This window comes from Mytilus galloprovincialis, chromosome 1, assembly GCF_965363235.1.
Source record: "Mytilus galloprovincialis chromosome 1, xbMytGall1.hap1.1, whole genome shotgun sequence".
Taxonomy (NCBI): Eukaryota; Metazoa; Mollusca; class Bivalvia; order Mytilida; family Mytilidae; genus Mytilus; species Mytilus galloprovincialis.
This window is the reverse complement of record NC_134838.1, coordinates 15608244-15752422: the sequence shown is the minus strand read 5'-3', so window position 1 is coordinate 15752422 and position 144179 is coordinate 15608244. Positions and strand designations below refer to the sequence as shown.

General features: G+C 31.3%; 6 protein-coding genes across 20 annotated transcripts in view; 4 read left to right on the top strand and 2 right to left on the bottom strand.

The window, feature by feature from the left end:
* The window catches only part of LOC143067058 (prickle planar cell polarity protein 3-A-like), a 55529-nt gene extending 10294 nt beyond the window's left edge, over positions 1 to 45235 (top strand). For 2 of the 3 annotated variants that reach the window (XM_076240064.1, XM_076240082.1), the window contains 4 exons: positions 19145 to 19328; positions 37934 to 38185; positions 39027 to 39230; positions 40631 to 45235. In XM_076240064.1, coding sequence (XP_076096179.1) covers positions 19145 to 19328; positions 37934 to 38185; positions 39027 to 39230; positions 40631 to 42007 — 2017 coding nt within the window. In that variant the 3' untranslated portion in view covers positions 42008 to 45235. Of the gene's footprint in view, positions 1 to 12385; positions 12546 to 19144; positions 19329 to 37933; positions 38186 to 39026; positions 39231 to 40630 lie in introns of those variants that run through there. The other variant, XM_076240072.1, reaches the window with a different exon arrangement.
* A 3232-nt stretch (positions 45236 to 48467) lies between these two features.
* Positions 48468 to 58371, bottom strand: LOC143067049 (uncharacterized). 2 transcript variants are annotated; one of them, XM_076240043.1, is made up of 8 exons: positions 58255 to 58370; positions 55889 to 56012; positions 54222 to 54295; positions 53396 to 53482; positions 52473 to 52541; positions 51274 to 51403; positions 49662 to 49812; positions 48468 to 49154 (listed from the first exon to the last, which is right to left on the bottom strand). In XM_076240043.1, the coding sequence occupies exons 1-8, from the start codon at positions 58283 to 58285 to the stop codon at positions 48759 to 48761; spliced, it is 1062 nt and encodes a 353-aa protein (XP_076096158.1). In that variant the 5' UTR covers positions 58286 to 58370; the 3' UTR covers positions 48468 to 48758. The 2 variants fall into 2 exon arrangements, with proteins under 2 accessions (XP_076096158.1, XP_076096167.1); XM_076240052.1 differs by lacking the exon at positions 52473 to 52541 and having other exon boundaries at positions 58255 to 58371.
* Positions 58372 to 67072: 8701 nt separating this feature from the next.
* On the bottom strand, positions 67073 to 83082 carry LOC143067033 (transmembrane protein 209-like). Of its 4 annotated transcripts, none has more exons than XM_076239984.1 (16): positions 82929 to 83082; positions 79420 to 79564; positions 78917 to 78975; positions 77596 to 77727; positions 74917 to 75125; positions 74508 to 74703; positions 74007 to 74096; positions 73461 to 73633; positions 72713 to 72775; positions 72233 to 72329; positions 71412 to 71537; positions 70621 to 70715; positions 68965 to 69079; positions 68263 to 68360; positions 67856 to 67929; positions 67073 to 67335 (listed from the first exon to the last, which is right to left on the bottom strand). In XM_076239984.1, the coding sequence occupies exons 2-16, from the start codon at positions 79554 to 79556 to the stop codon at positions 67281 to 67283; spliced, it is 1719 nt and encodes a 572-aa protein (XP_076096099.1). In that variant the 5' UTR covers positions 79557 to 79564; positions 82929 to 83082; the 3' UTR covers positions 67073 to 67280. The 4 variants fall into 4 exon arrangements, with proteins under 4 accessions (XP_076096099.1, XP_076096121.1, XP_076096110.1 ...); XM_076240006.1 differs by lacking the exon at positions 82929 to 83082 and adding an exon at positions 82796 to 82813; XM_076239995.1 differs by lacking the exon at positions 82929 to 83082 and adding an exon at positions 82268 to 82392.
* An 82-nt stretch (positions 83083 to 83164) lies between these two features.
* On the top strand, positions 83165 to 89536 carry LOC143067042 (U6 snRNA-associated Sm-like protein LSm3). Of its 2 annotated transcripts, none has more exons than XM_076240021.1 (4): positions 83165 to 83236; positions 87806 to 87916; positions 88646 to 88741; positions 89241 to 89536. In XM_076240021.1, exons 1-4 carry the CDS (start codon positions 83180 to 83182, stop codon positions 89322 to 89324), a joined length of 348 nt encoding a protein of 115 aa, XP_076096136.1. In that variant the 5' UTR covers positions 83165 to 83179; the 3' UTR covers positions 89325 to 89536. The 2 variants fall into 2 exon arrangements, with proteins under 2 accessions (XP_076096136.1, XP_076096146.1); XM_076240031.1 differs by lacking the exon at positions 83165 to 83236 and adding an exon at positions 83356 to 83440.
* An 8427-nt stretch (positions 89537 to 97963) lies between these two features.
* Positions 97964 to 133845, top strand: LOC143066990 (uncharacterized). Of its 8 annotated transcripts, none has more exons than XM_076239929.1 (3): positions 97964 to 98019; positions 129555 to 129803; positions 131172 to 133845. In XM_076239929.1, exons 1-3 carry the CDS (start codon positions 97979 to 97981, stop codon positions 132898 to 132900), a joined length of 2019 nt encoding a protein of 672 aa, XP_076096044.1. In that variant the 5' UTR covers positions 97964 to 97978; the 3' UTR covers positions 132901 to 133845. The 8 variants fall into 8 exon arrangements, with proteins under 8 accessions (XP_076096044.1, XP_076096076.1, XP_076096022.1 ...); XM_076239961.1 differs by lacking the exon at positions 97964 to 98019 and adding an exon at positions 105422 to 105444; XM_076239907.1 differs by lacking the exon at positions 97964 to 98019 and adding an exon at positions 111064 to 111307.
* An 8736-nt stretch (positions 133846 to 142581) lies between these two features.
* Positions 142582 to 144179, top strand: part of LOC143066968 (uncharacterized) — a 19020-nt gene continuing 17422 nt past the window's right edge. The window contains exon 1 of the mRNA XM_076239860.1: positions 142582 to 142900. Coding sequence (XP_076095975.1) covers positions 142605 to 142900 — 296 coding nt within the window. The 5' untranslated portion in view covers positions 142582 to 142604. The remainder of the gene's footprint in view (positions 142901 to 144179) is intronic.

Here is a 144179-nt window from a genome sequence, read left to right as displayed (position 1 = left end):
GATAAACATTGTTAGGGTAATTGTTTCTGTGTCTAGGTGCAAATTACATACATATCATAGATTACATATTTTGTTCAAGCTGTGGGACCTACAGTATACAAATTTAACCTTTCTTTAAGGTTACACATGTACATTCCAGGGATGTGCCAAGTTCAGACTGTTTTGTCTGGTTACTGTTTCATTTGTTGTGAAAAATATAAGGCCTCAGTTTTGACCAATTGTTAAGTTTTGTGTCTCCTTAAAACAGCAAAGGTTGGAAAACTGTTTAACAGATCTTCTACTGCTTTTGTATCTGGCTAATTTCTGCCAGTTAAGACACACCTCCACAAGTTTGGAATATTGAAATTGTGGAAATATATCATTGGAAAAACATTGCAATCCAATAACCCCAAAAATCTTTGTTACATATTGTATTGTTTGGTTGAATCCGCTCATTGACATTTACCACTTACAATGTAATGTGGTGGATTCCATCTCATTTATTTTCGTCGGTATCCATTTTCGTTGATTGTGGAAAACTTGGGTTTTCGTGGATACAATGTATAAGATTTTCTTGGTTTAGCAATATATCTGTATACAAGATAAAATTTGTAATTCAATAAACATTGAAATCATGGTTCACCTGCGCCCACAAAACCCTGGAAAATTTGTATCCTACGAATAATATAGAATCCACAGTGTTCCTGCTGGAAATACAACACTTGTCAAAGTAGCATGTATGGTTGTGAAAACGTGAGCAAATACCAATATGACAGCAGCCCTTCAATACCAATTCACAACAGATTCATATTTAATTTATCAGGTAACACAAGCTGAATTAGAGTTGTAAACAGTGATACATACATTGTACATACATGTACTTTTATGTCCATAAAAAAAACTTAATACAAAAAACTTAAAATTAACAATTGGATCAAAAGAAAATACCATAGTTATTTATTTATAACAGCCTATAGGTTTTTCGTTAATTCTGAATATATATATAAGGAGAAATATACAATTTTTTTACCTGAAGAAAGGTTAGACAAGGTCGTATATCAAAGAATAAACAAATCAGACTAATGCCCTTCAGTTTACATACACTAGAAAGGATTTAGTTTGATCTTTTTAAGTCTGGGGGTTGTTTTTTCAAGTAAGTTAAACATTTTTGTTGAGAAACATTTCCTCAGATATTATTAATGCATATATATATATATTTGTTGTAATATATTGGGATATTAGCCCTTCAAATCAAGTCCGTTATCTCAACCGTACTGTGTTAATGTCCTAAGAAATTCTTATGAATGAATATTTTATGATTCGGATAAACAGCTTCAATTGTTAATAAAAGCCATTAATAAATTCCATTTGAAATAGTTGTTACAAATTTTTTAAGCAATTATTGGAAAAGATTTAGCCATCTTCTATTAAAGAACATTAAGATTACTTAGAGCTTAGTGTCCTGCTGTGAATTAAGACTTTTCCCTTTGCAATGTGGTAATAATCATTCTATTGGACACTGGATTTGTGAAATTGACAATTTTGTAAAGATTAAAGGTTATGAAGAATCACATAACTGTATTCAACCCGCATACCACACACATTAAATATAACTGGCCTTTTCTCTTGTTTGAATTGTTTTACATTGTCATTCAGGGTCTTTTAGCTGACTATGCAGTATGGCAAGTCAGGAGCCTGTAATTAAGAAGTTGTTGTTTGTTGATGTGTTGCATCTTTTTTATGCCTACGATAGTAGGGGGGCATTATGTTTTCTGGTTTGTGTGTCTGTTCGTTGTCTGTGCGTCCGTTCGTCCTGTTTCATTTTTAAGTTTTTGGTCAAGGTAGTTTTTGATGTAGTTGAAGTTCAATCATCTTCAAACTTAGTACACATGTTCCCTATGATATGATCTTTCTACTTTTAATGCCAATTTAGATTTTGACCCCAATTTCACAGTCCACTGAACATAAAAAATGATAGTGCGAGTGGGGCATCAGTGTACTGTGGACACATTCTTGTTTGTACATAAATTAGGCCGTTAGTTGTCTCGTTTGAATAGTTTCACAATTGTCATTTTGTGGCCTTCTATACATGTAGCTTACTATGCGATATGGGTTTTGCTCATTGTTGAAGACCGTGGAGTGATCTATAGTTGATAATTTCTGTGTCATTTGGTCTCTCAGCCTGTGAAGTTTTCTTATTGGCAATGATGCCACATGTTCTTTTTTTTATATTTGCTCATTGTTGAAGGCTGTAATATGCATTATCACTGGAAGTTCAACACCAATCAATCAATCAATCCATCCATCAAACAATGACAATATCACCATCTTTGACAATTGTCTGACACATATATATCAAAAACAGGCACTTGTCTGGAAAAAAATTACCTATATAACTTAAGATATTTAAAAGGTATAGTATAGGTGGGTTTTTTTCAGAGACAAGTGCCTGTGGTAGAATATATGTATTTGATCTAAATGACTAAAATATTTGATGTCAACTTAGATTATATAATACATATCAACCTTATTGTACTACTCTTTTTCATTAGGTCTTTCAACCTTTGCACTTCTGAATGGAGTTCTAATATTATTGATATGTTTCAAATCTGGTGTAATCTGTTTTTAGAATCTGTTTCTTTTATCGTACTATCTAAATAATGTGTGAAACTCAACATTGAATGTATAGTCATTACTGTTATGATACTAATTTTACAGATTGTTCTAAGCTCTCGGTCTTTATTAAATATCAGAGTATCCAGGAAACGCCATTACTGATGTTTTCCTTTAGTATTACTTGGTATTTGACTTTCATTATTACTTTCCTGTATAGAAGGTTTATTATCAGCTTAGAGTCAGTAATAAAAGATTCAATGAAACCTAAATATGTTCAAGCTCATCAAACAGTTATTGTAATTTAAAGATATTTCATAATGTATCAGTAAAACTACATCACCACCCAAGTCTGTTAAAGGTAGAATTACATTGACTCTTTCCAGTAAATATGTTGCATTCAGAGGTAGTGGATTAAATGATTTAACTGTTCATATTCAAAGGATATTGTCTTTTCACAATACCAACTCGACATGCTCAAAAGTTTCACACAATTGCAGTCTGCACCATATGCAACTGCATCTTTATATGTCCCAGACTAGTAAAATACTATTTGGACTTAAAAGTTAAAGTAAGTCTTTCCAAAACTTTATTTAGCCACTTAAGAAAATTTTGGTGCACCCTGCAGAATTGCAGTTTCATTTCAAACTAATCAACTGATAAATAAAGGTAAATAAAAATTCAAATTTAGTGAAATATTTTATCCTTTGGTGTAGTAAAAGGACAAAACATTTTGTATGATTCACAGGGACTAAAAATTCCATTAATTTTTATGTCTAAATTATTGATTCATAGACAGATAAGAAAAATAAAAATATTGTGACAACTTTGTTTTGAAGTTTCTGGTAGCAGTTGAAGTGCTGACCTTTTTTTGTTTGAATAAAAGTTTTATCTACCTACAATGATTATGTCATTAAAGGTGATAATCCATGTTATAAGGTAAATCTAACCAGAGTAAATACATTTTATCTGTTTGTAAATAGTGTGATGAATTTAACCAAACTTTCCCATTCTATAGTAAAGTTAGTGATTCAGTCGCCCCCATCAATGTTTGAAGTGGTTTGGAATTCGATGAGAAATTCCCATTCCCTATTGTGCACATTAGACCAATCTTAATTGTAATGTTCAGAAAAAAAGTGAAAAAAAGAAAATAAAAAACTACTAGTGGTACACATGTATATTTCATCATTTTTTTGGTCCATGAATTCAGTCATGCTTATATTTTTTTGGTCCAAACTTTGAGTTTGTACATGTATATGTGTATGGTGTAAGAAAATATCAGTGGCAGATCCAGAAATTTTCATAAGTGGGGCCCACTGATTGACCTAAGAGGGGGCCTGATCCAGTCACGCTTCAGTGATTCCCTTTATAAGCAACCCAATTTTTTCCCAAAAAGGGGGATCCCGGGCCCCCTGCCCCCCCCCCCCCCTAAATTTGCCTCTGAGCATTAGACAACAAATCATAATGTGTCAAACAGTTCATTTCAAAAATTTTATGATAAAAAAAAACTTTAAAAGAAAAATAATGGGAAAGTTTTTTTTGGCTATTTGATATCAAGAGGCATTATATTATTAATAAAATAAAATTTTGGCATTGATAAGATTTTAACATAATACAAATTAGTACAAGATATTCAATATAAAATACATGTCATTTTAATGTCTCTATTATCATTAATTATTATCTAATTATTACTAAAATAAAGTTTAATTGTTATCCATCATGACATGCCAAGTTTGTTCCCAATCTTATCAGATTACAAAATCACCAAATTTTAAGATTACCTTTAGTATCCTGGACTTATTTGTTGAAATTACCTTTCAGGCAATTAAAGATACAATCATGTCAGATCTAAATGTTCCCCATTACACTCAGAACCTGTTTTTGTGGACTATTTTGACAATTTGTTTCTAATTAATTCTTTGATATTATCAAAACGTTTATATTGAATGGTCATTTTTTCCCTTATAAGAAAAATCTGATTTGGCAGAAAATTGGAATTTTAATAGGTCAGGCAAATAGGCGAGGAATTAAATTAACATTGACTTAAATCAAGGTAAAGTACTCAATGAATGATTTATAAACATAAGGAGGATAAAGGAACTCGGGTTTTAAGGTGTGATCGATTGGTGATGTTATTTGACATAAGTCGTGATTATTATTTTTTATTAACACATAGCTTTTAATGGCATCCAACTTGTTTTTAGAACAATGGACCACTTCTCTTTTAGCTAATTCTGGTCACATCCAGAAATTTGGTAACCCCTCTATTCTGAATGCATTTTATGAGAACCATTTGCTGTCATTGAGTTATCTTCCTTAAGTAACATTTAAGTACTGGTAATTTTGTTATGTACAATCCTTACAAAGCATAATGAGAAGTTCAAAAAGAAGCATGAAAAAAAACCCTCCAATAACTTCATTTCGATTTGTCAAGTATTGAAAAATTGTACAATGTATTGTTTACATTACAATATAACCAGTCGCAGACAGTTCTGAAGATTAGCACTTTACTTGTAAGGTGTAATTATATCCAAGTGATATTCCCTCTTCTCAAGAAGATCCATTCATGTAACTCTGATTTGTTCAGATTCAGTACAGATAAGATTTAATAAGTTTATATACAAAGTTAAAGCTTGATTTCATTATATTTAATTAGACCAACAGCCATAATCCTTAGTGTTTCATGGAAAACACATGGATACAAGATGCTAATCTTTGAGTCTTATCTTCAGCTACTGTTTAGAAGTACATAGCCTCAGGATGGAATTTCATTGCTTCACTTCCTTTGATCAAAAATCAATCAACCTTATACAGGGCTATAACCAGTGCATAAGAATCCCCTTGTCTCTCAGGTCTGCGGTTTTATGACCAGCATTAAATTTCATGTTGAATACAGGGGAGGTAATATTATGACTGGGTTTTGGTAATTTGAGGGTGTTGGGTTTCATACTAACCAAATGATTCTAGACAGTAAGGTGGTCCGTTTTATGACCCTAAATAACAGGTTACAGTGTAGATTAAGGTTACATATGATCTTTATATTAATTTGAAAACAGTAGGGTTTTTGCTCATGTGAAATTTAACAAGAGTTTAAAGTAATAAATTGAAGAGGCCTTGTGTACTTTTTTGTTAAGTATAAGTTCATGGGACCTTAAATATAGTTTTATATACAGGTTTTATGATTATACGATTCAGGTACATAAACATAAGTAAAATCTTAAACTTTCAACTAATAAATTCTAGATTGTATGATTACAGAATCAATCATAAAAAAGCAAACATTTGTTATAAAAAAATGCTGACTAAAGTACAATTTAATAAGGTAATCAATATTTAGATTTATTTACAGACGTTTTAAGACTTGAGAACATTAAAACAAAATAGATCATTTGATTTTAAAACGAGATTGACAGAGTTTTTTTCCGTGCTGTTTAGATATGAAATTTACAGGTGTTAGAGTATTTTGAGATTTTCTTGCCAAAGAACTGATTATAGGAAGCATATACAACTATCTGTTTATAATCCTTCCTTTCTCCTGCAAATAATCCTCTCTTATCCTATCTGACACTTTAATGACAACTTGATTAGTAAAAGTCCCAAAATAAATAAATTAAGTTATTTGGGAAGTTCATGCACCTATAAGTGAAAATATTCCTAAATTATTTTTGAAAGCATTGCAAAAAAGTAAATTATGAAGGATTTGACTATATGTTATGTTATTTTGTTTGTAAATCTCATTCATGTTTAATTCCAGTTGCTACTCTTCCACTTTCTTCTGTTTTTTGGTCCATGGGTAGATCTCCTCCTTATTTAGGAGGAGATATAAAAGTAAGAGGGTAACACCTGTTGTTAGTAGCATTTGTAGTATTATTTATACTTTAAGTGGTAATGTACTGATAATATAATATTGTCATACACTGGATATTTCATTTCAAGTGACCTTTAAAGGAACACTTTAACCGGGTCAATTGGGGGGATAAAGTTTTATTAAATACAAAAAAGTGACGAATAAGATCACAAAACAAATACTGTAGTCCTTTTGTGATAACGTTTGATAAAACTGGTTTTTCAAATAATTTGGCAATTTTACAATAACTATCTTAACATGTCAATATAAATATTGTCAAAGGTTTATTAGGCTAGGTCGGCTTTTCTTATTTTTTTTTAATTTTTATTTCTTTGTTGACTTTTTTTAATGAAATTTTTAATATAATTATATTCTGACATATTTTTTTTTTTATTGAGCCTTCAAAATTTAAAACTGAAGCTAGGTTAATGTAAATTTAATTATAACCAGAGACATATAGTACATATTATATGTCTCTGACATAACAAACAAAGCTTTTTCAGTTCACAATTGTTTTGAATCAACCATGACCTTTGTATTAAAACTTCTACTACATTATTGCATTATAGCATATTTTTTACCCTTTTTAAAGGTGTTTATGGTGTTTGATTATCATCATTATACCACCATGAAACAACATGATGGCCAAAATACTAAAGGACCATATACACAACATTTGAATGAACAATATCTCTAGATGTCTGTAAAGCAAAAAAAAATATCTATGAGTGTCCATTGTTCTCATTAAAGCTTTATAATTATTTTAAAACTTCACTTTATAAAAAGTCCACCTGATAAAATAAACTGGTTTCGAGTTAATATTTACTTTTTAGATACTGGTTTGTTCATTCTAAAGTGGTTTAATAACATTATCCTTTGTAATTCAAGTGTCTTGGTTCAAAAAGATTGACCTTTTATTAAAATATTCAAAAGATGGCACTATTTCAATATTTTGAGAATGTAAATCTTATACAAAAATGAAGTTAATGTTCATGATTTAATAGCTCAAAACTGGTTGATATTATCATTGCATTAAAATATGTTTACATGAGAAAATAGTCAAATGGTAAGGGAAGGATCATGGCCATGGTGTAATGTTAAAATATGAATTAAGGCTTTAACAAATGATTGGTAATACTTTTGGATGTGTTACTTGAAAGACAATCGTCTATTTGTAATGACTAAAGTCTTCAATATACTTGGGGAAAATTTTGATAAAAGTTACATGAGGCTCTCAGGGTAGCTTTCATCTAGATTTTGATTTGATTTTTGGTGTTTTAACACCACTTTTAAGCACTTCATTTAGGCTATTTCGAGGCAGCCAGATTTTCTTGGTGGAGGAAACCAGAGTACCTGGAGAAAACCATGACCTTCGATAGGAAAACTGACAAACCTAAGTCAACTAAGATTTGAGTTGAGTGCATCTGCACGAGCCTTACATCTAGAAAATAAATGTCTGTGTGGAAAATTGTAGGATAGTTGAAAATATTTTAAATATGCATTAATGTGAATGATGCTAAAATTCAAGACATAAAAAATAACACAAATTATGTATAGTTTTCATGTTTAATTAGTTCACTGTTGCTGTTTACTCAAAATGGCCACCTTACATTGAAAATATTGCTGAAACAACCGTCAGGAAATCTGCCACAGAAAAATCAAATGTGAACCATTCTTGTCGACTGTATACTTAATGATTAACTCAACTCAAAGGAATATTTTCTTTTCATGTATCTGAATCATTAAAATAAACCCCTCTTTGAAAAATCCCCACTTTGCCTTAATACATCCAAAAAGGAAGTAGTCCAATTGACTTAACATGTGTAAAGGGAAAACTAATATGAAACCTATACTATCATTTAGGGGGAATGTTCTCAATTGCCTTTAATATTGAATTTTCTTGCTAAGTGTAAATTTGATTGACATCTTAACAATCCTTATCCAGGATAATCCTAACATGAAGCTACAAGTTTACTCTACAAATGCTCTAGAAAATACTGAACTCATTTGCAGCATCTATATTATCTGATTATATCGGACCATATATTTTTTTAAATGACTACCCAGATAAATGCTACTGTACTGTTTTCATCAACAAAAGACATTCCTATATAACTTGTATAAATAAACTGTCTTATAATAAGAAATTATTAACGCTCCAGACAGACAACTTTTTTAATGGACAATTTGTCAAAGTCACATGCTAGTTTGATGTTATAATCAACCAGAAAATTGTAGTTGCAAGGCACAATTCTCTGGCAAATTTTCACCCAATTCATTTCTATCAACAGATGTTTTGTTACCAGACTCTGGTGAATATACAATGGAAATTTTATGACAATGTTTTCAGGCTTTAAGCCAAGATTTGTAGGATGTAGGATCTATGGAAGACTTGGAACTGTATAGTACTACCCAGTAGCAGATGTTTCCTGTTTTAGCAAATCTCTTGATGATTTAATGTGCTGAAAAGCAACCCATAGTTTTTAGTTTGAAGGTGATAAAAATGTGAGGTATTTCTGATTATCTTCATTTTTTATTTGACATTTATCTTAAAAAGTTACAGAATTAAGCTACCTGTTTAAAAAAAATAACATTTTTGGCTATTAATCATTATTCAAAGTTTTATGTAATGTTATAAATAATTCAATATTCGGAGTTAAAAAAAATCACAGTTTATAGGAGTAAATTCACACTTCCATCATACTTTATTGCTTGTGTACTATTTGGCATATCTTATAATTTCAAATTAATCCCCCCCCCCCCCCCCCCCCATGCTGTTGTGTAGATATTGTAAATAAATTGAAATTAATTTTTCTAATCAGTACTTAAAAAATAAAGGTCAATTTTAAAGTGGATATAGAAATCAATAGTTTTCATTTTTGGTTTGTGTTGTTTCATTTTGGTTTTGCTGGCTAAAATTAGTTTTTTGAAAATCTACCTGTACCAATTTCTAATTACGTCTTTGAAAACACATCAGTTTTTGTCAGACTTTCTGTACAAGCCTAAATGTCTAAGTTCTTAGGTTCAATAAAAACAATTACCCATCAGCTCATTTGGTGATTCAGCATTGGAAAGATACATACTATTTTCACTTGAAAGAATAAACTCTGAAAAACAACAGAACAGCTGCAGTAATTTTTTATTAAGAGAATATATGTAATTTGAAGTGTGCAGCAACATTTATCTTAAGCATTTTGTTGGTACTTCTAAAGCAGTTAGTTTTAGGTAACTGCTAAAACATAAACTGACAGTGCCATTTGTCGGGTTTATACAGATGCAGGCAGTTTTATAACTTATCTATTTCTGCTCATCAATTTGTATTTTAGCAGAACAGACAAAATCTGCAAAAATCATTTAAATTACTATCACTTTCTCATTTCTATGGAAACAGATTGGGAAATCTTCTACTTTCAAAACTTGTTTGAATAAACCAAAGGGGATCGACAGACACACATTGACTAATTCTTGCACAATTACATATCTAATTCTGGCATAGAAATCTGATTGTTTCAGAAGAGATGTTTGTTTGGCAGCAGGACAAAGACCTGTCATCCATGTCTGTGCTTATACAATTAGGAATTGCTCAGATTTGCCTTATGTCTGTCAGTCATCTACAACTGGAGATAAATACATGTCATTTCCTGTCTTTCATGTTGTGATTTACTTATTCACAATTTTCAAGTTCTTTTCTATTTGTCCTTCTCATCAACTTTTTTCCAAAACTGTTCATTTCTTTTAGAAAAGATGGCTGTCCATTTAAGATTGAACAGGGCGAATGATGAAAGTTACAACTTTTTAGATAAAGGGCTTTTCGTCTAAATGATAACAAGTTACATGTATAATGGAATTTCATGAATGCATATAAAGTTTGATACTTAAAGTACAAGGAACATAGTGCATAAAAGATATGACTTAACTTTGAAAACGAATTGAAAAAATTGTATTTGGAATCTTGAATGCATTTTATATATATATATTTATATATTATCCATTCAAAAATCAGACGACTTATTTTCTTTGCCAATACATTAACCTTGCCTGTTTACTTTGAACTATTTATCAGAAATATTAGATTATTATCGATTACAATCTTTCTTTCAAAGATTTCAAGGATATTTTTTAGATTAAATTTAAACTTTTTTATATTGACTATTTATAAAAATGTAAAATCTTGAATTTCCTCCGTGTTACTTTGTTGGATATGATGAAAAGATAGATCTTATTTTGATACATCTTCCCTTATCAAATAAAAACAACTCAATTTGTATTCGAAAAAGATTGTTGATAAGATTTTGTCAGCAGATACATGCTGTTGTGTATTACCCATTTATTATGGCAAACCCTCGAAAACATTCTTAATTACAAAACAGACCCTGAGTCTGAAGGTTTTGGTGCAGTGCTTTTGTTTTTCCTCAGTTGTTGGACAAACAGTTTAATGTCTAGATTCTATAAAATATATATTTACCTAGAGGCAGCATCTGTCTAACGAAAATAAACTATGATACTATTTCTTTGTGTCTTTCTACTTTGTAACATGGGTGTTTTGGCCCATATTCACATATAAAAGTACATTGATTGTATGCCATTCAATTTCACTGTTCTGAGAAAATTTGTTTCAAGCAGCTTAATAATAATTGCATTACATGAACACGTCTTTTGAATTTGAATCAAGTTACATATGAGTGACTCTCACTAACCTTTACATATAAGCTATCAAACAAAATTTAGATAGGACCCTTTGGATGTTTTGTCTTACTTCAACGGAGTTAATGGTCTTATCCCTTCAGTCCTGGCATATTGACTTTTAAACTTTTTAAGTTTAATTATTTTGAAATCAACCAAAATTGGTAATTCATATATTTTTCTGAATATATTTTGTAAGATATAGAAATTTTTTAAGGTCTGTCCTTTACACCTGTCTTTTACTAAGTGCCAGTATTGTACAGCTGTATAGATATATATATATATATAGATAATTTCATTGGTTACACAATTGACTGTAATTTATTATGATTAAACAAATCATTGCCATTAAATTACTATAATTTTAGAAAATTAGTAACATGTCTGATTGATAGACAATCATTTATCAAATTGTTATAATGTTTCATTCATCCTGGTGGTGTAAATGTAACACCTAGTAAACTCACACCTTTGAAAGGTGAAGAGCTGGAAAAAGAGACTATTATGTGAAGGTATGTCCCGCACCTAATTATATTCCATACTTGTAAATGATGATATCAATATATCACCTCACCCATTGAAAGTTTGGATTGCTTTAAAGCATTGTGTCCAGGTCATTTGCAACTTGTTGTTTCTGAATTTCTGAAGATGGACATGTGGTATTGAATACTTGCATACATGTATATGTATTATAAAAGAAAAATCTGAAAAATCGGTCATTCAAATCTTGATGTTAGGTAAGTTCCGGATTCAAAGTATAAGATACTGTTTCATTGAGAATTTGAACATTGACATTCTGTATTTATTCAGGATTTTTTCTTCACTTAAATCAAGAATTATTTTTTAAATAAATAGCAGTACACATTTTTTCTTAAAAGTTCAAGTCTCAAGTGGTTTTTTTTTCCGGAGCTACTTCTTATATGTTGGAGACTTAAAGCATCCTATTTGTACTTTTGTTGTTGTAGTTACTGGATCCTATTTGTAATTTTTATGTTAAATAAACACCACTTTTTGATTTTGACTAATGTAGGAAATAGAGAATTAACAGTAGCAGGAAATGGCTACTTCTATATACCTTTATTTCACCTGACTATACAGGTGTAATCTCTGGTGATTTAGATAATCCAGGTACAATTGTTGCATTTTATAAGAAAAGGAAGCTGATATGAGATAAAATGTTTTTATTGTTATTGTGGAGAGGTGATGGTATGCATCTTAAAGTACAAGAGGTGGAAAAGTGATAGTATCTGGCTATTTGTGAAATCAGCTTTCCATTAAGTGCAACAAACAACGAATCAGTCATGGTTATGGCTATTGGAACAACAATTTTGGATAATATGGCTTTCAAAAAATACAAAAGAGTTGGATCAGCCTTGACACAGACTTCTGATTCAGAATATTTAGCATCAGTAGCATTAAGGTGGGTTTTCAGAAAAAGTAGTTCATATTAGCCACTGTTTTGCCATTATGTCATTAGTTATCAAATTCAATCAATATTCTCCTCAGCATTAGGTTACCTTAAAAAGTTTGACCAATCGGTCCTTTATTTGTACTTAAGTTCTGAAAAGTACTAGAAACTTAAATTAAACGAATGCAATTTTATTAAAAAGTGTCCATTAAAGAAGAAGAGCAATGGAATTCTTTTTCATTGTACATGTTTGAATTTATGACCCTTTTTAGAGGTATGCATCTGACAGAACCTACGTATTATTTAAGATATAGCAAGAATTAAAAAGAAAATCGTGACTTCTGCCATAGAAAATATATATCTATTGCTGTATGGATCTGCTTATTATAAACTGAACTACGCAAATTCTAAAACCAACATAGTATTTTACACAAATAAACCAATTAATGCACGTCTGGTTTCTGCAAAATATCATTGGTACGATAGACACATTTGTTTATTAAATGCCAGCATTTCCTGTTGAATGCAATGGAAAAGAACTTTGCAGAATGATAAAAATGCATGTTTGATTGAAATATATAAATATTGCATCTTACAAAAATAAATATTTTGATATTTTTTATGGACTTCGTTCACCAGTGACAGATTCTTGTAATAACAGATGTTCTACAAGCTTTATTGGTCCTGTTTTATATAGTTTTGTAATGCTATTAAGTTATTATGAAATATAAACATAAAAATAAAAAAGACAAGAGACAGACGTAGAATTTTAACTAACTGTTAAAACATATTGCTTTCTTAAAGTGAGAGTTTTTTTTGTGTCTCAGAACCAAAAATGTGTTTGATCTCCTTTGGAACAAAACTTTGAAAATTAATATGAAATATTTGTATAACAAAATCATCAAGAATTTGACAAATTAGATGGTACCTGCATAAAAAGAACCTATACCGACATATACCTGGCAACATCTTTAGAAAACTAATTTAGAATAAGAAATTTACCAGGTCTATCCCTTTTAGTCATAATTTGAACACTCTAATAGGTTTGGTTAAGCGAGAGACATCTTTGTATATTTTGTATTTTGATTGCTGTACAGCTGTGTGCCAGAGAGACTAGATTAATAAAGGACATAGTCCAACATACCCAATCTTTCTTCAATTTTGTTTGTGGGGTAGATCTACTCATTTCCTTGAAATAATGTTTAGTTAATAATAATTAGGACTCATATATGCAACTTTGTCTGCTCACTATGTTATTTTAACAAATTGGAAACTTTTTTGGAGGTTAGATGCACTTCAAGTCCATATTATTTACTTCCAGAGAACTTTTAAAAAAAAAGGATGAAAATGGGTTCAAACAGATATTTTAGAAATCATCGAAAGCAATGATCTGATCAAAGCAGTAAACTTAAACTTTTCTTAATTACTACTTTAAGAACTAAAACTTCATTCAGATGCAGTGTGCATATAATGTGAGGTTAATAAACGATAAATTTTTGATAGAACAAGATAGCTTTGTGTTCAGGAATTAGTTTCATTAAGCCGTTTGATTGAGGAACACCCTAGTAGATTTAAAGATACTGAGTTTAGATAAAGAGAATAGTGTCAAACTTGTTTTTGTAATTTTAGTCCATTTTGTAATATTTAGACAACAAAGGTCACCAATCTGGGGACAAATCTTAAATGGTGACAAATAGATAAAACGGAAGTGACAATGATGCTTACTGAGATAATAGTGAAAAGAACCTTGATGACTTCTAATTCAGGGGAAAGAAATGAGGAATTTGATCTCATTTGTGCCCTTTTATCCTCTGGCTGATAGGTAGAAAACAAAAAGTACATTTATTAAGAACACCTGAGTGCCACTTTTCACCTGGTAATGAGCAGATAATTACATCAACACCTTTATGAGTTATTAGATTGTACTTTGTCTTCATTTGTCTCTTATTAGGTAACCACTGAGTCTACCAGGGTACTGTTAAATTACAAACTTATAAACCATACTGTTGTTGTATTTCTAAGTTTCTTAGTGTAGTATTGATGATCTACAGACTAATATAAATATGCCTATCATTATTCATACATGAACATTAACCTTTAATTTATAAAAGCTCTTTTAATCAAATGTGCAAAATAGCAAAAAATATGTTAAGGGAAATTAAAAAAACATAAATGTATGTACATGTATCAAACTAATAAAATTAATTGATGTGAATGTGCAGTTGTAATATAGTTGACATTTTAAAATAACAGAACTCTTTCATAACATTTTTACCCATTACATAAATTGATGTCATCATTTTATTTGGCAGCAGTTGGTTTTGTGTTTTGTAAACCAATATATGCTTTTAGTGGAAAGTTTTATCAGGAAATATTCTAGAAACCAATATCTGCAAGTTTCCATGCATGTTTGATAGCTTATTGAAAATTCTTTCTTGTGTAAATGGAAAGACAGAAATTGTTTTCAGCATTGTTCGTAGATCAAATCTGTGTTTAGATCGGACAGAGAACAAACTCTTTACATCACATAGTGTTTGTTTTACCATTAATTTCCCTGATAAGCCTATTTGTCATGGAAAATTGACGAATTTCCATTTATTTATGGAATTTGTAATTCCAATTTTCTTCACTGTTTTGATCTATATAGAAAATTAGACGAGAATGTATGAATCATACAGAGTTTATGATATTATAGGAAGTTCCGACAAATTAGCTTCCTAATCTTTATTTTTACATAATTCTTTTACAGACAAAACTTCATTTTGACCCCTTCATGTATGTTGATGTTTGTTACTGACTATCAGCAGAGTGGTTTTGATTTTTTTTTAAACCTGGTAGCTTTATTTAATTTGATTGATTTATGAAACTTTAAATAAAAAAAATTTACTAAATGCCTATGCCTACAGAAACAAATGATTTATTTATTCTACAATTACCATTGACAATGAATTTCAAAACTAATTTGACTAAAGAATGATTAGAACTCAAAAGATCAGAAAATAAATTCTTCATACAAAATTTATCTGTGAAATTTTCGGAAGCAGAAATTTAATTATGAAAAATTTGTCAAGCAAAAGTTATGAAGCACTTTAATCAATGTTTTATTTGCATATTCTATCTAGAATTTAGGTTTATTTCCCTGATTATAGATTCCAATCTTCTTAATGACAGAAATGACACCTCAATCTTCTGTGAATATTAGCCTTAAATCTTTGTTCCATTAACTCTCATTCAAAACAATGGTTATATGGTACAACTGAATTAAGTGGCTTGATTGATGAATTTCATTGAAATCAAATATATAGTAGAAGGCTGAGACTTAAGTCTGCTCTTGAAACTGTATGAGAATCAACAGTTGTTTTTCTATTTGCCAATCCATATTATCAACTAACCAAAGACTGAGATATGTTTTATGCCCACTGCTATGATGGACTGTTAACCTGAAAATGTCCTTATGTATGTACATCCAAAAATTTATAGTTTCCGTTAGATAATACTTCAAAATTCACTGATTATAGAATGAAGAAGTTTGTTTGATAATTTTTCTGGAAAGCATCTTTATTATGTTTGAAGTACATTTGAAGGCAAAAACTGTGTACATGGGTGTATTCGAATAAGTAGTGATTTTACAATATAAATGATGATTGCAAAAAGTAAAAAAATCTGTCTGAATGCAATGAAATCTGTACCACACCGAGATTGGAATAATAGAAAAGATAAACAGTAGTTTGAGTACATCATATTTTCATTTATTTATGACAGGTGGCGTTTTGTTTGGCGTAAAAGTAGACTTAAATCATTTATTCAATACTTGTTCAATTGAAAAGGATGGCAATGTTTAAAGAGCTCTTTGGAGATTGAATTCTATCATGAGAAACTTCAGTGTGGCATATTCTTATTTCTATTTGCCTGTAGCTTTTCATAAAACATTTCGAGAGTAATACATCAAAATACATCAGACTTAATTAAATACAATGACTGCAGTATTTCATAATCTGTGTTTGTTTGAGGTGTAAATCTGATGTGACTTTGAATTATTGCTAGAATAAAATTCCATTTTCAAGATGTTAAACATTGATTCGTTGTGACTTGTAGCTAGTTAAGTTTTTTGTTTGGCGATTCAAAATCTTCAATTTCTAGTATTTATTGCATTTTTCTTGATAGACAAAAGCTTACAATTTCACATAATTGCATAGATCACGAATTTAATGGAAAGCAGGCAAACATTTTTTTGGTTCGATGAGTTTTCTGTCTCCTGAGACTTGGTAAATACTAATTCTATACTTACGTTATATTTTCTATGCATTATTCATTGCTCTGACATTACTAGTGGAAGATCTAACTATCCAGATCATTAGCCAACAGTTATTAAATTAAAACATAGAAACAAAGGGATGAGGGAGTTATTGGTTTATTGCTTCAGAGCTTAGCAAAGGTCAGTCTCAGTTTGAGATCTTCAATCCAATGAGCAGTTTGAAGTCTGAATTTGAATAGTACTTTCATCAGTTTAATAACCCAAGTACTGGTTCATGATTTTAGCAGACTTCTGCTTTTATTCACACTCCATTTATAACATGCTATAAACACAGCAACCACTGGCTTATTTTAACTCTTTGTTTGTTTCACAGTACACAGGGTTAAATTCAAATAGTGGTCAAATCATACTGGAATTGGAATGATGGAGGTTTTATGATAAACAGTATAAACTGGATAAGTTGGAGCCTATAGGAGGAACCTGACATAACTATATTTACTGTCTGAGGTTTGAGTCATCCAAGAGATCACCATGTTGTGAACCATTCAGTTTGTACTAAAATGCAATGTCAGTTGTCAGCCTGCTATGTTATGGAAGAAATTGTTTTTTGGTATCCAAATCCATCAAGCATCGATAGAATTCATCTGCTCTTTAGTCAGGTTGTTGTCTCTTTGACATATTCCCGATTTCTGTTCTCAATTTTGTGCCAAATTGAAAAATAATTGATTTCATAAAAAACAAGACAGAATAGATTTCAGTTTTTGTCCTCATTATATCATGCAGTTGAAGGTTGCATTTTTACTGGAATTAAATTATCAGTTTCTGAAGAAAATTTGTGGAGCTGACCAATTCCTTAAAGCTCTTAATTATTATTTCTATGCTACTGTCATCCATGGAAAAAAATGTTTTCTGTCAAGGCCAGTCATGTTTTGCATGAATGAAATTTGCTGTTTTCAGTATTTTTGGAATTCTATCTTAAGTGAAGTGATTGTGTTCAATTAGTCCTGTAGACACTTGGCCTTCATCACTACTCATCAGAATCTGAATTAACACTGAAGTAGTAGATCATCAGTGTTGTCAGACAGACAGCTATTAAGATTGAAGTGGCCAACTGTGTTGGTCAGTATTACATCCAATGGGGGTCAGAATCTCTGATGAAGGAGAAGTGTCAAATAGATATTGATGACATAGAACCATATTTCATTCTTGAAAATGTTGGAATTTGTTTACTGTGAATTCATGTAAAAATTCCATGGGTACCAATTTTGGTGAATTTCTTCACCAAAGAAAATGTACATACTGTAACCACAAAAATCTCAAAAATCTTGGGGCCGAGACAAAAATAAATGAATCCACCATTATAACATGAAAAAGAGATCACATGTTTCCACTTCATTTTCCACTGAATAATGGCTTATGATTTATGAAAGATTTATCATTTTATGAGAATGTCCAAGAATAAATGCACTAAAGACACATGGAAATAATGGTAGATGTCAATTTTTTTTTAGATCTAATATAAATTGTAACTCTTTCTTGGCCAATGTATATCCCTGATTTGTTCAGTTCATAAACAAGGGTATCTTTTTGCTTGTTTGCATGCATACACGATTAAAGCAGAATGCTATCATTTCTTTTAACGATGTCTTTTCTCAGTACTTTAAAGCTTTTAGTATCTATCAGATTAGACATATAAGTAAACACACTGGAGACTGAGAGACATGGAACCTCATCTATCTCTTTCCAAACCATTTTCTGCTGATGTTGCATTATTGATTATGGATATTTCAGTATATGAGATTAGATGAGGTTCATTTGCATTTTAAAAGTCTTTCCTTTCAGATAAAATGATTGTGTCTCTTGGTAAGGTAAAGGATCTTCTGTTTCCGCCTTTCATTTAAGGGGGAAATCTCCAAGGAGTTATAGACTTACAGAAATTCTTATCTTTTGTTGGATAAAAGAAATTATATGGATATGATGCCTTTTCATGTTTCATAGGAACCTTTCCTGAAAAATATGAAATTACGTAATACAATATTGTTAGGATGGTAAAACAAATTATTATGTATTGATTGTTTCTGAAGAGTAACAAAAACTGTCATATATACTACTATTATAATTAAGAAAAATTAAATGTTGGAAGAACGTTAGCATGTGATGCGAACTTTAACATGTGTAAATTATTCTGATTCGTAAAAGCATTCACACGTTAAAGAGCTGAAAATGCTGTAACTTGCATCAGAAAACCATTTAGGTATGATTTATTCATGTTTATTACGAAAACTCTTTTTCCGATGAATTTCAAATAGTAGCATTCTTTTCCTGATTACAAATATTTGTCCTCTTATTATTGTAGAAAGATCTGTAAGCACTGCAAATGTCCACCAGAAACCCACGATATGACGACAGGATGTGAACCAGATCAAACATTGAATCGGTTGATCCACCATGATGCCAAACGTAATTCTACCTCCGATGATGATAGTGGATGTCCTCTTGAGGAATACACATGGGTACCACCAGGACTCAAGCCAGAACAGGTAATGTCTATATAAAACTCCTTCATTAGCTTTCTTAATTTTGAGGTTTCAAAAATAATAATTCTTGTATAATCCTAGCTTTGACTAGTCTAGCTGCGGAACCGTAACTCTTATGGTCCTTTTTTATTTTTTTTTTGATTTTGCAGACCATTCTATGGGTCTGCAAATAGTCAAAAAATAACATAAGGACCTAAGAGCTACGGTTCCACAGCTATGACTAGTCAATTTGTGTCTACAATGTAAGAAATCTGAACTAGAGAGGAGAAAGATACAATATGGATATTCATACTCATTTATCAAATACCAACTGACAAACAACAGTATGTAAAACACAACATAGAAAACTAAAGAATGAGTGAGCAACATGAACCCCACCAAAAATACAATCTCAGGTGCTTTGGAAGGGTAAGCAGATCCTGCTCAACATGTGACACCTGTAAGTTCAAACCCTGTGATAAGTCTAAATTCCGTATGTGACATTCAAGGAAAATAGGACAGAATGGTACCACAATTAGAACAACTCCTTCATCATTTGTGAAAATATTCCACAGTGGCCATCAGCAAAAACTCATGATGGTGTCTGATCATGACCGTGATCATCACGAATTGTAAGAAATACTGAGATTCACCGGAATTGTAGAATATTTCACATCTATTAGTTAACAGGAAATACGATATCATTATGTGTTATTTTTTTTTACCAATACAAACATGGTGCTTCTTGGCATATAAAAATACTTGTTTGATCTGTTAAAAATACTACAGTTACATGCTGAAAACATTAATAGTATTGAAAACCTTTTGCAAACTGGCCAATACATTGATGTCTGTATTTGTTGTCTTTTTTATGCTGTAAGGTTGCTGCAAATTTATGTATTGTGACGTCACCGCATTTCCTTTCAATCACATGAATGCCATTATGTGTATGAATAATAATGATAGGTTTAGAAACTATGAATATGAATAAAGACTAAAATTTCTCATAAGTTTCCATTGTTTTGACATTTATGATTGTTATAATGTTTCTCTTTTTGGATAATTTACATATGATATGAGTTATAATGTTTCCCTTTTTGGAAAATTTACATATATGATATGACTGGGATAGTTATTTTCAGTTTTCTCCACAGAATATTAATCTTGTATGCACATATATAGTTATATCAGTAGAATAATAAACTAAAACAGAACATAATTCCGATAATAGACTTTTAACTAAGTGCTTTTAGAAATTCCAATAATAGACTGAACTGACAGAGAGCTTTAAGTATAGTTCCATTAAACTTTAAGGGAACTGTTTTAGTGGTATTGTGGCAGTGCATGTGCTCTCCAGAAGTAAGGAGATTTTTGGTGTGATATCATACCAGTCTGTCAAAACCAAAGACGTCCTTACATGTTAATTTTTCAGATCACCATATTAATTCAGTTTATTCTGTTCTTCATCTTTCTGTCTATGATTTGGTCATTATATACATTTTTATTCCAGTCATGAAATTATACAGAACTTTTTATTGCTCAATTTTCCGACAGCAAAACATCTGTTTTGGGACCTATAAACAGAAGTAATAACCAAAAATACAATCAGAGTTCTTGTTTTTTTCCGAGGTTCATTTGATGCAAAATTAAATTTTATGTATAAATCTATAATAGAATAGCCTCTTATATAGAGTCTATCTTCAAGAATCTAATTAATGGTTAAAATAAAAATACAATCAAGATTTGAAATTTGTTGAAGTGTGAAACAAGTTAATTCTTTAAAGTTATTTATCATGCAATGTTTTTATTATTTCAAAGAGTTATGTCCCCTGATGGTGATTTTGCAGATATTTTGATGAATATGACTTGACAGATATTATGGCCAATAAATTTTTCAATTAACTTTTAATACACAAGATAGGTATTACAATTTGGCAGTAACATTATAAAGTATTGTAAAATCATATGTATAATTATGGTGCAAAGCTATTAAAGATGTATTTAGGAGTTTTGGGACAGATTTGGAAAATTATCTGCTGGAAGGGGAATCATGAATATGTCTCTACTAACAGTGTCCTTATGTTGGCTAGAGGAAAGCCCGAATTAGATGTTTGTCTGTAAATCATAAACAATATCTCAACTCTATCCCTCTCCCAACCACATGCATACTCTTCACTGCCCAACCACTAGCATACACACCCTCATCTCTCCCAACCACATGCATATACTTACCCTCTATTCCCAACCACATGCATACACATTCCCTCTTCTCCCAGCCACATGCATACACATACCCTCTTCACCCAACCACATGCATACACATACCTTCTTCTCCCAACCACATACATACACATATCCTCTTCTCCCAACCACATGCATACCCCCCCCCCCCCCCTCCTTTCTCACAAACACATGCACACACACCCTCCTTTCTCACAACCACATGCATAAAACCCTCCTCCCTCCCAACAACATGCATACATATAAGAATTTAGTACCTTAGGACTTGCTGAGCGTGGCAGTTTGTAACTATATATTGAAAAGATAATTACTTGGCAGAAAATCATCCTGGAGTCTGATATAATATTTATTGTCTGTAAAGATATAATATAAGATAGGACCCTTTGAGTGTTATCAAGTAATTTTGCTTTTTGTCCCGCTTCAACGAAATTGAAAAAAGTGAGAACCACTCATAATAATTTAGTCAATGTTATTTGCCATAATTTGGTATGCAATTGTATTCACTATTGGCCTTGGCTTTTCTCATTTCCTTAGAGTTTTTTTTTTGGTCCTACACCTTCAGTCACTGTTCATTGACTTTCAGTGTTAAGCATCTAGTTTGCATTCAAATTCCATGAACCATTTTCAAGTATTATCACTTTAATTTCAACACTGCATTATCAAAATTACATAAAGGCGAAACATATCTCTGTGTCAATTTTTAGTTCGTTTGTGGTTTTGTTGGTACTTTGGTATTCAACTTTATTTATTTTGCCTTTTTTTATATAAACTTCACTGATTAGTCTTTTGTAGATGACATGCATATCTGGATTATCTATGATGAGCTTATTTGCATAGATGGAGATCATTTATTTAGATTAAAGCTTTCAGTAGTTGTTTTCCTTTTTTGAATATAAATGCATGATTCTTGAATAATCAGGATATTGAACACAAGATTCTCTTCCTCTTTCATGTAAGCCATTATTATCCCCATTATATGCTTTGTGGGCAAAGAGAATAATGTTAAAAAACCTTTGAGAACTTATTGTATCTTTGATGCCTTGCGATCATAAACAAGTAAACTCTCAAAGCCGTTAAAGTTGCTAATTCATTGCATTGTAAACAGCACAGACAAAACATAATTTTACTTTTATTCTAAGCATCCATGTGTTGTGATGATAATGAATACCAGATTCTCTCATCTTCAGTTTTGTGTATTGCAAAAAATTAACTAACTCAGCATGATTGTAATTAGAGGTGTGTTCGTTTAATCACATGTTGTAATTCCCAATGTATTCTTCTTATTATCTCCGTTTGTAAAGTAAGCAGATTTTACGAGTCTATAATTGAGGAATGAAGTTAGGGATTTTTTAGGTGTTAAATGGAATTTTCTTAGCTCAATATTTCATGATAAATCAAGCAGCTTGTCACTCAATTAGGAAATCAGTTGGATTTTTTCATAGTTTATTTGTTGTATTTATTTATTTATGGCTGATAATATGAAATTTATTATAATTTCTTATTTAAATTTTATTTGCACCAAAGGGTCTATAAAAGTAATTTGTATGCCATTTATAATGATAATGATTATTTATGATAAGGGGTTTTATGTTTAAATTAAAAATAGAGAGTAGTTTTTGTAAATATTAAATTTACAACTGAATAAAGAAGTTGAGAATAGAAATTCCTGGTTTTCTGGCAGCATTGATTTCGTTAAGCTAGTCTCATTGAAAGGGGGTGGACTTGATTGAAAAAGAGATCACAAGTTTTGCAAAATTAAACATATTTTGATGGGTTATAAATATTTGGTCAGGTTTTTGGGTACATTTTAAATCATTGGTCAAAGTTAACCCTGTTTCAGTTGTTGTGTCCTTTTCAATTAGGCTCTGTTACTACTGTCAGCAATTTTAAAAGCAAGTTTTAGCTCTGACTGTATATTGACCAATGCATATACAGGAGATACAGTAATGTAAGATCATGTGCTCAGGATGTTATGATCAAGCATCTACTGTAAGTTTGATGTTTTCTCTGTCCTTGAACTTCCAATGTAAGTCCTTAACCATCTGTTCTGACAGTATATCATCCCATCTGATGTTGATGGTGTTAAAGAGGTTCTGATGCCTTATAATGATTACAGATGGTGATCTATTTTTAAGTTCCTTAGGAAGATGCAGCATTTAAAAATGGACGATTTTATTACAGATAAATTTGAATTAGCTCAAAATTTAACTGGCTTTAATATTACTTTTTCGTATAATGGAATAAAGTATCAGGAATGTTTTATAGAACAAATACATTATAACATGATATGTATTTAACAAACATGTTGTTTCTTTTGGTTGCTTCTAATGTTGTAGGAAGTAAGGCAAATTTTGTTTCATTTCATTCATAGCACAGAAATAAGAAAGTGAAATAACAAAATGGACATTATGATAAAATGTTCAATGTACATGAAAATTTCTCGAATTTGGTAAACTTTTCGGTGTAGGACGATGAACTGCAATTATCATATTTTCATCTTAAGAGCAGAATGATGAATATACATCTGTGCACATATTGCATGTTTAACATTGTACATGTATCGTAAATGAGTAAATTGTCATGTATGATGATGCTCTTATTAAAGCATTCACAAAATAACATTGACTTGTCTGCACACCTGGTTTCTAATTGAAGATTGTTAGGATGCTGCTAGCTTAGAACGCTTTTGCTAAAGATGTAAGTGTGGTATGCCCTGCCTGTGTAAGTCAATCACAATGTCAGAAATGTACTCAACAGTTGTACAGATATCACATGGCTTTGATCCTCCTAAATAACATGATCAGATTGATTAGAATCGGGACAAACACAAGGTCAATGATGGGTGATACTGGGATATGGATTTATAACATTGGTACTTGGGAATCAGACAAAAGCATGCATTCCCTCATGGATTTATAGCATTGCTACTTGGGAATCAGACAAAAGCATGTCCTTCATGGGTTTTAAATAGTTGTATTTTGAGGAAGCAACTCAGCTGGTTTTTTTTTATTAAGAACCAAAAGATATTTTTAAAGACTTTTTAGGCTATAAATATTGTGTTCACTTTTCTGAGTTATAAATTTGGTTTAAAATTAAGTGAACATGGGCAGATCCAGCAATTTTTAAAAGGGGGTTTCCCAATCCAAGATAAAGGGGGGTTCCAACTCTTTGTCCCCATTTAAATGCATTGATTGTCCAAAAAAGAAGGTAGTTTCCTTTTACAGGAGCACCATGGGTAATGGTGTAAAGGAGTTTTTCTTTTCGCCTTTTAAAATTCTTTTGATATCTTTATCAACACATTTCTGATTTACTTTTGCACTCTTTGATAACCCTAACCCTGCCCCACCCGATATACAGATGTTTATACATTAAAAAAAGAGTTACATTTTATTTTATTTGTTCAGATTATTACATACATGTCAAATTTGTCAGTTTGGAAAATTTCAAAATGAAAGTTGAAAAAAAAAAAGTAATGATTAAAATGATAGATTTTGACATATATATTGATGAATTAAATTCAAGGTGTTTCAGGTGTTACCTTATTAATAATGAATGTATTTTAATTGATTTATCAGTCTATTTTTGCTAACCACATTTATTTGTTACGTCAACAGATCATTTAACTTTTTTATCTGGAAAATCATTGAAAAACAGCTGTAAATGACAATAAATCTGTATTTTTTATTTTTATTTAAAGAATACTTTATTTAATGTGCATTGCAGCATGAATGTGAATTTTGGTTTTTCACAACTGCCATTAGGTGTAGATCATTAGTTTGATCCTTGACACTGGGGTGAAGTAAAAAAAAGTCTTTGTGGAGAGTTGTCTCATTGGCAATCCGCATGTTCTTTTTATATTGACTAAATACTAGATATAAGAAGATGAGGAGACATTACTCTCCATCCAAGTAATAATTAGAGTAAACCATTATAGGTCAAAGGTCAGTCTTCAACATGGAGCTTTGGCTTTAAAGTCTGCTTAAAGTATCACCCAACAGCGGGCATTTAGGAATAAGAGAAAAGACTGTGCCTAGATAGGGATGGAAAACTCTTTTTAAGGACTAGCAGATGGGCAGTGGGTCTGACCTTGTTAGCAAGCACTTTAAATGTCCTTCTAGTTCAAAGTAGCATGCATGTGATAATATTGAACAGTTATTGCATGTTGCTTTTTGCTGCTGGAAATAAAACCAGCATGAACCAATCAGTCTATAAAATATGTCATAAATTACACCTAAAATGCTAAAAACATGTCAACTTTATTTTGAATAGTTTTAAAGAATTCCTTAACATTTCAAGTAATTAAAATTAAAATGAATAGTAAATTCTATAGAATAATAATGTCTGAAAAGAAAGGTAATACCACAATAAAAACAATATGATTTAATTAAGATTCCTTATACAGATCATGTTTTGAAGAAATCCCTGGTGTAATTTTTGCTTATTAAAATTTGATGCTATTCACTGCTTTTGTATGATAATTACTGTGTATAAGTATACAATATGTTTTGAAAGTTATTAATGACTACTTAGGGAGCTCTTATCTCTAGGAAATAGGTTTCTGCAGCAACAGTTTATTAAAATGGATAAAAGATTGATTTAACTAATTAGATGATTGTCTGTCCCTGTGGATACAGGAAAGATTTTATTAATTTGATAGAGAACTTCTAAAAGATTTATAAAAATATTACGGATTCTATCAGTTTTGTCAGGGAGACAGGAAGTTGCACCTTCGTACATTTCTGGGTTTTCTAAATGTTTATTTGATTGCATTGGAATAGTTGGCAGAAGAATAATAAGTTTTGACATGCAGTGAGGGAAACAATGTGTTTTATCTCTGTTTTCACAGCTCCTAAGGGTATTCATAAACTATCATACATAAACAGATGATAGCCAAGAAATTGGCTTAAGTTTATTAATATAAATATTGTACAGGGATATACTTGTCTGTATGCTGCCAAAATATGTCTAATAGTTTGTATAAGAAGCATGGGTGTTATTAACATAAGGTACAGTTCGTTTAGTGGGTCTCTTTCCAGCTTATTTCATGTAGTCGCTTTAAGTGCGAACATCAACTAGATGATTCTGCCTTCATGTCTTCAAAAAGAAAAATCTTGTTCAATTACTTATTACCCAAATTCAGTCCTCAGTATGACTACTTTACAGGAGGGAATGCATGCAGTACCAAGAAAGAAACTGCTTGCACATTACATATATTCTTCATGGTATTGTTGATTTTGCTTCCTTTCAATTTTTTAACTGTCACTGTGAAGTTGATATTGCTGAAGCATTCCCTCAGCTTATTGACATAAATTGATTCAATTTTATAAATTAATCTTAGATTTAGCCTTCATTCTTATCATAATCAGACAAACATAGGAACTGTAATAAACTATAAGGCATGTCCCTGAAAACAAATTTCTAAATGAACATTTTATGGACTATGCATATAATTGTGAATAACGTTACCTTGATTATTTGACTTTTAACTTTTAGTATCTTTGTTTAAGATAATAATCAGCGAAAAGCTTGATTTATTCCATAATTTATAGAATTGTTTTATTTTTTTTAATTTAAGTTCAAATTGTTGCTTTCAGTGTTGTTTTAATTACCAAATGTAATTATATTAAGTTTTCAATTGATCATTTGCAAGAGAAAAGGTGCTAGGTTTATCAATTTTGCACAATTTATTTCTGCTATATAATGCATTTTATGAACTTTTCTCTCATAAATATCTTATTAGTTGTGTTGGTGCTAATGGAAAATTCACATTTTCTTGCTGTATTGAAAATATAATAAAAAAATACAATTAAAGTAATTATATATAAGGTGACAGTACACTTAAAGATGCATTGAGTTTGTTGATTTTAGGAGTTGGATTTCCACATTGTGACCTCGATTCTGATTGGACAATATTCTAAATCTTATGGCATCAATTACGTGATATCATGTTGTTGGTCTGTTCTACAATACTTGAGTATCAGGTATCACTTCCAGATATAAAATCAAAGTTTTATTTATTATTTTCAGCATTTCTTTACAATTTACATGCAGACAACAATATTATGTTCAAACAGAATCTAGAATTTGATGTTGAAAAGTAACATTTTTGGGGGAATTGCTGAGGTTTCAACAGAAAATTTTGTTTGAAACTATCAAATTTTTGACTGATGTTGATAAATGTAAAAAGAATGATTAATTTACGTTATATTTTGGGAAATTGAAAATCACAAGGAATCATTTATAATTATGAATCCACATCATAGTAGATGTGCAAACCATCACAACTTGAGAGGTGGATAAAAAAGTTTATAAATTCCAGTTTATCATTCTATAGAGAAATATATTAAGACAGGATAAATTTTGTCTGTTATTATTATCATCAAACTTTGATTGAAATGTGAAAACTTTATTGCAAACTTCAACAAAAATTTGAAGCAATCTTATCCAATGAAAAATGTTCTCCAGAATGAATAGTTATTTCTCTCTTTAATTTTGAAGGTGATGGAATTTGCATGTTTTTTTTTCAACACAGTAGGTCTATTAAAGATTTGACAGAAAGCACATTTGTGACTACTTTTAAGTGCATTACTGAGTCTATCAATAAGTATGTTTTATGGTTTTACACTAGTAATTTTTGAGGCCCTTTATTATAGCTTGCTGTTCAGTGTGAGCCTAGACTCTGTGTTGGAAGATTGTACCTTGGCCTATAACGGTTTACTTTTATAAATTGTGACTTGGATGGAGAGTTGTCTCATTGACACTCATACCACATCTTCCTATATCTATTTAAAATGTACTGAATATAATTTTCAGGAATCATACTCATGTTGGCATTCCAAATACAGGTACATGTATTACTTTTTACCAGACAAAACAATTTTTATATACCCCTTTACATTTGTCAATGGGTACTGATGTAAACTTCATCCTTATATTTTCTGGATAATTGAACTTTTTTTTGTTTTCACTGAGTTACAATTCAAGGTTCAGGATATGTGTTGGAGATTTTGGTCTAAATTGTGTCCCTTTCTTAGGCTAAACACAGAGAAATATTGAAATGATTGTTTAGTATACATTAGTTGTGAGTTTGAACTTGGTTCATAGTAGGTGTGTTTGACTTCTATCTTCATTGACTCAAGATTATGCTAGTTTTCTTAGTAAAGGTCGATGGTTCTCTTCCACCAATAAAACTGGCCACCACAATAAAAGCCATGAGTGGTGAAAGTGGCATTAAACATGTCAAGCATGATTTAAAGTTGATATACATGTAATTAGAAGTGCTATTAGTTTACAGTTATTTTTTTATCCAATTACATCTGAATATTCAGTGAGAAAATTAATTTGATGTTCATTGCATCTATGCTATGATGGTGTTGCCAACTTTCTAATGCTTTCTAAAATGATAATCACAATTCAAGATGCATCAAGCCATAAGACAATATCTTGTCAAAGATTTACTCACCTAATTTATTGTTAGGCAGCCAAAAAATTCTTCACTTGTGTGAGGATGACTATCAAAATAAACAAGACAAGAAAATTGCCTCTTGAACGATACAGTTTTGGCATACTCTAATGCATGGTCTGAACTTTAGAAATGGAGCTGTAGGTAATTGTTTTTTTCAAAGATAACGACATACTATGAAATATGGTCTGATATTAATAATGACACCAAAAAAAATGTAGCCATGTACACTTTGGTCCGCAAGGGGAGTCGTATGATTGAAAAATTTGTTTGAAAATATGCCATTAATAATTTTGAAGATGACAGAAGAATTAATTTATCATTGTGAAAAGTATGCTAAAATCTGTCTGCTTTTCTGAAATGAATAAATGTCTGATGATCTCATAGTGAAAATATCAAAAAATATATCGAAATTTCATCGATCTAAGACTCTGATGTGTAGACTGTACAAGTATCTGCAGTTGAATCTTTTTAAAATGATATAAGCATTCAATCATGTTTGTGCATTACATAATAGAGATCACATATTTCTTCAGATTTTATACCCAATAACCATGATTAAAGTTTCCATGGAAAACTTTTGTGATATTTCTAATTACTATTTCTGAATTCTGTCATTTTCATTTTAATTCATCAGAAATTTTGTGCATTTTTTTTATTTTTTAAAACTTTAAATTGATCACTTTTGCTGACTAGTCTTTATTATTTCTTTTTAGAACAAAATTTGTTTTGTCATTTCCAGTATTCCTAATCAATATTTTGGCTTAAAATTGTAGGTAACATGCTTTTATTTGTAAAAAAAATAGTAATTGGTTTAACAAAGTGATGTTTTAATTGCAGTTTTTTTCTTGTATTTATAACCTCTTAAAGCTTTAAATTCTTAGAAATTGTTTATGATTTAATAAGTCATAAACAAAAATGGAAATCCCAGTATTGATTCTTTGGCACTTATTGGACAAATACTGTAACAAAACGATAATATGGGTTAATTTATTTAAGCAATTAACCATACCATATTTCCTTAGAATTGTTATTGGATTAATACTTGGATGGATATTTTTTTTTCTTCAAAAGATGGGTAGTGGAAAGGGTGTTTACTTTGGGAAGAGGACTTAACTTAACTGATAATTTACATGATTTTAATTGCAATATTTTTGCAACACATGTTAACTTAACGTATCTTGATTAAATTGTTCCCGTTTTCATGAAGTAGGAAATTTGCCCTGCAATAAGTCAAGGAACTTGAACAAGAATTAATTTACAAGTGTCATGCATTGGGTTGTTAGAAACTTGTTGGTAGATTCATTCAAACCATCGTAATTGAATCAATTTATCCCATTGTGGCGATAAAAGAAATTCGTCATGTGACTCTAATGAAAGAAGTCACTTCTGGTAGAGGTTTTGATTAATCGTAACTTGATTTTTATCCAACAAATTTGATATTTTTGTATTGCTCACAATGGCCCCAAATGACTTCAGTTGCTAGTCTTTTAAAATCATTGAATTACATTTCCTTATCCTTGTTAGTGATGGATAGGTGAATATTCTACGTTCTAAAAGATTCATAGGAAATCAATTTTCACAAATGTTCTTTTTTGTCAAATCTTTTAACTATTATTATTGACTATTGATGAAAATCCTGCGGAGATGTTACAACAAATATTGGAATCGTGTGAGAAAACAAACAAAATATTTGATTCATCGGATAAAAACAAATGACCAACCACCTGACACAGCTCTTATCGGCAAATTTATAAATTGATCATATTATTTGATATCATTTTAATTTTTCTGCATTATCAGTTTTATAAAGAATCTGTCAGCCCCGTTTAAGTTATCTGTTTTCAACAGCCTTGTAATAAAAATCTATTTTGTCACAATAATAGCAGTTTGATTGTGCATTAATAAAACACAAATCCTGACACATTTAATTATTTCAATAAATATGAATTGATAATCTTGTTTCGTAATAGAGAAAAAGTTGGGTTTGTTCAATAAATTCAGCTATGTAATTTAATTCTTCAATAAATTCTTTAATTGTTCTTTTAAAAAATCAATTCTACATTTAAAAAAATGGAATATTACACTTTTACAAATACCGGTAAACTATATCTCAAAGCCAACTTATGTAGCGTCTTTCTTTAAATGGATTTATTTTGAAACGAAAAAGTTCTACTTTAACTTTCGGTACATTTTCATTTATAATGAAATTGGTAGCTACTGTAACTATAAAAAATTTCTATGGAATAACACCAAATTAAGCTTTCTCAGTGTCATGTTACACATAAAACAGGAGATTTATTTGTATTCAATATTGATACAGTATAATGTTCAGAAACTATTGTTATTGATAGAAGGATAGACTGACAGTTAACTTGTTGTATGCCATCATGATTCCTATTTACCAACAAGTGGCAAGACAATTTTCTGTCTTCCAATGAAATACAGTTTTATTGTGAACTGTCAGATGCCATGATTAAATCTATCTCATTTGAATGTTTTAATGCTAGATACAAGATAATTGTCTGATCAAGAATATTCAGAATTATGATTTATTGCAATATTTGAAGTAAAAGAGTGGCAATTTTTGATAAAAAGGAGTTCCTGAAGTTATGTTCATCATTTTAGTTTTAGCACATTGTATGTACTTTGATTGAAATTATAGATAACCAGCGGGGAATATTTATGATATTCCAATTTTTAAATGATCTAACTCTGGAAAATTGAGTAATTAATTTTTTGTTGGTTATGAATTACAAAAAATATTGGTGCATTATGATAAATTATATCTGATGGTGAGAAAATTTTAAGAAATTAACTGTGATTGTTAGGAATAACAGGAAGGTATTCAATTATGCTGCAAATTTTATGTAAAGGTAAAACAATGCCTTCCTTCCCCACTTGATACAAAGCTATAGATACTCAACAATAGATGTTCATTTTTCAATCAGACAGCTAAACAGTCATCTGCAGAAACTTTTCGTAGAAATGGACAACTATTAAAGGTCATCAATTTAAGTTGAAACTGCTGACTTTGAAAATTTTGATTGATTGAACCAATCAAATTTGATTAATACAGTCCTGTCATTTGCTTTGATATAAATACGCAGATATGAAACTTTCCTCTCTTTTTTCTCAGCAACTACAAATCAAAAGTGTCTTGATATTCAGGTATCAAACCTTCTTATAAGCTGTATATGCAAAGCATTTTCAGATTCTCAATGTCCTTTACCTAATGTGAATGAATAAAAGAAGCTTTGGGGTAAAAACCAATAAGACAGCAATCCTTCAACACATAAAAACACAATAAATATGAGTGTCGATACAATATATGTTGTGCTCTGAATTATTCTTAGGCTTGAAAAGTCATACATATGACACGGTTACTAAGGGCCTTCAACAAGATTTATCAAGCGGTATTTCAAAGTTCTGAAATCTCTTGTTAACAAAAGACATTAAATGTTTAGCTGTTTAAATTTTGTTATTTTTGTCACTTATTGTAGAAAAAACATAACATAAAGATAAAAATTGTTTAAATTCGCACTATTCACATTTTTTGGTGAAATTAAAAGCCATTATGCTGAAAACTTGTGGCATATTAAGAGATAAAAAATGTGTTAATGCATTTTATGCACTCTGGGCTCTCACCAGGTGCAATTATAGACAGGAACTTAGATTGGATACATAGTTTATGGGTTTAGCAGAATCCATAGGAAGTTGTTATAACTTTTATTACCATATAATATCACCACAGATAATCCATCATATCAGATATTAACAGGGTTTTTTTGAAGATGTTGAGTGTTGATTTTAGAGAAATCTATAGCGAATCTTAATGTGATGATTTTATATGAAATTAGGTAAAACTAATATATAGATATGAGTTACAGGGAGTGCAGCCAGGATTAGATTAAACTTTGTGATAAAAAAAAAAAAAGTGTTCCTATATTTGCAACAACAAAAAAATGTGCAGCATCACAGCTAAAAATGACATTCTTGGTAATCCTGTGCCATTGGATTGCCGTCTCATTGTAAACACCACATCTTCTGTCATTCTTTTAAAATATTTTGAAGGCTGTTTCATTAAAGACCAGGAAAAGCTAATACAAAAGATAACTAAAATTAATCTGAAAATTAGATAGTCCTTGACTTTTATCTTGTACTCCGAACTGACTATCATTACTTGTAGAAAAAAATCATAGTATGTTCTTTTTAAAATTTACGGAAACATGGTTTTCTACCGATAATGAAGCTAAATGTCGTGATTTTTAAACACAACATGAGGCATCCTTCCCTTCAAAGAAGTCAAAAGAAGTCTTGTCCTCAATTATCATCTTCTAGATATCAAATCTGGCAGCTGCTAAAAATTGAATCAATGGGGGCATTTATATATCTCGTACAGAAATTATACAGATTTCTAAATTCAAAATAAAACTGCTATTTTTAATAAATGATTCAAAAATTTATGAATTGCAAACAGAGAGTAATTAAAATGATGAAGTTATTTCTTAATTGCTGATAATTTATAATATTAAAGAAGAATGAAATTGTTGGCATTGCAGCCAGATGTAAAGTTTATACTACACAGAAATACTATTACATCTTTGTAATTTATGGCACAGATGAGGGAACAGATTAAATGTTCATCATCTTTACTACAAAAAGATAGCTTGCTGTTCAGACTGCAGACATTCTGCAATTACATATATATTATAAACTATCATAGTCACACTGGGGGCCAAGATAGGAACGCATAGTGTTAGAATCGTTGTGTTGTTGGTCTGTGTTGTATAGGTTACAGTGTCGGGATATGTATGATAAAAGTGGTTTAAAAAATGCCCAGATGATGTGCCCACAGTGGTATCACATAGTTTGTAAGATGTGCATAAGCTTCAATGTGGGGATTGGTATGACAGTGTGCAGTGTTAGGATGGTTGTGGTATTGGTCTGCGTTATAAAGGGTACAGTGTTAAGATAGGTAGAATATATGCATAGGTTGATCCGGCATCACATTATCAAGATAGTTCAGTTAAATGTGCTTGAAGTAGCTTAAACCAAACTGCACAAGTTAGCCATGCTATTTTATATAGATTATAAATTACAACATCCTTGTTCTGATAGCATTTATAAAGTTTGTCAAAATGTCAACATCAGAATCTCTAATAATGGTTATGGCTTCAGTGTCTCTGGGGCCCATGAGGAAAAGTATCCCATACTTGAAATACTTAGTATATATCATTGGATAGCTGTGATGATAGGAATCATATATTTAGTTCATACTTTCAGTGCTGGGTTGTTATGAGGATAGAAATCCCATATTTAGTGCATACTTTCAGTGCTGGGTTGTTATGAGGATAGAAATCCCATATTTAGTGCATACTTTCAGTGCTGGGTTGTTATGAGGATAGAAATCCCATATTTAGTTCATACTTTCAGTGCTGGGTTGTTATGAGGATAGAAATCCCATATTTAGTGCATACTTTCAGTGCTGGGTTGTTATGAGGATAGAAATCCCATATTTAGTTCATACTTTCAGTGCTGGGTTGTTTTGAGGACAGAAATCCCAAATTTAGTTCATACTTTCAGTGCTGGGTTATTATAAGAACAGAAGTCCCATATTTAGTTCATACTTTCAGTGCTGGGTTGTTATAAGAACAGAAATCCCATATTTAGTCATACTTTCAGTGCTGGGTTGTTATGAGTATAGAAATCCCATATTTAGTTCATACTTTCAGTGCTGGGTTGTTATGAGTATAGAAATCCCAAATTTAGTTCATACTTTCAGTGCTGGGTTGTTATAAGAACAGAAATCCCATATTTAGTCATACTTTCAGTGCTGGGTTGTTATGAGTATAGAAATCCCATATTTAGTTCATACTTTCAGTGCTGGGTTGTTATGAGTATAGAAATCCCAAATTTAGTTCATACTTTCAGTGCTGGGTTGTTATAAGAACAGAAATCCCATATTTAGATTATACAACTTCAGTGTTGGATGACTTACCTGGTAAATGATGTGAATGCCATGCATACTTGAGTTTTAAGTTCAGTTGTGAATTTTAAGCTATGCTGATAGAATCTCATACTTTTAGGTTGTAGCTCAATAGTTCTAGTATGACAATGATACATTTTGGTCTGTAATAGTCCTTTATGTAGGGTGTATAAAAAAGAAGATGTGGTATGATTGCCAATGAGACAACTCGCCAGAAAAGACCATTGAAATGACACAGAAATTAACAAAGTTCTATAGGTGCCTAGTTTGTCTGAGAATTATACTGTCCATTATGAGATGAGATTAAAATATTTCATGTAGCAGTAGTGATAGGATAGTTGGTGGTATTGAAAAGATTGTAGCAAAAAAAAAAAACAGCCTGTGAAAACCCTAAGCTACACCTCTAAATTGTAACAGTTAACCTATTTCTTAATTCCCTATGGTTAACTGCTGGTATCATCCTTAGTATAAATATTCCAGTGATCAAAGCTAATCATTGGCACTGCCAATCAACAATTAGTAATTTATTTTTGTTTTTATTGTGGGGTATGTAACATATCAGTATTATATAATTAACTTTTACATCAAGTGCTTCCAATATAATTTTCTCAATTAATTTAAATTGTGATTAATTTTGTAACTTTGCCCAGATTTAGCGTCTTTGAGATGATTGAATGAATTGATGATATACTGTAACACTAGTCATCTTAGACTTGGTTAATCATAGGAAACACAAGATCTCTTGCATCAAATAGACTTTCATTAATTGTCTATCCAGTGGATGGAGGTAGCATTCAAAGCATATCGGTGATAGATTAAGCCATAACTTGAATAATTCCTATTCCGTCTACGTTCAGTTGTTAAGTTGATTAAGTCTATAGGAAGACAAAATGACCAGTTGTAGACCATTCACTTTCTGTATTGAATATTGGGGGATGATTAACTAATACAGACGTCCTACAACCTTATTTATAATGTCCTCCTCACTATTGACAAGGGAGGTTGGCTCTAGGCTGAGAGTAAGATGGTTATATACCACTTGACCATTGAATTTAAGAAAAAGACGAAGCAAACCCAGAATTATTTTGACCCAAGATCTTGAGTTTTTTTTTTTAAGAATTGCAATTTAACTAATATGTGTCCAACCCATATAAATACACAGGATTTTTGTTTTAACAAAGATAACAAAAGGATCAATCATTCAAATAGCGGAGATATGGGAGTAATTGTCACTAAAATAGTGACCCAACAATACAAAAAAACAATGTTTAGGTGAACATATAGTTTTCACGATTGACAGGTGTCTTGTCTACATATAATGTATGTTGAGTTCTGAAAGACCCCGAGTCAAAATAGTTTGGAATAATTTGAAAAGACTATCAAAGATCTGCCATGTGTATTCATATTAAGTTCCCTTGTAAGTTCAGAGTTAGTCGAGGGTACTTAAATGATGAAAAATAGAAAAATAGATTAAAACATCTGAAATTACTATGAATGGGGTGTAGATTTCTTGAGATTGATTTTAATGTAAATTTTACATGCAATAGATGTCTAGATTAAGTACCAGATTATAGAAAGATTGTGAAAATAAAAAAATGTGAAATATTGATGATTTGTATTCTATTGGATAAAGGAAGGATTATTTTTGTAGCCAGAATAGATAACATGACAGGATTTCACATCAGAGTGTTAATTCATTCACTTTACAAGCATATTAGATGACAAAATTGTCCAAATTATCTGTAAGCTGTTAGCTTTAATATGTTTTATGTCAAATAATATAACATTTTGAATTTGGTACTGAATTTATATCTCAGATCTTATTAACTCTTACAATAGCATACTGATACAGATAGTATTTTTAGGTTTTTTAAGTGGGAAAGTGTCATTTCCAAGGAAGAAATTCCAATGTTTGAGTCTGTCTGCAAAGTGTCAATTTTTGAAAGAAAAAAAAATTAAATTCAGGAGTCTGTCTGCCGTCAGACAAGATAATATAATGCCAAGAATAAAACAAGGTAACATCAATCTAAATATTTTCTTTGGACTTTCAATTTTTTTTATCTTCCCTCAATAGTGAATATTTTTGTGAATTAACATGTAACCTATATTTATTTGTCCTATATACTGGATTTAGTTTGGCCTCTTACAGAATATTTTTCTTCATATAACATTACTTGGCCTTTGTTAAATTTCCATTCATTCATAAAGAAGTATAAATACAGCCTAGTGGAAAATACAGAAAACAGTTAGCCTTCAATATTACGCGACAGCAGAATAATGATAATATTTAAGTAGACGTTTAAATTAATACCTACGGTATACAATTACGGCATATTTTACTATGCTATTAGATCAAATTATTTAAATAATAAAGAATAGACGCTATTAAGGTATATTATTAACCCTGGTGGAATTAATTGTAACGGGATGTGGACCGTTGAGCTATATAAGTAGGTTATATGGATGTAGATGATTATTAAAGGTTAGATGTTTTAAATAGTGGATATTTTGAAAGGTAGATTTTTCATTGATCTTTATTATGGGGTGATAATATGTTAAAAATTAGTCTGTCATGTATTTTCAATGTGTTCATGGAATGTGCACATGCTGGCTTTGTTTGAAGTAGAAAGTTGCAAATTCTAGTAATTAAAAAACAAATTTAATTTTTGTATCAATTTACCTTACCAATCCCCTTCCCAATATAAAAAAAAAGCATGTATAAAATAACCTTCATATAGACCTACCAAATATATATATAAAAAATCTCAACAAATCTGTTGAAGATGAAAAATCCATTTGTCTATTATATCTCCTGCTAAGACTTAGATGCCCTGTTTCCATCTCACCAACAATAGTTTTAACAATTGCTTGATAAGATAACAAGGTAACACAGGTTAAGCTTTCTCTATTTTAACAATGACATTTTCCTTTTTATAGGTTCACCAGTATTTCAGTGGATTACCAGAAGATAAAGTACCATATCTAAACAGTCTTGGTGAAAAGTACCGTGTACGACAGTTACTACAGCAGTTACCTCCCCATGACAATGAAGTGCGATACTGTAATGTTCTCAGTGAGGAGGAAAAGAGGGAACTACGGATGTTTAGTTCCCAAAGAAAGAGGGAAGCCCTGGGGAGGGGAAGTGTACGACCATTACCACTCACCATGCAGGGCAGTATATGTGCAAAGGTAAAACTCCTAGAAATGTCTTATTAGAAGGGTTATCGGTGAATCTGTATTGATTGTTAACTTTAAGACATCAGTCATATCACAAATGTTTATAGCCTTCATTAAAGAATAAATAGGTAACAGTTTTCCTACAATAGTGTGATCATTTATCTTTAATGTCAGGGTTTAACATAATGATAACCTAACGCTTTAGGTCTGGGATGGTTTAATAATATAACAATATGATAATTCAGTCATGGTGTTTAGTAAATTACACTCAATCAGGAAAAATGTACTGATTTAAAATAGGATGACTTTTACTAAATGTGCTTTTCAGATTTATGGCCCTTATAATATACAAAGTTGCATATCATAAATGCATATTACCATTAAGTGCACTAGAAAATTGCTCCACAATAACTGGTTTTATAACTAAAGTAAATTACAGTCAAATGATAAATCTCTCTCACAAAGGCTGAGGGTCATAGCTCAAAATAATGAGCTGCACAATTTTCAGATCACTATCTTTAAGTGCATTGGGCTTGCAATTCAAAGAGAGATAACTCTAAATTTTACTTGATTGTATGAAGGCATAGTTTTACCACGCTTTGGCTCATTATAAGAATTACTTGTTTTTTATCTTCGCAGATGTATAAAAAAGATTTTAATTTACAAGAATTAAAAAGAGTTCAAAGTTAGCCATTTTTACTGTTATAATTTTTATTGGTTTTTTTTACATTATGGTCACCAATCTTGTATAGAAAGTATTATATTGAACAAATTCTACTGTCAGTGTTCAGAATAACAAAAACTGTTTGTATGTTGTATGAAATATTCCAATTAATTTTACGTGTTTTTTCAGTGCCAAGAAATGATCCCAGGAGGTTGTATGGCCGTGTTTGCATCTCGTGCAGGACACGAGAAATGTTGGCATCCTAAATGTTTTACTTGTCTGAGTTGTGATGAATTATTAGTAGATTTAATCTATTTCTATAAAGATGGATTCCTGTATTGTGGCAGACATCACTCAGAACTGATCAAACCACGATGTGCAGCCTGTGATGAGGTAATTAGTTAAGAGTTGTGCCCCCTTTTTATATAGTCGCTGTTACAATATAAAAAGTAACATCAAATTAGCAACAGTATATTTCAATAATATTGCTTCTCAATAGAGTTGACAAATTTTATAAAAAAAATGCATGCAAATTGACTTATTCATACTTGTTTATACAATAACCAATGTATCAGGAATGTAGACCTCCGAATGTAGTTAGTTTATGTTTTGTCGTAGGGTTGTTGTTCCATGTTTATCCCGCATATCCTTTTGTTTCTAACAATATACAGAAAGCAAAACATACAAAATTTCATGTTAGGTTCAGCAGGTACAAACAAATGTGTAGACAACTATTATATTTTGTATCAGCAAATGGTTGAAAGCTTTGGAAATTATAAAAAAAACACATTCCCAGGCCACTGAAAGACAATATATATAAAGGACAATGTATGCATGATTGATAAAGGTACATACTATTTTATCCAATTTACTGTAAAAGCCATTATCTAGACTACAAAAAACATTTGCACATGTAAAATGCATAGAAATTATTCTAATTTCAGATGAAGTAAATAATAAATTTTAGTAGGTGTCAAATATTCCCCAATAAGATCCAATACCACAAAAGAATAACCATATCCCATTTCATAACCAGTACAAAGAATCAATTTGATGGAGACATTTAATAATATATTCCCTAAGTGACTATAGCCGATAATGAATTTAATCAGTCTATACACCACTATATTAGCCGATTGTTAATCAATAGCAGACCCATTATTATACATCAGATACTGATGATGGAAAGTCCAAAGTTCTCTAGACAAAAGTTCCATGAAGAAAATATCAAACGCCTTTCCTTGTGTGATCTGTCTGGCTTTTGGTTTTATTATTCAGAAATCAAATGTTTTTTCCTTGCAGAAATTGACTTTTGGTAATATCTTGTTTTGTGAGTGGTATAATATGAATAAAAGCAAGACAGAAGACACATAAACACTCTAAAATACATTCTAAGTTGGTTCAATTTCCCTTATACATTATTATTTACAGAGGGTAATTTTTATCATTAAAAATACTGGAAACTTTTATTTATCTGGATGTGATTTTGTAATTTAACGTTAACATAAAATAAGGAGATGTGGTATAATTTCCAATGAAACAACTAGGAACATAAGCTTTTCTTATTATTGCATGTAAAGGCATGACAGACTTCATTTAGCTAAATTTCTCGTTCTAAGCAAAAGTATGCTGAACTTAAGAGGGTTATATATGCATATTGTGTTATTTTGTCTCAATAGAGATGTATGATTTTCACTTATTAGTTTTTTTACAAATTTTATCAATAATAAAAGATATTTTTTGGTTTATTTCTTTCATGTGGTACTTGGCTATATAGTCATTTTCTTTTTCAGATTATTTTTGCTGATGAATGTACCGAAGCCGAGGGAAGGAGTTGGCATATGAAACATTTCTGTTGTTTTGAATGTGATAAACAGTTAGGGGGACAGAGATATATTATGAAAAATGGACGACCATACTGCTGTGTATGTTTTGAACGAATGTTTGCTGAATATTGTGACACATGTGGTGATAATATAGGGGTTGATCATGGACAAATGACCCATGAAGGTCAACACTGGCATGCGACAGAACATTGCTTTAAATGTCATACATGTCAGAAGTCATTGCTTGGACAACCATTTTTACCAAAACATGGTGTTATATATTGTTCTGCATCTTGCAGTAGAGCAGGTTCTATGCAGACCCAAACACCACGACGAGCCGAAGATTATTTATTACAAGATCAAAGTGATATAAGACTTGGTTCCCCTATAAGTCACGCTTTACAAGATAACAGTGTGGCAAGTATACAGGAAGTTTTGCGACAACAATATTCGTTGACGGACAGTCTCCCTTCATCAGACCGTGACCAGGGCTATGCTACAAGTAGTAATAGTGAAGTATATGCCCCAGGAATATATGAACCAATATCTACGCAGATATCAATGATTAAAGATATGCATGATGATAGTTATAATTTCGAAGGATTTAAAGAATCTTTACCAATACAGGAATCCAAAATTACAAATCGTCTTTCACAATTTTCTATGCCTGACTTGACAGTAGATCCCCCTATTATTCCCGCTATTGAAAGAAGACCTGCTTTTGATCCTAGAAATAGAAGTAGATCAGGCTCAGAAAAGAATTTGTCTGTGCATTTTCAAAATTACGAGGAATTAGGTGCTACCTATTATGATGTTCCTTATGTACATAACAATAATAACCACCATGAATGCCATAGAAAAATTCATAAAAGTGGGTCAAATAGTAATCAAGGTTCATTCAGGTCACATCCGGAATTGAGAGAAAATTTTTCACCACAGACTGCTGATCATAATACTACACCAGTGAATGAAGAACAAAAAATGAACCCCATAACACGTCCAAAAAATGTGCAGTTTGAGCCCAATCCTCAAGTATCAAGATATCCAAGAAGTCGAAGTTTTGAAGGAAAACCTCGTGGACATTATTATGATAGAAGTTTTCAACATGAAATGCCTCAAGGTTATGCTGAAGGTTATGATGATGACAGATGTAGCACATGTTCTAGTTCTAGTGACTCTGATGATTATCCTTATTACTACGAACCTCCTCGCCGTAGTGCTGGCCCAAGAATTACTTATGTTGATGATATGGGTGTTGGACTCGGAGGTAACAATACCTACCAAACATTACCTCTAGGTAGAGGAAGACATAAAAATAAAAATAAACAATGTGTGATATCTTAGATACTTAAATATACATGTATAGTCTATAATTATGACGTAATATAAACTTCATGTGCTTTGTTGTAAATATAAAAATATTTAGATTGTCAATAGGTGTACAATATATGAGAAGTTTTATGTACAACTTTAACTTAAACCACCAATAAAGAAACAGAAGTCCATTGATGTTCCAATTTTGAAGCAAAAAAAAACTTTATTTTAATCAATTACAATTGAATTCACAATCAAAATTTAAGTTGGACTGCAACATTGTACATACAGCATGTTTTGTGTTAATTCACAAAAAAGACGAAAGACAACATATAGTAGAATAAATCACCTGAATATTTATACAGTAAACATAAAAATTTAGAAACAATTTCCCGATATTGATATTATATTTATTGGTCAAAAATATTGTTTTTTAAAAGATATTTCATGTCCAGATTTGTGCCAAACTATTTTATATCTTAATTTAGTCATTATAGTATTGAAGATGATGAATTTTCAGCACTTCCTCATTATATTAAACAATAATTACACATTTACATTTACCTATGTATACACTGTATATACATTGAAATAATGTCCTATATATAAATCATTTTAATATATACTGGTATTAATACAGGGTAGATTGAATTAATTAAAATCTAGTCATTTATTAACTAAGATACTCTATATTTATAGCAAATGCTGGACTTCATTCCTTTCATATCAAATGCCACACACTCCAGAATATCATATGTTAATAATGCACATTGCTTTCATGATTTAAATTTCGAGATTGGTAGTGTCAGTTTTTTTAGAGAGGGCATATGTCAGTACCTTGAGCTGGTAAAAATGTTTGAAATTTTTCGACAAAGATAAAGTTGCTGTTCATTTTTTTCATGGATTTAAAGTGTCTTGTACTTTCTTACTCTGGATTCCAAACTATTCATCTTTTAAAACACTACAGTATTTATTGTTTTATTGTAATCTTCAAGATGCCTCTGTTATTAAACAAAAGTTCGGGTTATGTAAGAAGATAAGTAGATACATGTATTGACTTTTTGATCTTCAAAACAATATTGAAATTTACAATTGAGTTTTCAAAATTTCAAAATGAGATAGTACTCAACTGATATTGCTAATTAGTAACTTATAGTTTTTGTTAACACATTGCTCTTCTTGCAGTAAGCAGACTGTAAAATTCTGGTTGTCTCCCTTTGTACAAACTGTTGTATTATCCCATAAATGAAATACTGACATATTTCATAAAAAAAGTTGTGTCTCATAGTTCTTATTATTGCTGTTAACAAAAACATTTTGATGTCACCTGTTGAGAGTACATACATGTTGATGTCACATGGGTAGAACACAAACTTTTTGATGTCACCTGTTGAGAGTACATACATGTTGATGTCACATGTGTAGAACACAAACTTTTTGATGTCACCTGTTGAGAGTACATACATGATGATATCACATGTGTAGAACACAAACTTTTTGATGACACCTGTTTAGAACAAACACTTTTAATGTCACCTTTTTATTGCTGTTAATACAGTGACGATTGTTGTGAATTATTTGTATATAGTTTAAACCTGTATATAATGTTTTATGTACATTTTTGTTACTATAAGTATAGTGCTGACAATATATTGAAACTTTTACTTACCTGTGATTATATAAAATAATGTAATGTTGTATAACGGAAAGGTTTAGAAAGCTGATAAATGTATTATTAAACCTTTAATTTATGTATTTGTGTGATAGTTTACAAAAACGTATACATTCTAGGCCAGTAAGTATTTATAAACACGTACCCTGAACAACAGAAATAACTGTAAGTAAAAATATTGTTGCCTAATTGTCTTTTTTTTCAAAACCACTTATAAATATGTGCAAATATCATGAATAGCAAGTAAATATGTGTGAAGGTCATCTTTTTAATCATGTATCAAAATTTATTTTATGAAAAAATGATGAATTTTAGTTTCTTGTAGTAAAAGATGTTTTCGAGACAATTACTTTAGAAATAGTTTTTTTTTTCAGTTTTGATATTAATTTCAAGGTATGGAATGTTTTATTCATAAGAATCTAATGATTTTGTTCTTTGAAGAAACTGTAATTTTATCCTTGTGTAATATCTTAGTCATGTTAGTGTTGGCTCTTATTATTTACACTATTTACAACTACCCAAAATGCAATGAAAAACAAACTTTTCTTATGGAAAATCTTTAGAATGCCGATCTAGTATTACAAATAACTGAGAGTTCAATACATGAGTTTTTGCACTATAATTCACAATCATTTATATATCAGCATACGTGTATTAAAATAATCTTCAGGTTACCTTTCCTTGATGCAAAAAATGGCTTTTGTCATAAGTTGAAAACAGATCACAAAAATTAGCTTACAAATTTTGGTTATGGTATAAAGATGGATATTGATAATCAGTAGTGTATAACAATAATTATTAAACAAGGAACAGAAAAACAAATTCTGGAACATTTCTGTATGTCTTATTAAAAAGAAGGATGAGAATAAGGATGATAGTCAAGATATAAATTATTTATAACCTCAATGTCACAAGTGAAATATGATCTCTTACAAAACAAACATGACTTTTTTGGTGAATGTTTAGTCAATTAGAAGAATGAATTAGATATTTCCCTGATAAAAACATTAGCAACAGTTACACTGTTTTGAATTATTTTAAAATATTTTTCCTGTTTATTTTGTTCTTTGCTTATGGAAAATCCTTTTTTGGAAAGTTTTTTTTCATAAAATAATGTTGGTTCAATTTTTATTAACCTTAATATTTTTTAACAGTGATGTTCTCTTCTTTTTTTTTTAAGTCATGTTTTATCATAGTTAATTTAAGATAGTTGTTTACAAGGTTTTAATAAATTCTTTGCAAATTTTGTTCCCATTAACATCTAAAATATAATTTTGATATCAAATCACATTTGCCAAAAATATGGTTATGAATAGTTTTTATGATGTTGTTATAGTTCATTGTCAGTAGAAGAAATATTCAGTGGAAAAGTCCACAAATGTACTTTCGAACAATCAAAACATTTTTTTACACAAAAGAAATTTTGTTTTTGAAGTGAATATTTGTTATAAAGTCACCTGTATTGTGTTCAATCTCTTATTGCTGCTTTTGTGCCTTTGTAAAACAGTTATGCAACATTTGTTTTGAGTAGGCATATGTAAATAAATATATCTTGATACATGAACATTAAAAATATCAACTGTTAATATTGTTTATAGTTTATCTATGGCCTTTTAAGGTTCACATTGCTCTCTATCCGTTATTAAAAAACACATTTTAAAATTCCTGATACTACACTGGTAAAGAAAATGACCATGCAAAACTATATGCAGTTAGGGACTATATACAGAAAGACTATATGAAGCAAGATTGTAATATGTACTATACTAGCAAGGCTAATTTATGACTTTATTCGCTTGCATAAAACCATGAACAGAACAAAATATAAAAAGAGAGGACACTAGTTTTAGTAAGTTACATGTTCCTATCATATCAGGAAGCTCGACGATTGTCCAAATAGTATTGTCTTTTTTGAAAGGAGTAGGTCCGATAAGGGACGATTTTGGCCTCCCAATTTCAGGTTCATGTGACGAAAGATTTTGGACACTTTTTAAACACTTTAAGTGTCTATTTCAGTTGATTCAATTAATTTATGTGAAAGATTTTAACTGATTTAGTCATCAAAAACGCTCCTATTCAAGAGTAAATATGAAAAATCTATCAAATATGCCAAAAAATGTCACTTTTCAGATCCATGTTCATCCTCAACCTTTATATATGTTATGTATTATCATCAAATACAACTTACATTTCAATATTAATAATAAACACAAATGGGGCCACTTCAGATTTCAGTAATTTAGTATGACTTAATGATGCTAGTTCCCGATATATGTGCATTGTATTGTCAAAAAACAGCCCATATTTATGTAACTTTCCAATAAATAACTTTAAAGTTTACATTTTAACAATTTTGTAAAACTGTTTTTATATTTTGGGCCAAAAAGGGGTCTTACTGGACCTTCTCCTTTAGTGTTTAAGGCAGTTTATAGAATACTGATGTACATCGTCCCTACGCCCGGCTTGGTCATGTTATAACTGTAGACCCTTGCATCGTAATCAGTAAGAACAATACATAGCTGCGTATTAAGAAGTTTTATTTAACATGTTTGTGAAGTTCCTACCACCATTATTTCTAAAGTAAAAGTTGGCCTTCAAAAATATTGTGATGAGGTATGGTGGTGTCAATAAGACGTAAAATAAAAAAAAATGAAAGATCTATCCAAAATCTTCAATCACAATCATAACAAAACCAGATTGTTCTACTAATATTTCCCATGCTCAATTGAAAGATCGATTTCATTGTCTTATTAAACAGAATTTTCTACAAAATTACAAACTCGCTGATATGTATAATTCAGTAGAGCAGGACGGGATTGTAGTTGAGACAATTGGTACATATGTGAAACAGATATTCAACAACTATCAATCAGCTGGTGATGGCGTCGGTAAAATTTACGAAGAGATAATTTCAAATTCATCCCTTAATCGGAACTCTGGGTTCAATAGCTCTCCTGTGAGCAGCAACCCTCTACCAAGGAAATCATGATCGTATCAACTGGGAGATATGTATACTCCATATGAAGGCGATGCTGGAAAGTTGATACATAGAAATGGAAATTTCATAATTAGAAAGCGGAAACCATCCCTTTTGTCGTAAAGTTTTGTTTTCATCCGACCATTATTTCATCTTTAGATGTAAGTCAAGATCAGGCAGACCTTTCGGTATCTGTTGTATCCTTTATCTCTTTTTCGATGGGAAAGATGCTTTCAAAAGTAAAATCACTAAAATACTAAACTCTGAGGAAAATTCAAAACGGAAAGTTCCTAATCAAATGGCAAAATCAAAAGCTCAAACATATCAAACGAATGAATAACAACTGTCATATTCTTGACTTGGTACAGTCATTTTCTTATGTAGAAAATGGTAAATTAACCCAGTTTTTATATCTAGCTAAACCTCTAACTTGTATGACAGTCGTATCAAACAAACATAGTGATCAACATAGTCACAATACTTAATTATTTAGTGGGAGTACATCATCTATATGGAGGAAAGTGAAGTTGACGGATAATTCTAACTCTCTTTTCATTTTCATAAGAAGGTCCTGTATAAAATTACAGTTAATCATACCAAAATTTGTGTGTCAGTCTGATTCCTTTTAGTTTCTCACTTGATTATTAATTACCTCAAGCAAAGTTGACCTTTTAAAGTTTCTTTTTGTTTATATAGCCCTGCAACTGTTTCGGTACTTATACATCCTTGGTCTTCAAATATTCGGTTGTGGACATTACTGTTGTCAAAGGTAAACAATAAAAGACCTTTGGACACATGACATTTCTAACGTGTTGCGTGTAGTTTTAAAAGTTTCTGAAAAATTTGATGTCCATTGCACTGAAATAGTTTTCGCACATTTGTTTTCGTAGATCTCTTTTTGTTGTTTTCAATCATCTTATTTTTTGGTATCACTGACTACCGTACGAGATGAGTTGGGTTAATTTTGTAACAATTTTCATCTGGTAATAGACAGTATATCTGGCATAACGAGATGAATCTTACTGTCGTATTCCAAGAAGCTATGATTTGTATTTATTGGAAAGGGGACAGAAATGAATGTGTTACGGACTGGAAGACAGAGACAAACCGGAATATTAACCATTTTACAACTGGGGTGTAACAATGCTTTGGCTGTAATGTTTAAAACTTAAATTTTGTGTTTTGTCAGATTCGTTAATATATAAGAATTATAACTTAATAATTGTTCATTTAGATATGGTTATACGACTACATCAACTTACAAAAAATACACATTTAAACATATATTAAGGAAGTTAGCATACAGATAATTCGCGGTTGTGACCCTATTTATTTCTAAAACAGCCTTGAATGTTTGTTGAGGAAACATTTCACGAACCAGGTTAATGCAAATGAAAATTGACCTTTGACTATTATATTGCTTCGAATTACTCTCATAGTTTGTTTTTTTTTTTTAATAAGGAAGGAATTAAAATAGAGATATTTGTTTGTCTTTGTAAATTGGCCATACATGTATCAATTTTTTATATATCTCTTTTAACCTTGGTTTTCCGTATACACAGTCACTGTTACTAATAATGATAAAATCGGTATTTAAATATTTTTTTTAGATGCTTATCTTGTCTATAATTAGTTATCAAAGGTACCAGGATTATAATTTAGTACGCCAGACGCGCGTTTCGTCTACATAAGACTCATCAGTGACGCTCATATCTTTGTATTTGTTTTATATTGAACTCCTCTGATAAATTATGTAAACGAAACAAGCATCTGTCATACTAGCTTATAAGTCTGGTATCTTTGGTGTGGGTTTTGTCAGATGGCAAAATAAAACAATGCCATTTCTTTCCTTGGCTTTTTATTTTTAAGTCTAGATCTTAAGGACGGATATAGGCAAATACTTGTAGACATAAATAAAGGCAACAGTACAATACCACTGTTCGAAAGTCATAAATAGATTGAGAGAAAATATATGATTATATAATTTCATATTTTGTATTGACTAAAGATTTTCAGACTTTTTTCCTAACTGATATCAAAAATAAAATCAGAAAGTTCTGAAATTTCATTTAAACTGGCTTTGAAAAACTGTCTGTAACTTAAAATCATCGTTAAATTTGGTCGTTCATTCTCTATTTCATTTCACTGTAATGATTTTCAGATTTGATATCCAATTCGTCTGTTGTTGCATAGTTGTAAACAGCTTTTTCAGTCTGATTGTCTAGCACATTCAATGGGGTTTTTGTTTGATCCTCATCTGCATCAATGAATGTAATTGGATTACTTTTGTTTTCTGTCTTCTCGTTTTCATAATCAAACTTTTGCGTTGGTGTAGTTGGAGAATCTAGGTCCACATAATCGTTGCCTTCTTCGGGAACTGGTTGTTCATAGGCGAACATTTGTTTTGCTGCTGATTTACTGTTATGTGGTACTTTATTCAGACTTGATTTTCTGTCTGTAAAAGATTTTCTCGATTTTGATGAGGACCATGAAAATATTCGACTTCTTACCGACGCCGAAGAACGCTCCTGTAAATAAATACATTTTTGTTTAGCAGTGAGAAGTATTATAAATCAGGAAAAACTCTAATTAATAAGAAAAGTTTTCCTCCATACGGAAAACTTCTAATAAAATTGTTTTAAGTTCAATATAAAATTCAGGAAAAAAGTCTTAAAAAATTCAAATAAACTACTAATAGATATTTTATCAATTCACAAACCCTTTACAGATTTGTTTTAAAGCTCGTTTGGTTATTCTTGGTTACATTTGCTTCCGATAAAAATGTACGAATATATATTTAAAAATTATTTCTTAAAAACCATTTCTAAAAACAAAGTTTAAAAGATGAAATATTCAAAAAAACATTTTCAATCATTATTGTGTATTACGACATATTTGTTTGGGAGAAACACATTCTGAAGACAAAACATCATCATTTCCCCTCTATTCGACGTTCAATGTCTCTACTTTCACCTTTGAATGGTTTTCTAATCATTTCGACCTTTTTGTTCCATATTCATTAGCTACACACTTACTTTTGGTGATTCTTCTCCAACGTTTACTGGTTGACTATAGTAAACAGACGCTATCTCTCTAACAAAAGCTACAGATCCTCTTTGCGTACGCTCTGGCTGTTTCTCTTCATTGTCAACGCTCAGGTCTAAATCTAAGTACGTATTTTCCTGTCTGTATAAAACATCAAATAAAATTAAAATAGTTACACATAATATTTGAATAGTTTAACTACAGTAAATAAAACAAAAACAATCTAGACTCTAATAGATAAACTGAAATTTTACAGAACATCAAAACTTTCTTGCTTTTAATACCAAGACACACGACTCTTTCGTCTACCTGATTGTGAAAGGAGTTGTGTTGGATTGCCAATGAGACAACAATTCATCAAAGACAAACAAACAAGGATGTGAAAAACTAAAGGAACCTTTGCTAAACAAATACATATTCAGGACGAAACATATTGATAGGTTATAAATAACGCCGAGTCTGATTTTTAATGCACGGAAAAAAATGTACCCCTTCCGTTTTTTACTCATTCTTCAATATCTTCAATAGCGTGTACTTAGCTGAAGAGCAGCAAATAAAGATTTTGAAATCTTTGGTTTCACTAGGCGGAAATTCGATTCCACGACCTCAAACACTCGAAACGAGAACGCTTCAACTAGACCAAGGAGGCAGGCGAAAATGAAAGACGTATCAAACTATTACATTAAATTTGAATCATGACAAACATAGACTGAATGGAGATATTAACTTCCTTTATTGTTGACTTCCAGGAAATCAGCTAAATATATATTGCGAGTCCTGAATATCAAACACAGGAAACCGTTTTTTAATACGATGCAAGTCATAGTAATTTGACATGATTATTTATTATACTTTGGTTGTTGTTTGTTTCAATTCTAGTTCCTCCATTAAAAGGGGAAGATCGAAACACGTTCTAATAGTTAGTCATTAAAACGATGGCAAATTTTGATTATATAAAATATTATGCATATTTCCGTGTCACAAAAAACTTTTGATTTTTTTAACACAAATTATCAACCATTTGTCATCAAATAATGCAAACAGCAAAGGCCTTTCCAATGTGAAATGTTTGTTTGCTGCTCTTAACTTTAAATTCCGATTAAAATTAATGTCACAATTGTACAATGAATTAACTATCCATACTAGTGAAGGGATTTGTTTTAGTACTGTTAGAAAGCTGTTACGTTTAGTTTTTCCATGTTGTGTTTTGTGTACTGTTGTTGGTCTTTTCGCATTTTTTTTTGTTTTTTTACCATGCATGCTATGTCCTTTTTTTGGCTTATTATGTGCTTAAAAATCTCTTTGGTATATCTTTCGCCTCTCTCTAGCCTGTGTCAGTGACCATTGACAAGAACCACCAGAACTTCAATTAAACAATAAATCTAAAACACTGAAAATTCTTTCAATGACAAAATGGTAGGCTAATTTTATAACACTGTCACAGCCCTTACTTGAAAACAAATCATAGACAGTAATGTTTCAACAATATTTTTCGTAAAAACCCGATTTGTGCTAGCACAATTTTAAAAATGAATGCAGCAACGCATGCTGAGTATATTAAAGGCTTACTGAAGAGTATTACGAGGTTACGAATAAACTCACTTTGAAGTCTGGTCTTTCATCCATCTGATATAAACAATAAAGATTATGGATGTAACAATAACTCCTGTTAAAATTCCCCCAATGAACATAACTGCGAGGCCAACTGGTGTCATAGGAAAAGTCTCGTCATCTACCAATTAAAACTAAGTGCTAAAGTGCTATATAGTGTTAATGTTTTATGTACAAAAATAAGTTTAACTGCTTGTTATTTTATATTTGATTTTGGATTTAACAAAAATAAAATAGAATTGCGAACATAAGGTCACTTTAGAAAAGTTATGCCAATCGGAAATTATTCCTCAATATATTAACAGACATGAAAGCACATAAGTGTGCAGTTTTAATTCATTAACCCCTAAAAATTACAATAGTCGTTAATCTAGTTATCATTTTATCACAATACAATATATATTTTCTAGTTTGCTATTTAATGTTTCTTTATACAGCTTAAACCTGTTTTGTGAATATAAGTTCAGAGAATAGAAAGGTGTGTATACATATACAGAAGTAAGTGAAAGGAAGATCATAACAACATGCGTTTTAGTTTTTCTGATTGTAAGTTTATTTGTAGATATGTGTAATAATATATCTGAATCATTAAAACGTATACACAGGTGTATTCAAGTAACACATTGTAGTACAAAAAAGTGCAAAATTCGTGTTATCACAAAAAAATATCCGTTATAAGTTACACATGCATATATATTATTAATGTTTCTGTAAGTGTCATCATTTTAAAGATAAAACAATACTTTGGTATCATACAAATAAGAATACGCATTTATTTAGAATTGAGATAATAACAATGTTCAGTCAAATATCTGAGGGTATTGCTTAAGCTCAACAAATACGAATCTTAGAGTCCATACAAAACTAATGTTGGTCGTTTAGGCTCATTTCAATGTGTTCACGTTAATTCAAAGTTACAAATTATATGGTACAGTTTTATCATATTATACGGGGAAATTCTGAAAAGACAGTCATTACAATGCTTTGACATTTATTTTCCTATTTCATTAGTTTCTTTATAAAGTGTAATTAACATTTCTTATGGTAACAACATTTCTAAAAACAGTATTTTATTGTATAAAAGTATAATCAACATATTCGTGATTAAGGCGAACTAAAAATATTCAAAGAGAATCAAAGGCTTCTCATTTGGTAACCGTTGCTGTATTCAAGGTAACAAAGACTTTTACCTGTCAAGGGTATGGTTGATGTTAACTTATTAGAGTTGTTTCCATATTCTGATTCATTAACACCACAGCCTACTCAAAAGGTAAGAACACATATAAATATTGAAAAAAAATAATAGGTCAACACTTCGGAATTCATCCCGCATTTTATGAACATTTACCCACAAAAATAAATACCAGACATACAATAGCATTTATAGAAGACACATGTTATCACATGTATTACTCAACTTTTGCCAGTAGACGGATATCTTGTTTTTAAAAAATAAAACCAACAAAAAACGGTTGATGGAGCAGCAGTTAGATAGGCTATACCGTTGGCCCACCAGATGGCGGTCCTTTTCGCATTTTATCTGACATTTCAACTGACAACTCCTTACACATTTGATACTGACAGATCACTATGCGTAAACTGACCTCTACGTATTAATTTTGGATGCACGTGACTAGTAAGGTTATCAATATAACTTTGATCAATATATCAATGTTGTGTCATGTGTACTATTATTTGTCTGTTTCCCTTTTAATTTTTTAGTAATGGGGTTTTCAGTTTATTTTCGATTTATGAGTTTGACTGTCGCCCCTCTTTCTGTATTAGCCAAAAGATATGAACGGTAAACGTAGTTGAGGAAAAAATAACAAAACAAAAATTTTTTATATAAAAACATATATAATATGAGAATAGTGTATTCGAAAAGTTGCGGTCATCAATTGCTAAATTGATGGTCGAAAATTTAGTTATTGGCCATGCAGTAGCAAACATTCATTCCCACAAATCAAATATATTTGATAACGTGCACAATTGTAAACCCATAAAACATAGAATGTTTGCCTTGAAATATTTAAAGTTATTGAAATTAAACGTTACAAATAGTTTTGCTTACAATTGAACATAGACATGCAAGAAAAAAACCCCTACACTTTACCTTTTGACATGCATGAGTTGTCTGGAAAGTAGTCCCCAGAGATGCCAATATACTTAGATACTGCACTTAGTTCTTTTAGGTAGGTTACTAAAACGAAATTGAACATTTAAGAATAACACAAAAATATGATTGACACTTACCATTTTCTCTTAACTGTAGTGTTTATTCCTATTCATGTGCTTTTTGTGTGCTTAATTTGCTTTCGCTTTTTTGTCCTTATTTTCTTTCTTTTCAACTTTAATGTGTTATATAACTTTGATTCTTAACTGATCAAACGTTGTACTATGTCTTTCTTGTAAACTAAAATCCAGTTAATCAGTAGACACTCAGAAAAGATTAGTCTATAACAGATTTAGCGTGGACCTCGAATCATAGCAGTTGGAGAGCCAAATTATTTACGAAATTGTAGGGCATTGATTAAAACAGAATTACGAAAAGTTGTGCCGAATGCGACTGCGGTTATACTATCTATTCTTGTGGGTAAACTATTCATGGTGTTTCAAATAATTCAACTAATTGAACATTGTATACACAGTAAACTTACAGACAATGGACAAATTAAAGATATGTCATGTCAATGCAGAAGTGCTGACTACTGGGCAGTTGATACGAAACGCCCAACAGCAGTAGTATAGACCCAGTTTTTTTTTAAACTAAAAAAAAAATAGCAAAGCTTATAATTTGGTACACAAGACATTCGTTTCTGTATCGTCTACATTACACTCATCAGTAGCGCTAGAACTTAGACAGTTGGAATGTGAACAATATTGAAAATCAAACAATCAACACTTTCTCTTCCACTTTTTTCTTGTGCTTACAAACTTACGATTAGGAATGAGGTCAAGTCTACAATCACTCTTGGAACCATACAGAGCCATTGTAACGACAAAATCATCTATCCTGATAAAAATAAATTTCATACATCATTTCATAAACAAAAATTCATCAAAACATGGTAAAACATCAGGGCTGCAAGATTTGAATATTTAAAACCAAGTATAGATGAAAAAGACAAATATGTAAGGTATTTGAATGATACTATAATATGCAAAATTTACCACAAGGGTGAACAATATTGTTCTCAGCTAGTGTTGGAAGCAGCATAACATTCATATAAGAACAGTGGTTGGTTATTTTATTGCTTCCTTACACCCAAATAGAAAAATACGGATAAAGTGTTTCATAACCATGGAGGCAACTATATACACAAAAGAAGAAAATTAAATAGTTTACATCTACTAGTTTACACAAAATGTTTGGATATGCTTTCCGCCGGCAGTCCAAATTTGAATCTCTTTGGATAAAATATCTACCTGTGTGGCGTTTACACCCTGGCGTCAAACATGCGATTCTACGTCAGAGTCAATGTTAATCTAACCCTTTAGTCCCAGTTCTTAAAATCTCTCAATAGTTTATGGGTTGATTTAACATACATAAATAAAATCCCCCCCCCCCCCAAAAAAAAAAGAAAGCAATAAATGAGGTTGTTAAATTTGATATATGCCTTTTTGTGATTCTTTGTTTAATATTTGTTTGTTGTTATTGTGATTAAGATACTTGTTGTACTTGTACATCTATCCTGTCGTATTCTTTTCTTTCATTTTTGCTAATGTGCTTTGTCTATATGATTTTTAGTGTTACTTCGATACATATAGCGTGGCTCTGTACTTAAACATCCCGCTATTGTGCTATTGTCAAACCTGTTTGTAGGCTTGTCGTTCATTTTGCTATGTGCTTTGTCTATATGCATTTTTATGTTTCTATGATACATATATGACGAGACCCTGTGCTACAACATCCCGTCATTGTGTAATTGTACTATAGTAAATTTGTGTATTGGTCTTAACTTTTTGCCAACATGATTGGTCTATATCCCATTATGTGTTTCTTTGTTACTAATATTCTTGTTTCTTTTTGTGATTATGATTATAACAAGATGTTGACTGCTGTGCCCCTATTTTTGACATGTTTGTGTCTGTTTGTTTTGTTCACGCATCTTTGTCAATATAATGAAATTTGATGCGACTATCATACAAGTGAGAGGTTTGGCTAGCTATAAAACCAGGTTCAATCCACAATTTTTATACATAAGAAAATGCATGTATCAAGTCAGCAATATGACAGTTGTTATTTATTCGTTTGATGTGTTTTATCTTTTAATTTTGTCATTTGATTAGGGACTTTCCGTTTTGAATTTTCTTCGGAGTTCAGTATTTTTGTGATTTTATGATTTTACTTTTTGTTTCATCTTGAACTAACTTTAAGTAGATTTTTTCAAAATATATTTTTATGTTGATATCTTGCAAGAGAAATTGGCGTTTATTGAAACTTTCAGTTACTATTATATATACATGTAGTTCATTTGACTTGAAATTCAGGTTAACAATTTTATGTGTATACTAGTAATTCTAATTCTTTCGTTGAAATTAAAAGAGCGAAAATTTCACGAATCTGGTACTGTCATATAATGTTTTCTAGTAAAAAATAATATACCTGAATACACAGCTATCATTAGGAATCGTTAAACCACACGTGGCTCTTTGCATTAACAAACATGCAGGCGTCGAAACAACTGATGCAGACCCTTCAGAATGAGTTGCCATCACAGCAAACAGATCTGTTATAATATGAGAACTTATATAAAAACTTTATATGGAAGAAGAAACTGACATTAAGTGAGTGTTTGTCAAGTTGGACAAGCTGCTCCCAAAAAAGAGAAAAATATACTTTAAATAAACTAGTTTCTTTCAATGAAACGACTGTAAAGACGAAACTCTGAAGATAATGCGGGAAATATGTGGAGCGGCTGTTGAAATCTTAAACACACTCGCTTACTATGACCGTATCAGTAACATGAAAGTTATCTCTTGAAAATCATTGATATAAAAGACCTTTATAGTTTGTTTATTGTTTTGTGAATAAAAAAAGGCGAGTAGTTTTCTCATTTGAATAGTTGCAAGTTTGTCATTTCAGGGGCCTTTTAAACCTTGATATGTGGTATGGGTTTGGCTATTGTTAAAGACCACATGGTAACAAATATAGATGCTTTAACAACTGCGTCATTTGTTCTATGGAGAATAACTGTCTCCGTTGGTGTGTTTCTCTCGGTTTTGGTTTGTAGCCCAGATTTGTTTATTTTCAATCGATTTATGAATTTTGATTACTGATATACATACTACTGTTGACATTATTCATACATCTTCATTTCTTCATATAGTGATTGACACTAAAGAAGTAAAAATCAACTTAACATAAGCATGATAACATTATACTTTATTATAGTAATTTATCTTAATTGAAGTAACTCGACACGGAATAAGACAAAATTGGTGATATGGCGAATTTCGGCAGATGATATAATGAATCTTATATAATACTTACACGTTAATAACCAAATTAATAGTTATTAATCTCTATTTATAACTGTTATGAAATTACAAGCAGTTTGTATCGACAAATGATAAATTCCATAGGCAATAAGATAATTCATATGTAAACAAAATATTGCCATATCCACCACTAAAACCACCAGAAAATCACTAAATGTTTTGTGGGGTTTGGAAGACCCGTAAGGGTTAAGTTCCTGATCCATCATACAGTGGCCTCCGTTCTTTTGCATGACCTGCAAAGTCCTGTTATGAATCGTATTCGGTTGTATGTTATAACGGGATTGCAACACCGACAAATGGAACATGGCAATGTGTGATGCATATATATCCGTAAAGGTTTAAAATAGCACTACCTTATAAAAGGTTCGAAGAAATTAATCTTTTGTGAATGATTTACAATTCTATTTTTGTTTAAGTAGAATTGTAAATCATTAATGTTTATCGATATTTAAATTTCGCATAAAGGCCTAAATTTATGAGTATTCCGTGTTTGCATGTGGTCACATATATATTTTTTTTTAACTTGAAAATCATCCGAGACCTTCAAACCGACTCCAATCCAATCCTTGAATGGATATTATTCTAGCAAAAGAGATTGGTTATAGGAAAATAGTTATAGTGAAATAAAAAAATACCGAACTCTGAGGAAAATCTAATGGCAAAATCAAAAGCTCAAATACATCAAACGAATGTATATCAACTGTCCTATCCCTGACTTGGTACAGATTGAAAGAATTTAGCAATCGATTTTTTTCAAAGGGCTAACGTGGAATGGAACTATAGTTTTACAGTAGCAAAATTCTGAACAGCTTAATTTCAAGTCATCAAAACGGATTTGAAACCATTAAAATGACATAAGTTTGTAAAGGCCGATAGCGTGCATCTCCATCTAATTTTAGTTTGGGAGAAGATTTATTTTACACATAACATAATTTTACAATTAAACAATGTATAGTATGTATAAAATATGAAGGACATTCCTATGTGAATTTCTACACTACATAGGTCAAAACAGCTAGGTAAAAATTTGTTTAGTTTGTTAAGCTAAGAAATCTTCATTGTTCAATGTTAAATCAAGTTTAGATTGAATATGTTAAAAGCTTGTGAATGGCATATGATTTCCCTATTTTGGTTGTGTTCTGTCGTTCGCAATAGGCATAGTTCTATAGAGATAAATATTAAATATGTACGTTTCCGTTAACTCTTTAAAATAATATCTACTCTCAATTTGGTATTGCTTATAATTTCGGACATTTATTAGTATTAGTTTCTGGTTTCATCCTTGCTAAATTTAACGAACTACGGCCTTGATATATATCAAAAGCTAGTGTGACAAACAAACAAAAGAAAGGCTTAATTAGAATTGATAAATTGTTTTGATTCCCCAAAAGTGCCTAATGTCAACAAAATCTATGTAGCCAGATGTACACACCAAATACAGAGTTTAAAATAGCAGACCATCATACTTACAAAAATAAATCCAACTTTCAATTAACTCCATTTTGTCCAAAATATGAAAGCGGAAGAGACACTTTCGTAACGAGACTGTAACAAAGTGTCAAGTTCGATGGGTTTCAAATATTATAATTTTTCCGTTTTGATTCTATTGATCATAATAGGGAAGTTGATCAAAGTTTAACGACATTTTACGCACAGTGATATACTGTGAAAAAAATGTAATGGAAAACACCTGATTTAATCTTTAATCAAGAGTATATTTCTCACCTCATTACACAAAAGGATGCTTATATAACATTGTCGTTTATCAAGGACATCTTTATACATTTTTAGCCGAACACCCAAATATGTAGCAATAAAACTTACGATATAATTAAAATGTGATGACAAAAACAAGAGTTGATACATAAAGATGTAACGCCTGTTACAATGTTTGAATAATTTTAAAATATCATTATCTCAATAAAGGAGATCAAAGCCAAATAAAACACGTCTAAAGCACATGTTAATGTAATGAAGTCACATACTAAGTAATTTCAATTTTTCGTGTGTAATTTTAAGAAACAGGTTCAAACACTTACACCTGATCGTTGTAATTATAATGGAATTTGATGAGACTGTCATACAAGTGAGAGGTTTAACGCTATAAAACCAGATTAAATCCACCATTTTCTACATTTGAAAATGTCTGTACAAAGTCAGGAATAAACAGTTGCTGTCCATTCGTTTGGTGTGCTTTATCAGTTGATTTTGCCATATGATTAGGGACATTCCGTTCTGTATTTTTCTGTAAAGATTTATATTTTCGTATGTTTATTTGAACTGGGATGTTTTATATATTTCGAAAATTACGAACCAAATCTGAATTTGGACCTGTAATTATCTGGAAAATGTTTGCATTAGAAAGTCTTTTACGATAAGGTTCTTGTAGTTCCAAAATGCCAACCATGTGTTTTAATTTTGAAAAGTGTATCGTTTGCCAGAGAAGAAGTACTGAATCGGTCACTTCCTTTACTGTTAAGAGTAAACGTTGCTTCTTTGGTTCAGTTGAAAGACGTAATGATGGAATCTGCCAGCAATTTGTTGAAGAGTATGGGTCGTTTGTTGAAATTCCTGATTTGGTGAAGCAATTCGAAGTGAAGTATCTTATGCACTTTCCCTACCTTCCTTTGGCCAATCACTCACAACGTACATCAGTTTGAGAGAAGGTACGGCATTGGTTCAAATGTATTGATGATAAGAAAAGTAAAACATTCGGTGACCTCGCAGCTGAATTTTATAAAAATATGACCAAATGCTTTTCACTATCGCACACAGAAGCAGACGTTTTTGACCGCTACGGCATGAAAAAAGGTCGTCTGCTGAAAAGAAAACGCAACACAAAGACTACAGCTTCCTCCAAAGTATATCAGATTATTGAAGTGAGAAGGATTCCTGACTGGATGAAGTTTTTTTCTGTTAACAGCAGGCTCTCCCTAATTTCTTTAGTAGTTGTTTTCTTCAAAACTATGACAAATCACCTATAATTCCACCTTATAGTGAGCTTTACTTAGCCGGAACGTTTGTAAATTCAGAAATTGACAAAGTTATTTCACACAATAATGTTAATGATTGTCGTAACTTGTTTAGCACTCAACAAGGACCAATACTCGTATTATAATTAATGCCTTATACTTTGACATGAAGTTTAGAGAAATGGTAAAGAGCAGCAGAACAATCATACGGACCTCTGATACGGGTGTGATTATTCTATGTTCACTACTACAAACAGATGACACATACAAGCGAGTTGTGGGTGCAGATGGGAAACATTAGCAGTGTAAATAATGGGCAAATATTTTTACCCATTCACCAACTATGTGCTTGCTCTTCTCGAATAATTTGTTAACTTCTGTCAGTTGTACATACTCCTACCGGATGCGACACAACTTCGTCTCTGTTTGGAGTAGGAAAGAAAATAGTCTACAAGACTTTGATTGACACGCACGATTATGTTAGGTGCAGAGCTTCTGGAGTACTGACAAAGATAAAGCCTGAAAGAAAGTTAGTTTCATAGATGTTTGATCTGAAGAATGTCTTTAAATAATTCCATCATGATATAAATAAAATGCGCGTCAAGCTTGGCACCAGTAAAGATGTAGGTTTAGTCAGATTACCTCTCTGTGAAGCGGTAATTTGGACCGCATGACACATTGCTAAACCTAGGGGGTACCTTTAGAATACGGTGGTGAAAATTAAAACAATCATTACACCACGTGTATTTTGAAGGGCATATGTCAGCAGAATTCTTGCAGGATCTTTTGTGATCATGTAAGAAAAAAATCTACATGTAAAAAGTCATGTGTTTGTTCAAAACAAAACCTTACATGTACGGAGCTTTGCTACTGTCAAGGATCAGAATTATGTCAAAATTCCTTGACAGATGAACCAGAAATAAAGGCAACAGTAGTATACCACTGTTCGAAATTCATAAAATCGATAGAGAAAAACCAAATCCGGGTTACAAACTTAAACTGAGAGAAACGTATCAAATATAAGAGAACTACGACACAACAGAAACACAACATTAAAATGTAACACATACAGAAACGAACTATAATATAACAATGGCCATTTTTCCGACTTAGTACAGGGCATTTTAAGAAAAAAAAATGGTGGGTTGAACCTGGTTTTGTGGCATACCAAACCTCCCGCTTTAAATGGTAATGTTAATTATAAAAATGACAACATTACATGACAGGACTACAATACAATTAAACAAATAAATAAATTTAGAAGATACTCCTAGATGAAATCTGTTTTGTTGATCATTTTGATTGGATTTTTGAATTGTAACTGTTTCCGAGGTAATAAGTGGTTTTTGATTGTAATGAATTACATGCATGAGCCTTTGCAAAATAAACGTTCGGGATAGCAGGCTTCAATTGAAAACAATATTTATCATTTATTGCTGAAGTTGAATGTCACCCGGCAAAGTTACCACTATAACTTTAACGGAATTTGTATTGATCTTGTATAGTTAATAGTTAATAGTTTATTTCAAACCAATATGATAGAACAAGTGTTTGAAAAACGCCAAATTTCAGAATTAATCGATTACTAATTAATAAGTTCCTTTTTTCCACATTTTCGAGATAATTCATTGTTAATTGATTTGACAAAAAATGTCTATATCTGAAATTTAACACAAAATGCTGCTTATAAACTTCAGTTTTAAAATATAGAAGGAAAAAAAACAACATAATGTTAATCTTTGACCTTAATTTATTCAAACCTTTTCTTTTTGACGACATCGATATTTCAAAAGTACTCATTTTGCCGGTTCCAATGATATATAATATAGCCATATAGAATGTTTGACGATTAAATTTTTAAAAAATTGGGTCTGGTCACCGTACTATATTTCATCAACATATTTGACGGAATTGAAATAAACCATGCATACAAAAATACACATACTAGTACCAAAATTACCAAATAACGCTGATTGGAGCACTGGAACGTGAAAATGATGTCAACACAAAGTAAAAAAATGTGGTTTTATTGCCAATGAGCCAATTCCTCAAAACAGACCAAATAATGTAAAAGTTGTATGTAACTACAGCCTATAACAATGAAAAAACTTACACAGTATAGAAAGTTAGATAAAAGCCGGGTGTTAAACAATTTAAACTATTGATTGAAATAAAAAAACAATTAACTTTTAACAATTATCAAACATGATATACATTGCTTTTATATACTGTTAAAAACGGCAACCACTGAATTACAGGCTCATGGCGTGTGACAGCCACATATATGTGGCGGGGTATATATGTTTGTTGACCCCAAACTCTCCCCGTGGTGTAGCAGTACAGCAGGGTTTAACTCATCAGATTGATACAAATCACAAAAAAAAACCCACAAAAAACAAACAAAGTGCAGACCTGAAAGCTAGTACGTAGTAATTCAAACAAAAAATTATCTGAAACTGACATTATCAAGATGCTTGATTTCTAGATTGACAACATATTTGTTACGTTCGGAGGACGTGTTTTTCAACAGACTATCGGCATTCCAATGGGAACAAATTGTGCCCCTCTTCTTGTCGACTTGTTCCTTTATTATTATGAGGCTGACTTCATACAGGAACTTCTTAGGAAGAAAGAAAAGAAGTTAGCAATATCCATTAACTCAATTTTCCGATAATGTTCTTTCCCTAAATAATTCAAAATTTGGTGACTATGTCGAGACGCGTCTATCCCTTTGAACTAGAGATAAAGGATACAACAGATACAATTCATAAAATTGAGAATTGAAATGGGGAATGTGTCAAAGAGACAACAACCCGACCATGGAAAAGACAACAACAGAAGGTCCCCAACAGGTCTTCAATGTAGCGAGAAATTTCTGCACCCGGAGGCGTCCTTCAGCTGGCCCCTAAACAAATATATACTAGTTCAGTGATAATGAACGCCATACTAAACTCCAAATTGTATACAAGAAACTAAAATTAAAAATAAGGCCAGAGGCTCCTGATTTGGGACAGGCGCAAAAATGCGGCGGGGTTTAACATGTTCATGAGATCCCAACCCTCCCCCTATACATCTATCCAATGTAGAAAAGTAAACGCATAACAATACGCACATTAAAATTCAGTTCAAGAGAAGTCCGAGTCTGATGTCAGAAGATGTAACCAAAGAAAATAAACAAAATGACAATAATACATAAATAACAACAGACTACTAGCAGTTAACTGACATGCCTCCAGACTTCAATTAAACTGATTGAAAGATTATGATTGTGACATATGAATATCAGGCACTATCCTTCCCGTTAGGGGTTTTGTATCATACCATCATAACATATATGAGAAGAACATAACCCGTGTCATGCCAACAACTGGTTTTTGAGTAAATGTATTTAGTTCCGATGCAAAGACCCTATAAGTGAATCAATATTAACGCCAAAATGTGCAATCTTTAATGACCTGACAACAGTATCGTAACTATATCCCTTCTTAATTAGTCTATTTAAAGGTTTTGTTAGTTTCTGAGGTGAATACTGACATTTTTGTGCTTTATAAAGAATATTTCCATAAAAAATTGGATGTGAAATATCTGAACGTATAAACGTCTGCATGTTGAGCTATATTTACGAATGATGTCCTTATACCGATGATAAAATTTAGTAAATGTTTTGACTAGTTTGTGATATCGAAAACCCAGGTGTAATAATTTTTCAGTAATACATAAATTTCTCTCGTTAAAATCTAAAACATTGTTACATACACGAGCGAATCGTACAAGCTGAGATATATAAACACCGTAAGATGGTGACAAGGGAACGTCACCATCTAAAAATGGATAATTAACGATAGGAAATGAAAAATCATCTCTTTTATCATAAATTTTAGTATTAAGCTTTCCATTAGTGATATAGATATCAAGTTAAGTCGGCCTCATATCTTGACTTACATTTAGAAATTGACAATGAGGGTCGATTGAAAACAAAACTTTACGTCAATAGAGATGAATTCAGCTTTCCAATTGTGAACTTTCCATTTCTAAGTAGCAACATTCCAGCAGCATCTGCATACGGTGTATATATCTCCCAATTGATGCGATATTCCCGTGCTTGCATTTCCTATCATGATTTTCTTGATAGAGGGTTGTTGCTCACAAGGAAGCTAATAAATCAAGAGTTCCTAATGGTGAAGTTGAAATCATCTCTTCGTATATTTTACGGACGCAATCACAGAACAGGATCTGCTTACCCTTCCGGAGCACATGAGATCCCCCCAATAGATAGATTGAGACACAACATAGAAAACTAAAGACTAAGCAACACGAACCCCACCAAAAACTTGGGGTGATCTCAGGTGCTCCGGCACATGTGGCACCCGTCGTGTTGCTTATGTTATTACAAATCCGGTAAATAGCCTAATTCGGTAGGTCACATTCGTGAAAAGGGAAGGGTATTGTAGTTACGACATAAGGAACATATCCGAAATCATCTGCATGAAAAACGGTTAATCCATAACGGTCAACCAACTCGTGGTGGCGTCGTAAAATTTACAAAGGAATAATTTCAACTTCACCATGTGGAACTCTTAGTTTATTCGTTTCCAAGGACTTGTGAAAAGCAATCCTCTATCAAGGAAATCATGATAGGAAATACAAGTCCGAAAATATCGTATCAATTGGAAGATAGATACTCCGTATGCAGGCGCTGCTGGAATGTTGCTACATAGAAATGAAAAGTTCACAATTGGGAAGCTGAAATCCTTATTTTACTTACATTCAATAACAACACACTGCATATTTCTAACAAAACAGTTTCGGCCATGTTCACTGAACATTTTTGCTAATTTAACAATTTCTCGCTATCTCGACATTTTCTACAAATACAAAGAAGGTTCAACATTTTAATTCAATGGCAATCCTATAAAAGCCAATTGACTAAATTGGGCATGTTTTCTTATTTATAGATCTGTTGATATAAAAACTGGCTGCTCTACACCAAAACATCAGGTTGCACTTCAGAGTATGTTCTAAAAACAATTTAATAAAAAAAAAAATCGAGAACAAATACTCCATTTAATGAATCAATTGACAAACTTCGTTCTTACTCTAATTGGTAGGACTTGTTTAGCTGAACATGTTTGCTGTTTAAAATTTATCTTATCTATAATAGTTTTCAAAATAACAACCAAAACTGAAAAATTTAATAAAAAAAAATATTTCAATAGCAATTACTTTAAGTTGTAGTGTCTGATTCGTCTGAAAATTCTTCAGTTATAATTCTTGACCTGCTGATCATTTTGGTGGTTTTAATATTTTATGTTAATAAATGCATCTAATAATTTCTAAATTTAGTTTTCAATGTAGAACCGAGTTACCAAGTTAAACCAGTCAATTGTTGAAATACTCTCAGGTACACATTTTGTCTCTTATATCTTTCTTTTTAACAAAATTTTGGTCACAAATTAAATTATTTAGGAAAAATTAAGTTAAATGATTGCTCCCTTATGGACGTGCATACCATGCACACACTGTGATAATAAAGTGGTGGTTTTGTATACATTCTCAGTCAGAGCTTGGAAATAAATTTGTTAATTGAGCAAATTCATGTCTCCTTTTCTTTATACTTTGTTCTCTGCATGCTTTTTTGTAAAATTATTTGAGCACAATTAATCAATATAATACTGTCTCTAATGTTGTTATAACTCGTGTCCAATCCCTTTTGCTACTTTTGCAAATAAAATATGTTTAAACTAATACTTTAGTGATATGAGTAAGTCCAATTAATGCTAATCATGCAACTACATTTCAGATCATAACAAATAGCATTGTGTGCTTCATTCTAGTACTATCTTTTTAAAGGAATTAAAATATTTAATTGTACAAGAGGAACCCCCCAGCCCTAAAAAAAACCAAACAAAGATCAAACAAAAAATTATCATATGCATCCATTACAAAAGTGGAAATGCCATGCCATGCCATGTCATTGAGATTGATAAGATATACACTACGACTAAATTTTCCAATTACCCATGGCAATCCAGCTTTTCTTGTACCTCAAACCTAAAATCATTACAATTTGGTAATATTTTTTTTATACATTATACACCATATTCGTTGGTCGTTATTCCAGTGGAGTAGGTAATAATTTTGATACAAAGCTCCTGATAATAGATTCATAAAACCACTATACTTCAGTTGCATTTGAATCTGTGAAAATGCATCGAGAAAGCTAACCTTTTATACTTCCTCGTATTGTTTGATTATTGAGTGGTTGTATACTTCTATTCTTTGTATTCTGACAGTTGAGTTATTTTGCTTTTTTATCTGTATCCAAACAAGGGAAAATCCGACTATATTTCTGTCCAAATGAGGAGCATGAACCTGAGGTGAATTCTGGTGTTTTGTTTCTGTTAGTAGTATTCAAAATAATTGGAATTGTGATCATTCATTGACAATAGCAAAGACCAGGGTATTTTTTTTATTTGAGGTTCTCTGTTAAATATACTTTAAAATCAGGCCAAGGTAAAAGTGACATACGAGAACATACCCTTGCTATAACGTAAGCCATAGAGGCTTCTGAATTTGGTTGGATGACAATGTTCAAGTAAAAGTGATATTGGGTAAAACTGGAAGTAGCTCTTTTGTGTTAAAGTATACCTAGGAACAAATATTTTAAATATGTGTGATGTAATTTATTTTAAACTGAAAGTGACATTTTGAAAACCAGTAGTAGCGAATTACGGCTTTAATTGAAAGTAAAATACCAGAAACATATATAGATCTAGTTTATTTGTCTCTGAAAATACATAGAAACCATGTTTTTTGATGAGTGTAACGTCAGCCATTGAGTTTCCCTTAATTCATTGAAAATGTACTACAACTTAAGTATTTTTGAAATCAGTATTAGAGCAGATGTCTTCTAACTTTGAAAGTGATTTTAAGACACACTTATAACTATTTACCAACCACATTTACTCATCAAAAGATCTTAATTTGAGGTGGAAAGACCTTAAATTGGTTTTTATTTGTTTTTCCTCACTAGGAAAAAAGACACAGGGCAACAAATAAGAAGGGCATGTGATGTACCCATTGATAATTGTCTGGAGAACATATATCCAAATTTGGTTGAACCTGCCAGGATGGAGTTTATTAAATTTTTTAAAATATACAACCCATGCCATTAAATTTTTTTTACATTATTTGGTCTCTGATGGAGACCTGTCTCATTGACAATTGTACCACATCTTCTTAATTTTTTTTATAAACCTAAATGTTTGTGGCCACTATGAATAATATAATACTCCATGGGTGAGGAAAAGTCGAGATAAAAAAAGGCAGATTTTATTTGACTTATCATTCTAAAAATAGTAAAAACTGTTTCAACGTCAATCAATCTCTTTCACAACTCTTTTCTGTCATCATGCAACATTCTTGGAACTGTTACTAACAGAGTTCTTCTTCCTTTATTTGGAAATTCCATCACATCTCTGTGTTTATGTCAATTTATTCTTACATTTGTCATACAAAACACTGTCATGACTCAAAAATCCATAAAACATTTACACCTGACATTCCAAGGTTAACTCTCCTGTAAGTAAAAATAAGAAATAAATAAAACACATTATTTTGCATACCTATGAATAACTAGATCATGTTTTTTTTTGACTGAATGAAGTCTGTACACTAAATCAATTTGATGTTGGGTGTGTTCTGATTAAGAAGTAATTCATGCAAGCCATAGATTTGTTGGAAGTTTTCACATGGCCTGTGCTGTCATAATCAAATTCAATCCCATGCTTTTGGCGTATATCAGGGCATTTGTTTTCTCATTTGAATTGTTATACATTTGTCATTTTGGGGCCTTTTATAGCTTGCTATTCACTGTGAGTATTACTCAGTGTTGAAAGCCATACTGTGACCTATAGTTGCTAACTTCTTTGTCATTTGGTTTCTGGTGGAAAGTTGTATCATTTGCAAATCATGTGACATCTTCTTTTCTTCTTATTTGAATGTCATTAAATGATAGTGATATCAATAACTTTTTACTGGACCTGAATAAATATTGCTTGTTTACTTCTGTTTCATGTTACAGATTTATAAATATTTACCCTAACATTCCATGTTCCTTTGTCTTTATGTGATGTAAAAATAACAATACTGCCTGGAACATGTTATTTCTTCCCTGAAATAAAATGATATTGTTAAGCAAAGTATTTAAACCAATACAGATGGCTATAAATAATTAACATACTGTATAATTCTCATCCGGAATATTTGATAAGTCGGTTAAAATTTTATCATTCAAGAATTTTGTTTTACTGAAAATACTGACACCATGGATCAAGAATATAGGACCCTGCAAAGACTAATAAGACCATGCTTCAAGTTATAGGACAGCACATCCATGGTGCTTTAATGGCATTGGAAGAACACTGGGTATGCTGTGTCAAGACTTGTCTACCATCACTTGAAGAAATCTAGTAGACTTATTCATTGTGGAATGACATATACTTACTTTAGGTAAATTGTGCATTGTTTTTCCTATAACCACTTGGAAATGTGGTGGATTTATAGCTGACTGATATATACATAATGTGTCTTCTTTATCTAAATCTGAAAGATATAAAATACATATAAATAAACTGTTTTTTCAGTTCTATTATTTTTCAAGTAAAGGATCTTTTCTGAATTTACAAGATCCATATCTTGTATTTAAATTGGTATGATATAGTCTTACAATCTTTATTTATTCAATGCTTTGGTGTAACTAATAACATCTATTTAAGTATGGTGCAGCCAAACAAATATTATTCTGAAATAATACTATCAGGAAATTTAAATAGTATGATTATAAACATATCAGACTTATTTATTTGAAATTTATTCATGTAAGAGTTCACAACATATTGTAACATGAAGTTGTACAATTTGTCATACCCCAACTCATAGATTAAAGTATATGAAAGCAGGAAGTATGCAATGGACAGACCAGAAAACAGGAAAAGTTATCACAATTAAGCTGCAGACCAAATATGGAGATTTTTTGTTCAGAAAATTAAAATTCACTTAGTGATTATACCAAAATTTGTTGATGCAAAAATGAGATAAATTATAAATGTTTTCAGTTTTCAAACCATATTTTAAGACATTGCCTACTTAAAGACCTCTTATGTTAGTATACCATTACTCTTTTCTCATTGGATCATTGCCTTCTTACTTGGTTTATCTGGAGTTTTAATGAAATACTGTGAGGTAAATGTCTTTCCATCAGGATATTTTGGCTGAGCTGGTAATCTTGTATCAAAATAGGTACACAACATATGCATTATAAGCTAAAAAAATAAGAAAGAAAATCATTAACAATATTTGCACTATTACTACAAATAAAAATCAGAATATCCAAATATATACTTTTAAAAAGAGAAACAAAAACTCTAGTTTAAACAAGTAACTAAATATTCAAAAATAAAAATAGCTGTTTGAAAAAAATCTCTTATAAACTATTCCATGAATTTTCAGCTTACAATTTTTAATATACTTTTAAATGTTTATTCATTTACTCTTTAACATCAATCCAATAAAATTATTTGTCTTTGAAAAGCAATAATGACATAATTTTTCTTCCAAAAATAACTTCAGAGAAAATGTAAAGTTGGATTAGAGAATTTTTCTTCTTACAATAGTAGTTACATTTTGTTTACTTTGACTTTAAATAACATGAAGGAAACTATCAGTGAGTATATCTTATTACATACAATTTTGTTTTGCATATGATTCCTTAACCCTTTACTCCATGGATATTTTTTTTTAAATACTTGATTTGCATAAGATTTTTTACAGTAAAAAAAATAATCAGGTTTAAAGTGTTAATGCATTGTGAAAACTAATATTTCATCAATGAAATTCAAGTCAGATAATCTCATGAATCTCCTTTTCATATTGGATACAATTTTTTTCAAGTCTGATGCAGACATTTTGGAGACAGTGTTTTAACAGAGGTACTACACAGGCGTCAAAAGGCGTCATTATGGAGTAAAGGGGGTGGCGTCAAAAGGTGTCATTATGGAGCAAAGAGTTAACTAGAGGCTCTCAAGAGCCTGTGTCGCTCACCTTGGTCTATGTGCATATTAAACAATGGACACAGATAAATTCATGACATAATTGTGTTTTGGTGATGGTGATGTGTTTGTAGATCCTACTTTACTGAACATTCTTGTTGCTACAATTATCTCTATCTATAATGAACTTGGCCCAGTGGGAAATATTTTCTAAAAATTTACAAAAATTTATGAAAAATGCTAAAAATTAACTATAAAGGGCAATAACTCCTTAAGGGGTCAATTGACTATTTTGGTCATGAAAATTTATTTGTAGATCTTGTTTTGCTGAACATTATTGCTGTTTACAGGTTATCTCTATCTATAATAATATTCAAGATAACAAAAAACGGCAAAATTTCCTTAAAATTACCAATTTAGGGCAGTAACCTAACAACGGGTTGTCCGATCCATGTGAAAATATCAGGGCAGATAGATCTTGACCTGATAGACAATTTAACCCTGTCAGATTTTCTCTAAATGCTTCGGTTTTTGAGTTATAAGCCAAAAACTGCATTTTACCCCTATGTTCTATTTTTACCCATGGTGGCCATCTTGGTTGAATGGCCGGGTCACGCCACACATTTTTTAAATAGATACCCCAATGATGATTGTGGCCAAGTTTGGTTTAATTTGGCCCAGTAGTTTCAGAGAAGATTTTTGTAAACGTTAACGACGACGGACGACGGACGCCAAGTGATGGGAAAAGCTGGGCCAGGTGAGCTAAAAAATAGTACTTCAAAAGAAACCAATAGATATAGTTTCCAATGACTTACACTAGCATCATTTGGCAGATGTTCTCCCCAAGTTTTTCCATAATTTCCTCCATTATTCCACACAAAGTCACTCATACAACCATCTCTCCCTAGATCTGTAAAATATAAAATATTAAATCAGCCATTGTAACTGATTGCCTCTGTCTTTTTCTTTTTTAAAGCAGGAAGTACCTATTAAGACTGAGGTATAGAATGTAGTAGGACTAGACTTCAGATTCCTAATTTTTCATTTCATTCTCTTAGTACAATAATTTCTTTGACTAATGGCTTTTGATTGTCACCTTGGTATTGTCTCTCTTTCTTATAGTACAATATTTTTTTTGACTTATGTTTTTTTTTAATGTCTCCCTTTTTCATAATACATTAAAACTATTTTTAACACAGAACATTTGATCATCATATGTTTCATTATTTATCATTAATTCAATTAAACTGTTTTTGTTATAAAGCTATGCTAATAAAAAAAAAAGTTTTAGGGCAATTTTTTTTATTAATTTTGAACAATGAACAATAGCGTAGATGGTTTTAAATTAACAATCCAATACACCTAGATCACATGGAATTTTTGTTATCAAGGCAGTATTTCCCTTCCTTCTCCTAGGATATGCCCAAAGCAAGCATTTTTTTCTCAGTGTTGAAGGCCTCATTGTGACTTTAAGATGAAGAACAGCCATAAAAGAACTGTTCCTTTGCTTGTTTGGTGTGTATTTTTTTGGCGGCATTAACTGATTTTGTGTCATGTATGGATACCCCATATCCTTTGTTTTTCTATTTCTAAATATAAAGCTTACCTTTTATTCTTTTAACCAGGTATTCTTGATTAGAAGAGAAATCTAGGTATGTCACCACAGTATTCAGTGATGGAACCAGTGCTCCTTTGGTGAAGGCTAAATGTTTTAGTGTTGACACACTCACCTCTGAAAACAGCAATTTTCAATGTTATGAGACAAAACATCATTTTCAATTTAAAGTCATGAAATTTCTATCAGCTAAAAATATTTAAAATGTTAATGTTTAAATAATTAAAGAAGCATAAAACAAATTTATAGAAAATAGTTGATTTTAACAGACCTAAGAAACTGAAAATTTAAGATGATAAAAAGACAAGTTATTCATAAGAACATCAATACTGTACATAAACTTATTTTTGCAGGTGCTCTTGTTTCATGATTGGTCCTTTCTAGCCCAATACGTTGTGATTAAATTCCTCTATTTTCAAATTTGCTTGATGCACTTAAATATTAAGGAAAGATCATAGTTTTACATATTCATGACAATATAAATTCGCTTATTATTCTACTCACGAAAATTTTCACTCATGAAAACAAGTTGGTTTACAGTTTATGGTATAAAATTTTGTAGCTTGAAAAAATATCTGGACAGAGCTATATTCTAACTTATACTCTTTTAATATTATTATATACATTTATCATAGTAATTTAACTGAAATAAAATATCTCTAGCTTCCATTATCACAAAAACATGTATAACAAATTAAAAAATAACTCTTATAAAAATAGTGTAAACATAAAAAAATGTCAATTATCAATAACAGAGTTATCTCCCATGTTAAGTCCTTGAAATGTCACATGCAAGTATGTGTATTGTTTACCTCCTATTTCAGTTTCTTCTGACCCTATTCTTCTTAAAGTGGAATTAATTTGTTCTATTTCTTTTGCAACTCTTGATACAACTGACAAACATATCCACTGTACAAATACAAATAAGATTTTTATTGCATTATTTCTTGATCTTATTTCAAGGAAAATAAAATATTTTCCACAAATACATAGAAAAAAGGTATTTATTATTTAGTAGTTTTATATATATAAAAAAAGTAATCAAATGAATCCTCTGAACTGAGTACAACCTTAGTTTATGGACAGAAATGCAATTTCTCAAGAAAACTTGCAAACAACACTTGAAAACATTAAGTGCAGCTATTACCAGTATTTTCCAGACTTACCGGGACATTAAGTTGTAAAACTTTTACGTCATTCCGTCTTTGGTGGAGATTTGTCTTGTTGGCAATCATACCACATCTTTTTTTTTAATATTATTATCTGTTTATGGGCCAGAACAGTCTACTCACCTTTCTTACTCTCTCTGTCCATAAATATAATTCATCTTCTGATACACGCCTCTTACCCCATATCTAAATAAAGAAGATAAATATGGCTGCTATATATCATTCATGATTTTGTATATTTTTTGGTAAATAAATCAGGCTGTTATTTTTCTCATTAGAATTGTTTTACATTTGTCATTTCAGTGCCTTTTTTTAACTTGCAATGTCGTATTGGTTTAGATCTTTGTTTGAAGGCTGTGCAGTGACCTATAGTTGTAAAATTCTACATCTTTTGGTCTCTGGGAAAGAGTTTTCTTATTGGCAAGCAAATCACATTTACTTATTTTTGTATTACATATTCAAATAAAAAGATCAAAGTTCAATATGTCATGGTTTGATGTTTTGAAATGCAGCATTTGTTTGAATTAATAGTCATGTATCTAGTGGATTTCTTAAATAATACATGAAGCAAGATATTTTATCTCAATTTTCTTACTAGGTCAAAATGAAACATACTTTTCTATTATGAAACAAATTAGAAATATATATCAAATGAGGGTCTGGAAGTGTTCCTTCATTTCTTTTAAGAAATCTATTCTTCATTTATCTTGATCTTATTCTCTATTCTTAATATTGCAAAACCCCATTATTCTCTATTTTTTGGCATATTTTTCTACATTCTTTATATTTTTTGCCCTTAATTCTGCACTTTCTGACCATTATCTCTTATTCTTTACACCCCATCCAGACCCTCTTAAATAGCATTGCTTACATCTTCCCCATTGTACAATGATGATTGGTCACTATCATAATGTCTAGACATGGGTGATTGTGGTGACCTGCTAGCCAGCTGGTACATATACTTCTTTAATAGGTGTGTACAATCCATTGCTGATCTTCCATAACTCCAGAATGAGGCTCCAGCTGAGGTATTGTCAGGTGAACCTTCAATGTTTTGAAATAGTAAATCTGTAGTTTATTTATCATTATATAAAAATTTCACTAGTCTATTCATTTTTTCTAGTAAAGTTATAATTACTCAACAGTTCTTTGAATATAACATAAATTGTCTAATTAAATTTCTCTACCCACTTATTCATGTACAGATGCAGTAGTCTTCCATTGCATGATTGCAATACAATTAAACTTGAATTTACCATAAATTCTTATCTGTGATCTGACAATTTATTCATTAGTTATGAGTTAACTGGCATTTGAATATACTATTGTTTTATTGGCAACAAAAGAAGAACCAGCTATCAAGTTATGGCAGAAATCAGAAAACTACTACTGATAAAGTCAACAAAAACTCTCTTACTCAAAGCTGATTTATATTCTCTTTCATCTTGTTCTTTCAGGTACTGGCTTAGAGAATGCAGGTCTGTGATCCTATCAAAGGATGTTGATGCTTAAAGTAGAACAGTAAATAGTTATTGAAATAGTGTTGTTTTAAAAAAAAATACTTACTGGCATTTGTGATTTCAATGTCAGTATCATATCCACCCGACTACATAGGTAATTTTTTTTGTACATAACAAAACAAAAGTAATTTTCAACAATGGCGAATGCTTTTAAAAAACTACTTCTAAAAATATCTTTCTTTTGTATTTTAGGTAATATCATCTCATGTATCCCCTTTTCTTCCTTTAGACATTCTATTTTTTGTCTTTCTTCCTTTCTTTCGTCCTTTAGCCATTATATTTTTGTCTTTCTATTAAAATTAACTTTATAAAAACCAAGTGTTTAGTATATTGACTATAAACCTCTTTGGTGATATCAATATAAAGTACTGAGAGTTATATATACATCTTCATTTTACCTGGAGAAGCCTTGAATGAATTAGACATGGACATCCTTCCTCTCAGTCCACTGGAATCAAAACTATTCTGCATTCCAGGTGAGAAGGAACTTCCTGGTGAGAATGAGGGGTGATGGGTAAATCCTGATACATTAGGAGACATGGAAGAATTGTGAGCAAATGATGTACCAGGACTAATACTGCTGAGATTCTGAACCTGAAATGAAAAGATTTGGAGAAGCGTTAGCCCATTATATATATTAAGAACAACTTAATAATTAAATGTAAGAGCTTTTCAGTATTAAAATAACATAGTAGCTTCGTTTAAAATCTTAATATTTTCAGCTTTTATCTTTCATGTTTATATTGAAACTATATGTTTGTAATTACAACAAGAAAATATTTCCTCTCCCCAAACAGGTTAACATACCCCACTAATATTTGCTGCTGGTGAACTGTAAGTTGAATATACAATGGAGTGGTTACTGAAGCTAATGGGCCCAGACATATTTGTAGGTGTCGTCTGTCGCTGACTTGCTGTACTAGAGAAACTAGAATGAGCTGAAGGTGTACTAGACAGCATTAAACTTTCTTCTGATGATAAATTCAATTTCCTTGGTGAAACGCTGAATCCAGCATCTGAAAAATAGAATTCAAGTGGTAATTTAGTGTTAATCTTGTAATATATCAAGCATAGTGTAAGTCCACTGTAAATATACAGAGCAGAGTTCTAAGTTACACATCTAGATGTATTGCTGACACACAATTTTGAACAAAACAATTTTTTTCTAGTTTTTTTATGTTTAGTTTAAACATATTTTATTTACTCAAAGTAAAATGGATTGGACACAAGTAAGCCATACTTATGAAGTCCGCTCCGAATGACAATAATTTACAATACAATATTAATATGAGCATGCAATATCAAAATAAACAATATTTTACGAGTCTATCAATTGAGAAAAAAAAAATGAAACAGAAATAGATGTAAACATTGAAAACGTTGATGATGATGATGATGATGATGACGTGGATGTACCGTAAATACATTTTCTACATAACAAGAAATCTCTCAGACCTTTTGATAAATTCGAATACGTGTTTGAATATATTCACATTTTGTTCATACGAGAGATTCGGATTACCAGATGTAAGTAACTTAACATTTAATATAAGGTCACCAGGAAGCCATCTTAGATTATTCATCAGAATTTCTCTCTGGTGTATATATAAAGAGCAGTCGAAAAGGAAATGGTGTACAGTCTCAATGTTACATCCACAAAAGCAAGATGGATCATCAATTATATTGACTCTAAACAGGTCATAGTTGAAGAAAGATGAGTAGCATCTGAATTGTGTTAAAATCATATTTAGTTTCCTCGGTCCATATAGAAAGTGCTTTGGTACATCTTTAATTGTGGTATTTAACCTTTTTAAATGGATTTTAAACTTTGCTATAGAGTCTGATTTTCGAAGGGACAAATCGGTATGATTCCATAGGTTAATAGTTGATGTAATAAAAGATTCTTTAGTAAGAGATAATCTACAAAAAGGAACAATGATGTCATTGCCATTTCTCAAGGGATATGTAGTTGTGCTCTGTACACTAGGTGGAACAAGTTTGCATAGATAATCCTGAGCTTGGTTATGTTGAATGTTATAAAACATTTGTAATTTTCGTCTTTTCCTCCTGTCAGCTAAAGTTTCCCACCCAATTTCCTCATACAGAATTTCAGATTTTGTAAATATAGGCAAACCAGTAACTATTCTAGCAGCTTCTAGCTGCAAACTTTCAAGTTTATTAACATATCCTATCCCGCAATTATCCCAAACTTCAGTTGCATATTCAAAGATTGGTCTTATAAATACTAAATAGAGTTTTTCTAAGTTTTTCCTACAAAGCTGATACTTGAGTTTTCTCAGGATATTTAAATGTTTCGTAACACTGATAATCAGATTGTCTATATGTCTGTTCCACCGAGCATCAGAGCAAAACGTTACCCCAAGGTTTTTTTTATGTATCCCTGGATGCTTAAATTTTTCTCATAAAAGTTCAGTTGAAACAGTTTATTGATTGATGTTAAATTGGTCATGGTTTGTTGACTTTAATATATATGTCAGATAAGTGGTAATTATCAATAAAGTAGTCTGACACTTGCACACACTGATAGCAGTCAAGCAGGAAAGTTTTGTGAAACTGACATAAAAATTAAATTTATATATATATATATATAGTCGTAGCATGTGGCCAAAATTACCTTCATCATGGTATCAATCATGTGTCAAAGCAATGTAGCAAGAACAGACATGTAGACAATGGCAACTCACAGTCTCACAACCAAGTATTATATATTTTATATATAAAATGTTCTCATTTATGTATTTTTCAAATCTCATTTTGGTTCACCGTTGGTTAACAATATTGTTTGTGACATACATGTAGTCATGATAGTCATCTCCAAAGTTCAACTTTCAGTAATGCAGGACTTTTTAAATTTTTTAGGGACTCACAGTTTACAGTATAACTGAAGGTTGAACTGTAAAAATATGGAAGACAAGGGACAACCATTTTAAATATATACCAAGAACTCTGCAGAGATAATGACAGATTTGTCATTCTCAAATTCATTAATGTTCCATACAGATTCAAGGTCTGTTTAATTCTTTAGCAATAATTTATAATTTTTAAAAGCCCATTTCACCTGCTACTTCACATTAATATAAACAAGCATTCTGGGAGTATTGCATGGCCGTATATAGTCCCATGCAGGTTAAAAATTCATTATACTGGAACAAAAGGCTAACCTGATCTATATATCTTGTCATGGTGTAAACTTTTTAACAAATATCAAGTCAATATCTTCACGAAAAAAAGGTGCGGAAAATTATTATTTGTGCGACAAGGTCCAAGGACATTAACTCTGAACAAAATCATCAGACCAGAACAAAATTTGGTCTTGATCTGTAACTTGTAATGATAAAACAATACAGCAAATATCAAATCAACATCTTTAAGCACGAAGAAATTAATATGTGTGGAAATTTAACTTGCTGAAAGACAGACAGACTTTTTTGGTAAGAACTAATTATAACTTCATTGTTTATTTACCTATGTCTCTGACAGCTAGGAGTTTTTTCTGCCCTGGAGTCATCATTACTGACTTGGTAGATACGTATGGTTTAAGGTAAACAAAGAAGTTCGTCACACTGTTTAATAAAAATATCACAGCAAGAGTACATTCTGAAAAAAAGAACAATACAACATAAAGTAGGGTTTTATTCATACTCCACTGATAAAGTTCGAAAGTGCTGGGAAAACTATTCTAACCCTGCAAAATGTTCAGTTTTTTGTCAATTTCTGTTTATTTATATTTCTTTCATTTTTTGGTCTATTTTTATCAATTAGGGATATGGTATTGAAACTTTTATTCACTACTGAACAAGATTAATAAAAGGTTTTCCTGTTTCAAATATTCTGCTTGTACATACACAGACCATCATTAAATGTTGAAGGGAGAAACAGTTGCACAGCTTGACATCTAAATGACCCATACTATTTTTACTGAGAGCTCTAAAGCATTTATAATATCTTTAGTGCTTACCACTATTTTTTTTAAGAAGGATTGTTTGCCCATAAAAGCTTCATGGATTATGATTTTGGTTGATAGTCAAAATAGTTAGTATATTTCATGTAATTTTTTAAAAAGATAAATATTGTACATATTTTATCATCACAGGGGTACATGAATAAGGGTACACCTTTTATAACCCTCTCTGTGGTGAAAAATAGGAAAGAAAAAAGTACCTGCTTTTACAACCTTTCACAGAGATATTTGATAATTTTACTCTTTAACAAATGTGGTTGATTTTGCTTACACATTAAAGGATGTTAAAGCAAATGATACCCACATTATACAGGCAAGGTATTTTATAAAAAAAAAATATAATGACAGAAAGCATAATAACCTAGGCCACAAGACAAGAAAAAGAAAAATTTCGTCTGAAGAATCGTATTATTTACCAATATTTGTTAAATATATATTTGTTCATTGATTTATAAACAAGTCTAAATTGAAAAACAACGTTTAAACCTATGTTTGCGTTGGATAAACACTGCAATTTCTAAACATGTGCATGCAAAACAAATGTCTTGGTCCATGTTGGTAAAGGGTATTAAATACAGTACAAACAACATTTTCTAAAAGACCAAAAAAGTGAAAAAGTATATATTTTAACAAAACTCATTGACCAGCAGGTGGAACAAGAGATAGGATTAAGAACATATGTTGGTCGACCTGCTAGTCAAAAGAGTTTTGTTAAAATATACTTTTTTTCACATTTTTGGTCTTTTGGAAAATGTTGTTTGTGCTGTTATTGTTCATTTGTATACATGAGAGAGTGTCTGTTTATTTTTCCTTAATGTAACTTACCAATGTACCATAGTACAGGATGTGTGATGTTTAAACTAGATCCTATACTGTTCAGCTGCCTGTAAAAAAAATAGTTTGGAAAATTAATAAACAAATCATAAAGGCCTTCAAATAAGTGTTCATTGTAAATTTAAATTATTTATTTACATTCTCCCTTATATAATGCAAACTATTTTATATTTTAACATAAAGTTCTGACCTACAAATTTTTTGACTTACAATGGTTTACTTTTACAAATTGTGACTTGGATGGAGAGTTGTCTCATTGGCACTCACACCACATCTTCTTATATCTTTATTTCATTGTCATTTCCAGTTGCTATCACAAAGCTAACATTATTGGTTCATGACCTTTCTCATATTACATGTTAATTTCTCTATAATGCTGCAAACTAAGACACTGTCATTGACTGGACATTAAATACTTCACCACATTTAATCTAATACTGATATCATAAAGTCTTATTAGAGAATAAAATATTTAATTTAAAATTGGTTCTTACATTTCCATGTACATCACTATAGCCAAGATGATATTTACACAGCACCAGAAGGAACTCTTTCTTGCCTGTTTCCATGACTGCCTTTTATTCCAAGTCTCATTGACAACTGGATCTGTAACTGTACCAATCTTTGTCATCCTGCTACCTACAATTAACATTATATAAATTTAGTTTGCTCTATTGATCTTTATGTCATCACTAACAAGATATTAAAATTTGAACCATATTAGTTTAACCATGGAAGTATTATATTGACAGGAACTACAACGATTTATTAGCACTTATTTATAACCCGGGGAGCTCTGTAGAAAAGATATGGAAACTGACTAATTAGTATGTTATCGTTAATAGCCCTTTGTGACCATGTGCGATGCCGCCGTCCTAAACTGACCAGACATACTTCTTATCATCACGTGGTTTTTATTGCGAAAGGTTATCTCTAATACCTGTCGGAAAACCCCTTTGTTTATTTCAATCTCGTCTGTGGTCTTTCAGAATTATTCAATTTTTCAAAACAAATCGACTGATGTACAAAACAAGAAAATCGGACGAGAACTTTGAATACTACAACGTTTTGAAATGGTGAGTGACAATATTTCATTAGTTTGTGGGTTAAGTTTAAATCGTAATTAAGGTGTGTTCCGGTTACCGCCGGTTAAAAATAAATATATTTGATAAAAATAAATACTGTGAAGTTTCGAGTAATCTATATAGTTAAGGTACTGGATAATCCTGGAAAGTAGAAATTTCCAGTTTAAAATACGAAAATTAATCGAACAAGTACCAACATCAACAAAATACAGCAGAAGAAAACAGAGATCTCACTTCGTTGTGTAGCTATTTATATAATGTCGGTTAATATCTTTTTAATTGTGAATATAAAAACTTCATGTCTACCCGCAATTGAAAGACCTTTCCGATCATATAAAGCCATGGTCAGTATTTTATCATTTGAACATGTATGACTATGCCAATATATATACTAGCCAAGATTTAAAAAAAGTCTTATGACCCGAGTATTGTTTTCTCACAAGGACAAATCTTAAAGTTATCAACTTCTACTGTAAATCTAATACTTTATATATGCACTTAAAAAACAAGGTTTAATGTCTATATCAAAAACGTAAACTGAAACTGTTTTACAGTGCACTTAACATATACATGTCCATGAAATCAGAATTCAGTGATGTATATTTGGCAGTCAGGATATTTCATATATAATTATATACGTAAAGCCTTATTTAACATGGTGTTATACCAACCCTGGATTTGGAGTAAAGCTTATAATTGCTCTATAATCAAATTGTCTTTTTTTAAATCTTGATTAAATCGGCTCAATTTTCAATATGTACAGTCCCGAATATGAATGAAATACATGCCACTGGACGTAAGACAAACAACTTTCAATCACAACTTATGATGTGCTTTTTCTACCCTTCAACCCTTTAAAACAAATCCAATATAGTCTTTTTTTGTCAACAGATATGGTAAATAATGGACCCAGACTATAACTGTCGTTTATGTGGAACTACAGAAAAGAGAACTGCTCACCACCTACCATACGAAAAATCAAAATATGCTAGAAACATAAAACTCTCACTAAACATTGATATTCAAAATGATCCAAGTGATTTTCCAAAATTTATTTGTATTAGTTGTCAATCTAAGCTGTATTTATGGAGAAAAAAAATCAACAAAAGCAAGAAAGCTAACATAAATATACAGCTAGCAGACTTCAGCCATTTGTGTCATCAAATCAGAACATGGGAAGATACTGAAAAGGTAGCTAGTACCTTAGGCTGGATATCTTCCAATGGAATTGAAAACAGAATATTTATGAAAATTCAGGACGATTATTCACACATTTCTATAAGTTTTTCAGAAAATAAGATTATTTTAAAGGTTTCAGGAAGGGTTGTGCGGAATGATATCTTTCAGGAGTACACCAACAAGTATGACCCATTGTATGTGATAAAATTTTATTTTGCACTCTTTGCTTTTACATTCGATAAGATGTGACGAATCATCCGATTTACACGAACAATATATCTCACTTTCAAAATGTGAGGAAAAAAAATCATCGGGTATATCATCTGTCTCAAATTCATCCATTGTCAAAGTGTTTGTTTGGAATTAATGATTGTATGTCTCCTTCACATTCATCTATACACGTGTGTATAAACTGTTTCCTTAGGATTTATGACAACATCCGCTTTCTTCGTGTATTTCCGTACCCCAGAAACAACCGACACATGACTTCATCGCAATGTGCCACACGCTGGTGTATTAATATAGTGCCATGTTTCAAGTTAATTAACATGTCATTAAATGGTACGCGGCATCGCAGATGAACCGTTTGAAGTCGGGTCGTAGTAGTTCCTGTCAATATAATACTTCCATGGTTTAACAGTTAAATGTAAATGGTAATTATGACACAATAAAATTGAGAATGGAAATGGGGAATGTGTCAAAGAGACAACAACCCGACCAAATAAAAAACAACAGCAAAGGGTCACCAACAGGTCCTCAATGTAGCGAGAAATTCCCGCACCCGGAGGCGTCCCTCAGCTGGCCCCCAAACAAATATATACTAGTCCAGTGATAATGAACGCCATACTAATTTCCAAATTGTACACAAGAAACTAAAATTAAAATAATACAAGACTAACAAAGGCCAGAGGCTCCTGACTTGGACAACAAATTAAAGTCAACAATGCATTCTTTAAATAGAACAAAAACCTGTGAGACAAGGATAAGTAAACTTCATGAAAGTCTGTCGGTCTATCTACATCTATCTAAACTATATAGGGGGTCTCATTGGGGGGTTCCGATCCTGGATCCCGCTTACTGTTTTGTCAGATTCCTGTATCCCGCTTACACTATGTACTTAAGCAATTCTCATTTTTTTCTCATTTCCCGGGTCCCGCTAGACCTCATTTTCCGTTTTCACGACACAATTATTTGACCGTCACATGTCACGCTTACAAAAAAATCGGAAATCCCACGTCACGCTTAGACCCCAATGAGACCCACTGTATACACAGTAACCTTATCGCTATTTGGAAATCGGTCCCCCTTGACCTGAGAATCTGTTCTGCTTGAACTTTTGACGTCATACAACAATCACTTAACCATAGTAGCGGCAGATTTTTACAAGAATTTTGTGATGTTCAGTAATGTCAGACAAATATAAAGCAATAGCAGATAAGGTGTATTGATCTGACTGTCAGACATGACTAGTATGTCAAATTGATCTTAATTTGTCAGACCAGGAACATATCAATAGATTACTGTTCCCAGGTCAGACCTTAACCTCCTTATCAGGCTTTATATGTTTATATGACAGAATAAGATGCTTTTTCACACAAATTTATACCTGGTCACAGTGTTCGACTGTTGGTCGCTGTCAAAAGTGTCATTTAATTACAGAATAAAAACTATAAAAATAAAAAGGGCGTATTTGTTTTCAATAGGTTTTATGAAGGACGTATTCTAACAACAATCAATACCAGAAGATTTATGTCAATCGTTGTTATTGTTAATCAAAACATGCCGCCTCGGCTTCTTCAAAGTAAACTTCCGGTATAAATCAAGTCGTATAAATCAGGGCCAACTCGTCCCTACAGATTTAGCTTGATAACTATTTTATATACAGTCAATGTATTTTGATGACACCAATGGGAATAATGCAAATTAAAAACAAAAACACTGTTTTTAAAGGGATCAAGCTATTAAAATAGTTTAATATGCAAAGGCGAAAATGGAAAGTCCCGTACAGAACAATGCTGTGGTACGATTAAGTACCGAAAACTCAACTGTATGTTAAATTTCGAAAGATTTTGATGCAATAAGTTATATAAGCATAATAAATTTATGATTTCATTATTAAGTGGTTTTATTCTAGCACAACATACACCCTTTATACGCAATTAAATTATTAATGAATGAACACAAAATGAACTTAGATTTTGGGTTATAAGATCAGACCAATAACTCGAAGATGGCTGATGAACAAGAACAGGTGCGTTTGGACGACCAGAAAATTTGTGAATTATGTGTTTTCGAAATTTTACTAATGCTGTTACACATAAAAATGTTCAAATTAACCAATCAATTATTTCGAATTTCATTTAATTCTCAGTATTCCTTTATTCTAAATGTCTTTTCATAAGAGTTTAGATTGTTGACTACTGAAATTGATAGAATTTGTGACAACTCGCCCCATATATAACATGTCTAATCGGCCCAACAAATACCTGCTAACTCACCAACTAGTATTCACAAAACATCTGTCAGATGGTGTTGTAATTTCTGCTTCTTGGTACAAAAAATGTATGTTTTTGTATAGTTTTAAAGCCAGCAAATACGAATTAACTCATAAAACTTGTACCTCAATCCTCAATCTTATGGCCTTATGGCACAACTCTTCTCATTGGTGCATATTACGCACTATGTGTATCTTCCTCCATGTATTTTCCTCAATGTACTTTAATTTTGTTTTTGCTGTTACGATTGAGGTTGCGGATGTTCGGGTAAGTCGAAACGTCCTGTTTTTGAAATAAAGGCCGAAATGATTTCTAACTTCCGTTTATATTCTTCTGTGTTTTCGTGATCTAGTCTTCCTAGCAGTGTGCATGTGTTGATTTTGCATATTCCAATTTCGTTTGTAATTTGGTGGTACATTTGATAAGAAATAAATAGGGCTAACTCTGTTGTCTGCTCTCTCTCTTTCTCTCTCTCTCAGCATTGGTAGCGTGAATAAATAATAAATAGTAAAAATGATACCTGTATTAAACTTCTAGTACAGCAGATATATTTCCATACATCCATTCGAAAAACAATATATAATTAACATATAGGGTGGAGGTACTAAAATAACATTCTTTCTCTTGTATTTTTGTACGGACCAAATGGGATTATCTTAAATTCTACACTGACAATGTAAATAATACAAGGCATACAGCTATCTGCGCTGCTTCTTACCTCTAAACTACGACCCATATTCATAAGATAAACGGCAAACATACACCTACATGTAAATACGCTGCTTCTTACCTCTAGGAACCCCCGGGAGCCTTGCTGTAAGTCAAATGAAAATACATCAAGGAATGACGAACGTGACATTACACTGTTACTTATTTGAAATAACCGGAAGTAAATATTCTAAGCAGGAAGAAAAACATAACGTCCAACATTGACCTAAAATATAGGAGTCTTCGACTCAAAATTCTTGTAATAATTAACTCTTATGAATAAACAAATCTAGACATATTTATTCTTCCAGTTAAAGTCATATGAAACCTCAAATTAAAAAAAAAGTATGCATATGTTTTTTAAAACTAAATGGATAGTTTTCATTATACAACTTATGTACATATATTTTTTTCTGAGGAAAATTCTTAAATTTGTCCACATTTAGAAGAAGTTTACTTATTTTTAATTGCTTGCTGCCAGGAAGCAATTCGCTGACATATTTTCCGAATGCATAGTGACCTAAGCATGACCCTCCTCGTAAAAATCCGGTGATAGCAACACGCATGAATCTGTCATTAAAATAAACAATTAACTGATTGTATATGTTAAACACGTGCTAAATGCCCATGCTTTTTGTTGATTATTTACTATAAGGTGACAATCGGTAAACTTCGGCTTCAAAACACGGCATTTAATGAGTAGCCATATTTGTTAAATCATAACAGACAGATAGAAAAAAAATTGACGATAATACGATGTATTTGCGTATAAAATGATAAAATCGTGCACAGAGGACTAAGTTTATGATATATACATGCATTGGTTCAAGAATTGGATGAACATTATTTTTCACCAGTCACTCGTTTCTTATGACTTTAAGAACTCATACAATGTAAATGTACCCTTTCTGGTTCATGCTTTAATGATATGGACCCAACCGTAAGGTTCTGAACAATACATGACAAAGTTGCGCCATACATGTATATGACGTTATCGATACAGCTAATAACAAAGTAAAAATGTACATTATTTACTCCTTCAATATATACTAAACACTAGAAATAACTTATGATAACTTATATTTACTCTCTTAATACAATAGTCACAACATTCCTTTACTTGGGAATACCCAGTGCACACATTTACAACAGATGAAAAACACAGGTTTTGTTTGCTGCAAGCACACATACTTCTCATAGACAGTAGTCCAAATAATTGTGGAGTACCACTTATATAAGTGATTTCATTATTACCTATTTCAGTGGTTTGATAATATCTGTTATCATCTGTTGGTGTTTCCTTTAATCTTGAATGTATATACGTAACTTTCATTAATTTTCTATATTTTGACAAATTTTTCTTCAATTTCTCTACATACATCAATTATCCCTTTCTCTTGTACCGGTATATATAATTTCAGTTGTGCACTTGGGCAGTAATTAAGTGCTCTAAAGCTTTTAAAATTACCCTTTGGAATTTGTCTGTACGGGTAATCAATTATTCATTACTACTCTTACAATCAGACAAAGGTAAACATTTTAAGTAACCTGATTGGTCTTTTTTCAAGTTGGGCAGCAACCATTTACATGTACCTTCAATAAGAAGGGGGATATACAGTTTGTTGTTTGAGTCAGAAAATTTCAGTCATAGTCCTGAACATACATTAGATTCAGATATTTGCCACTGGATATTGAGCAACGTACAGTGAGTCAATCAGGCCAAAATATATAGATAACATCTATAAATTTGACACCATTAAACTGGAAGTGGCTCCTTTACAGGGCTTCCAAAAAATATTTGAGCCAGCCAGACATTTGATATCTGATCCCGATTTTAATCCCTAAAGACTTAAAAGACAATTGTGGTAATCAGATGGCCATTCCAATGATTGACATTAGATTAGAAAAAAAAAAGCATTTTAAACTTTACTTTGATATGAATTTGATATGAAACTGTTAATTTGGCAGTGCATCATTCAAAGTGTGCACATCAGCGTGCTCATATCTGCCTTACACTCTTTATTTGTGCAAAATGACACTCAGTGACATTATTAAACACTTTACTTTCATTTTTAAAATCACATTTTCCTACAACCGGATGTTGATTTGGCTATGGTAAAACATGGACCATAAAAATCTGTGTACGTTTAATTACAAAGCACAAGTCGACTGAGTGAAGAAGCTCTTTCCACGTTATTTCTTCAACAAAAAACTTGAAATGAAAGTTAGATATAGGTATCAATGATAATTTAAGCATTTTTGAAGAAATGTAGGATGCATGATTAAATTTCCCACCTGTGTACATGTACATGGCAAACATGTTCTATAGTTAAAGTAGTATTGAAGATTTTTCATTTAAAACCTTTTTAATTTTTTCATCAAATCATGTTAATAAACTAAGTTCTTATAATTTTAATCTTTTGGATTAAATCAATCAGATACAAACCGCTGAAATGTAAGAAAATAATTGTGAATAGACCAATCAATTTATACGATGTCTGGTACTGAAAATAGTTTACCTGTCACCTGAACAGGTAAATTTCAGCTGTCCAACAACTTATTAGCCTTGATTAAAATTAGAAAGTATTGAAGTAGGGGTTGTTTTGATAGTAATTAATCATCATGTCACTTTTATGACTAGAAATGTGTGGATGTTAAAGACAAAAGGTTGGGTCAAGAAGATCATGAATTATGTTAAAATGACGGAAAAAGCCTTGAAAACTAAAAAGTAGATGACCGTTTCATGCTTTGCCCAGCTGGACTTTTACCGGACATTATACAAGGAATATATGACTGTTTTTGGAAGCCCTGCTCCTTTCTATCAATTATTATAGAACTTTAAAAGGCTTTCAATTGTTCTCTAAATAGTTGTTTGGTAATTATTAACTGGATTTACAAAGATAAAATCAGTTATTCATTTTGTGATTTATGGAGGGCAGGGGCTGCCATAACAGTGTATGTCATTAACATAAAAAAGCTGTGACAAAATATTTAAATCTGTTGTTTTCTCCAACTAAATAATGGTAAAGTTCAATTTTCACGACTTTAACTTTCTCGTTGTTGAGATTTAGATCTTTCAGTATCCAAAAGTGATACTTATTATGTGATTGAGTTATTTATTATTTATATTTACATCTCTTGTTCATCATCTATACATGATATGTCTCATAATTCTTGTTGTTTTCCCGTTTTAGGTAAAGATTGCATAAAATGCAATCAAAACCTTATAGGACTGACTTGATATCTAAACGTCCAAGGCTGATCACTACCTTTTTGATAAACAAAATATATAGCATTGATCATAACATTCTATACAATTACATCCTATCCATGAACATTTTCAGAAATTTTTCAGGTAATTGCATGTACCGTAAAACTTATTGTATATGTCATGTATGTGTTTTTTATTTTAGCAAGTACCAGTGCAAAATGTGGAAGAGCCACTTGATCTTATTAGACTGAGTTTAGATGAAAGAATTTATGTCAAGATGAGAAATGAGAGAGAACTTCGAGGAAGGCTTCATGTAAATATCTTAAGTATTATTATACCCACACTATGTTGAGAAAAATATTTATAACCTATCTAGTAGTTTTGTAACTCCAAATTAATGCCTTGTCTGAATCTCCACTTCCAATTTTCTAATTTTGTTTGTTATTGTTTTTGGGTAAAGATTACACCCTATTGAACTGACTTGATATCTCTTTATTCAAAGGTTTACCACTTACTTTGACAGATCAAACTAAATAGTACAGTGAAGTGATCATTATATAGATCCTATCCAATGTCTTGCAATTAATTGATGATAAGTTATACTTTGATATTTAAGTTACAATGTACAATATGATGTGTTTTTGAATTACCATTCCTATCAAAAGAAATAATTTTTTTCATAAAAGATTACATAAGTAATTCATGGTGTATGCACTTGTTGTAAGAATAGGTTCAACTACAAATGAACAATCATAATCAATCATGAACAAATAATTTGAATTAGAGATTTACCTTCTTCAGGAACAATAAAAGTAGAATATTTTAAAACAAGGATGTATAAGAATTCAGAGACAGTTGATATTACCAAAAAAAGGTAACACATTTAAAAGCCTAATCAAGATTATCATTTATACATGTATTCCCTAATACCAAATGGAAACTTATTTACAGTGGGTATACAATCACGTTTACATGTATAATAGTAAAAAGAATAAACATATGGTTTTCTTTGTTATGAAGAAATTTCTTTATATATTTATAGGCATATGATCAACATTTGAACATGATAATGGGTGATGTTGAAGAAACTGTTACAACAGTGGAAATTGATGAAGAAACTTATGAAGAAATATATAAAGTAAGTTTTTTGTTGAATATAAAATCAATGTACTAATAGTTTTATCATTTACAACTTGTTCATCAACTTCCAACTTCTAAAACTTGTTAGTCGAAGAGAATTGTTAACAAACAATGAAACAGTACACATCAGTCTACAAAACACTATATATAATAAGCTTGAGAAACACAAATCCCACTTAAAATCTGACCATGGTCTTGGGTGCCTCAGAAGGTTAGCAGATCCTGCATCCATACTTAAATTACATTTAGAATATACATTACATTTCATTTAGATTACATTTAGTTTTTGCATGATGCTTTTAGATAATAGTCAAACAACTTTTAGTCAATCGACTTGACCCTGCTGTCAACCGACACCCTACTGATTTAAGTGTTCAAATTATTCTCATATCATCCTATCTACAAATTGTACCTATTGTGTAATTTTTTTTGTATTTGAAAGAAATTTGATTTGTTATTCTATTTATTTGATTTCAAATCTTTATTTTTTTTTGCAGTCCACAAAGAGAAATATTCCAATGTTGTTTGTTCGTGGTGATGGTGTCATCCTGGTGTCTCCACCTATGAGAACAGGAACATAATGTTTTTAATGATGATAAGAAGACCAACAGAACTGTCAACTTTTTTTTTACAATGTCTCAAGCTGAGATGCTAAATGTATGTGTTCAAGGATAATGTAGATATCTAAAGTCATTGTATTGCCTTTCTGTACTGAAACAGTAAGATGACCACATTCAAATATTTACTCATTGGTGCAGCTGTAATGTTGAAATAAATTGCAATCTTTCTTCACTGTTTTTAGTTGTTATATGATAAAACTGCCAAAAAAAGTTCTTTATTGGAGTTAGGTTAAATTATAAATTGCACATTTGATCATCACAAGACATACCACCCTGAAAATTAGAGATACATCTTGCTTCTGTTTTTGGAGTTATTGCCCTTGAAATATTAATTTTAAAACAGGTGATTTTCCAGTAATCAGACAATAACTCAAAAGTGTTTTGAGCAGTTTTCTTGGAACTTAGAGTGGGTGCTCATTTTCGCCATATCTCCATGTTTTCTGCAAGTTTGTGTTCAGGTCTTTATGTTTTTGAAGTATACTGATATTTCTATATGAAGATAACTTCTAATGCAAAATAATCTTAGCTTGAAAACGTGTTTGTTTGACAAAAAATCATCTAAAAAGTTAAATTTAAGGGCGTTTGAAATTTCTTGATAATTTGTCAAAGGGGACACATATTCGCTGTTTTTACACATCTATTTAAAACCAAATAACTACAGCTGTACACAATATTTATCAAATCAATTTCATTACAGATGAATAGCAGACATTTCAAAAGTGTTCAGGAAATTGGCTGAAAATCATTGTCTGTTTTAGGTCCTATGTGGCAAGTGCCAAAATTTTGTCTCAGATTAATAAATGATCATATTTGTTATAAAAATATAATTTACTGCCATATTTCTCTCATTTTTGCCATCTTTGAAGTTTTTACACCTCAAAATAAAAAAAAACCCAGAGAAATTGTGTCCCTAGCGAATATATGCACCCCACTCTTAGATGACATGTTTATATCTATTAAAATAGTGTCCCTTTATTTTTTTTATAAATTTCTGATATGCCATTGAGTAGTTTTGAGAAGAATTTGATTTCAAATGAGACATCTCTTCTCAAGAGACCAAAAGACACAAATAACCAACTGTAGGTCACAATGCAACCTTCAACAATGAGTATTACCCATATAGTATAGTCAGCTTTAAAAGGCACCGAAATGATAAATGTAAAACAATTCAAATGAGAACAGCAAGGTCCTGATTTATGAACAAAACAATTAACAAAAGAAATATGATATACAGCAACAAACGGCAACAACTGAATTACAGGCTCCTGGCTTAGGACAGGCACACACAGAATGTTGTTGGGTTAAACTAGTATGAAGGTGCCAACCCTTCACTGACCTGGGACAGTGGTGTAACAGAACAAACTATAAAAATTAGTTGATATGGACTCATCATATGGATAAAGAGCAGAAATACATAAAAAAAATAACATTCAGAATGAATGTGTCGGGGTACTTATACATCCTCAAAATAAAAAAGGTACAAAGTACAGATTTGAGAGTATCTACAGTTACTGAAAAGTAGTTCAAAACCAATAACCAGGTCACTACTAATGGTAAGTCAACGATATTTTGTATGCAGTTGTATTTGCCTTGGATCATTTCATTTCCATTGAAATTATTTGCCCCTACCCCTAAATCTAGGTCTATTGACTGGCCTAGTTTAGTTGTTTAAATTTGTGATTTGATCAGTTCAAGAGGAACCACAAATGGTAAATCAATGAGATTTTGTATGCAGTTGTATTAGCATAAGCACATCAGATTAAATCAATGAGGAGGAACCACTTTTGATGAGTCAAAAGATTTGTATCAACATTTGCATTTCCATGGATATTATTTGACCTGCTCCATCAGTTATGGTTTATTTCTTGAAGGTAAATATGAAGGATTTTTTTACCATTTCCTTGTGTCCATATCATCATTTATGTCATTTCAAATTCACATAGGTGTAGACTATTTGTACACACATTCAATATAGACCCCAATTTATAAGAAAAGAATACTTGTTAATAATAAATACCAATTGGGTTTCTGACATTTTAATTACTAGAATTGAGAAACAATCACCGACAAACTAGTGGTGAACTCAGGAACTCTTTAAGGTAAGCAGTTCCCGTTCCTCAGGTGGCACCCATTTTATTTGCTCATGTTAATTACAAATCTTAGGATAAGTGGCATTTGTTTTTTTCACAACCGAGATTTTTGTTTTTGACAACCAAAACATATCCCGGTCACATGTGACACAAATGTTCCCTTATAATCAATGATATCATGATGGCATCTGAAAACCTTTCAACATTACCATTTTGAAATATTAGTGCAACAGCTGTCTACCAAGGGAATCATGATAGGATTCACACACATATCGTATGAACTTGGAGATGTATGCATTGACTGTTGGAATGTTGATACACAGAAATGAAGAATTCACAACAAAAAAACTTAAATCATTTATTTTGTGTATATCTCAGTTTACAATCATGGTTAATTTAGATGTGAAACTAGATATAATATAGACTTAACAGTATCAATAGTATCCTTTATTTCAAGTTCAATTGGATAGATGCTTTCAACAGTCATCAAACTTTGATTTATTCAGTGAAAGGACATCATTTATATAGACATATATTCAAAATTCAAAATCACATAGGTGTAGACTATTTGTACACATTCAATATAGACCCCAATTTAAAAGAAAAGAAGACTTGTTAATAATAAATACCAATTGGGTTTCTGACCTTTTTTATTACTAGAATTGAGAAACACAATCCCCGACAAACTAGTGATGAACTCAAGAACTCTTTAAGGTAAGCAGTTCCCGTTCCTAAGGTGGCACCCATTTTATTTGCTCATGTTAATAACAAAGCTTGGGATAAGTGGCATTTGGTTTTTTTCACATCCGAGAGATAGGGGACCAGATTTTTGTTTTTGACAATCAAAACATATCCCGGTCCCATGTGACACAAATGTTCCCTTATAGTCAATGATATCATGATGGCATCTGAAAACCTTTCAACTTTACCATTTTGAAATATTAGTGTCTACCAAGGAAATCATGATAGGATTCACACACATATCGTATGAACTTGGAGATATATACTAGGTATGCATTGACTGTTGGAATGTTGATACATAGAAATGAAGAATTCACAACGAGAAAACTTAAATCATTCATTTTGTTTATATCAAAATTTACAACCATTGCTTATTTAGATATGAAACTAGATATAATATAGACCACACAATATCAATGGTATCCTTTATTTCAAGTTTAATTGGATAGATGCATCAAACTTTGATATATCCAGTGAAAGGACATCATTTATATAGACATAAATTATTAGCTCACCTGGCCATGTGAGCTTTTCTCATCACTTGGCGTCCGTCGTCGTCGTCGTCGTCGTCTGTCGTCGTTAACAATTTTTCAAACATCTTCTCCTCTGAAACTACTGAATGGATTTGAATGAAACTTAGCATGATTGTTCCTTAGATTATCCTGCACAAAGTGTGTGCTTCGATTTTTGATCCGTCAAAAAACATGGCCGCCGTTACTTAAAATAGAACATAGGGGTCAAATGCAGTTTTTGGCTTATATCTCAAAAACGAAAGCATTTAGAGCAAATCTGACATGGGGTAAAAATGTTCATTAGGTCAAGATCTATCAGCCCTGAAATTTTCAGATGAATCAAACAAACCATTGTTGGGTTGCTGCCACTTAATTGGTAATTTTAAGGAAATTTTGCAGTTTTTGGTCATTATCTTGAATATTATTATAGATAAAGATAAACTGTAAACAGCAAAAATGATCATCAAAGTAAGATCTACAAATAAGTTAATATGACCAAAATTGTCAATTGACTCCTTAAGGGGTTATTGTCCTTTAATGACAATTTTTCACAATTTGTTCATCATATTTGCTAACTTTAAAAAATCTTCTTCTCTGAAACTACTGAATGGATTTGAATGAAACTTAGCATGATTGTTCCTTAGATTATCCTGCACAAAGTGTGTGCTTTGATTTTTGATCCGTCAAAAAACATGGCCGCCGTTACTTAAAATAGAACATAGGGGTCAAATGCAGTTTTTGGCTTATATCTCAAAAACGAAAGCATTTAGAGCAAATCTGACATGGGGTAAAAATGTTCATTAGGTCAAGGTCTATCAGCCCTGAAATTTTCAGATGAATCAACAAACCATTGTTGTGTTGCTGCCACTTAATTGGTAATTTTAAGGAAATTTTGCAGTTTTTGGTCATTATCTTGAATATTATTATAGATAAAGATAAACTGTAAACAGCAAAAATGATCAGCAAAGTAAGATCTACAAATAAGTTAATATGACCAAAATTGTCAATTGACCCCTTAAGGGGTTATTGTCCTTTAATGACAATTTTTCACAATTTGTTCATCATATTTGCTAACTTTAAAAAATCTTCTCCTCTAAAACTACTGAACCAAATTCAACCAAACTTCAACTGAATGATCAGTAGGGTGTATAAAATAAAGTTTGCGCTTTATTTTTTATTTCGTCAAAAAACATGGCCGTCATGGCTAAAAATAGAACACAGGGTAAAATGCAGTTTTTGGCTTATATCTCAAAAACTCCAGCATTTAGAGCAAATAAAACAAGAAGTTAAAGTATTTATTAGGTCAAGGTCTACCTGTCCTGAAATTTTCAGCCGAATTGGGTAACTGGTTTTTCAGGTATAATGCCCCTGAATTGATGATTTTAAAGAAATTTTGCAGTTTTTGGTTATTATCTTGAATATTATTATAGATACAGATAAACTGTTAATAGCAAAAATGTTAAGCAAAGTAAGATCAACAAAAAAGTCAATTTGACCAAAATTGTCAATTGACCCCTTAAGGAGTTATTGCCCTTTAAAGACTTTTTTCACAATTTGTTCATCATGTTGACTTACTTTTAAAAATCTTCTCCTTTGAAACTGCTGTATCAATTTCAGCCAAACTTATGCTAAATGAGTTTCAGAGTATCTAGTATAAATTTTATATTTCATTTCCTTGTATGTCAGAAACATAGCTCCTATGGCTAAAATAGAACATAGGAGAAAATGATTTTGAAGAAAATAGGACGATTCAAAGAACATTTAAATAAATTGAAAAGCCAAAATAATCATTGATGAGAGATTTAACCAAAAAAATTAAGGTGAGCGATTCAGGCTCTTGAGAGCCTCTTGTTTATATTGAATGTAAGGAGAAGCGAAGTAAAAGTATAGGACAAGCTTATTTTCAGTTCTTCAGTTCTTGAGATGCTGATGTAAAGTCTGTAAAGTGACATCATTGAAAGACATGTTGATATTTACTTAAGGTGGTATCTAACGCTACAGGGAGATAACTCTGTAAAATCAGCTAAACGTTTTAAATACGTTGTGTTGTTAAGGGAATATTAAGCTTCTCAATGATCAAAATTAGTGTTTGTCAAACTGCTATATAACCAGTGCATTTTTTCTGATAAATTGGTTGGTTCATATGTTTTGAATTTTTTATCAATTTTGTCAAAGGGTCAAAGTAAATACTTTATCAAAATTTTATTAAATTAATTTTAGTGAACTCTGATTCCTTGTCTGGCTTTGACTACATTTATGTGTCCTTTTTTATTTTATCAGTTGTTCATTTTTCAAACACGTTTTGGATTTTCAAATATATTGTCAACTAGCATCACTGAAGATACATTTATTGTCTTAATGAGCCTCTATGGGAAGTTAAATAGGCACCGTTGATGTTATCATTATGGATAGGGCCAACGTGCTTTGTCAGCTCATATAGATATAAAGTAAAATAACAAAAAAACTTAACTCCGAGGAAAATTCTAAACGGAAAGTCCATAAGCAAAATAAAAGCTCAAGCACATCAAACACATCAAACATGTCAAACTTATGGATAACAACTGTCATATTCCTGACTTGGTACAGAAATCACACCACTCTGCTCCTTTTAATTTATCTGACAAGTAAATGCCACTTTTACTTGGGTTTCTTAAAACTGAATTGTATTCTCCATTAATAGGAAGTTCTGAAAAGATTATTATCTATTTCATTATCCAAAAAATCATATGATGCAATGACACATTTAAAAGCTTGCAGGTTTTTTTTTTATACCTAACTAAGCTATTGCTATTACCTTACATTTGTCATCAACGGCTAACCTTTGACAATTTTGTGCGAATATAAGACATAATTGTGGCTTTTGATCGACACTTCTTGTGTCTTTGCCACTTTATACACATTTTTGAAGTTTAGTCTCCTGATTTTACAGCTTCAGTGGCATTGCGGAGGACTAAAAAACAAGCTTCCCTTCACCCGGTTCCTATGCCAATAAGTTTTATTTAGCTAAATAAGCTAGATTTAGCAAGCTTTATAACCAGGTTTAATCCGCCATTTTCTACATAAGAATATGTCAGGAATAATGACAGTTGTTATCCATTCGTTTGAATTTGCCATTTGATAAGAGACTTTCCTTTTTGAATTTTCTTCAGAGTTCAGTATTTCTGTGATTTTTACCTTTTAGCTATCGCCTGTACCAAATATCTGTCTTCACATTTATAAAACAAAATGACAGAGGATCGATAACGATAGAAATCCACTACACAATAGTGGAAACATAGCACCACTATCCTATTTGTGTACTGACTGCCATGGTGTTACTTGTACGATATATACTGAGATTACTATAACACAACGTGATCAGTGCAGTAGTACCTACTATAACTATTAGTTACTGTAAAAATATTTTATTTTATCAAGTTTGATTTACATTAAAAGAAAAAAAAAGTCAAAGGTGAGGATATGGCGAATAATCGCGATAGCTTATAATTAACCATCTGGAAAGGCGGTAAAACTTAGAACCCTTAACCTGTGAAATGTGTTTTAAATAGGAGAATACGATATCAAAAGCGACAATCGAAAGCCTAAGTCTTAAAAAAACAGACCACCATGCACACAATGATAATAAGAAAATCAACAACAATCCACAAAACACAAGACAGATATCTATAGATTGAGCAGCCTTAGCTAAACCAAAACTCAGGTTTAACTTTGATGTAGAGTAGACATGCAGTTCCTTGTTCACCTTTTGGCTAGTTTTGTTGCATACGTATGCCTATATCATCATACAAACCAATAGAATAAGAACAAACATCACATACGTCGGAAGGAATCGATACCAATCACCCGATTTGATAATATCCGGCTAAAGCATTGAATTACATGCGAACCAATGAGATAATAGAAAGGTACGAAATCGATTTCCCTCGATGGAGTGACAGAAAAAAATTTAGAAATGTTTTTTCCACATACACAGCCTTGATTTCTTGTCCGGTTTTAGCTACATTTTCTGTTATTCATAAAAAACGGACTGATATCATGTGTTTCGGAAGAGTAATTGAAAAAAACCTGGCATAAAATAAAAAACCGAGATCACAAAATCAAGAGAAATAAAAAAAAACCACTTTTGTGTATTTCTCAGTCCTGAATGTTCTTACATTTATTTGTACTGCAGTCCTGTCATATAATGTTGTCCTTTTAGTGTTATATTTAACATTGTCATAAAAATGTGAGATTTAACTAGCCACAAAACTAGGTTCAACTAACCATTTTTTCTTAAAATGTCCTGTACCAAGTCAGGAAAATGGCAGTCGTTATCTTATAGTTCGTTTTTGTGTGTGTTACATCGTCGTTTGGTTTTTGTTGCACTTTAGTGTTTCTGTTGTTTCGTTGTTTTCTTCTTATAGTTGATGTGTTTTCCTCGGTTTTAGTTTTCAACCCGGATTTGTTTTCTCTCAATCGATTTATGACTTTCGAACAGTGGTATACTACTGTTGCCTTAATTACCAAGGACTAGCATTATAACTATTCAAACATCTTATGTTCATTGGTTGATGCTGAGACTACTATAACAAATAAGTTTTAGTAGTCTCAGGTTGTTATTTGATTAAATCAATGGCAGATTAAACATCTTTGTACCTGAGGATTATGTTTTTGTTTTTATCTACTTTATTTTGATGTATCTACTTTATTTTGATGTCATTTAATGATTTGGATACACTCACCACAAGAGGTTAAACAATCCATTCTTTACCTGCCATGTAGTAACATTAAATTGTTAGTTAAGTTCTTTAAAATATAATTTACCTTTCGTGTAAAACATATTCCTGTAATCATGTTAGTCATTAAAGAAAAACATTAACAGGTTGGTAACACGAAACGACAATTTATAAAGATAAGCATAAATGAAACTTTTTTCATTTCCTTTCTGTAGCAATTTGCCTGCTGAAATAAATTGAATATATAGAATTAACTACCTTAATGGTTCTTAATGATTCATTGACATGTATGATAGCTCATTCAATACGTACACCGATCAACTCAAATTTACCTGAAAACTTGTATTTATCAGTTGCCAACAGACTTGTGGCTCCATTTGTTTTTGGATTTTGCAAATTTTCCTTGAATGTTTTATTTTTACTATAGCAGATATTTTGAAAAGCATTAATGTAGTGTTTGTTTGCAATTCATAATTTAATTATTGATTCAGTATGCCTTCGGAGAATGTAAATTGAAGTATTCAAGATTTAAAAAAAAAAAAAAAGAAAAAAGAGAAATGGAATATGGATTTAAAAGGAGTCCAACAATGGAATTAAGGTTCGTTATTATTTTCTATGCAACCCTAAAGATAATAGAAACATAATGATAAAAGGGATCACCATTGAGTTATCGATATTTTGAATATTGTAAAATGCACAATAACCAACAGTAATGTCCAACTGTCATGTACATTGGGACACGTTTTTTCTTGGAAATTCACATCTTTTAGCTGAATAGACATACATGTATATCGATAACCTTAAAAGTTATTTTTGAAAGTAAGGCAAAATAAATAAAATACCTTACAAACATAAGACTTACTGATTGAGAGCCTCAGTTGACCCTTGTCATATTTTAAATGACGAAATTTAAGATCGCATTTGCTTATCGATTTTCGAAAACAATTGCTCATTTATTCTTATTTTCAAATAAATATACAAGATATTCACTGTCGGTAGTGTTTCCAGTTGATTAAGATTACCAAATCTAACGCAATTACAGAAACAAGTATATTTGAAGTATATAAAACAACACACACACATACTCCTTGATTTAATTAAATATCTTTTTTTTTCATATATTTTTCTTGGTCTCTAAAGATACTTTGCAAATTATTAATGTTTATCTAAGAAATGTATGTAAATACTTAACTTGTCAGTTACCGGGGTAGAAAGTTCCATGAACTAAGCTTGATTGATTAATTCAGAAATGTCTTGTATGATCAAAGATCTGTTTGATTAGCGCTTTAAAATACAAGTACCTTTAATAATGTAAATATTGTGTTATTAAGCTTGACATGGAATAACAACATTTTGATGAATGCTATCCAACCGGGCGTTAACGTATTTGATTTTCAAATATATATCTGATCGGTACAGGGGTGGATCCAGCCATTTTCAAAGGAGGGGGAGTCCAAACACAGGATAAAGAAGGATCCAACTGTATGTCCACATTCAAATGCATTAATCGTCATAAAGGAGGTTCCAAAACCCCAGAACCCCATGTCGGTACTGTTGTTAGATTACACGAAATTTAGAAAATAAAAGTTTTTTGACTTGCATTAGTTAACAAATATATATATATATTACTCAGACAAGCTTATTGTCATATTGCAGTTGTCTAACACTTCTATCAACCTGTCCCTGGTTCTTCTTGCTTGTTTCACATTGCTTGTGGTAGAAAGATTGATATTCAATATTTCAAAGAAATCCACAATATAATCAGCACACCATCCCTTTCACAAATTTTATGGAAGGCGTTAACTATGTAGATTATTTAAAGTTTCGTACGTACTGCACCTGCTTCTGGAATGACCTTCATCAGGTATTCCAAGGACAAAACTTTGAAAAATCTACAGTACTAAACGTATGAAAGCATATGTTAATGAACCAAAAAAGTATAACCAAATTCTTTAGAGTTCAAAGGTACCGAAGTATTATGATAATTTGAATGGAATTATTACGCAAAACGGACTCGCAAAAGATACTTGAGTTATAATTATGTAAGTCTGACCCGCGTTGCGACTTCATAATTTATCTGCGAATCTTGTATTAAAACAGTTAGGAAACCGAATCGGAGACGAAGTTGAAGATAATTTAAAATTAAAATTCCAAGCACTGTTGTGCCATCAAAGGCTGAAGCAATAACATGGGTATAAAAAACGGTAAAACTCATAAAAAATATCAGGTTAATAATTTGTGTACGCTAAACGTACGCTTCGTCTACAAAAGACTTACCAATGACGCTCGTAACAAAAAAGGCCAAATAATGAGTATAGATATTGTATTGAATTCTAATGAAATAACATATATTAGAACATTCGACATTGCAGTTCTTATTTAGAAAAAAACCCATCTATTTCCCTTAAGACGAAAAAGGTCTGTTAACCAACACATTTCATGCAATTTTCATTAGCTTATTTCCTAACTATAACATTGTTTGAAATATTTTATTTACATTTTATATCATTTAAACAACGGATTGCATCTCCCTCATCATGGAAAACTCTGATTCTTTTTATTCGGATTAAATTATGCTTTATGTGCTTTTTGTTTTGTTTAATTAGCTCTTCGAGGCTTATATCAGGCTTTTGATTTTCAAGTATTTTGGCTTCGACCACCACTGAAAAGAAATAAAGTTAGAAAAATGACAGTTGTTATCTTATAGTTCGTTTCTGTTTGAGTTGCATTGTCTTTTGTTTTTTGTTGCACTTCAGTGTTTCTGTTGTTTCGTTGTTTTCGTCTTATAGTTGTTGTGTTACCCTCGGTTTTAGTTTGTAACCAGGATTTATTTCTCTCAATCGATCTGTGACTTTCGAACTACGGTTGCCTTTATTTATGTTTTAAATTACATTCTCAAAAGTCGGACCCAAAACGACCATTCCAATTAATATGATTTGATTTCGGTAAAAATAAAAAATAATATTTTTTTTAGACAGTACATTATAGCAAGGAGGTTATATTAGAAGGAGAGAGGACGAAAGACGATAATTACACATAAAATGTTACCGACTTTTCTGTAAGTGGGTGTTAATTACTTGAGATCGACTCTGTCACAGAGGGATATTTTGTCCTAATTACATACCCGAGTAAGAACGGAAACACCCGAGGTGTCATAAACTGACCGGAAATATAATTATTGACATATTAATACGATTTTTTGTGATATTTTTTATTAAGTAATTAAAAATAAAAATTTGATGTTAAAAGTTAACTTCTAACCAATAGAAATGAAACGAACATCTGTCTCAATGCCGTCAATGTTAGTATCAACAGAAAGCACTTTTACGTTGTTTCCGATAAATTTCTCAATGTTTCAATTGCAAATACTCTTTCCGGTCGTTACCGGTCACCGTAACTAAAGTACTTTGCATATTCGTATATTTTCTATGATTATTACCTGCCAATTCTCATCAACAGGAATTGACAGGTGAAGCGAAAATCTTTGTTTAAAGCAATGTAGTGTTGAATAAATATCGCACACTAACTTTCCATTAAACCCTCATAACTTTGTCATTTCTTTATCTTTTTTCACGGTAGACAGACGATTGATTTTGAAATTGCGCGTCCAATCTTTTTCCATATCGTAAACACCTATACACTGCATTGTTACAAAAAATACACCTGAACTTTAATGATCCACTCACTGATAACAACCACGTGACATATGCGATTTATCTATTAGCCCGAACTGCTCGCGGTAACAGCCTGGTACATCAGAGGGCGATGTCAAGTGGGTGATAAACATGTCGGTTTCTTTATAATTTGATCATTTTTCTCTGATCGAACTGCTATCCTGGGGATGCTAATTTTGTATCAAGCAGAGTGTTCACTCTCCTTCTAATATAACCTCCTTGCTATAATCAAGGAGGTTATATTAGAAGGAGAGTGAACACTCTGCTTGATACAAAATTAGCATCCCCAGGAATTTTGTATCAAGCAGAGTGTTCACTCTCCTTCTAATATAACCTCCTTGCTATAATCAAGGAGGTTATATTAGAAGGAGAGTGAACACTCTGCTTGATACAAAATTAGCATCCCCAGGATAGCAGTTCGATCAGAGAAAAATGATCAAATTATAAAGAAACCGACATGTTTATCACCCACTTGACATCGCCCTCTGATGTACCAGGCTGTTACCGCGAGCAGTTCGGGCTAATAGATAAATCGCATATGTCACGTGGTTGTTATCAGTGAGTGGATCATTAAAGTTCAGGTGTATTTTTTGTAACAATGCAGTGTATAGGTGTTTACGATATGGAAAAAGATTGGACGCGCAATTTCAAAATCAATCGTCTGTCTACCGTGTAAAAAGATAAAGAAATGACAAAGTTATGAGGGTTTAATGGAAAGTTAGTGTGCGATATTTATTCAACACTACATTGCTTTAAACAAAGATTTTCGCTTCACCTGTCAATTCCTGTTGATGAGAATTGGCAGGTAATAATCATAGAAAATATACGAATATGCAAAGTACTTTAGTTACGGTGACCGGTAACGACCGGAAAGAGTATTTGCAATTGAAACATTGAGAAATTTATCGGAAACAACGTAAAAGTGCTTTCTGTTGATACTAACATTGACGGCATTGAGACAGATGTTCGTTTCATTTCTATTGGTTAGAAGTTAACTTTTAACATCAAATTTTTATTTTTAATTACTTAATAAAAAATATCACAAAAAATCGTATTAATATGTCAATAATTATATTTCCGGTCAGTTTATGACACCTCGGGTGTTTCCGTTCTTACTCGGGTATGTAATTAGGACAAAATATCCCTCTGTGACAGAGTCGATCTCAAGTAATTAACACCCACTTACAGAAAAGTCGGTAACATTTTATGTGTAATTATCGTCTTTCGTCCTCTCTCCTTCTAATATAACCTCCTTGATTATAGCAACTAATTGCAGCCATTTTCAAATCAAATATAACTCGAATTATTACTTGCTTTAAATTTACTGATGATTTGTAATTAAGAAAACTAATTTTTCACTTTTTAAAAGTGGTATTATCAAATTAAATTGTTTCATGTAGTGGCAATGTAATACCTGAAATTATATCAAAGGTATGGATAATAACATTATCGTGCAGTTACTATAATGTGAACAAGATCATAACTTCCTCTTGTTGATTAAGTTGAATGTTACATTTCGTTTTAAGGCATACATCACCGGGGAAAATGCATCAAAGAACCAAGTCACCTATTTTAATGTCCATTTTATAGCAAAATAATGGTTTAAGATTATAGATTTTCTGACTGAACTTTTTACACATGTTTAACAATACTCAGCAAATTCTTAATGTACTTGGATGCAATAGGCAACAGTAGTTTATTGATGTTCAAATATCGTAAATCCCTTTTGAATACCGTATACCAATAAAGAAAAAACAAAAACAAAAAAAACACGATGGAATCGAACGATATTATACGTAATGCCCATGTAGTATTTAGATAACAAAAAAATTGGGAGGTGGGGAAAAGAGGGGAGGGGTATAAGAGTGTGTTTCATTAAATCAAACAACTCTCCTTGCCAATAAAAATTATGATAGTTTTACTCCTTGAATATTATACTGTATGCTATATTTTTTCAGTATTCTTTGAAGACATACTAAAACATGATGTTATAAATAAACTCATCATAGAAACCAGGATTAAATTTTGTACATACGCCAGACGCGCGTTTCGTCTATAAAACAGTCATTAGTGACGCTCGAATCCAAAAAAAGTTTTAAAAAAAAGGCCAAATAAAGTACGAAGAGCATTGAGGACCAAAATTCATAAAAGTTTTCCTCGAAGCTAAGGTAAACCATTCTTAACTGTTCATAACAAAAATAAATCACGTTCGGTTAACTGTTGATGAAAACATATGATATTTAATGTTTATCTACAAAAAAACATATAAAAATAAGATTTATTTTCTTTTGTATGCGTATTAAATCTTGTCATTGTTCGCTTCCATTATAAATTAGAATTACAATTAAGTTACTCAAGAAAGTAAAAAACAAAAACTTACTATTAATGATAGCAAACAAGTTTGCACTCAATGCATATTTAAGAAATACATTTAAGGAGCTTATTTAATAAGTTTTACTACATGGTTAATGAAATAATTAAGGAAAAGAACTGATTAAAAAACACTGAAGCGACATTCGTGCGAACTTTATGATTTTGATTTCCATAGCTGAATGGTACTGTTATTATTCGATTATCAAATGTTTTCAGTTTCCTAGCATAACAATCATATTGCCAACAGCGAAAACTTGATAATGACAATGACATTTAATTGTTGACCGCTATACTCAAACCACAAGTTGACATCACATTACATAAGCAATTGCATCGAACGTCACTCTGTAAGGGCCTTGTTCAATTCAATAGTGACACATTCTAAAAAAAAAAATACTTCTTTTATCTTTTGTTTTTTTTTTTTTTTTTTTAATTTTGTTTGAAAGTTATATTACTATAACTAGTTTACAGCAATGAATGAATACACTTATCGTGCAGTTGCTATGATATGTTCCACATCGACATTTCCTCTGTATAGTTTGATGTTCTATACTGATTTGAGGCATAATGCACAAAAAATCTGATCAAAGGACCAAGCCACATATTTCCTTCTTCGTTATAAAGCAACATAATAGTTAAATCCTTAAAATTCTCTTACTAGAATTTTCACACATAATATCTACTGCTTAGACTGCTTTTGCTCTTTTATTGATTATATATCTTTCCAAATAACAGATCATGCGAAGTATTTAATGTCGAGATGTATATGTATTAAAAAGTAAATCAAATGATAAACTTTAATATATTAATGGCAACACTCAGATTATGCACATAACGTTTGACGATTTGCATTTTAATATAAAAGAATATGTTAACAGCATATCTACTGGTGATAGTATGAGTATGTTGTATAACAGTTGTACGATTCCAAACAAACTATTTAAAAAGTCTGAAATCAAAAACAAGAATGAAACTTTAAACCAATAAATAGCACAGACGTACGTGTATGGACCAAAAAATACATTTCTGAAAAAAGAGTACACAAAACTAATGTAAGGGAATATTAAACTATTAAAAGGGCATTTCATATCAAATAATTTTCTGAAGATTTAATTCAGCTGAAATAGAAATAGTTTATGAACAAGTTAGAAGAAAGTCATTTAAAAGAGATCATGTCAAGTCCACAGTATTCAATCGCACACGATACCCGGTAGCTGAAATACTATCTTTCTAGTGTATCGAATGGTTTTAGCAGACCTCCATATTTCCTTTTTTATTGTTCCTTTTTTTCCCTCTTAAAGTTGATGTGTTTCCCTCGATTTAGTTTGTAGCCCGAATTTGTTTCTTTTAATCAATTTATGGCTTTTGAACACCGGGCATACTTTTGTTGCCTTTATCTGTAAACAGTGATATTGAAAGTATAAAGTAACTGAATACTTAAACGTAAAAAATAAAAACAAAACTATTTTAATTAGGATTTTTAATATAAGCATGTAAGCCAAAATAAACCTCCGTACACTTATCAATAGTTTCAGCCAATAGATATGTTCATATCTGAGAAAGCCAATGTTTCTGTGGAAATAATTGAATGATACAAATGTAAATAATGATGAAACCCAATCAATTATATCCTAAATATCCGGACTCGTATTTAGTTTCCTAACAATAAAATGCAATCAACAAACAAAGGAACACCCCCATTCCTCTATTATCCTCGCCCTTTGAAGTACATGATATTGATAAGAATATGTCGTAAAGAATACACGAGTTAAGTGAAACATATACTTAATAACTGTAATTAATTTGTTATACTTCACTGCCAATGTGTTAAAGAATTACAAAATTACTCTAGAAAATGTGAAAAGAGCTGATATCAAGACATTCCAGGTTTTTTTTATGGATATGTTGGAAACTCATGCATGATTGAATAGACAGGCTTGTCAATTAAAAAAAGGGAAAACAGCAACACAATAAAGGTAAGCAATTTCTATTAAAGAAAGGGCCAATCTTTCTGGCAACCATGTTCCTATTTTCCGTCGATAAATTTGGGAATTATTGAAAAAAGCTTTTCAACTCTCTAAGACTTTGGTAAAGCAAATAACACATACAAAACAAAAAATCAAGTGGTTGTGTCATATAGCATTGGTGATTTTTGCAATTTATGGTAAAATTTCTATCCCTGTTTAAAATCAAAATATGTATACTTTTTGTTTTGCTTTCATATATAGAACAACACATGTTTTAACAAGATGTAAAACGTCTTCAGGTCAACATTTTACATTTGTATTAGTTACAATGATATGGCTATTGTTTTCCAGCAACAAACGTCGTTTACAGGTCTCACAAAAGCGATTTTGACACGGAATTTATTTTTAAGCAACAAAGTTAATAAAACAATTCTTGGTGAATTCAATTATATAACGAGTCTTCATCTTTTGATTTCGATAAAGCACCCCCCCCCCCAAAAAAAAAAGAACTTGGAGAGTGCACTAGTAAGATCTCATCTTAGCACAAATATTTTGATTTTAAATGAACAGTATACTTTCGGCATTCGTTTTGCACTATATTACAAGATGGTATTGATTTTTCTTTGCCCTCTGCTTTTTTATGTTATAAGATCCATTTAGAAAATGTAAAATGGTTCAACTAATTGAACCGTTTGTGTGATCAACGCAACTTTGTGGCAGTTAATTAAGCATCGAATAACAACACCCTTGCTTAAAGGGGTGTTAGCTGTCAAAATTCTTGTTCAACGATTTGACACTCAAATTCTCATATTTGATTTATAACATACTAAACCGTATATTCTAATTATATAAAAGTTTAAAATAAACAATGCTTGGACTCGATACTATGTATCCGCATTTCGTGTGTGTTTAAGTCGAGACGTCATGTAATTAACCACCGAGGTGTCCTCCGAAGACTGCCAACGATACAAACATAAATGTACATATAAATAGATCGCTAGCTCCTACAATTGATTTTTTTTCTAAGTCAGTTTGTTTTCATATTATTGGATAAAAAATATATGTTAATCATCGTTTTAACCTGTATAAGAATGAGTTTTTGTGGATCGAATCAGACAATCAAATATGATTTACTCCTGTTTTAATTTCAATGTTGACATTCTTTTCCTTCTATTAACTGAACACAAATTAAGCATGCGTACCCCATCTTGAGCTAAGGGGTAATATTGAAGGTCACATTATTATGAACATCATGAGGAGGAATTATTCACTCAAAATTGAATAATTTATTAGCGATGTTTATTGTCTTATTTTGACAAAATCGAACCAAACTGATTGCTAAAAGCGAATTTTTATTTCATTGTTTAACTTTCATTAATGATTGAAGAAAACAAATCTGATTCATTTTATTTATATCGTAGCTAGTGTCCCTTTCAACTAAGCAGTAAGAAGTTGAGTTGTGGTGTTGAATTTGATGAAAGAAGTAGTTTTTTGCTTTGTTTTGGTAAAATTACAGAATTGCATATATCATTGATATTGAATCTGAAAAATATTGTGCTGTAGAAAAGACATTTAAAAATATCTCCATCATATTTAACTTTTTTTGTTTTTTGTTTGTTTGTTATACTCTCTTTTTTTTATTTCGGTAATAAAATGAATTTGCTGGTCTACTGGAACATTTACTTTGACCTCAGAATACGATCGATTGTTGGTACTTATGATATGAACCTGTTTGAATAGTAAATGACTACAGCCGATGGTTTTAACAAAACCTCAAATCCTCATTTGAAAAATAAAATTTCTTTACCTTTACGGAATCAATATATTGATATTTAGAAGAACAATAATCTCTGGAAAGCGCTCCAGGTTTCATGACTACTGTAGTGATTTTCCAAGAAATATAGAATTCAGAGTTAAATATTGTTTTACTTGTTTACCTGCCAGGGGATCCACATAGATAAAGGCAACAGTAGTATACCGCTGTTCAAAACTCATAAATCCATGGACAAAAAACAAAATCGGGGTAACAAACCAAAACCGAGCGAAACGCATTAAATATAAGAGGAGAACAACGACACAACACCGAAACGCAACACACACATGGGTAACAAACCAAAACCGAGCGAAACGCATTAAATATAAGAGGAGAACAACGACACAACATTTTCCAAACCTTGTAATGTTACGGAAGTAGTGATCTTAACTCAAATTCACATCGATTATGACAAAACCCATTTATAAAAGTAATTTTTATATGAACGCTGTATTGTCTTTGACAATATTACGTGAAAGTATGAATGGTTGTCATATATTTTCTAATTTCTGCATCTTTAAATCTGGTTTAGCCTGGCAAATTAACTTAATAAGTATCCATATTTACTTTTCTGTGTAGTGTTTTTTTTTTACTGTTGTTAATCGGCTTTATTTTTTTGTCGTTTTTGCTTTCCATTTGTTCTTGATGTGATCTGTTTGTCTTCAACTGTTATTATATATTGTTCAATTCCTAAGCTTCTCGATTGCCAGGTCGACGTTTGAATATTTTAAATAATTTAATGAAAGTCTACCTGCTAGTTTAAATAAGGCGGACACTTTCCAAAAAAATAAAATTCATTATTACAATGTTAGAAATAGGATTATCAATTTTTGTCAAGATGCATATAGCAACTAAAACATTTATTTTCTTTTTGAATGTATCTCCAATTATACTATTTAATCGCAATCTGTCTTCAAACAAACTAGACATTCGAAGCCTACTTCGCTTACCCGAATTCACAAGAATAAATCAAGCTATATCTTTTCTTGTTTAAGTAATTTAGAACATATCTACCTGCAATGCAGTTATTTTGTATTTATATAGATATAATTTTGACATACACAGTTTAAATCTTTTATAATTATAATTTTGTTTTATGAATTTTATTGAAAGCCTCAAATCTATTTAAACTTTACTGTTCTTTTGATAAAAATGCATTGTTTTATAAATATCAAGTGTTCTTTATACTACTTAATGTAACTTCAAATTTTCTTGAAGGTGACTTGATACCTATTACAATTTGCAGGGGTCCAAGTAAAATTCTTGAACAAGCATTGTAAAACCAGTCAAAGAGGTACTCAAAATATATTCTTAATTTGATAATATAAATTCAAGTATAATTCTTGATCACTTCGTGTTTTTAGAACAGCAATAAGACTATATATATATAAATCTCTTTTTTCAACTCACATGGAAAACAGACCAGATGAGCTTTTCTCATCACTTGACGTCCGTCGTTATGTCTGTTATCTAAGTCGAAACTAACAGACGACATTTTACAGGTGTTTCTGCCCTTTAATAATGAACTTTGCCATTTTTAAAGCTATGTAGCCTATTATCTTGAATAATATAATAGATAGACATATAATTTACATAGCAAAATGTATCAGCTAGACAAGATCTACAAATAATGCAATCATGACTGAAATCTTCAGTCTTCTCTTTATTAGAGTTATTGCCCTATGTTGACAGTGTTTATCTGTTTCTTGCGTTTTTGCCACGTATTTGAAAACAATATTAAAATGACAGAAACTTTGAACAGCACCAAATTACAAATGAGTCAACATGTCTGAAATTGGTAGTGATTCCTTATTGGAGGTATTTCCCTTGAATGACGATTTCTCTTGTTTTTATGCCCCACCTACGATAGTAGAGGGGTATAATGTTTTCTGGTCTGTGCGTCCGTTCGTCCGTCTGTTCCGCTTCAGGTTAAAGGTTTTGGTCAAGGTAGTTTTTGATGAAGTTGAAGTCCAATCAACATGAAACTTAGTAAATATGTTCTCTATGATATGATCTTTTAAATTTTAATGTCAAACTGAAGTATTGACCACAATTTCACGGTCCACTGAACATGGAAAATGATATTGCGAGTGGGGCATCCGTGTACTACGGACACATTCTTGTTGTCTATTATCTTTAAAACTGTAATAGATAGATGAAAGATTTAAATAGGACAAATGATCAGCAAGACAAGATTAAAGCAAGAATGGCCAAAATCTTCAATCGATTTGTTATTGGAGTTATAGACCTTTAATGGTAATTTCAACATTTTTTTGCATGTGTTGCCATTTATCATGAAAACTATAAGAGGTCAAATTCAAAACTGAAAAAGGGAATTATTATCAGCAAGATAAGCTCCACAAATATGTCAACGTGACTGAAATTGTCCGTTAACTCTTAATAGAATAATTTCCCTTCAATGATGATTTTTACTATAGAGAAATGCCATTGTTGAATTTGCAGATGAGTGAAAGAGACTCTTTTATATGGCATCTATTTTTTTTACTTATTATACACGATTAGAATGAATCTTTGCTTTAAATTATGTTTTCCTTAATTCAAGGGTCTATCAATTGGTTGTTTCATATCACCAATAGTTCTGCTAGGAAGAGAGGTATATAGCAAAATTAAAATCTTTGTATTTATGTTTAAATGTAGTTTTAGATTGCATATATATAAACACAGGTCCGTTTTAGGTTGGACATGGTGTAGAATTTCTCCTATTGAATTATCTATTGAAGTACTCGTCATGCCGTGAACACGCACAAAACAAAATATACCATGTTATTGTTTTTATTTCTACAATGATTCGGGAACATTGATATACCGGGTAATTCGGTTTATACCTATTTGCTGTTTCGAAGCACCCAAGGAGATATCATCCATAAGTACCGAACGGAAAGTTTACTTAACACCTCGCTTCAAACATGTCTTACATAAAGTAAACACTCAAGCTACCAATAGTACAAAAAATTCAATATTAGTTCTTGAAGGTTGATCAATACGACAGTAGGTATATATAAAGGTGCTAATGACTTTGTACACAGATTACAGTGTCACCGGACATATTTTACATGTTGATAGTAAAGATATTTTATACCTTACCATGAAGCTCCTTCTGTATATCAGAAAGGCTTAAACCAAACAGAGTTTGAAAATCGATGAACTATTTCATAATTCTTTTATTTTAATTTTTCTGTCATCTCATGATAGATTATTGCAATATCCTTATTAGACAAACATGTGCATGTAACATGGAATTAATAATGTAAAAGTCTGTATTTTATGTTCTATACGTACATACACTTGCATTTTACATAAATCTATGCCAGTCCCCAGGATTCTGCGATAAGGCATGCAAAGGTTAAATCTTTACTTTCTTTATTCTATAACACCTTTGATTATTCATGTAAAATGCATGAATATCCTAACACAATTTGACATTATAATAGAAGTGGTAGGTTTGGGGAGACGGATTTTGCGATTTTAATGGATTTATATACAATTTTATTATCATATTCAATTTTTGAAAGACTTTATATATTATTTTCCATTAGCTATCTTAAAAATTATTGATTAGTTTATAATCAATTTATATATCAGTGTTTACAGCTTCAAATGAGGGTTTATAAATTTTAATCTCTTGGAGATATGGATTTATTCAAAATCTTAGTTCATGTCTTTTGATGATCCGAGTTGTTTGATTGATTTTTGGTGTTGACTTTACTCGCCCTTTTTTGTCGTATAAATGTAAGTGGTATTGTGGTATTGTTATATATAGGTATATAAACCAATAGAACCGGAACTCACTAAAAATATGATCTTTGTTTGTCTTGAAGAAAGGTTAAACTTCAATTAATATGAACTTAATAACATTGTTTGTGTCTTTTGTGAAATGTAAAAATCAGTTGTTTTAATAAGGTTTAAAATGAGAGGAGGGGTAAAATCGCCTACAGAGGACTTAAGGTTAGATTTCGTTGTAAAATCGGAAATAAATGAGGATACACTTAATTTACCGGATATTCAAAAGAAGCACCCGAGGTTGTACAAAACAAAACGGTGAGTATAGATTTTAATTGAAATTATTTATTTTAACTCTATAATATATTTCAAAGTTGCAACACACTATACAGAAAAACAAAGAACGAGTTTACGAGTGTAGTCACTTTATAACGATGATAAAACTAACATCTTGTCTTAGGTGTTGTGTTGTGTTGTGTGTATGTGTAATGTTTTATATTATAGTTTAACGTTAAAAAAAGAACACCGCCATAGTGTAACAGTGATAGATTTTTAGAATCAAGCGATCAAATATCCTCTTACACAAAAAAGGGGGGAGGGGTTGAATTTAACATCAAACACGCTTTGCCATGTTACTTGGATGAAAAGCAATATTGGTTTGGTCATATTATTAACGTTTGATGTTATTGTCAATATATTTCAAATAGGAGTTCCATCAATAAATTCGGCGTCCCAAAAGACAAAAATAACCAACAAAAAACTAACAAAAAAAACCTACAACAAATAAACAAATAGATGAAGGTTAACATATTGTATTCATTCACACACAAGTAGCTGTACAACTCTAAACCATTCCTAGCCTAGAAAATATAATTGGGAATAAGGATCTCAAAGACTATCAAAAATCTGCAATACACTTCAAACTCCGAAAAGGACAAAAAAATCTGATGTACACTATTCACAATTCATGAGGTTTTAGACTTGGAACAGACACGCGGGAATGTTTATCTACATTTTTTGATTAAATCTGGATCGTCCTTCTTTAGAAAGAGATCAGTCGGATTTGTGAAGGAAAAAAAACGAACGCACAATACAAACAAGTACAAAATGCAGTTGTTTTTAAGTACAGGTATATAAAAAAATCTAATAAAAAAACACACAAAAAACACAATAAACAAAAAAAAAAAAAAAAAAAAAAAAAACAAAAACCTAACAACAACAAACACATGCACCATTAAACTAATCCAATATGAAAGAATACTCACATAACTGAAAATACTTAACCTGCTGATTTGTGCATAGTACGATGTTTTTGTAAATATTGATACTGTAAAATATCAATCCCGATAGTGACGTTATGAACCTTTTTGGCCTCGAGCGAAAAAAAAATCCCATTTAATCCTTTAATTTTTTTGTCGAACTTGTCTATATTTAGTGTATGTATGCAAGTTTTATCAGTTAAAAGGTTATCGAAACGACTACAAAAGATAAAATGTATATAAATAAGGAGGTAATACTAGAAAATAATATAACCTTTTAGATATAAAATCGGAAAAATAGGAATTTTCAATCCACTGGTTTAATAATGTTTTACTTTGGATTTATTTTATTGATTCTGTTATACGGATGGGTTAAGATAACACGAGAACTATGAACATGCTATGAAGTGACTAAATAAAATCAGTTTTAATTTTATATGAATTCTTTAAATATAAGAAAACGACAAGAAAACTTCAATTGCTTGTGTTTTGGTTTATGTATTGAATCAAATATATATTAAACAATCCGTATATGTCTTTTGAAAGCAGATCAACGACATATAGTTCAAAAACTATGCAAACAAAATACTTTAATCAGATTTTTCACAAAAATAAGGTAAAATAAATTGCCTAGTTGTTAAAATTGGTTTTTGAATGAAGAGCAAATGACCAGTAGGGGCATTGTAACCGTTTGATTATTTTAATTTGAAAATAAAAGTGAAGTAATGGAAAGAAGGATAAATTTAAAATAAACGTCAGATATTTTATTTATTTTGTGTTGCACTCGAGATAGCATATATACTTTTTTATGACACGAATTTAAAACAAACATTGTTAAAATGGGTCGTTTGAATAAAATAATATCTTGAACATACACATGATGAGTGTAATGACATACAAATCAGTGTTCATACATAATAAATGTCAACCCTTTTCAATAAATCTAATACCGATCATTTTTAAATAGTTTCTATTGTTTTAACGCATTCTAAATCTTCAAAGCGTAATAAAGAGACATAAATAGAAATAGAAGTAGAAAACGCCCAGTATGGAAAAATAAGGGAAAATCTTAGTCCAAAAAAGAACAGTTCAGTGGTTGTCTTTGGTTCATACCAGACCGCATGATTTTCCTGTTTGAATGGTTTTACATAAGTTATTTTGAGGCCCTTAAAAGCTCGCTTTTCAAATGAGCCAAGGCTCTGTGTTGAATACACGTACTTTGACCTATACTGGTTTGCTTTTTACAAATTGTGACTTAGATGGGCAGTTGTCTCATCGGCACTAATACCATATCTTCTTGTATCTATATATTTGTTTTTCGTAATTTGTTTTGTTATAAATGAGGTCTTTGGTTTTCTAAATTGCATTTTTCATATATTGCATATCGGGTCCTTTTATCGGTATCGGATTTTCTCATTGTTGAAGGTCGTACAGTTGCCTACAATTGCTGACCTCCACTTCTGGCATTTGAACATTAAACAACATATAAAGATGAAATATACAGAAAACACGATAATTAAAATAGTACTTACAAGTGGGCAGACAGAAACGCGAGAAATAAAAACTAACTAAACACTTAAAATAAGAACTGAATATACAGGGAAGAAAACGAAACCGGTCAAATTGTATCGCTCGATGGTCTAAGCCGTGCAATGAGTTAAATTCAGTAATGATAAAAATCAACAAGAAGCATCGCTTAAGAAATATTTCTTTGGTTATTTACGTGCTTGCACCTTTAAATATTGTCCCTGAGGAAAACACTGACTCTTGAGCAGCGACTATTTGTATGCATACAAAATTCCATTCTGCTTAAAATACAGCTCCTGTCTCATCACTTGACGTTTGTGTGCAAGTCTCTCCTGGTCACATAAACCTTTTAGTCAAATTAACAAACTCGCAAAAACGTGGGTATATAATTTCTCAGAAATGAAATTCTCTTTTTGAAAGCTAAAATCATCACGTTTTTGAATAGTTTGTCCTAAGTAATTACCTGGCATATATAAATGTGATCAAATCTAAGTGTGGCTGAGCGGAGCTATTTTGATTGTAGTCGTAATTTTAAGTTAGTGAAAGAAAGATAATATACAAAGCAAAAACTGTTTGGTACACGTCAATGAAATAAGACATTTAGTGTTCGAAATATGCTAGACTGTGTTTGGAAATTACCTTGTGGCTGGTTTAAACTTATACGCAACACTCCCCTTTTCAGAGGCGTCGCTTGCCTTCTGTTTAAATCGAGGCATGGGGTCAGGGGGGCGCAGCCCCCCTCAAGCTATAGAGGTTTTTACAATTTGAACAAGAAAAAATCGTTAAAAATAGTTGCTGTTTAATGTTATTTCATCACAATAATGTTAATTATATGCCTTACTATCTATACTCAAAGCTATAAAAATAACAAAATACGTGAAGGTATCACATTAGACAACCAATGAAAAGTCAGTTTCCTGATTTGCTAGCAGTTACAGAAAGCAGGAACATATATATATTGACATACTGTTCCCAGCAGAAAGCCAGTTCAAATGCCTAATGGATCCCAATATATTTCCAAGCCGAAGTACACTCTAATATAGTTGGCTGTACCTCACACGTCATATCACAAGAAATCATGACCTTGCTCGGTGGATAGAAGAAACCTGTACAAAATGTTCAATACAGAAAAAAAAAAAAAAAAAAAAACACGCAAAAATATTAAGGTTTATTTGTAATAAGTTTTGTGATGATCATTTTTTTGGTCGTAGGTCACGAATCAACAAATTATAGATAATCACCACAAAATGACAGCTGGATTAAACAAACGAATTTCAGGATAAACTAGGAGAAAAACATATGCTACATGTAAAGTGTAGCACGGCACTTGTTTTAGTGGTGTATTCTTTCGAAGGTCTTAAATTACATATTAAAGGCTTTTTTTTCATTCACGATGAACATAACAACCGGCGAATAACTAACATTTACTTTATTCTGAAGTCTTCATTATAAATGAACAGTACTAGTATTTGGTTGATTTTGTTTTTATATATATAAACTGACATTATGTATTAACTAACAGATATATTTCTCTGGAATTACTGATTCCTTTAAATATTTTAAATTCCCTGCTTGTGAAAACGTAGTTATGAATTTAAAATAGCGAGAATAAAACTTGCAAACCACAACATACAAGTTATTTTCTGTGCACTATAATATATAAATGCATATTTTGTTTTGTTCAGTACCAAAGTCAATGAACATAGTCGTAGGGGAACATGTCAACGGTTATAAATAAGGGTTTGAATGCTTAGAATGGGATTATCAAATATTGATTTTTAAATCATTGTTGCCCATAATTTGATTTTCCTTTATTTCATAATTTATCACCATTTTAAATCAATATTCTTTTAAATTTAAATTAATTTCAGGGCCGATTTTTCTGTTTTCTTAAAACCTCACGTAGGCCCTCATATACTAGAAATTATTATGACACAAAATTAACTAATTGACCTAATTCAATGGTAAAGTGATTTGATCGGGTGACTCGTGGGTTGCATCCTCGTCTATTCTACTCACTGTTTTCGCTTGCAATGGGGTAGGACAAAATAAATCTGTTGTCGATTTCTTGTTACTCTGACAAACTTTAATTACAGAAAACTACCGTAAAGTGTATTTCCAAGTAGAGGAGGGAAAATTAATTCAAATGTTCCCATAAGTCTTGAATAATTCGTAAAGGGTATGAATCAATAACCGCGCCAACAAGACATAACAAGCCTTGAACTTGCTGCATTATTTAGTAGCCAGTTTGCTGCAATAATCATTTAAAAGAAAATACAGTGAAGGAAAATATTTTTTAACCGAGACAACTGCCTCGGTTAGTTGCCTCGGTTGCCTCAACGTAAGCTACGCCCCTGCTTTTATCTCGAGTAATAAAATATCATAACATACAGAAAAAACTCACAATCGAATTCTCAAATCTATTATATATGTATTGCTTAAAGTTACTAAAGCAATCTACAGATATACGACATGTGTGTAATAATCATAGTAAAGTCTACAATATTTCAAAATGCTTATTTTATTGACATTGTCTGAAAAAATGTAAACCAGAAAGATAGAAATACTTTTCGTGAGAACTGAACATTTCTGTGAACACACCGAAGGTGAACTTTACACGAGAGAGCTCTAGTGATTTTTTTTATATACTTTACTACATATTTAACTTTTTTTCAGTTTCCATCATTATGATAGTGTATTTTCATTTTTAAAGCAAGACGTTACATTCTTATATTTTTAATTTCCTGTCTATAAGGTAGATCCTTAACCGGGACAAACTCTACAACATTTTCATTGCTTTCATACAAATAAATGCTCGTCCCCAAATCATATTATTCCATACATTTAAACGCTTATTTCCCATGCACTAATACAAATCAGTTGTGTAATACAACAGAAATATCAAAAAGTCAGAAAGATCAAAAAGTATAATGTGAGTTTATTAATATGAAAATATATTGAAAGCCAAACAATATGAAGTATATTTTCCCTATTCATATAAAAAAGTGGATTATAACTATAGTAGCCCTTGAGTATTTTTGGAATCGTATTAAACATCAATTATTCCTTGAATACAAGTTTTGTTGCATTCTCTTGATATAACATGTGCCAGTGTCAAGATTGTTTTAATAATTATTTTTGCTGGTGTTTTTTTTTTTTTGTATAGATATGTAGTGTTGATGACAAATATTTGATTAAGACTGATAATTATTTAAAAATTCAGTAAGATAGCGATCGAATTAAATCCAGGGTTAACACTCATTTATAGCTGAAACATTGCATGTTTAGTTCCTTTTCCCTGATTCTTGGCAACCATGTCTTCCATTTGGAAAATCCTGGATCCTTAATCAGCTCGTGTCATATAAATTGGTGAAACATGTTCTAAATAGATATATTTTATGGACTACTATATTTCTCATTTCTATGGATTACTTGGTGTATTATTTGATAGACTAAACACTCCATTTAGTTGAATGAATTAACGTTATATTGGAACGATTATGTCTGATAATACGATGCAAAATTATTCAATACATAGGCTACTTAAAAATTGTACAAGACAAACACTATTTATATTTTTGATAGCACATTTAAAAGTACAAGTCAAAGTAACAGTAACTGGATTTTTACAAGGTATACTTAAATGTATACTTTAATAGGAATAGTTCATTAAATCTATAAAAGAATAACGAATTATATTTAAAGCTTAAACATAATGCATTGATGCGTATTGACCCTTTGTGTTGAAATCTAGAAATCTTTTCTCGTTGTCCAACTACTTCACTGACGTATATTCGTTACCTCTTTTTATTAAAATAAATTAAAACAATTCAAAACAGAACCATCTAGAATGCAGGCTTAAGTCTATAAGCCGTCTAAATATAAACACGATTTTATGAAATATATGAATGAATTAAACAAAAAGTATCAATGCTCTGCTTTATTGAGTAAATAACCAAACAACAACTAAAAGCGGAAAAAAACCCAAAAAAACAAAGATATAACATCAGATGCCCTGTGGTGAAGTTCCTGACATGAACAGCTACAGTTAAAAGTTGGGCGGTACTTGTTTTATAAGATCTCAATCATCTCCCTTTTTAATACTAATCAGTGAGCTAACTTGGCAAACCGCCCAGAAAAGAACAAAAATATAACAGGAAAAGCTCCCATCTCTTAAATAACGGCATAAAAGATCTATAAAAATACAAAATGGTAAGCAGTCGTATACCTCATTAAGAATGATTGCTGAAACCTTACTCAAAGTACCTTGCTTTCTGGAAAAAAAATATGCCGTCTTCTGTCTAATATTCGTTGCTGTACTGTACTGCTGTACTTACATACAACAACTTCAAAAATGGTACAGGAGGACTAAACCTTGTGAAAACTGTTTGGTAGTTAGTATTAATTACTATGTTGTTTTATGCAAGTCATACAAATAAACCATGTGATACTTTCAAATTCGTGTGTCACTTGGCACCCTTTAAATTGTTATCAAATATTTATAATCATAATTTACAAATTTGAAAAGATGCATTAAGCTAATATTAACAAACCATATATATTAAAACAACGCAGATATATACAAAGCCATGTGTGAATCTCGCTGTCAAACTAAATGCATCATGTGGTAATTGATTACTTTAAGTTTTCTTCAGACGAAATGATTTATTCTAAAACGAACAAGGGTGACCATGGATACATGTCAATTTCGACTAAATGAGGAAAATGAAGAAAACAAAGAGTAACAATATTATAACAATGTAGGTAGGCTTATACTATTTTCAATTCACATCTCAAATGTTTTATGAATTTGTTTTAGGAAGCATTATGCACAAGTATATTTAATGAAAAAGGTGAAACAAACCCAGGTTGAATTATTTAGAATATTTTAATATTTGGTTGGATTAGTAGAGATATCATATTACAAACTCATCTTCAACTGATGAAAGATACGACCATCAGCTCCCCAGCTCCATCTCCCCCTAAAAACACTCAAGTAATGTTCATGCAAGCACCACAATCTAATAGTTTATTATTACAACAATATAAAATTATGAAAATGTGGTATGATTTCCAGTAACCGCTGTTTATCCGTATGCGGGTACTGATTTCAGAAAGGACGATCTTCTAGAATCACTTTCATTAAGTGAACTTTAGTTCAAGTTACACAATAAATGAAAGAAAATAATAGCAATGTTTATTTTAACTACTGCCTCGTTATTTTTATCTATTAAAAAACAAGCTACATGTACATTAACCATGCATACTGAGTACAAACATATTATGAGTGCGTCTACTCAAAGTTGTTTTCAAGTAGTTTCAACAGGCGGAGCATTACTTTCAATAAGGACCAACGCTAAAGTAGCAACGTATAATGCATTTCAGTTCAAACAAAGAGAAGTGATTCAAAGCGGTCTATGGGTTCATAATCTGATACTCTCAGCAAAGAATAAAGAAATTTTACTATCTCAGGAATTCAATAGCAAACACTACCACTTACTACCACTTTCAACTAATGTATACTCAACTTTACGGACAACTACAGATACCGTTATTACCCCCCATTTGAAATAACATGACACTATTAAAGATAACATGTTGTCTATTCAAACTCACAAATATAGAAAACTTTTGATCTACTATCAGCGTTAATCGTTTTCTTATCGATTCACCAAGGCTTTCGTTTTATTTTATTTTCAAAGTAATATTTTCTTTTCAATTGTTTGAAATTGTATTTTAAATTCACTTGCACAAAGAAGGATTAATAAAAGTTTTGTTTGCAACTTGGAATATTTGGACTCGATTGCGACCTACTACTAACAAAGTTTATAAAGGGATTACAACACAAAGTGCTTTAACATGTATTGAACTTATTTACATTACCGCGATAAGTATATATTAAATAGTGTTGAAAATAATACACTACCTTGAATTGTTATCTTCTATTATTTAATATAAATATTTTTAATTGGAGTAATTAATTATAATTGGGATTTCGAACTTGCAGATAATAAATGTCACAAAGAACCATTGTTATGACTCTATCTGAGGTTATATCTTTTACGTGTGGATGTTAAACAGACATTCGAGCCAAATAAAGTACGAACATATTTTTTATTGTATTTTTTAATTAGATTTGAATAATAAAGTTAAAATGAAATTGAAATAGTGACCTTTTTGACCGACTATACACTTACAGACTGGTATTGCATGGTATCTCCACCACATGCGATACACAATTAAATTATATGAAGAAACTGTCAATAGGTTTTATTATCGTGGGATTATTTATAATCAAATATGGATTATAATAGTAGAATACTTCGCCAAAAAGAATTACAAGACATCGTGGTAAAATCAAAAAACCATTGTTCAAATTTAAAGTAACTGTGGAATTTACATGTGGAATTATATGAGTTCATATGTAAGATATGCGAATATTTCAAGTTATATATAATAAAGTGAAAGGAATATTTTAAAAGAGGAAACTATATATATCATCTGTTAGAACTCAGTCTCAGAACCATCATGAGCAATCCAAAATACTTCCATGTAATGATTAAACCACGAATGGATAGAGTTCATCTGGAACTTCTGTTAGAATTTATCAGGTATGTATAGAAGATTTTAAGTGATCAGGGTACCTAATAGAGCCAGCCTTGTGGCATTTCTGACTGGCGTATTTGAGTTTAAGACATTCACCGACAACTCAAGTTTAAAAAAAAAATGTTTTGATGTAAGAATTTCAAGCCATATGACTGGGAGTCATATGTATATTATGTTTTGATTGTTTAAATGTGTTTCTTGATTTCACAAATCATAAAACCAACGTGTTTTTATTCATCTTTCTAAAGTTGCAATATCGACTTCGTACTTGTCCTTCTTATTCTCGTCACTTTTCTGAATGTTATTACTTTTTTCTTATCTTGACCTTTATGATCTATTAGGAAAGAATATCGTTTATTCATAACTGTAAATGAAGAAATGAACAGAACGAAGAGATGTATGATTCTGCTTCAAAAAAAATGTTTTTTAAGGTACACAAATTTGAAAAAAATAATTTGACTTTTGTAATTTGACACAGACCATGCATTCATCTTTTGTGCATGATGTTAAGAGGGATATGTATTTTTTTTTCTTTGTCAACCGAAATTAAAAAAAAACAACAAAATCGCAACTTGGCAAGATTTCATTTTTTTAAGATATCAAAGGTTTCCGTCTTCTTAAACGTTCGTTTTCCTCTAAAAAAAAAATGAAGAATCGAACATTTGAAAAAAATATATCAATAATTTTCCATTTCAAAAAACGAAACAGTGAAAGAAAAGTGTTGTACAATAAGAAAAGACACCGTTACTTCTTTAACTGGATTACAGTCGTCCTTCGAACATTTGTTTTCTTTACCTAGCTGGAACTGACTTAATCGCTTCACATTAAAAAAAAGGTCATGAACATTTCAAGGTTGTTTCATTAAATTTCAAGGGACGTCATCGAGGACAAACTTCCAAAAGTAAATGCCCACTTTGAAGAACCGAGAACTATTTTCCAGGGTCTATGGAATCTACAGAAATCCGTAAAAGAAAACATTTGAATTGCAATCATATGTAATGTATAAAAGAACTAACTGTTTATTATATGATTAGAGTTTATATGATTTTTTTTTATCCTTTAAGTATTAATTTTTGAAACATAACCGAAAGCCAAAGTTTTTAATCGCCTAACAAAATATTCTTATTACGTTACGAAATAAAGAAATGGTTTATACTAGCAACTAAGAATGTGTAAAAGTTATTAATTCTACAAAAAAATGTTTATTATAAAATGATTGCCTATCAAAGAAAAACTAAAGGTTTCTTATCTCCTTATTTTCAGTAGGAGTATTAACTTTAAGCCTATATGCAGACTTAACCATTTTAAGAATATACTAGTTACATGTATTATGGTATGAAAAATACTTGAGAATAATAGGCCATAAGCTTTTTCGTCGACATGGTTAAACTGATGATATAATATTGTTTTCATTACTGGTGTACGTACGATCTTATTGATTTCATGTATCAGTGTAAAAAAAGGTTTAATATGAAAATCTTCTATTCTATTTTTTTTTTTTTTTAATCAAGTATATTTTGGGGATCTTCAAATGTTTTTCTCTTTATATTCTTCCACTTGTTTCTTGAGCTCTTGTGCAACCAATTACGTTACATTCAACATTTTTACAAGATAAATAAAATTATTTTTGGTCGCTTTTAGGACCTGCAAATATTTTGTTGTACGATGCTATCTAGTATCTTTTATTCTCCTATAGGTGGTTTTGCTTTTTTTGACTAATTTATTGTGAGCTTAACAATGGTTTTAAAATAGGTTGTTTCTCTTTTTATCATGTTGCATTTGGTTTGAAAAAGTATAAAGACGGTCGATATTATAATGTTAAAAGGTACTGCTATCGGATATATTACTTTTTATTACAAAGAGATTTATAAGTTACTCTACACTAATAACCAAGTAATTAGTTTATAGGTTAAAGAACTTAAATATGTAACTGTAACATTGACCCATTTTCAGTATTAAAGGTAATATCGAATGGTCTTTTGTAGTTCTTTTAGAAGATTGCAAACAAAAATTCGAAAAAGAATGAAGATGAAGTGCTTTCATTAAATTGTGATAAATTTATGCGATATTTACCACAATTTGACATTTTCCACAATATGCAAAACATTAACTTCAAAAAAACATTGCTTTGCATGTAAAGTCTAAATAAAAATACATTTCAAATGTTATAAAAGGTTATTCTACAATTACATAAACATTAACTATTTTTAAATGCAAGCTGAATTGACAAGATTGATTCACTCCCATTGTATAAAAATTATGTATTGTTAATCATTTGTAAAAACAACGTTAGAATACCAGCATATTTAAGGTATAAATAATATATCTCTTTAAAACCTTATTGTCACCCATACCTGACAATATTGATGTTTTAGCTTTTGTTTTTCCTAAATACTTATAATTACATCAACTGCTACGATTTAAATGATTCACACACGGGGTTAACACCTGCTCTGTCGTTTAGGGAATATATATAAGAAATGTTTTTGTTGTGTCATGGCGGAATTATTGTACATTTATTTCATCAATTGGTAAGTATATCACTTATGCTCTATTCTATTTTAAAGACTGTCCTTTTTATTGCAAGCAAGGTAGTAAAAATAAATAATAAATGAACTTTTTTTCTATTCACCTTTTTGTTTGATTTTGGTTAAAAAATGCCATTTCCGGTTTTCGTGGATTTTAGTGGATTGAACAAAGCATGCATATTTGCAGATATTTCATATCGTTGTTTTGCCAAAGTCTAAAATAGTTCAGAAAATGTGTTGAACAATTAAAATTGTGGTTCCCCCTTAACCGATAAAATCCACGTAAATTGGTCTCCTTATACATATGGGATATATCAAAGAACGTCTCTTCCTTTTTCTAAAAAGAGTTCATCTGAAGTTGCCCAGACCTTGTTGATAAATGTTCCTTATCAACTTCTCAGATAATACACGATGGTTTTGAAGTATAGATTCTGGCTACTGATGTTGTTTATCATCTTTTAAAATAACATGTTATTATTTTCTTTTATTTGTCTTTATGAATATTACTTCAACTGTTTAGTCTGTTTTTGATGATATCCATTTGACGTGGCTTTGTACTTTTGTACTTATACATCCCGTCATTGTTTTGTTGTTCTATTGTAAAGTTTTGTTTTCTTGTCTTTCATTTCACTATTGTGCTTTGTTTGTGTTTTTTGAAATATATGACATGGCTCTGTACTTTTGCATCCCGTCGTTGCGTTGTTGTTCTATGGTAATTTTTGTTTTCTTGTCATTTTTGCTGTTGTGCTTTTACCACTGGGTTGATGCCACTCCTGGTGGAGATTTATTTCCCCGAGGGTATCACAAGCCCAGTAGTCAGCACTTTTTGTGCTGACATGAATTATCATTGATATTATTATATTTATAAATTAACTGTTTACAAAATTTTGAATTTTTTGAAATACTTAGGCTTTTCTACCTCAGGCATAGATTACCGTAGCTGTATTTGGCAACACTTTTAGGAATTTTGGATCTCGATTCTCTTTAACTTCGTACTTTATTTGTTTTTTGTTTTTTTGTTTTTTACTTTTTTGTACCAAATCAGGAATATGACAGATGTTTGCCATTTGCTTTGCAACTGATGTTTACAGCTTGCTCTCTGGATGAACTGTGATTCTCTGGTATCTTTTGTCCCTCTTTAACACCACTTTCCAAGAATATGTAGTGTGTTGACAATCATCTAAGTTAAAAGAAACATGCCAACCCTTTCATATTTTGTATGCGTCTTTGTCAAGCAAGGATCCTTTAATCCCTTGATTGTTATTTGTTGCTGTCTGTTATTATTCTTTTTCATTTGCTTTTATCATAAAACAGGCACATATGGGCCACCTGATCAACTGCCTAATTATTCACATGCTTTTTCGTTGATAGAAAGTCGTCTCATCGGTAATTCTAACATGGCGTCCTTCAAACGCTTTGAGTACACACCCGTGATAAAATATGAATATTGTTTGGGCTGTTCCGATGTAACGTCATATGTTTTTTTATGAATGAGCTACCCGACGTCACAGAATGATGACGTCAGAATATAAGCATTTTACGGGAAAATACTCGCTTTAGAACCCAAAAATCATCACTACAAGGAAGCGTAAATAAACCATGCTAAAAATGTGTTATATATAAGCCATTTTTGTATACAAATAAGACATATAAGTACAATTATCATTTAGATTCATATAAATCTATCTAAATATGTTATTGTAAATAGTTATAGTATGTTACTTATTCGGTTTTCTCCGGTCTTTTACGTCAATTTAATAGTGCGTTTATTTATGGGAACGGCAAATAATGCCTTCACCTAGAGCGCTTCGATCCAAAACAGTTGCCGTATTTGTCCTATTAGAATCGAAATAATTCATGGGGGCTGGAATATATCGTGATTTCCTAATTATACCATGTCTCTTTTTCTTTATACATAGTTTTAAAGAATTGGTTTGCTTACGAACTTCTGTTATATACATACTCATTGATTGATTGACTAAGATGAAATGTACATAGGATCCTTCGCCTGTAACTGATACAGGGAAAGGCACAACACACTGAAGATTTGATCATCTGAATCTTTTCTGTCCTTCAGTTAAAAATCATGACATGCATCAAATGTCAATAATTGAAAAAAGTTCGAAATAGATCATTTAAACATTAAATCTTATATAAAATGATAATGATTCCATAATTTAGGAAATTATTTATAGGTTCTCTTTTTAATAAGGTTGATAAAAAGCATATCAGTCATTAACCACCTTGTAAACAGATTTTTAAAATTTACATCTACTCGTGTCCCTGCACTATTAAAACAGAGCTATTCTACTAATTGAATCTTTAAAATTTGAATGAAGCCCATTAAATCTCGATATAGTATAAAATTACTTTCTTTAAAATTTCTATGCAAGAGAGAGATGAATCAAATTATCTATCTCTGTATGATTAAAGATAGTGACATGATAAATTGGTTCTTATTAATATTCCATATTCTGTTATCACCTTTTAACGATGACCCCTATCCATTTTACCTATACAAAATATTTCAAAAGTCACAATAGAAGGTTTATTTACTTCAAATATGCGTTCAAAACCAATTTAAAATTGAATGTTAACTGTGTAATGATAGCCTGGGAATTTCGTATTCAATGGGTCTTCGCTGTAATTCACTACCAGATATAACGTAAGTAAGAACTTCATTAAAAGTAATTAAACGTTGATCGATATATTATTTACAACCACTTGGTTGATGCCACTGCTGGTGGAGTTTTATTTCCTCGAGGGTATCACGAACCAAGCAGTTCGCACTTCTGTGTTGCCTTGAGTTATCATTGAAATGTTCATAGTTATAAAATAACTGTTAACAAAACTTTGAATTTTTGAAATACTAATGCTTTAAATTTCTACCTCAGGAATAGATTACCTAAGTTGTATTTTGCAAAACTTTTAAGAATTTTTGGTCCTCAATGCTCTTCAACTTCGTACTTTATTTGGCTTTTTTAACATTTTTTTATTTGAATCTTTTGTAAACGAAACACGCGTATGGCGTTTACATAAAATTTTAATCCTGGAATCTGTGATTAGTTTATTTAGAAGTACATATATCGAAATAAGTTTATATAAGTCTATAGCTACCACCACCAACAACAAAATTGGAATTCAAATTCGTTGCATGAATATTGCGTGTAATAATATTTTATATCTAAAAGAAAAAAGTATAATACTGCTAAAAATAAATGCTTCTCTAAACAAGAAAACATTTGGAAACTACAATTTCTTCTCAAATTTGGCTAAATATATCCTGCAGTCAGCTAACTACTGTATAAACATCAGGTACAAACATACATGTTTGCTTTATTTTTGTACTTCCACAAATAAGTCTCCTGTCATAATCCGCTTCCATAGTGAGCAAACGGTTATGTGGATATGTCTTTTTGTGTAACAGGTCTTTTTAGGATCCCCTTCGCCGTCCACGTTTAAACTATGCCGATCTCTTTGACAAATTAGAGACATTATTTGGATATATTGGCGTGCAGGATGCAAATAACAGGATTAAAACAATATTCATATATTGCCGGAAATTAAAAAAAATGTATTTCTATCCGCTACGAAACCGCAAAAGGCTCCGCGAGTCTCACTTTTCATCCTGTTTCTAAAGCTCATATAAATATTTTATTTTCATTTTACCACAGTGTACATATATGACATATATTACCGGGCGTGTATTTCCTATCATGATTTCCTTGATAGAGAGTTGCTGCCCACAGGGAAGCTATTAAACGAAGAGTTCCAAATGGTGAACTTGAAATCATCCCTTCGTAAATATTTCGGACACCATCACGAGTTGGTTGACCGTTATGGAATAACCCTTTCACAGCTGATATCGGATATGTTCCTTATGTCGTAACTACAAACCCCTTTCATTTTCACAAATGTGACATACCGAATTAGAATATTTACCGGATTTGTAATAACATAAACAACAAGACGGGTGCCACATGTACAGCAGGACCTGCTTACCCTTCTGGAGCACCTGAGATCAACCCCAGTTTTTGGTGGGGTTCGGGTTGCTAAGTCTTTAGTTTTCTATGTTGTGTCTTGTGTACTATTATGTCTGTTTGTCTTTTTCTTTTTTAGCCATTGCGTTGTCAGTTTTTTTTAATCTATGAGTTTGACTGTCCTTTTGGTATCATTGGCGCCTCCTTTATAATTTATTAGATACTATCAGTTTTCTTTCCAGTTTTTGCTTATTTTGTTAGTGTTCAAGTTTCTATTATTGTTACGTTCGTTTTACCAGCATATTGAATGTAGCACTACTGCAGTACCTTACACTGATTAGAAAGTATTGCAAGGTTTGGCAGAATTAAAAGGATCTCGAATGTATGTGTTGGGCTTAAACTATGATAGCGAATTCATTTTTTTTCTGAACATTGACTGTATTGTGAACGTTGTTTCAATATTTTTGGATACTTTTGAGTTCACAGTTGCATTTTAAGATAATGAATAGTTTTTATTATTTCGAAATGCAATTTCGTTATCAAGTAACTATCAGTGACAATATTGGAATATGTGCCTTTTCAACACTTTTTCATCGTCACTGATGAGTCTTATGTAGACGAAACGCGCGTCTGGCGCAAAAATAAAATATCAATCCTGGTATCTATGATGAGTTTATCTATATCTTTAAAAATCATATTTAAATAGTAAAAGACTTCTATCTTGATGTCAACGATTATGAGTGGTTTTGCCTTTTTTTTTTTATTACATGTATTGAAATAAAAAAGTAGAAGGATTTAAGATCAGAGCTGTAAGTACCTCTTAAGTTTTTAATTTACTCTACATAAAAGATTGACAGCTGTATGTTCAGTTGAAATTCAATTATGTTTTCACTTTCGCTTTCAAGCAAATGTAAAGAAATGTATATCTAAACACTTATTGCAGGTTTTATTGAAGGTTGATAAAGTCACTTGGCTCAAGTACTTTTAAAAACCAAAATATTTTTTGTCAAATATTTGTACATTAAAGTATAATGCTTTATAAAATATACTTTTGTAATGAAAGTATCTCAATGATCAATGATTCTCACTCCAGCGGTCCTTGATACAGATGAGGTTTAAGAAGCTAACCTTTAACAAACAATGATTCTTGTGAACAAAATAGGAAGAAATAAATAAAGTATGTGTCATTGGTATGAAAGCACAATAGATGCTACTTATGACGTAACTAAATATTAAATATTTTTCAGTGACAATTGAAAGCATACAATGGTTATTAAGAATTTTATGTATACACATTGTAACACATTATCACATCCTCAAAAGACCACGGTTTTGATTTAAAACCGTTTGAAAGAAAATATTTTATACTCGAACACGTTTTTGTGTTTCAATGGTTTGTGGTATTTTTCGGACTTCTTCCATTATGTTCAATGACGGTGGGTACATTATAATATTAAAACGTAATACATTTCATTTTCAAAACATAGTAGACCATTTAATAGACATTTGATTCTATTTCATGAATCAATTTAAATGTTACTGCATAATAAAGTGCGTTAAAAATGGTGTAATAAGATTTTTATTAATTCTCAAATAACTGTTTCACCAAAATTAAGTAACAGTATACTATGGTTTGACAATCATATGCCCGAGTTATAAATTGTTTCATTAATAATTTGATTTTTAAATTTCAATAGCTGTAAACAAAACCAATATATGCAAACATGACAACCAGTTTTCTCTTACTTTGTATTGTTCTACAGACAAAGACATTTTAATAAATAAGTAACTTTAACCGTTTATCTGGTTCTATACCATATCACAAATAAACTTGTGTTTTTTCATTGTTTTTATTGTCATTTTAACAATGCACTGACTAAGAGAACATATATATTTAGTTGAATGGTATGAGAGTTTTTGAAGATAGATACAAATTAATGAGGCAAATATTACAGTTTTTAAAAGATATTTTATTGACATGAGCAGTAAATTTCAACATATAGTAAATAGTGTGTGCTTGTGTTGCAATATGTAAGTAGTTTTAGATTTTTTGTTTTATTTGGAAGTCACCATCGTTTCATTACGCACATATTATTTTGCTTCACACTCTACTTAATTAGTTTCTTATCAGCTGAAATTGTAACTACAAAAGCAATGTTTTTGTATATCAATAACGCTCCAAAACATTTACCCGGTGTTGTTTATATGTAATGGTTGCCTATTAATATCATAAATATGGAATAACTTATATTGTGTTTTAACGGCTTTAAATTTTGATTATGTATCTGGCATTATTTATAACCAAGAAAAATGCAGTAAAGTGATCCTAGATTTTTATAAGGCATTTAACCATTTTACGTGAATATCATGAGATGAGATAGTGTGCCATGTGGATTTATTGTACATTGAGTGACTTTTCTGCATGAGGTACAAGTGCATCCTGTTCATTTCATTAACATATGGCGTTTCAATGCATTTGGAACCAAATAAATTGCTAAATCACGCCGACATAGTTTACCGTTCGATATGAAATTATTGTTACTTATGAATACAGCAAATCGTTGTGGTTTTTACGCAAAAAAAATAAATTTGAAGAGTACCTTAAAACCCACCATCAAAATCAAAAATACATATTTATCTGGTATATAATTTGTTTATATTTCAGTCGTGACCATGACATGGCGGATTTGGATGATCCTCATATAGTGGAACTAATGCGGAAAGGAACAATCCCGCCATCTTTGTCACTGAGAGCGCCACCTACACATATTGGCACAACACATCACCGGAATGATACTTTGGGTATATCAAAAGAGGAAATCTCCAAAAGATACATCATAAAGCTTCACCGAGATAGACTTCGAAACAATGAAGCTGTTTACAAGTCTTTGGACAACCTGCCAATTAAGATAAAGTAATTGACCTTTTTATTGATAGACATATTTACACACCTATCGAATGTTTATAAAGAAATGTGAGGTTAGTCCAAAATTGATCTGATGATCTTTCTTTTTATGAATTGGTGGGACTGTGAGACGTCCATGAGTGCAGCCCATAAAGAAAACATTGAAATTACCCATTCATACTGGAGGTGACAAGTATCAGTCTTAAAATCGCCATAGACCCATTTGAGGAATACAAATCGAACATCATTTGATCCTTCATGATAATTTTTTTTGCACACATGGGTACCTTCAAATCACGTACTCCCTTCCCATGGGTCAATAACAAAAAATTTTTATCAGCCAATTCTACATTTTCAGCGATGTAACCTCATTTTCTAAAATATATAACGGTCTTAGAGTTGTTTTCTCACAGTTCTTGTAATAATTGGAGCTAATTGAATTTGATGCAACAGATTAGTATACGCAATATCTTGTGGCCGATAGATTGGATATCGTTTGTGCATGCTTGGGTCCAACGCAAAAATTTATTCCTAAATTCTTTACACACGGAATGAAACAAAAAAAAAACTGCAGTTACAATTAAAAAAAGGAAAAAAAAAACAAAAATATGGAAGTTTGATTAAAAATAAAGCCTTTGCTTGTGCTACAGGGGATATTTCGTGAAAAGGAGGTAACCATTCCTTGAAACATTTGAATACGGTATCCCATGATGTATGATTTATCTTCTTGAAATGAATCTAAAACGATTTAGGGTCGGTAATTTCACGTTTTCTGTATGGCGGGCGCCTCCGGTCCAAGCAAATTCTTAACAAAATAACGTCAGATGTAATTGCCATCTCTGACTAATGTCAGAAGAACAATATTACGGCACAACACATTTGTAATAATGATAAATCCAACACCTTTTTATCTTGGTTGGTATACTTGATATGCTAAATAAACTGAATAGTCATACTAGCCTCTTCGAAATTTAAAAAAAAAGTTTACATTGCAAAGAATAATGTTTTTGAATATGCTCATATGTTCAAACCTATGCTACAAGGGATTAACCATATTCCAAAGACTAAATTAACTCTTGTAGATACCAGGCTAAAAGGCAACGAAGCGTCTTTGTTATGTATGCGAGAAATAGAAAATCAAAATTTAGTGATCCAAAAAAAAAAAAATAAAGGAGTCAGAAATCCAAACAGAGCAGCTATTAATCAAACAGAAAAGATTAAATACCCTTCTACGACAAAATTACAATAACAAGAAACACTTCGTACGATTTTGTTTCCTGACTTTTTATATGTCATTAATATTATTGTTTTGTTATAGAACACAATTTTATCTTAATTTCACATTTCATAAACATCCTTATTATTACTTTATTTTAGACAAGTTGCACAAGATTCCTTTGAAAAAAGTTCGAGTGCAAGAAAATCTTCTCCTTCAAGCTTTCGGAGTAGAAAAAGTTCACGATCTGTGCATCTTCAGGATGTACGAAATCATAAAAATCAAACAATCACAAAATCACTCGATTCTCCATGGAACAAGAGCAATGCCATAAATCCACGAAAACAACGCTCAAAGACTAAGTTGTTACCCAGGGTTACTGGAAGTTCGGAATCTGAGAAATCCAAAAATGATGACGAGGCTAAGCACGTTAGTTTTGAACCAAATGCTTTTAACATGCTCGAGTCCGAAATGCCCTATATCTTTTCAGCTGGTTTCCAAGGCTATCAAAATCGTGTTAAATTATCAAGAAAAAAACCTATAGCATTTGGACAAACAATAAACACTACTGGGTCCAATATCAACAGTGGTATTAACATTAACAGCAATCAGGAGTTTCAAAGACGATATCAGCGGATTTTAGACGCTGATAAGCAGCCTCATTTTGTAAAAACGTCCCTCATAAAGGGACAGCGTGTAAACAATACTTACAATAACAAATACAGAAATATGTTTAATGAAGCTGAAACTGAAACTCAACGAAGTGAGGAACTATTTGCAATAAAATCAGTGCAACGCATCAATGAACCATTTATTTTTACATCTCCAGCGTCCCCTACTCGTGTTCCAAATCCTAGTCTTTATTCTGAATGTCAAAACTCTGAAGTGGGTATCAATATTCTTACATCCCCTCCTTCCAGAGCAGCTTCCAGTACTCTCGCAGATGTGGACTCTCGGGAGAATTCATCTCGCGGTGACCCAGATAATGACTTCCAGCAAAATGATCAAAACTACAATTTCGAACCTGTTGCATACGAAGAAAATGATGAAAAAACATATGACATAGAACAAAAGATTCCTACTTTGTCATTAGAGTTATTGCGAGTCCACGAAAGTACTACTTCAGCTCAAACGAAGAAGAGCATCGCATGTAATCTAACGGACATCACAGAACGTGATGAGAGCAATCTAACGAAGACAACAAGAAGTGAAATTGTTCCAGACATGAAAATTTCTGTAAAAATCAACTTTAAATCAACAGAAGATGTAATTGAAGAAAGCAACAGTGTCATATCAGATTCATCGAAAAGAAGTAAAGACAGCCTTACTCCTAGACAACCACGACATAATGCAAGCTCAGAATCTAAACGGACTGCTAGTTCTTTATCAGAAACCACATTAGATACAATTAGAGTGGAAGGACACCTATTTGGTGACCATTCAGACATGGAGAAACGTAATAGTAACCGCGAACCAGTTCAAAATACAGTTAACACAGAAAGAAGTGATCACAGCTCTGTGGATAAGGAGGAGGAAATTCCTCAGATAATAGTAGATTTGAATAAGTTAAAAACAGTTAAGACACCAATAAAGAAAAACAGGAGTCAGATTAGAAGTTCAAAAGAGGAGAGCAAAGATCATAAACATAATAAAACAATTTCAGAAAAAAGTAATGAAAGACACACAGACGTTTCTCCTTCAGAGGATAATAATGGTTTCTTCCTAACTTATGAAAATGAACACGATTCAGCTTTATCCCATTATGAAGAATCTTCGAAGATTGAAGAACTTCGTGACTTTAATTGCAATAAGGAAAATACTCCACGGACGGAGGTTGATGACAGTGGAATCTCGATTTCTACTTTCGAAAACGAGACAATCAAATGTTAAATGATTAGACAGAGGAGCATGGTATTTAAAGTTAAATCGTGCATGGTAAAAAACAGATTTTACATTTTATTATATAGTCATAGTATGTACAAAAACCTCTTTACCTCGCACAAATTAAATTTAGAAATAATGTTAAAGCATATCATTTCCCCGAGTACTATTTAGGGTAAGAAACAAGAATAAAATGAAAGAGTATACTAGTGAACCTGAGCAGGATTAGGGTAAATGTTTTGTCGGTAGTTGAATGCAGACTGATCTCTCTTTTTATTCAAATAAGATTTTGCCATATTTTATACATGCATTTATTTATTCAAACAATATTGCTATACCAAGGTATGCTACGTTGATTTAAAATAATCATTTTGGCAGTATAAAATGATATGTCCAATTGGTATCGAAAAAAAAAAATGAAATGAAAGTTTATGATAGACAGACCAACGTAACATGAATATTCATATAATGGTTTGTAAAAAACAAGTAAACTTTTAACGCCGTCTGGCGTACTAAATTATAATCCTGGTACTTTTCATAACTTTTAACATAGATGAAATGACTAAATATGGTTATAGTTTTTCATATATTTCTGTATGTTTTCTCAGTTCTGTGCTAACATAAGCATGAAACTCAGATATCATTTTCAGAAGCATACAACAAAGATGAGCATTTCAATAGCTAAGTTTACACAAGATAATGCCCATTCAAGTTAGTTATATTTTTGTCTGAATGACAATGAAGTCTGTGATTCATTTCAAATATTTTATGACCGATAATGTTTAATCATTTGTTATATATTGCATGTATTTTGATTTTATTATTATTTTCAGTATAATTTTATTTATATGTCATCAAGAAAATTATGAAAAAGACGTTTTGTTTTATTGAAACCCATTGATTTTTGTTATGTTCATTACAAGCATGTTATTAAATACATCTCTGTTACTTGTTTTTCACTGCCTCTCAAATTTTTTTGTTCCCTTAGTCGTAGCCACAATTTATCCTTCATTTACTCGTTTAACATCATCACTGATAATGACCAGAAGTTATCTCTACTATTCTTGAATTCTGGTACCTTTATACTGACTACCAAGTCGATGATACCGTCGGGAATAAACAGTCTCATCGAGCCAACAGTATAAGCCTTCATAAGGAACACACAAATGCTAAAATGAAATTAAAAAAAAATATACAGAATTTATTTTAAAAGAAGAATAACAAAAATACAGAACTCCGTCGAAAATTCAAGACGGCAATTCTCTTATCAAATGGCAAAAACTCAAACACATCAGACGAATGGATAAAATCTGTCATATTCCTGACTTGGTACAGGCATTTTCTGGTGTAGAAAATGGTTGATTAAACCTTGTTTTATATATGACTTTTGAACAGCGGTATACTACTGTTGCCTTTATTGATAGCTAGCTAAACCTCTAACTGGTGTGACAGCCGTATAAAATTCCATGATGTTGACATCCAATTGTGAACAAAAAAAAACAGACAAAATAGGTACATATGTCAAACTTAGGGGTACAGCTGTCAACATTGTTATAATCTATATCCCTATAAAAAAGGGGCATGCCAACTAAGAAAAACAAAAAGGCTTATAATCGGATAAGCATAAACAAAAAAAGAATACTTAAATTATACATAGTAAAATACCACAATGACGGGATGTTAAAGTACCGACCAACGTCAAATGGATATTACAAGAAATAGACTAAACAGTAAAAGTAATAATGTATAAAGACAAATAAAAAAACCACTATGACACATAATTATGATGACAAAGAATGTCTGTATCTAGAATCTATACTTCAAGACCATCGTGTATTATTTGTGATGTTGAGATGGAATATATATCAACAAAGTTTTGTTAGCTTTCGATGAACTTTGTTTTTTAAAAATAAGACGAGAAGTTCTTGAACAAGACCCTGGTTCATCAATTTTTGCTCAGTCACTGGTGACGTTTTATAAATTCTGAGTAGCAACTGCATGCTCTTGAATACCGGATGAGTTGAGAAATGTACATCACATATCCAGATGATGTTGATATTTTGCTACCTAGGTGGGGGAAATTGACAGTTTCAAAATTAAAATCGTCTCGTTTATCATAGATTCTGGTACTTGTATGACTGCATATGTCAAATTCGATGTATAAGTCTAAAAATGAGGCAGAAGAAGCCGTGATTGTATCTTTAGTCTCGGTGATATACTAATGGAACCCAGTGAGGAAATATTGGATTGTTAAAGGAAAGAACATCATCAATATATCTGAAAATGAAACTAAATAATCTGGCCTATTTGATCTTCGTTATGTTTTATGGGTATCTGACTGAACTCTGACCCAGACGCAAATAAAAAGGTCGGTAAGAAGAGGAGCACAGTTTGTTCCCACAGGAATACCGAAAATTTGTTGAAAAGTATACCTCCAAATTCAACAAATGTGCCACCAATAAGAAACTCCAGCATATTGATCACCTGTTCCTCTGTGTAGATTTTTTTTTACCTTTTATATATAAGTAAAACCGACTCGAAACAAAATAAGAACAGAAGTTTTGCAGCGCATAAAAGATTGAAACCACTTATGCATTTAAAATCATTCTATCCCATTATTCTTTCTGAACTTTCAGATACTTACTTTGTGTTTGGTATTATCCTTCTGGGCTTTGGCCTGTTGAAATATATATGTGCGAAATCCGATAAAAACCAATAACCACTGAAAGTGCTATATCATCTCTCAATTTGTTGACTATCGACAAAAAAATATAATGATTTAGGACTTCGATCAACTGAAATAAAAATAAATCATAGTTATCTTTCTTTGAACTATACATGGAATCCAAATTATAATGCTCGATACAAGGGAGATTTTATAGTCGATAAAGTAAAACTCACCTGTAGCGATGAGATTGATACAGTAAATATACTCATCAGGTACCAGAATTGAAATTTTGTACGCCAGACGCACGTTTCGCTTACAAAAGACTCATCAGTGACTCTCTCATCAAAAAGTCTCTAAAAGTCCGAGCAAAGTACAAAGTTGAAGAGTATGTTTCCAAACTTTTTGCCAAATACAGCAAAAAAAAAGTTTATTTCTGGGGTAGAACATCCTTATTATTTTGAACAAATTCAAAGTTTTATAAACAGTTAATCTATAAATATCACTATAATCAATAATAACTTAATGTCAACACAGAAGTGCTGACTACTGGCCTGGTGTAACTCTCAGGGAAAATAACTCCATTTACAGTGACATCGACCCAGTGGCTGTAAACTTACTATTCATTGATACCAGGACTGCAATTGTGTACGCCAGGCGCACATAATGTCTATAAAAGACTGACCAGTGACGGTCTCATAAAAAAGGCCAACAAAAGTACGAAATCCAAGAGAATTGATCCCTCTCTTTTTTTAGGACACACCTAAAAGTTTTGCCAAATACAGATAAGGTTATTGATTCCTCGTGTAGAATTTCCTTAGATTCGAAAATTTCAAAGCTGTTTAAACTCGTACTTGATTGGCCTTTCAACAATTTTGACAAGAACTGAACTAATGAGTCTTTGTAGTCGAAACTGGTGTCTAGTCTTCCAAATTATTAGCCTGGTATCTTAGAAGAATTAATACAGATCTATATAAAAGAGGTGCGAAAGATACCATTCAAACTTATAGATCGAAAATAAACTGACAACGCCATTCCTAAGAAAGAAAAAGAATTCGTTGATAAAGTACGGGATTGTAGTAACGACATAAGGAACATACCAATATCATATGTACACGTGAAACGGATATTCCAAAACGGTCAACCAGCGTCCGTTAAATTTGCAAAGAAATTATCTCAACTTCAACATTTGGTTTAATAGTTTCTTTGTGAGCAGCAAGGAAATCATGATAGGAAATACAAGCCCGGTAAAATCGTATCAATTGGGAGATATATACTTCGTATTCAGGCGCTGCTGGAATGTTGATACATAGGAATGGAAATATAAAAAAGAAGATGTGGTATGATTGCCAATGAGACAACTCTCCACAAAAGACCAAAATGACACTACTATAGGCCACGTACGGCTTTCAAAAATGAGCACAGCCCATACCCCATAGTAAGCTATTAAAAAACCCGAAATGACAATGTAAAACAATTCACAGGAGAAAACTAACGGTCTTATTTATGTACAAAAAAAAAAAAAAAACGAAAAACAAACATGTAACACATAAACGAACGACAACCACTGAATTTCAGGCTCCTGATTTTACAACTAGGAAGCTGAAATCATATCTTTTGTCGTAAAATTTTGTTTTCAACCGACCCTCATTGTCCTTTTTTTAGATATAAGTCAAGATATTATACATGTAACTTAACTGTATCTGTTGGATCCTTTATATCTAGTTCGATGGGATAAATGCGTTCAACATAGTCACTAAATTTTGAATTATTTAGCAAGAGAACATCGTCTTTAAAGCGGAAAGTAAAATTAAAGTATATTGCTAACTTCTTTTCTAGCTTCCTTAGAAGTTTCTATATCTAGTCAGCCTCATAAGAATGAAGCAACAAATCGACAAGAAGAGGGGCACAATTGGGCCAATTGATATGCTGATAGTTTGTTGAAAAACACGTCCTCCAAACGTAACAAATATGTTGTCAATCCAGAAATCAAGCATCTTGATAATGTCAGTTTCAGAGATTTTTTACTTTGAACAAGGACGTATAACTAACATACGTCCTTGCTTTGAATCGGAGAGATTTTTTTACAAAAGTATTTATCTCTCACTAAGACAATATACTTGATTATACGTTGGTCATTCATTTTAATGAAACAAAGCAATACCAACTCTTAGACGAGTAAATATATCTATCTATATAAATATACTAAAATATGCTCTAAATTTCGAGAAGTTTTCGTATAAAGAGATGTCTGGAAACAATATGTTTGTTAACTGGTTAATGAGTTTATGAACTAAAATTTATCAACATACGTACATTGAATGCTTTTTAGGTTGCCATCTTGGATTGTTAAATAGCAGTACACAATATAGCTAGTTTTTTGCTTCAACCTGTAAATATTCATAGACAGATTTGCGATTGATGTGTAAGACAGTTGGTTTAAATAAAGAAAACCATGATTTATAACCTGATCCAAACTATTAAGACAAATACCAAATATAGGTGTTTTTTTAAATCAATTTTTCAACTTAGCCATTTAAGGGGAGATTATTCTAATGGAAAAATTCATACTTGAATAATGGCATTTTTGTTTTTACTTGCAGCAACAAAACAAGATCGGTGATTTTTTATCACATTTTTGGAATGAAAGAACAATAAAATCTTCATTTTAGCAAAGTCTAAGAAACAATCTTTTTGCGGAAATATATACCAATGCCCAATCTTAAGCATTTATATATATAATAATAGATAAAGAAAATACAGAATAGCATGCAAAAGATTTTTTGTCCTTCATGTGTAACTAAAGACTGATCAATGATTAGTCCTAAACTATCAATTTGACATTTGAATGAAATGATGGCATTAATCTCTTAAAAGACATAGAAGACTGGAAGTGTCAAAGCGACACGAATGACCCCGTCCAAAAAGTTGAAAAATATGCAATTTGAATAACACATGTGGACACAAACATAATGGTAGTCTCACATATCAAAAATCAGCTCAAAATATGGAGGTGTATAGAAAAAAGTCCATATAACTGTGATTTTCAACAATTTATCAAAATCCAAACCCCGTAATTTCGGTAAAAATTAACGGAGCGGAACAAAACTTAACCTTGATCTTTCACTCATCATAATTAACTCACATACCAAAATCAGCCCAATATCTGAAGGCATTTAGAAAAAAGTCCGTATAACTGTGATTTTCAACAATTTATCAAAGTCCAAAGCCCGTAATTTCGGTAAAAATTAGCGGAGCGGAACAAAACTTAAACTTGATCTTAAACTAATCATCGTTAACTCACATACCAAAAATCAGCCCAATATTTGAAGGCATTTAGAAAAAAAGTCCGTATAACTGTGATTTTCAACAATTTATCGAAGTCCAAAGCCCGTAATTTCGACAAAAATTAGCGGAGCGGATCGAAACTTAAACTTTATCTGTAACATATCATGGTTAACTCACATACCAAAAATCAGCCCAATATCTGAAGGAGTTAGAAAAAACTCCGTATAATGGTTTGTTGCGGAATGACGGAATGACGGAATGACGGAATTTCGGAATTACGGAAATACGGAATTTCGGAATTTCGGACAAGGGTAAAACTATATGGCACCGACAACTTCGTTGCGGGGCCATAAAAATACCAAAGGGGCAGCCAAACACCACAAGTTAAAAAAGAACAGGTAGAAAACTTGAGGTTTGGCGACACGAAACTTGAACAAAAACAGGTGTAAGGTCCAGTGCTCCGGAAAGGAGGTTATTAGAAGGGTTTTTTATTTTTTCTTTATTATAGGTATCCCTTTATTTTACATATAATGTTAACATCGAACACTTAATTCGTGAATACTCTTAAATCTTTCATAAAACTGAACTACAAATTTCACTTTGGGATTGCATTAAAAAAAGAGAGATAGAATGTATCAATTAGACAAAAGATATAACAAAAGACTTTATAAATAATGCATTCGACGCGCTTTTCTTGATTTTACCTTCAGCAGGAACACCTAAAGCCAATGATCTCTTTAGAATCAAACAGTTGAAGAGCTATATAACCAAATAGACATAAAAAAAAATTAATAGCAAAATCAATCTAAGTATAAAAAAAGAAGATGTGGTTTGATTGCAAATGAGACAACTCTCCACAAAAGACCAAAATGACACAAAAATTAACATCTATAGGTCACCGTACGGCCTGAGGGTGTTGAAACCTAAGTTCCTTTTTAATTTCAAAATTCATACACGGACAATTTTAGAAACGTTCCGTTTATAAATCATATAAGTATTGAATTACGGACTACTGAGCTGATGACACCGTCGATAACTGATAGTCAACCAGCAGAGGTATCGGCCCAGTGCTATTAAAAATGAAAGCAGTAAGTTATACCGTATAGCGGGTTATTTTTGCTGGGTGTACATTTTCGGGTATTTTTGTTTATGGAACAAAATCGCCAAAAAAATTCCGCAAATTTTAAAGTGTTCATGCAAAGGTACTGATAAAAGTTTGGAATTCGCTAAAATTATAGCCGCCATAATATTTCGTACATCTTATTCAATGAAAATCGCGAAATCTGCAAAAAGTTATCTACCACCATCACAGAACAATATTGCAGCAATATTTAAAAAATGTCTTCACTTTATACAACTATATCTCCTTTACAATGAAGTCAAATGGACAACAACATGACAAAACACCATCTTCTTGTTAAAAGAAAAATGTATCTTATAAAACGTCATCAGTGTCTTAGTAGAAAATCATTAAACCCGGGTAATGCCAAAGATCGTCTCATCTTTCAAAAAAGTTCATCGGAAGATACTGCGACCTTCTTGATAAGTATTCTGTATCATCTTCAAAAATGAGACATGGTCTTGAAGTAATATCATAGTGATTATCATCTATGGTAATTTGTTGTATTCTTATTTTTCATTTTTGCTGATATGCTTTTGTATGAGTTGTCTTCTTGCCATTTTGTTTATACTTGTTAACATAGTTTTTTGTTTACAGTAATTGAAAACATAACACAATGCTGACTCACACATTGTTGTCAATATAATGAAACTCTATGCGACTGCCATTCTAGTAAGAGATGTAGCTAGCTATAAAACAAGTTTTAATCCACTATTTTCTATGTAAGGAAATGTCTGTACCTAGTCATTTTCCATTCTTTTGATGTGTTAACTAAGGATTTTCTATCCCAGGAATAGCTAACCTTAGCCGTATTTGGCACAACCTTTTTGGAATTTTGGGTCATCAATGCTCTTCAACTTTGTACTTGTTTGGCTTTATAACTATTTTGATCTAAGCGTCACTGATGAGTCTTATGTAGACGTCTGGCGTATTTAATTATAATCCTGGTACCTTTGATAACTATTAGCTTTTGATTTTGCCATTCTGATAAGGGACTTGCTGTTTGTCTTTTCCTTGCAGTTTGGTCTTTTGTTACTTTGTTTTTTTCAGTTTCTAGAATAGTAAGATAAGACGACTACAGGTCCAATTTATTTCTCTTATTGCAGAATATCGTGTCTTCCGTGATTGCTTTCTTATAATTATACAGTGTCAACTTTGTCAACCGTATTCTAAACGAGAAAAAGCTAAACAATAATTGAATGAAATATATTGTATAGGGTCAAGGGTTTAAAATTGGGATGACCTACCTGTAAAGATGGTATGTTTGATAGTAGCGGAAATTTTACCGTAATATAAGTTTTCTAAAAAAGCTTAAAGAAGAATCATTACAAATGACGTTTTACGAACTAAGAGAAAGCAGATCTAGAATGTTGACTTTAAAATAATTAGAAAATATTGAAATGAGTATCCACGTGTGCATCTATATATGGGTCTCCGCTTGGTTGGTTGGTTGTTTTGTTAGTCGATGTCATATATTTGATGAAAAACACATACATGTTTGAGGATAGAGCTAAGACCTTGTTTTATTGTAATACGTTTTTTTATAAATGCACTTGATAAGGACACCCTTTCGCATTCTTTAAATAATAAAAAAGTTAGAGCGAACGAGAGGACACCTCTGTGTTTTTATACAGAATTATATAGATATTGCATCCCCTACACACACAAATACAAACAGGTTATCAACTTTCAAGAAAACATTGTGCTCCCAAACAGAAAATTCAAACAGATCTTTCTTCTATAATTGTAGGGTCTTTCTACCTTAACTTCCCCATTCCAAGCAGTGCTGAATGTCTAGTTTATACGCCAACACAGCAGAAAGGACACCAATCATGACAGATCTTCCTGTATGACTGGAAACTCCGCTTTTCATATTTTTATACTTCAATCGTACATACCCTTGGGTATCATTGTAGTGGACATGGAAAAATGTGTTCCTGCAACTAAATAAAAAGTTAAAAATATAATAACTTTTTAGAAGATGTCAATTTCAAACAATATTTTATTATTTTAGTAAAAAAGTAAAAAAAAGTATTAATTGTAAATAATCTGTGAAACAAAGGTATTCGATCATTTGATTGATAAAATTATGACACTTTCCAACTGTGACTTAAAATGCAAATCCTCTTAACCAAAGGAAGATACCATCAAAAGTCCCGACTGACGTTTTATTATATAAATGGTTGAAAAATGCTATCGTCGAACGAGAGAAATCTGAAACTGGTCTGCGACAAACGGCAGTAATCCGAAACTAGTCTGAAAATTAATTATCAATGGTAAGGTGCATCCTTATCTTACAGTTATCAGACATAATGTTTTTAACCTGTCAAAACCTCATAATTTGTAAATAGATATTTAGTCAATCATGCAATAAAACGTCTTGATTAAGATAAGGGCAACATGAACTTATACATACAATGACAACTAGTCTTTGTTTTGTTTTAATGAATTTGTATCTGCTTTTTCATCAAACATTTCTAAAAGTTTAAAAACAATGCCTTCAAAACGTTGCATGGAGGTTTCTTAAATTACTTTTCAAGGGCGTTAAAGTGTATATGATTTAATGATATATTTAAAATTGAAAAGTTTAATATAATTAATGTTTAGTATTTTTTAAATGCGACCGGGGTCTATTTTAAAATGTCAGAGAAAGTGTGGAAATGGCAACCAAGGTTTGTTTCACCAACTTTGTTATTAAAAATGAAATATGCTGAAAAAGAAAATAATAACACTGGATACGATGATTTAATTCGACAAAAACCAACCATTCCTGAAGATTACAGAACACCACCACGCAATTTAGGACCTGAATTCATTTATCAAAAGAAATTTCAAACAAGTGAATTGACAAGTCAGATTTCTTCTTTGAAAAATGAACGACAAGAAGATGAAAGGAACATGAGCCAGAATGTACATTCTCTCCCGGTGAAAATTAGGTAAGTGATATAAAGAATATAGATTCACATTTTGTCGGTGTATTTATATATTTTAGTTGCCTTTGTTCATTGTTAAAGGTCTTACCGCGACCCAAAGTTGCTTAAATCCGCTCGATTTGGACTCTGATGGAAATTTTCTCATTGACAATAATACCACATTTCCTTATGTTGTATTATATTTTTTACTCGCTGCTTTATTTTTGAAAAGACAAATGTCCTGATATTCGAAAAATAAAGATGAATCCTACAAATCTGTAAAAAAAACCATTTTCTCAATGTGTTAACTTGTCGCCTTATTTTATTGAAAAGACCTTTTTGGTTTGAAGCTCTTAATATTTTATGTATGTAGTTTCACAAACTCTGGTATGAAAAAAAAAGTAAAACCACAAAAATACTGAACTTCGAGGAAAATACAAAACGGAAAGTACCTAATCAAATAGCAAAATCAAAAGCTCAAACTTTTTATACGAATAGACAACAACTGCCATATTCCCGACTTAGTACATGTATTTACTTATGTAGAAATGGTAAATTAAACTTTGTTTAATAGCTAGAAGGATCCGTGTATTTTAATCAAAATTATGTATTGTTTTAATTGCTCGACGGTGATTGTCCAGTCGACACTTTTCGTTGCACTTTATTTGTAGTTCATATAATTTCCGGCGAACTTTTTTATTCCATGTTTAAAATTATCTGAAAATCTATACCTTTAAATATGAAAAATTATGACAATTGGAAATTATATTAAGGTACAGAAAATGTTATGCCACTCTACGAAACGATCGAAAAGCGGAAAATAGAGCAAAAGAACAAAAGAACAAAATATACCAATAAAACAATAAAACAATAGTCAGAAAAATATATCTCTTGTCTTATGAAAACTTAATTTACTGATATTTTATAGGGTAGATACTTGAAACCAAGGTATTCTTACATTAAAAGCTTCTGAATCTTACATTTTTATATAAAATTTATTTTAATTAATACTTTTCATGATAAAGAAAATTCGCGTACTTTTTCAACAATTTCGTTATAACATCAGGAAAGTTCATTAGTATTGATCAGTATTCCTTTCAATCAGGGTTGAAAAGAGTATTATTTGTCCATCGATCTGATGTTTTGGAATTAGTATGATTTGTTTCAGTTTGTCCACAGACGTTATACGAACAAAGATCTTTAATATATATATATGGGCGTTTTTCAATAAAAGCGTAACTTTCAGACCTAAAAAAAAATGGAAAATCAACTTGTCTAAAATTTAATTTCAAGAGTTATTTTG

Coding starts and splice junctions, on each gene's coding strand:
- LOC143067033 (XM_076239973.1), bottom strand. CDS start 82,186: ATGAAGTTTACTTATCCTTGTCTCACAG. Junction 71,538..72,232: donor AGAAGAAACTGAAATAGGAG/GTAAACAATACA, acceptor TGCTGTTTTCAG/AGGTGAGTGTGTCAACACTA. Junction 69,080..70,620: donor ATCTGCCAAATGATGCTAGT/GTAAGTCATTGG, acceptor TTATTTTTTTAG/CTTATAATGCATATGTTGTG.
- LOC143067042 (XM_076240021.1), top strand. CDS start 83,180: ATGGAAAGTCCCGTACAGAACAATGCTGTGGTACGATTAAGTACCGAA. Junction 87,917..88,645: donor AACTTCGAGGAAGGCTTCAT/GTAAATATCTTA, acceptor ATATATTTATAG/GCATATGATCAACATTTGAA. Junction 88,742..89,240: donor CTTATGAAGAAATATATAAA/GTAAGTTTTTTG, acceptor TTTTTTTTGCAG/TCCACAAAGAGAAATATTCC.
- LOC143066990 (XM_076239907.1), top strand. CDS start 111,177: ATGAGAGGAGGGGTAAAATCGCCTACAGAGGACTTAAGGTTAGATTTC. Junction 111,308..129,554: donor AGGTTGTACAAAACAAAACG/GTGAGTATAGAT, acceptor TTTATATTTCAG/TCGTGACCATGACATGGCGG. Junction 129,804..131,171: donor AACCTGCCAATTAAGATAAA/GTAATTGACCTT, acceptor ACTTTATTTTAG/ACAAGTTGCACAAGATTCCT.
- LOC143067049 (XM_076240043.1), bottom strand. CDS start 58,285: ATGGAGTTAATTGAAAGTTGGATTTATTTTT. Junction 49,813..51,273: donor ATGAAAGACCAGACTTCAAA/GTGAGTTTATTC, acceptor TGTTTTATACAG/ACAGGAAAATACGTACTTAG. Junction 49,155..49,661: donor TTGGAGAAGAATCACCAAAA/GTAAGTGTGTAG, acceptor ATTTATTTACAG/GAGCGTTCTTCGGCGTCGGT.